Source organism: Melanerpes formicivorus, unplaced genomic scaffold, assembly GCF_026170545.1.
Source record: "Melanerpes formicivorus ecotype bairdi unplaced genomic scaffold, bMelFor1.0.p_v2 SCAF_19, whole genome shotgun sequence".
NCBI classification, from domain to species: domain Eukaryota; kingdom Metazoa; phylum Chordata; class Aves; order Piciformes; family Picidae; genus Melanerpes; species Melanerpes formicivorus.
In genome coordinates this window covers 15,711,681-15,826,905 of record NW_027142371.1, presented here as the reverse complement: position 1 = coordinate 15,826,905, position 115,225 = coordinate 15,711,681, and the positions used below count along the sequence as shown (strand labels likewise).

General features: G+C 55.8%; 1 protein-coding gene across 6 annotated transcripts; it reads right to left on the bottom strand.

The window, feature by feature from the left end:
• Positions 1 to 2,180: 2,180 nt before the first annotated feature.
• MYT1 (myelin transcription factor 1) lies at positions 2,181 to 67,598 on the bottom strand. Of its 6 annotated transcripts, XM_068150344.1 has the most exons (24): positions 67,424 to 67,598; positions 66,847 to 67,110; positions 49,035 to 49,135; positions 40,103 to 40,157; positions 37,693 to 37,723; positions 34,105 to 34,167; positions 33,418 to 33,665; positions 31,274 to 32,134; positions 30,340 to 30,474; positions 28,272 to 28,410; positions 26,963 to 27,076; positions 25,336 to 25,550; positions 22,578 to 22,783; positions 21,544 to 21,813; positions 20,599 to 20,753; positions 18,496 to 18,558; positions 18,224 to 18,292; positions 14,459 to 14,521; positions 13,781 to 13,864; positions 9,132 to 9,353; positions 8,225 to 8,316; positions 6,169 to 6,272; positions 5,917 to 6,060; positions 2,181 to 4,307 (listed from the first exon to the last, which is right to left on the bottom strand). In XM_068150344.1, the coding sequence occupies exons 4-24, from the start codon at positions 40,155 to 40,157 to the stop codon at positions 4,167 to 4,169; spliced, it is 3,474 nt and encodes a 1,157-aa protein (XP_068006445.1). In that variant the 5' UTR covers positions 49,035 to 49,135; positions 66,847 to 67,110; positions 67,424 to 67,598; the 3' UTR covers positions 2,181 to 4,166. The 6 variants fall into 6 exon arrangements, with proteins under 6 accessions (XP_068006445.1, XP_068006446.1, XP_068006449.1 ...); XM_068150345.1 differs by lacking the exon at positions 66,847 to 67,110; XM_068150348.1 differs by lacking the exon at positions 67,424 to 67,598 and having other exon boundaries at positions 22,578 to 22,702; positions 66,847 to 67,272.
• Between the last annotated feature and the right edge of the window lie 47,627 nt (positions 67,599 to 115,225).

The window sequence follows — 115,225 nt, the reverse complement described above, 5'->3', positions numbered from 1 at the left end:
CGGAGCTCAGCGGCGGCAGGGATGATCTTCCCAACACAGAGAGCTGAGGAATTCTCTTCACTGCCACGGCTTCCAAACATCAGTTCTGCTTTGTTCTTCCAGCAAGGCAACCTGTGAACACCATGGGCAGGCAGAGAGCACTGAGGAAATCTTGCCAAGAAAATCATCCACCCTGCAGCTTTTGAAGCTAAACATCCCAGGGCTTGACAGAGCTTACTGGAAACCCAGGAGGGGAAAGGGTCTCTCTCTGGGACCCTTCCAAAGGCTGACATCTGCACCACTCCAGATGACATCTCCTCTGCTCACACACCATCTATGGGAGCACAAGGTGGTGAAATGCTAGAGATGCTGAGGGCTGGGGATGAAGTCTGTGAGGTGGAGGTGCCTGCAGCCCTCCTGCACTGGGCCAGGGGTTGCAGCAACCAACTAAATCAGAACTTACCTCCGCTTGGGCTCTTGATTCTCCCACTGTGGCACTGGCAGGGGATCAGCCACCCACACAGCCAGATGGTGACAGCTCCTGATTGCTCAGCATCCCAGCAGGGTGAGGGCTGGAAGGGACCTCTGGAGCTCACCCAGGCCAAGCCCTGCTCCAGCCCAGCACCCACAGCAGCCTGCCCAGGAGCACAGTGCCCAGGGGGGGTTGGAAGCTCTGCACAGAAGGAGACTCCACAGCCTCTCTGGGCAGCCTGCTCCAAAGCCCTTCAGAGGCAGAGCCTTGAAAGCTGTCAGAGCCTTAGAAGCCTTCAGAAATACCAACCCTAAATCCCTCCCAAGCTCTCCAGTTTGGCAAGGGGGGAGAGCCGGCTCCAAGGAGGAAGAGCACCCACCAGGCAAGGGAGGAACCAGCTGGGCCCACAGCAGGCTTGGGGGAGAATGCTGGCAAGAACTCCAAGAAAGACCACAGGAGCTAGAGTCACAAACAGAACTGGGCTTTATTACAAACAACCCTGCCAGGTACATAAGGAAGTTCTGTCTGCAAAATACATTTCCTGAGGAAAGTAGATCACAGTATTGGTGTTTGATGCTTTGCTTTGCTTGTGGCTGTTGGTCTGTCCACAGAAGAGCCTGCAGCCTGCCAGAAGGTTCTGTGTGACTTCTCTATTGTTTCACTATGCACAGTATTCCTCCACATGGAAAGTACTCACAAGTACTCAGTCAGCACAGGACCCACACACAAACGACAGAATAAATACACAGCAAGAGCAGAGGGCTGCAGGGGCTTGGCCTTGGGGCTCCTTTCAGCTTCTTTTTCTTTATTTCTTCTCCAGACTTAAATATTAAATAAATAATAAATACAGACTTTTATTTTCTTTCCTGTTCTCAGTGCCTGAAACAACAGCAACAAAAAAAAAAGAGAGAAAACAACCAAAACAAAAACCCCCAAAGAAAATCTCTCCCTTCACCTCCCTGCTCCCCACCCCCTTTCCCCCCCCCCCCCCTGCTGCCCACCCCCCAAAAAAAGAAAAGAACCCAAAAACTTATCAAAAAACATCTCAGTTATAAAATTATCTTTAAAAAAAATCCCAGCATTAAAAGAATAAATAACAAAGTATATAAAAAATAACTTGGTTGCATCAAAGTCACAGGGGGGGAGCTGGGGACGGGGGGAGGGGAGGGCAGTGCTTTGTTATCATCATCGTTGTTTATGGTGAAAACGTTTGTGTTGGATCTGCCTCTTGTTTGTGGGGGGTTGAGTTGTTGTCATCATCATCATCATCATCACCATCACTATTTTGCTTCTTTTTCTCCTCTTCTCCAGGGTGCAGTGTCCAGGTTGAAAGGGAGTAGGAAATGAATACATCCTTTAAATTCATCAAATAAATAAGGGGGGAAAACAAAAGCCAAAGGGACAAAAGGAAGAGGTGGTGTTGGAAACATGAATTAGATACATCTGGCCCCAAATGAGATCATTTACAGCACAATTCAAACTACCTACTTGGGGTTCCTTACCGGGTTTGATCTTTTTTCCCCCTCCCCCTTCTCTGTCTTCCCAGCAGTGCAATTTCTCTACTTCTCATCACTACCTCAACTGCAGTCACAATCAGCTTGGATTCTATGTACAGCTTCTGAGCTCTGTGTTTTCAACACCTCAAATTCTTTAGTATTATTTTCATCCTTTCTGTTGTTTGTTCCCCCCCCCCCCCCCCCCCCCTTCCCCTTTCTTTTGTGTTTTTGCACTTGGAATGAGTTCTAAAATGAGTGAATTCGTGGGGTCTGACCCTGCAAACGCTTCAGGATGTGAGCAGCCTCCCCACACCCCCCCTGAACCCAACACGAGTTGAGTTGTTCCTGAGCTTCCAGACCAGACCCAGTGGCCCCTGCCACCGGGAAGCCTTCCAGGGATGTCTCCAAATTGCAGACTGCAACCTAAATCTCTGCAGGTTTGGGTTCAAAGTGACACCACAGGCTTGTCTTTAGTATGGGCCAGCAAATTCCTCCCCAGCTCTGCCCATCCTGCTGCCAGCAGGGACGTGGGATGCAAGATTCACAGATGCGTGGAGTGGGTTGGGTTGGAAGGGACCTTAAAGCTCATCCAGCTCCAACCTCCCTGCCATGGGCAGGGACACCTCCCACCAGCCCAGGCTGCTCAAGGCCTCAAACACCTCCAGGGAGGGGGATTCCACAACCTCCCTGGGCAACCTGTTCTGGTGTCTCACCACCATCACTGTGAAGGTGGAAGATTCAGGGTGCAGGATGTGGGATGCCAGGGTCAGGGTGCAGGATGTGGGACACATCTCACACCTAGACCCCCCCCAAGGAGGGTTTTGTCTCTTTCTGCTTCCAAAGTGTTTGCCAGAGGGGGACAGAGAGTTCTGGGTGGGAGCAAATGAGGAGGACAGCAGAGCCATGGGGTAAGAGCCAGCTGCTGGAGAGCAGTGTCACAGAGACATCTGTGGAGTTGTTCCTGAAGAGCACAGTGGGGCTGCAGGTCCCAGGCTGCTCACAAAATGCTTCTTTGGCAGAATCCCCAATACCTGAAGACTTTTTCCCCCATTCTGTGTTGTTCTGCTTTATTTTGCTGTGTTGTTTGCAGGGTGCTCCTTGCACTGGCAGTTCGAGGCAGGGCATAGAACACCAAACCCACCAGAGTCCCCACTGGCCTGTGGACATCTGTCAGGAGTCAGCGCTGGTGGGGAAGAACTTTGCTGGCCTCCCTCTCTCTCTGTTGTGTTTTGGGGCTTGTTTGGGGCTTTTCTGCCTTTGTGGTTGTTTTGGGTTTTACTCTTTTTCTTTCTTTGTTCACCACAGTCTCAACTGTTCTCTGGCATCGAGGCATGGCCTCTGGGCTGGCCACTAGGAGGGTGATCACAATACTGAAAAGAACCAGAATGGTCATCAGACAGACTCCCAAAAACTCATAGACACTGGACCACGACACACGAAAGGATTCTTCTGCATGGGACACCTGGCACTGGCCTGTCCATGAGAGCTACTCTCATGGTAAGACAGACAAAGGAATACTGTAGTTGCAAACTCCAAAAGCTTCCCTGAGAACCTTTTATCCATTGCGCTTTCCACTGGGGACCCAGAGCTGCTCCCTGGGGGTCTCCTCAGGAAATAGAATTGAGCTACCTCATAATACTGCAGAGTTCCCCTGCCCGGCGAGACCTGAGCGCCCCGGGGCCGGCGCCGCCTGGGCTCAGACTTACAGGTAGCTTGCAGCTCCAGCACTTGTAGCAACACAGAACATAAGTCATGTGTGAGAAGGTGATCTGGACATAGGACCACAGACAACAGGAGGGTTTCAGCCAGTCCCACTCCGGGCTTGGGCCGGGCAGGACCCTGCTCTTGGAATGTTCTAACCCTTGGCTCCGCTCCGAGGGCATGGCAGCTCAGCACGGAGCACGGCCTTGCCCTTCGCCGGCTACCAAGCCCTGCAGCCCGCTGGAGAATGTCACCTTCCATCCTCAGCTGCCTCGTGGTGCAGGTAGAACAACCTCCCTGTTCTCAAGAAGGTCCAAAGTTAAGTAAACGACAACACAGAGTTGGCTCAGGTCCACGTCCGGGGAATGGCCTCTTGCTACCTTTTGGTCCTTTTCTGTTTCCTCTTTTTCTTTCTGTCTCATCCATCACACAAGTTTTGTCACTTGTAAACCTGAATACTTGGAGGGAAAGTTCCATCTTGCAGTCTCTGTTTGCCTGCTCCTCTGCATCCCCTGGCACTACACTTGGATGCCCTTGACGGCTTGCTTGATGCTCTCCAGCAGGTCCTTGTTCTCGGGGTTCTGGTAGCACTCCTGGTTGGTGTACATGTCGGTCAGCGTGTTCACGTAGGCATCGAAGTTCTGCTCACTGATGGGCTCCTGCAGCCACAAAAGCCAAATGGGGTCAGGACTCCAGCACTAAGAGGCTGAGGTGCTGCTTTGCAAAGTCTCCCTGCCAGAGCCTTCCCATCCTGCAGCCCCTGAGCCCGCCAGCTCTGAGCTCCTTACTCATTACAGTGTCAGACTGCTGTGGTGGGAAAAGACCTTTGGGACCCTTGAGCCCAGACATTGTGTAGCTCTAGATAAACCCTGGTGCTGAACCATGCCCCTCAGCACCACTATTATGTCCCTCAGCACCACAGCCCTGCCCCTTAGCACCACAACAGTGTCTCTTAGCACCACAACCGTGCCCCTTAGTGCCACAACCACATCCCTAGCACCACAGCCATGCCTCTCGGCACCACAAAATCAGTGCACTGGCCTCATGAAACTGAGCAGCACCAGGTTGTGGGTGCAGCAGTTTGACAGGCTGGAGGCTGAAGGAGCCACAAAAATGAAGGGCTGGAGGAGGAGAGGACTGCTGAAGCATCACACAGGGAATCAAAGGCAAGGTCAGGCCAGGAGCTCACTCTCCTTGAGCTCACATCTGCCCACGCCAGCACGCTGCTGTGGGTACAGCCTGTGCTGGAGAGGGACCTGGTGGAAACCTTGCATACACCTGACCTGGAGACAAAAAAAAGGAAGGCAGGAGGGAGAAAAAGACCAGGAATAAAATGAGCACAGAAGTCTCGTGGGCATCATTTAATTGGAGTTGCCTGAAGCCTTGAAAAAATATTTGCTGAATAGTTTGTTTGACCTTTGTGTGTCAGACACTTCCCAGCACAAAAAGCACTCAGCCAGCAGTTTTCTGCCAGTGCAGGCAGCTGGGTGAGCGCTATCCAAACCCACACTGCTGGGGGGTGGCTTCTCTCCAGCCAGCCTGAGTCTGAACACAAACCCCCGTGAAAAGGATCCCCAGCAACACTCTGGCACACACGGAAACGATGGGAGGAGGGGGAAAAGGGAAAGAGGGAAAGAATCAGTCAGAAGCTGAAGGCTCTGGTGATAGCCGAGGGCTCAGGAGTTGGGAGAGGGCAGCTCCTCCAACGTCCCCCCCTGCACACACCTGGCTTTGACAGCAGTAATTACATTCCTGGGAACAGAGGGAAGGTAATTAATAGCCTTTTGTGCCTTTGCTGTTTTAATGCAGCCCTTTCAGCCCGCCGCAGCTCTGGGGCAGCTCTGTGGGCTCTTAGACCTTGTTAAATTAAACAAAGCGCAGCTCTTCACCGATGCTATTCTCTGGCTGCCAGCTATTCAAAACCCCAATTGAAGCTACCTGCATTATAATGGGAGCTCTAAGATCTTTCTGACGTTGAAATCCAATCCCTCCTGATCTCTGCTTGTGCTGCCTGAGCCTAAAAGGCGCTGGGTAGCCTCGATAAAGTTTCCTGTTTTGTGATAAGGCTCCCAGACAGAACAATAGACACAAAGGGAGATCGGCAGAAAGAGGACAAGGGAAGGGAGATGGAGTGCAGGCTTCGGAGATAAGGCAAAGCACTGATCTCGCGAAGGACGCTCGGTGTCTGGAGGGACCTTCTCCCACTCCTCAGCTGCACAAAAGCCCTGGCCTTGGCACGGCTCCCTGGGGGCTGTCGAAGCTCCTTACCATGTGTGGAAGGCGGATATTGGCAAGACTTTGGATGAGAGCCTGGCTCAACCCTGAGAGCTCCAGGAACAGGGCTTCGTTTTGCTCCTCGATGATTTTGTTTTCCTCCTCAATGTTCTTCAGGTTCTTCTCCATGGTGGAGATCTACAGAGCAAGGAGCATGGCAGGGTTACCAGCCTTCAGTGCCCACCACCCACGCAAGGGGCTTGGCCACGCACCCCCGGGCTTGGGGGCACACCTGAGGGCACAAACCTGGGACTGCAGTTTCACCATGGCTGCTTCCATCTCTGAGTTGGACTCGTTCAGCTCACTGATCTCCTTGTTCAGCTGCTTGATCTCTTCATCGTTCTCCAGAACTACAGGAGAGGATCACAGAACGGTTGGGGTTGGAAGGGACCTCTGAAGATCATCAATCCTAAACCCCTGCCAGGGCAGGGTGCCCTGGGGCAGGTCACATCAATCCTAAACCCCTGCCAGGGCAGAGTGCCCTGGGGCAGGTCACATCAAGCCTAACCCCCTGCCAGGGCAGAGTGCCCTGGGGCAGGTCGCACAGGAATGCATCCAGATTGGTGCTCCCTAACCTCTCTGGACAGCCTGCTCCAGGGCTCTGCCACCCTCACAGTCTCTCCTCATGTTGAGGTGGAACTTCCTGGGTTCCAGTTTGTGCCCATTGCCCCGTGTCCTGTCACAGGATGCTGCTGAAAGGAGCCTGGCCCCTTCTCCCTGGCAGCCACCCTCCAGCTAGCTACAAACATTCACAAGATCTCCTCTCAACCTTCTCCACACCAAGTAGCCCCAGGGCTCTCATCAGAGAGATGTCCCAGTCCCTTCATCAGCCTCACAGCCTCCAGCATATCCCTGTCCAACTTGAACTGGGGAGCCCAGAGCTGCCCAGAGTGGCCCAGAGCTGAGAAAAAGAAATAAAGAAGAAGAAAAAAAGGAAATAAAAGGAAATGAAGAGCTGTGGGGAAGAGGGAGGTCAGAGGCAGGCAGCAAACGCTGGTGGAAGTGCACAGGCAGTGGACTTCTGCTGAGCTTTCTGTTGCACAGCATCAGCACTCATCAGGCCCTCGCCTTGCTCTGCCACCCTCTGCCCAGGGTGCAGCTCTCACCTGGGGGAAGGTTTTAGAACCATTTTTAGCACTCCAGAGGCCAATGTGGAAATGCAAAAGCCAAGGACAGCACAGCAGCGGCTGGAGGCCACCAGCGTCTCCAAGCACCCTGCAAGGCTGAGTGCCCTGAGACCTCCTCTAAAGTCCTGAGCTTAGGAAGATGCCATTCAAAGAACCAATGCATGTCATGATGAGAAATCATGAGTGCCACAGAGCAAACCAATCCTTCTGGCAGAGTGCAGGTTATTTATAGTTCCAAACTCTCAAAGTATTGAAGTTGAGTGCCTGAACCTTGTCAGATCCCACAGAAACCTCACTGGGAATGCAAAGTGCTGCTGCTGACAAAGTCCCAGACCAGAAATACCTGCAGGATTAAAACCCCTGAATAGCTGAAAGTCACTGAAAGGCTTCAAGGCATTTGTAAAAGCAGCAAGGAGGACTTCAAAAGCTGCCTCAGAGGATCACTTTTGCCTGGAATTTCACTAATGGGATGGTAAAATGCTTTGGGTTGGAAGGGATCTTAAAGATCTCCCAGCCCCAGCTCCCCTGCCACGGGCAGGGACACCTCCCACTAGCCCTGGCTGCTCAGGGCCTCATCAAACCTGGCTTTGAACACTTGGAGCCTTCTGTGCACAACCTGTTCCAGTGCCTCACCATCCTCATGGGGCCTCCCCTGGCCCTGCCCTAACAGCTCCAGGTCTCTGCTGTGCTGAGCACTCCAGAGCTGACCCCAGCACTGCAGGGGGGGGTCTCAGCAGGGCAGAGCAGAAGGGCAGAATCCCCTCCCTGCCCCTGCTGCTCATGCTGCTGGGTCTCAGCCCAGGACAAGGCTGGGGCTGGGCTGGGAGTGCCCAGTGCCCACTCATGTCCGGTTTTTCACCCACCAGCATCCCCAAGACTCCACAGGGCTGCCCTCCATCCCTTCATCACCAGCCTGGGTTTGTGCTTGGGCTTGCCCCAGTCCAGATGCAGAAGCCTGCACTGGAAACTCCTTTACCATTTCACCTGCTCCTTCAGGGTGTGGAGGAGCAGTGCTGGCACCACACCACCCCAGGATCCAAGGAGCTCGAGGAATGGGAGTTTCTAGCCTGGAATATCCCTGAGCAGGTTTTACTTGTTGAAGCACCCCTGGTCTGCAAGGAAAATGAGCTCAGTATCTGACACTGCTGCCAGGCAACAGGAAGGAAAACCCTTACCATCGCTGGTCTTGAACTTGGTGTTGAGAATTTCATCCCCTGAGAGTTTTCCTTTCTTCCCAGCAAAAGTAGCTCTTGGACACCCTGACAAACTGTAAAGGGAGTGAAAATGGGTGTCATAAGCCCTGGGTGCTCACAGAAGCTCGTGCTCCCCACCAGAGCAGGTTTGGTGGAGCCCATGCTGTGAGCCAGCTCTGAAAGCTCTCCATGGCACAAAGGAAGTGCTCTGCCAGCAATGCCACCAACCCTCCTCACTTCTAAAGCAAGAGCGAACAGCACACTGCCTCCTAAAGGAGAGGGGTGACAGGTGAGGAAGGTGAGGTGGATCTGGCTGAGGTGGACATCAGACCTCTAGTCTGGGTGTCAAGGTTCTGCTCAGGCTTCCCCATGGAAGGACTTTCCTGGTTCTACCCAGTCCACATCTCACCACTGCAATATTCAGAGTCAGAGAATGCATTGGGTTGGAAGGGACCCTTGAAGGTCATCTTGTGCAACCCCCCTGCAGTCAGCAGGGACATCCCCAACTAGATCAGATTGCTCAGGGCCCCATCAAGCTTGACCTTGAATGTCTCCAGGGATGGAGCCTTCACCACATCCCTGGGCAAACCTGTTCCAGCATTTCACCAGCCTCACAGTGCAGAGCTTCCTCCTGATGTCCAACCTAACTCTTGCCTGCTCCAGCTCCAGACCTCTGCCCCTCATTACAAGCCCTTCTGAACAGTCCCTCTGCGTTTTTCTTTCTCTGCATGTTTTTTTTCCACCCAGAAAGCTCCAACCTTGCAGCAGCCTGGCTGAGGTCACCATCAAAGCCAGCAGCTCCTGAGCCCTGCACCAGAGCTGAAGGAAGCTCCAGCAGCATCCCCGGGCAGGCTAAGGCACGGCAGCGCCGCCGGCGGTTCCAGCTCACCTCCTGTGAGTGAGGAAGCTCCCATTGGCATGGCCAGAGCCATCACAGCCTGGGGTGGGGCAGGTGGGGCCTTCATTCTTCAGTGACTTCCAGGAAAAGGAGGAGCCGTTGAGGGACCCTTCCTTCTGCCTGCGGGCTGCCAGGGGGCACCCCGAGGCGCTGCGGTGGGAGGCGTACTTGCCGCTGATGTGGCCCAGCCCCACGCAGCCTGGAACAGGACACCTGGGGACAGGCAAGCACCAACAGTTACAGCACGGGAATGCAGAGCAAGGAAACGGGGGAGGAGGAGGGATGAGGAAGCCTGGGATGTGTTTGCATTTGGGGGTCTCATCTGGGCTTGGTGGGAGATGGAAATTAAGACCTATGGCTGCCCCACAGCTGCCCCTCTGGAGAGCCGAAGGGGAACCAAGGTAAAGCCTTCCAGAGGCAGAGACTGCAGGAGTCACACCACACTCACACCTGCAGCTAAAGCAAGGCTCAGCTGAGGGACCTGGGGGTGTTCAGCCTGGAGGGAAGGAGGCTGGGGGGAGACCTTCTGGCTCTCTACAATTCCCTGAAAGGAGGCTGGAGCCAGGTGGGAGTTGGTCTCTTCTCCCGAGGAACAAGGGACAGGACAAGAGGGAAGAGCCTCAGGCTGCACCATAGGAGATTTAGGTTGGCCATGAAGATCAATTTCTTCCCCTTGAGGGTTGTCAAGGCCCAGCCCAGGCTGCCCAGGACAGTGGTGGAGTCCCCATCCCAAGTGCCAAGCCCAGCTGAAGCACAGAGGAGCTGTGAGGGCTGCTGTGGAAGTGCTGACACAACTCCTGCTGGCTCCCAAGGGCATGAGTGGCTCTCAAAGGTTCCTCTTCCCCCCCTGCTCACTAAATGCAGCCATTCAACAGAGCCTGCTGTGTCTATTAAGGTTTCTGCTGTGGTTTGCATTTGTTTACAAGCACGAGTGAATTCTAAATACAGCTAAAAGTTTGTGGCTCAAGGGAGGCTTCTCAGAAAGAAAAGAGAAGAAGAGGTGGAAGTGGGCAAGAAACAGCAAAAACAACTCCTGGTGTCCTCAGCTCTCTGCAGCTCCCTGCAAGGAGGCTCAGTGGGGTGAGGGCTGGTCTCTTTTCCTTAGAATCAGGCAAGGGAGTGAGAGGAAATGGCCTGAGATTGTGCCAGGGGAGGCTTAGGTTGGAGATGAGGAACAGCTTCTGTGCTGCAGGAGTGGTCAGGGGCTGGCCCAGGCTGCCCAGGTGGAGTCCCCATCCCTGGAGGGGTTCCAGGAACCTGTGGCCGTGGCACTTGGGAACAGGGCTTGGTGGCCGTGGTGGGGTTGGGTTGATGTCGGACTGGGTGATCTTAGGAGGTCTTTACCAACCCAACCAATTCTGTGATCCTAGGAAGAGCAATTAGAGACTTGGAGTTCCCCCCAGAGCATCCTCCCAGCTGCTCCGGAGCGCCAGGAGCTGCTTGGCCGCGGGAGGGCTTGCCCTGGTTGTTTACATTTGGTACAAAGGGAGATGACAGCAGAGGTTGGAGGGGGGGCTGGGGGGAGGAGCTGCCCACCCAGCCTCCTCCCAGGGTAATTTGAAAAGTGCTGATCTGGGTTTTAATCAGCTGCAAATGCAGCACAATTCACTTCTAATATCCCTGCCAGCAGGAGCCTCGGTAAATTCATAACATCATTGCTTGTGTGTGATCCCCAGCAAATGGCTGAATCCTCGGGGGAAGCTGGGGAGGGGGGAGGAAGAAAGAGTGAGAGAGAAAGAGACAACCCCCAGCGCTTAGCATGCAGCGCTTACAGCCCAGCCTTTGCATATTTTATGCTGTTAATTTAACTTCCATTACCTTTTCAGCCTTAAAAAATAAACCAAAGCCTCATTGTGCACAGCCAGCCAGGCTGGGTGGCCTCAGCTCCTGCTCTAAATGAGTGCTGTTATGGTTTAAAGGAAGCACCCAGCAGCAGTTCATCACTGGGGCAGCTGTGGATGCCTCCACTTCGACGGCAGAGCTGTGCCGAAGGCTGGGGTGAGCTGGGCCGAAGGCTGGGGTGAGCTGGGCCGAGGGCTGGGGTGAGCTGGGCCGAAGGCTGGGGTGAGCTGTGCAGTCCCTGCTGCAGCGCATCGCCGGCAGGGCGCAGAGCAAACCCAGCAGGGACTGAATGACTTTCTCCTTGGTGCTGATGTGCGCGGCTCGGCCAGGTTCCAAGGGGAGCTCACCGCAGACAGCCTGGATTTGGAGCCAAAGCTCCTTAACAGGAGGCAGAGCCAGGCACACCTTGCACCACGCAGGCGGGGGGAGGGGGGTGGCAGGGAAGGGATTGTGGCGCTGCCTTGGCTGGCACGTCTCAGAGGAGCTTTTGCTCCTCCTGGCTGCATTGAAGGAGGAGAGGTTGCTGCTCCTGCTGTGGGACTTTGGGGAATGTTTTCACATCCTCATGCCACACAGACCCCCCACAGAATCCCAGCAAGGAGGGGTTGGAAGGGACCTCTGGAGATCATCCAGTCTGACCTCTGCTCCAGCAGGGCACCCCCAGCAGCTTGCCCAGGAGCACAATGGCCAGGGGGGAGCAGGGCAGCCTGCTCCAGGGCTCTGCTCCCTCACAACAAACAACTTTCTCCTCATGGAACCTCCTGGGTTTCACTTTGTGCCCCTTGTCCTATCTCTTGGCACCACGAGCAAGAGCCTGGCCCCAGCCTCTTGCCCCCCACAGCTTCTTTAGCTCCTGCTGAGCATTGCTCAGCTCCCCTCTGGGGCTGCTCTTCTGCAGGCTCTCAGCCCCAGGGCTCCTCACAGAGCTGCTCCAGACCCCTCAGCATCTTTGTAGCCCCCACTGGGCCCTCTCCAGTAGTTCCCTGTCTGTCCTGAACTGGGGAGCCCAGAACTGGACCCAGTGCTCCAGATGTGGCCTCACTCAGCAGTATCTGCACCCAAACCCAGTGGTCCTTCTGCTGAGGGAGCAGCAGAGCTGCAGCCTCCAAGGCCAGGCAGCAGGTGGATGGCATCAGCTTCCTAGGAGTCAGTCTGGTGATGCTCCAGCTCTATCTCTTGCCTCCTCAGCTTCCCAGAGCTTACACCTTTAGGGTGGACTAAGAGAAACCCAGTCCCTGATGAGGAGACCTTTATTCTGCTGGGGATGTCCCCAGAGCTCATCCTGTGTTCCCATCCAAGCACCAGCTAGACCACCACCCCCCATGGCAGGGGGTCTGGACTACAAGATCCTTCCCAATCCAAACCTGCCTGTGACTGCAAACCAAAGCAGCCACACAAAAGCCTCTTTGCCTTTGTGCTGGGAAGAAAACTCTCTCAAAGAAACCAGCCTGGGGAAGCTGGTTGGCCTAGCCCTGATGGTGCCAGCCCCAGATGGGGCAGGCAGGGATGAGCAAAGCCACAGCTTCCCACAACCCAGCAGGGAAAATGTGGAGAGGGCAACTTCTCAGCTGCAAGCCTCCAACTGCTGCTAACCCCCCAAAGCTCAGCATCCAGCAGTTCCACAACAGCCTTTGCTGTGGCACCAGGCAGTGGCCCAGCAGTGCAGTCTTTGAGCCAAACCAGGCTTTTTCCCCCCCAGAGTCTCCAGTAGGTTGCTTGATGTTTCATGAGCTCTGTTAGCTCCTGCTAATTATCACAGGGCTCATTTAGCTGGGAGGCTTTCCTTCCTGTAGGCAGGAGAGGAAGGAGAGAGCAGATGGCTCAGCTTTTTCTCGAGGTCTTTCTCCTGGCTGCTGCATCCCAGCTTCCTGCAGCCCCCACAGGGCTGCTTCCTGCCCCAGCTCAGCTTCTGCTCCAGGGCAAAACCTGGATACAAAGAGGTCTTCACCTCTGCCCTTCTGCGAGGGCAAGGTCTGCCCCAGGGCTAAAATGAGGAAGAGAAATGCTTGTGGGGACAGACTGCTGAGCCAAAGGGGCTTGGCCAGGTGCCAGAGCTCAGGAAACTCTTAGAAGCATCAAATCAATTACTTTGGTTGGAAGAGACTTTAATACCATCAAGTCCAAGCCTTAACCCAGCTCTGCTAAATCAACACCAAGCCATGGCCTCAGCACCACATCTCCACAGCTCTGAAACCCCTCCAGGGATGGGGACTCCACCACTGCCCCAGGCAGCCTGGCCCAGGCCTTGACAACCCTCAAGGGGAAGAAATTGTTCCTCATAGCCAACCTGGACCTCCCCTGGTGCAGCCTGGGGCCATTTCCTCTTGTCCCATTTCTTGCTCCTTGGTAAAAGAGACCAACCCCTACCTGGCTCCAGCCTCCCTGCAGAGAGTTGTACAGAGCCAGGAGGTCTCCCCTCAGTCTCCTATTCTGCAGACTGAGCACCCCCTGAGCTTCTGCTCCCCAGCTCTGTTCTCCAGACCCTTCAGCAGCTTCATTGCCCTTCTCCAGACCTGCTCCAGCCTCTCAATGTCCTTCTGGGAGTGAGGGCCCCAGACCGAACCGGGGATTCAAGGTGTTGGCTGAGCAGTGCTGAGCACAGGGGGAGAGCCCCTGCCCTGCTCCTGCTGGCCACAGCACTGCTGATCCAAGCCAAGATGCTGGTGGCCTTCCAGGTGCTGGTCAGAGCAGAGTCAGCAAGGGGGACGTGGGATGGATGCTGCTCTCCCATGCCAACTCCACGTGAGGGAAAGGGGATGGTGCAGAAGGCTCTGGCTGGGAGTTCCACCCAGACTTACTTCATCAGCTCTGGGTCTTCCTTATCATCCTTCGTTGGGGTGATCTTGATTCCACTTTTCTTGGCCCGTGGGCAGCCTGACAGACTGTGGTGGAAAAGAGAAGAGAGTCCTCAGAGACTGGCAGGCTCCAGCCCTGCCTTTGCTGTTCCCCTGCTGCACTCATCTTTGCCTCAAAGCTGGCAGAGGGCTTCTTTTGATCTCTCTCCTTTTGAGGCTCCACATCATGAGGAGAAGCCAGGAGGAGAGGGAGATGGACAGTAATTAATGGTGTGGAGATAAGAAGCTATCTGCTAACAGCCTGCAGTGTTTAATGGCAGCATTGAAACAGAAGGCTCAGATCTCTGTTATTAATGCTCTAAAGTGATAATAGAAGGCATAAATAGGTGGCATTATTAACAGGAACATTGCATCAGCTAAAATCTGACCCTTTGTCTTTCACTCTCTTGAAGGCAGCTCCCAGTCAGATGCTGGAAACATCAGAAATAAATACCTAACTAACTGAAAAGGAGAAGTCAGATTAAAGAGATGAAAATAGGCTTCACTTGTCAGCAGCATTAATGTTTTATTCAGAACTTTACCACTCTGCCCACTGCTGGGGGGGTGGGGAGGAAAATAACCAGAGGAAAAACCCCAAAGGCTGTGAAGCAGCCGTGGAGCAAACCAGAGAGGGGCTCTCACCTTCTGTGCGATGCATAATTCCCTGTGATGTGACCAGAGCCATCACAGCCAGGAGTAGGGCACCTGTGGAGGAAAGGGAGGCTTGGATTAGCCCCGGGGCAGCAGCAGGGGATGGATGCCTTGGGCCAGCTCAGTCCGAGGAGACACCTCGGGACTGGTGACAGCGAGTCAGGCTTTGCCTCCCTGCCCCTTCCCCCGGCAAGGACGAGGGCTGGTGGTGGCACTGGGGGCGGAGGGTGGCTGTGAGGTGCTGGCATGGACTGACAGAAGCACTGTGCTTGGAAAAGAGCTCCGAGATCAGCAAACACAACCACTGCCTGAGGCTGCCAGGGGCACCACCACACCATGGCCTTGAGCACCACACCCAGGCAGCCTCCAAACCCCTCCAGAGATGGTGAGTCCACCACTGCCCTGGGCAGCCCGTGCCAGACCTTGAGAACCCTTCTGGTGTGGAAGTTTTTCCTCATGTCCAACCTAAACCTCCCCTGGCACTACCTGAGGCCATTTCCTCTTGTCCTGCCAGCTGCCACTTGGGAGAAGAGGCCAACTCCAGCTGGCTCCAGCCTCCCTGCAGGGAGCTATACAGAGCCACAAGGTCTCCCCTCAGCCTCCTTCTCCCCAGGCTGAACACCCCCAGCTGCTCCTCCCCAGACCCTTCCCCAGCTCCCTTGCCCTTCTCTGGCCCCACTCCAGCACCTCAATCTCTCTCCCACGCTGCAGTGCCCCAAACTGGACCCAGTGCTCAAGGTGTGGCCTCAGCAGTGCCAAGGGCAATCACCTCTGGGGAGGAACAGTGGTGGGAAGAGGATGTTGGGAGTGTGGTGGGGGCTGCTCTGCAGTGCAGGGGTGCAGGGAGCAGCCTCACAGGAGGGACAGCTCAGGAGGTGTCAATGAGCCAAGAGAAGAGCTCCAAGAGAGTGTCTGACTTCCGAGGAAGACACAAGGGACCGGCAGGGCCCACCCGGGGCCACTGGGCTGGGTGTGGGGGGGAAATGGGCTCCTGACCTAGGCTGGCAGGGCAGAGATGTGTCCTGGAGCCAGAAGGGTCAAAGGGAGAAGGAACACTTCAGCAGGGTCTCACTGAAGGTGCAAATTCTCTGAGTCACTTAGAAATGAGAGCTCTGGGAGGGGATTGTGGCATCTCCTTGTTAGATGCTGCTGAAGTCAAAAGCAAAACTCTCTCTCTGTTGTTCTACCTTCAGGGGGGGCTTGAAATGATGACAGCTCTGAGATCAGACTCCCTCTGCCTCTCAGGATGTTTAAAGAAGGGAGAGAGGTGATCTGGGTTTTGTTTCTGATCATCTGGAGACAAGTCACCCAGCAGAGCCTTGCGCTGCACGCTCCAGCCTGCAGCTCCCTCTTCTGTCGAGGATATTAACCCCTGCAGTGGGATCTGTCACAGGAACACTGCACAGCTTCTCTGAAACAGTGAAGAGCTGGGACTGCACTGCCTGTGACAGCTTCAAATCTGCTTCCCCTCCTCCAATCCCCACCAGAACAGGGCAAAACCCAAACCCAAACCCAGACAGCACTTGGGGAATAGCACTGAAAGGCTTCACAAATGATCACTGTTGTGTCAGAAGTCATCATAAAATGCTTTGGCTTGGAAGGGACCTCACAGACCACCCAGCTCCAGCCCCCTGCCATGGGCAGGGACACCTCCCACCACAACAAGTTGCTCAAGGCCTCATCCAGCCTGGCCTGGGACACTTCCAGGCTTGCAGCCTCCACAGCTTCTCTGGGCAGCCTGTTCCTGTGCCTCCCCCCCTGGGGAGGAAGGACCCTGGCAGGACCATGCTGTGCACAGCTCAGCAGCTTCTGTTCTGCTTCCTGACCTCTGTTCTTCACTTGGATCTCAACCCCAAATTCCCTTTATCCCCCCATGGGGAAGAATTTCTTCCTGATGTCTAATCTCCACCAGCTTCTTGCAGTCTGAAGCCAGCACTCATCCTATCACTCCATGCTTCTGTACCAAGTCCTTCTCCAGCTCTCTGTATCCATTGGCTACAGGATGCTGCAAGCTGCTCCAAGCTCTCCTCTTGTCTGCCACCAGATCCCCGAGGGGAGCAGGGCTGCTGCTCAGCAGGCTCTCAGGGGTGACCCTCTCTGGGTTTCCTCTGGGTCCTTGCAGGGATTGGACACTTGTTCCTGTGAGCTTTGCATGCCCTTCACACTAACTGCTGCTGCCTGGGCTGTGCTCTAAGGTCGTTGGAGAAGCAGCAGCTCAGCAGAGCTCTCTGGAGAGCTCCTTTCCAAAGGGTCTGTAGTGGCTGGCTGAGGGTACTTGGCTCTAACCACGAGAGTCCTCTCCATCCCCTGGCATCTTCTATTAATATCAACTAAGCCACAGACCTTTTCCACCTCTCTCTCAAGGAGCAGGTGGTTAACTAACGTTCCTCCTGCCAGCAGCACCCACACTGGTGGTGGAGTGAGGAGCAGTAGGAGCAGTCCTGGACTGGCACTGCCCTGGGGGTCACCAAAAGGGTTTGGGACTTTACCTCTCACCTTAATGACCAAATAGGTTCCCACCTAACTTGTCTGCTCTTGCCATGCCTCCAGACACCACTGGCTGCATAGCAGGCACAGGACATGTTTGTTTTCATGATGACTCTGTGCACTGTAAAGTCCCCCAAGAGGTATTGCTGCCCATACTAATCCCAACTCTCACAGCAGAGAGCTTCCCCCAGCACTTCTGTGGCCTCCTCTGGCCCCTCTCCAGCAGATCCCTGCCTGTGCTGAGGACTCCAGAGCTGCCCCAGCAGCAGGGGGGGTCTCAGCAGAGCAGAGCAGAGGAGCAGAATCCCCTCCCTGCCCCTGCTGCCAAGGCTCAGCCCAGGACAGGCTGGGGCTGGGCTGGGGGCCAGCTTGTCACAGAGTCACAGAGTGTTAGAGGCTGGGAAGGACCTTCCGAGGTCATTGAGTCCAAGCCCCCCTGCCAGAGCAGGGTCACCCAGGGCAGGCCACCCAGGAACACATCCAGGTGGGTTTGGAAAGGCTCCAGAGAAGGAGACTCCACAACCTCTCTGGGCAGCCTGCTGCAGGGCTCTGTCATGCTCATGTTGAGCTTCTCATCAGCCAGCACCCCCAGGGCCACTCTCTGTCCCTTCATCCCCAGCCTGGACTGATACAAAGCACTGCCCAGACCCCAGCTCAGGACCCTGCACTTGGCCTCCTTTGGTCCCACTGCTCCAACTGGGCCATGAGCATCCATGGGAGCCAACAGGAGCTCCTGCTGCTGGCACCTGCATGGCCACTACAGTTTAGCATCAGGCAGCAGCCCAGGCTCCCCCAGAGCTTTCTCCTTGCTTTCTCCTGCTGGTACTTTCCCAGCTGTGTCTCTACCCCAAAGCAAAGCTTGTGCCTCCGTCTGGGCTTTGGGTTACTCGAGAGATGGACAAAACAGCTTGAATGAAAGGGCTGCAGTACCAACTGGGGAGCAAGAGCTTGGGAAAAGACACCAAATGAAAAGGGACTTTTGTCTACAGTGCCCACAGGAGACCTGCCAGGGGTCCAGGTTAGTGCTGGTCACTGCCATCACCCCCCCCTCCCCAGAAGATTCCTTTCCTCTGTGCCATTGCTCCTCCCAGCTGGACTCCATCAGAGCTCCTTGCAGGTGGATTTTCATCATCTCTTTGGAAGGAGAAGGGAAGGGATGGAAGAGCAGAAGCAGAGCAAAAGGAGGAAGGGGCAGGAAGGGGAAGAGAGAAAAAAGGGTGGCAAAAAAGGAGAAAAGGAAAGAGGCATCCAAGTTGAGTGCAAACATACTTGAGGTCAGCAGAGTGGGCAGCCATGAGGTTTCTGAGGCTCTTGTCAGCAAGAGGACAACCAGAAAGGCTGAAAGAGAAGAGATGGAAGACCTGGATAAGCCAAAAAAAAAAAAGGGGAAAAGGAAAAAGAAAAAGGATCAGGGCCTGGGGAGGGGCAACAGAAGGTGGGGAGGAAGCAGAACCAAAGTCCCCCCACGGCCACCACACAGACCAGGAGAGACCAAACCTGCCAGCTGCCGAGTGCAGAGCACGAAGAGGAGGTCAACCCACCTGCGGTGAGAGGCATAGTTCCCTGTTATGTGTCCACTGCCATCACAGCCTGGGGTTGGGCAACTGCCAAGGAGAGGCAAAGGACAAGGAGTGTAAGTGCTGGCCAGCAGTGAGGTCACCCACGGGCCCAGACTGGGGGCTGGCTGAAGGGGACTCAGCCTGGACCTGGAACCAGATCCCTCAAACCAGATCCTGCCACGTGCTGGTGTGTTCACACACAGACAAACCCAGCCTTCCCCTTTCCTCTCCCCTTCCTCCCTTCCCCAATCCCAAATGATCCCAAGGACCCTGGGACAGGCAGGAGAAGCTTGGGAAACCCTGTGGCAAATCATAGGCTGGTTGGGTTGGAAGGGACTCCAAAGGTCACGACAGGCCCTGCTGAAAGTCTGTCCCCCAAGCTCTGCTCAGCCCTCTTGAAGCACTGAAGGCCACCAGAAGGTCTCCTTGGAGCCTTCTCTCCTCCAGGCTGAACAACCCCAGCCCTCAGCCTGGCCTCACAGCAGAGGGGTCCCAGCCCTCATATCATCATCCTTGCCTCCTCTGGAGGTGTCCTGGGACAGTTTGGCCCAGCAGGTTGAGGCTTGGAGGTTCACCTGCTCCCTACTCACTCTTGAGTCCTCTTCAGGACCACAACACTCACAAACCCTCTGCAGCACTGCTGTGAAGATGCTCAAGCAGCAGTGCTGGATGGCTGTGTGGTACCCACTCCCAGGATGGGAAGGACAAGGTGAGGAGCACCAACACAGCCACTGCCACCAGTGCCTGGAGATGGCTCCAGGGCTGCACCCAGCCAGGCACAGCAGGCAGGTCTGGTCCTGAGTTAACTCCAACTGATCCATTCCAGCCCTGGGGCCAGAGAGGCAGCAGGATGGCCAGGGGAGAGAAGGCTCAAGGCTGCCCATGACACCATTTCCTTGTCCCAGGGCTGTTTCCATGTAGGAGATTCCTCTCCCCTCATAACACAACCAAAGCCCAGAGGACCTCAGGGCTCTACCTCAGGAACTGCAGCTCACATCCCTGCTGGGCTGTAAGCCTGCAGGGCTGGGCACAGCTGGGCTTTGCTCATGCAGGGGTGGTGCTGCTGTTGCTCTGCCCCCATGGGTGTCCTCCCTCCCTGTCTGCTCCCTTAGCCTCCTGCTTGCATCATCGAAGAGTGAGCTCAGCAAAGCGATGCCTGCAGACTCTTCCCTGGTTGACATCCAGGAAGGTCAGGCAGCCCAAAGCAGCTGGGATGGCTGTGAGGAGAGACCTCCCCTCACAACCTCCAGCCTGATCCCAGTGTGGCATTCGACCAGAGCAAAGCCCAAGCTGCAGCCTGTGGGCCAGGCTCCAGGCACTGAGGACCATAGAATCATGGAACTGTTTTGGTTGGAAAAGGCCTCTGGGAGTCCAAGCTCCAGCTCTGCCAAGCCTGCTGCTAAACCATGGCCCTCATCACCACATCTCTGTGGCTTTTAAACACCTCCAGGTGATTCAGCCACCTCCATGGGGGGGGTGTGTGTGTGCAGAGCAAACCAGGACAGAGCTGTGTTTTCCCCCACCCAAGGCCATGGAGACACAGATGGGAGCTGGGTTAGGATCTGCAGTGGAAGATGCAGCATGAAGCAGTCCTGCTGCAGCCCCAACTCACCTCCTGTGGCCCTGCACTGAAGGAACCACCAAGTCCTCTCTGCCCAGTGAGGCACCCTGTGGTTCAACAGGGGTCCCTCAGGTGCTCTTGGCTCCACAGCATCACCCCCTCTCCCCAAACTGAGCCTGGGCAGGCTCCAGTGCAGTGCCAGGAACACATCAGGACAAATGAACCCTGCGAGCAGCTTGCCACAGCCCTGTCCATGGACCTTGGGAGCACCAAGCTCCCTAGGAAGTTCCCTTCTCCTCTGCAGGGTTTCAAGGCCATATGGGAACAGACTTTGCCTCAGTGACCAGTTGCATGAGGACAGGGCCCCTCCTTGGGCTTCCACTTGAACACTTGGGGTGAGAGCAGAGCACCTGCAGGGCAAAGGGAGCTGCACCTCTCCTGCTGAAGCAGGCTGGCTGTGGAATGCTGCCTGCTCCCAGGCTGGCTGTGCAGCTGGGAGGAGGGGACAGGAAGGCAGGACTCACGTCAGCAGCTCCTTCTTGATGTCCTTGGAGAGGAATTTGAGCTTGAAGTTGGTCAGGGTCACCTCCCCTGGGTATTTTCGTTCCTCAAAGTTTTCCTCTGACACTTCTTGCTCGTCGGCTTCCGAGGAGGCGAAAGAGTGGGCAGCAGGCTCTGACTGCAAGGGAACAGCCAGGGAGGTGTTGGCAGTGGTGGTCATCGCTGCTGAGCCCAGGTGGGAAAGGACCCCAGCTCCTCCCCAGTGCTCCTGAGCCCTCCAAGTGCCTCGTGGTCCCCAAAGCAGAGAGCAAACAGTCCACAGTTTCCCCTTCTTGTAGGAAAAATGGGTGACAGGGCTTCACACCTGGCTCTCAGGGTCCTAAAGGGATGAAGGTCAGTGCAATCCCCTCACACTCATCCTCAGCAGCACCTCCACATGGGCAGAGAGGCAGTGGCTGCTTGCAGGGCCAAGGCTGCTCACTCCAGTCAGGAGGTAAAAGTTGGGTTCCCCCAGCCTCAGGGTCTGTGCTAGGGCACAGAGGGTAGCAGCTGCTCACAGCAGGTATAAATCACCCTGGGGAGCACCACCAGGAGCACCACTGGTGGCAGACAGCTGAAGGAATTGACTGTAAAGCAGGTACCACAGGGCTAAGGCAATCACAAGGGGCCAGCCCAGCAGACCCAGGAGCACCTTCCTGCTGCTTGCTTGTCCCTGGCTGGTGCCTGGCAGCACCGACGGAGCTCGGAGTATTTATTTCCTAGGCTCAAAGGGGAAATTGGAGGTTCTGGAGGGCAATAGACCAAGTGTGCAGGGAATCACAGAACTGGGTTGGAAGGGCCCTTCCCTCGCCCAGCCGTGGGCAGGGACATCGACCTGATTGGGTTGCCGGGGCCCCCCCGGCATGGCCTTGAATGCTTCCAGTGCTGCGCATCCAGCACGCCCCCGGGCAGCCCTGCTCAGCGCTCACCTCCTCGGGCTCCTCCTCCCGCTGCCGGTTGGGCTTGGTGTAGTCAATGGGCCCGTCCCACTCGTCCTGGCGGGAGGTCTGGCTGGACTGGGGGGAGGTCATGGTGCTGCTCGTGGCACTGGTGCTGTTTTGGCGCTGGGAGACGTCCGGGGACTTCATGCTGGGGCTGCTGCTGCAGCTGCTGCTGCTGGGCAGGGCGCTGTCCCGCTTGCGGTGCTTGTTCATGCTCAAGTCCAGAGTCCCATTCTCGTCCACCTCGATGTCCATGGACTGCAAGGTGGGGAACAAGGCCAACGTTGGCAGCTGCCCGTGGGGGCAAGGCCACCCCTGTCCTGTGCTCTCCAAAGTCAGCCAGAAGGGACTGCAAGGGAGGGAAGGGCTTGCCCAGCACGCCAGAGACAGGCCTGCAGCTGCCCTGTCCAGCAGCAGCGCCACAGCCTGGCTCCCGGCTTGCGCACAGCCAGCTGCTGCCGCTGAAGATGGCCTCTGGTGTCTGAGACCTCTGCACAAGGCTGGGGAAGCTACCTGGCACTTCTGGAGAACCTGTCTGCCTCTGGAACACAGCTGGAGCTCAGCCTGGGGAGTCCCAAGTGGCATCAGATGCAGACCACTGAGCAACTGAAATCAGCTCTGAGACTGCTCGGGAGCGATGCTTGTCCCAGAGGGTAAATTTCCCTTCCCCAGCTCCCTTGCCCTTCTCGGGCCCCACTCCAGCACCTCAACCTCTCTCTCACGCTGCAGTGCCCCAAACTGGACCCAGTGCTCAAGGTGTGGCCTCAGCAGTGCCAAGGGCAATCACCTCTGGGGAGGAACAGTGGTGGGAAGAGGATGTTGGGAGTGTGGTGGGGGCTGCTCTGCAGTGCAGGGGTGCAGGGAGCAGCCTCACAGGAGGGACAGCTCAGGAGATGTCAATGAGCCGAGAGAAGAGCTCCAAGAGAGTGTCTGACTTCCGAGGAAGACACAAGGGACCGGCAGGGCCCACCCGGGGTCCTTGTAGCTTTGTTGCCCTTCCCTGGACCCCCCCAGCCGCTCACCTTGCCGGGGGCCTCCTGCTGCTTGGTGCTGAGGTTCTCTGGCATCTCCCAGCAGCGGGTGGAGAGGTTGAGGATGGCAGTGGCAGCCATGTGCGCGGCCTCGGCGTCATGCGAGTAGTCGAAGCCTGTGGAGGAAGATGAAGTGCTCTTCACATAACTGCTGGAGGGGCTGTGGCTGGGGGAAGAGGCCTTTGGAAAAGGTTTGGCTGGAACAGAAAGAGAAGGAACAACACAAGGCTAATGTATAAGCAGCACAGGCAGTGGGGAGAGGTTAGGTCAGCCTGGCACCGCTTATGAGTCAGCAGCTCCCGAGGCAGCCAGCATGGCCTGGGCAGCAGGATCCATGGATCCTAGAACTGTTTTGGCTGGGAGAGGATTGGAATCACCAAATCCAGCCATTAATCCTTCGCTGCCAGGCTACCACATGGGCCTCAGCACCACATCTACACAGCTATGCAACCCTTCCAGCCAACCCTGGGCAGTCTGAACCAGGTCTTGGCAACCCTTCTGGGGAAGACATTTTCATAGAATAGAACCACAGGATCATTAAGGTTGGAAAAGTCCTCTGAGCTCATCAAGTCCAACCATCAACACAATACTTCCATACCCACTAAACCATAACCTTCTGCCTGCCAAGAGTGAGGCAGCAAGACGATCTTGGGGGATGCTACAGGAGCAGCGTGGGGGATGGATGGCGTGGAGCTGCTGGTGAGCATCCAGAGAAGGGCCACAGAGATGATCACAGGGCTGGAGCACCTCTTGGATGAGGCCAGGCTGGGAGAGTTGGGGCTGTTCAGCCTGGAGAAGAGGAGGCTCCGGGGAGACCTCAGTGCAGCCTCCCAGTACCCAAAGGGGCTCCAGAAGAGCTGGGGAGGGACTTGTGACAAGGACCTGTGGTGACAGGGCAAAGGGCAATGAATGAGGCTTTGAGCAAGCTGGGCTGGTGGGAGGTGTCCTTGCCTGTGGCAGGGGGGTTGGAACGAGATGATCTTTAAGGTCCCTTCCACCATCCCCTGGTTTCATCACTCCCAGCACAGAGTGGTGATAGAGGCTCTGTGAGACGCTGCCCTTCCCGAGGACTTTGTTCCTCCTCCTGGCACCTGTGGCTGATGCACACTGACACCGAAGGGAGCGGTGCACACACGCAGGGGGATGGAAATCCCTCTGGATGAAGAGCTCCTTAAAATAAGTTCTCAGTGAAAGGAACAGATTTCCCTGCTCCCATTGGCAATCAGATTCATCTTGTCTCTTTGATTAACTCCTTGGAGCTCTGCCCAACTGATCCTCCTGCTGCCTGGCTGCTTGCTTCCCAGCCCGCTCTAAGCTGTGCCTTTGCGGCGGGGCGAGGGCATTTGCCAGCCCAACCTGACAGCACCCAGGGTGGTGAGATGCCAACTGCAATTTCACACCCTGGGCCCAGGGATGCTTTTCCATCTCAGAAGTATTTCTCCCCCTAATAGACTCGCAATCAGCAAATCAGGGAAAGCAAGTGATGAGACAGAAGGCAGAGGATTATCCAGGAGGGTTTGCTGGAATCATTTCTGTCAGCACAATTACCCTGAAAATTCTCTGCTAATATTGCAAACAACACAATCTACTCAGGGGGAGAATCACTTGTGCTGGGGAACAAATTGCTTTTCCATCAGCCCTAACCCGGGGTGACAGTGGCAGTTGTGCTCTCTGGCCTCCTTCCAATTTCACTGCCTGATCCCTTGCAGATTTAGTGCTGCAATAAAGGCTGCTCCCGTCGTGGGGCAGCCACCAGGAGGCTTTCCAGCACCAGCACTTTTATTTATTCATTTGTTTGTTTGTTTGCTCGAGAGCAGCTGCCTCAGGATTAAGCAGGATTGTGGCAGTGGGATTAGCCCAACAGAAAAGCCCTCTGGAGGCTGCTGGCTCCTGCAAACTGGGCTCCCAAATCTTGTTTGGCCTTTCTTCCCTTTCACAAAAAGAGGTCTTCAGGTGCAAGGTTGGTGTCAAAGGAAGGGAGAGGTTCAACACCATGCTCCATCGAGCTGTGTCCTCACTCAGCTTAGAATCACAGACTGCTAGGGGCTGGAAGTGACCTCTGAAGATCATGGAGTCCAACCCCCCTGCCAGAGCAGGCTCACCCAGGGCAGGGCAGTGGGACTGGATGCTCCCTTCCAAACCCTACCATTCTGGGACTCGTTTTCACCCACCTCCAGTGGGGACCAGGGCAAGGCCCTTGTTACAGAGCAGAGGTGGGTGACTGTGACAGGAGGGAGCTGGGGAGTAGGGGTTTGGTGATGAATAGGTAGCAGAGCTGGAGAGCAGAGCACAGCAGAGAAGACAAATGGGTGAAGTGGGTCATAGAGAAGATGGAAGAGAAGCAAACTGTAATCCATTTAGCTTAGATGAGGAAAGACAGATCAATAGCTATGAACTGCAAAGCAGCAGGGACCTGCTGAGGACAACTGTGCAGCTTATCCCACCTAAAGACATCACTCAGATTAATGTTCCCACCACTCAGAGCAATTCATCCCACAGCCAAAACCTAAGTGCCTCTCCACCAAGCAGACTTTACTGGCAGCCACAAGCTCCTCTCTCCACCAGGGAGCTCCCACAGGACCCATCTCCACCTCCCCCATCCCTGCTGCTCCCCGTGCTTCACCGCAGCAGCGGGGCAGGAGCAGCCCCGAGGCTCTCCCTTCGGCCCACAGCCACCATCCTGAGAGCCTCCCCGCAGGGTGAGGCAAGCAGGAAGCGCAGAACCCATCCCAGCCCTGCTCCAACTTACATTTAAAGGCTTTAGGTGAGGTTTCGCTAGTCTGAATCTTTGGGGCAAGCATGCGTTTGCCAAAAACCTGAGCATCAAAACTTGCATAATCGAAGGTGACCTTGGAGTACTTCTCCAGCTCCTTGGCCAGGTTGGCCCGGGGGGTTGCTGGCACCATGTTGGGCCGGTAGCTTCCGTACTGAGGGATCTCCAGTTGCTTTACAAAGCACATAGGCCTGGGGAGGAAACAAGGGGCAAGAGTGATTTCTCCTTTGCTGACTGAGGCGGCTGTAGGAGGGGGCCGAGCGCGTGGCTGCACCTTGTCTCCGAGGGTCGCAGGGGAAGCAGAGGCAGGGGCAGGGGCAGGGGCAGTCCTTTGTCCCTCCCCCAGCATCTGCTTGGGGGCTCTTAGATTTCCTTTTTAATTTTTTCTCCCTCTTTCCCCCCCTATTTTTATTTCTTCTTCTCCTTTTAACCAAAAGGCCAAGCTGCTGATGCCATCCTAAGCCTTGTGGGCTGCTGTGCCATGGCAGCATTACCCAACAGCAGCAGAGCTTGGGCTTCGCTCGTGGGATCCATGACCCAGGGTGGTCCACAAAGGCATGAGGGCTCCAGCTCAGCTCTGCTCCCCACTACAGCTCCATTGCCAAGGCACCAGAGCCTCTCCCCTGCCCTCAGAGTCCCTCTTCCAGCTCCATTTCCTCTGGGCTGCCTATCATGAATCAATTTGTCTTGCATATAAATGGTGTGCAAATGGCCTATTGTCATTCTCCTTCCCATGACCTCTTCCCACCTCCAGCAAGTCCTCAGAGCAGGAGCTCCTTGGAGCACAGAGCATGCTCCAGATGAGCTCAAAGCACTCCAGTGCAAATAAATAAGTCATCACCCTAAATGGCCTTTCCTAAGCATGGGGCACTGGTGCACCGGGGTGCCTCGAGTCTTGGGGAGCAAATAAACACTTGAATCAGAGCTCAGCACCTTGCTGGGGGGGCTCAGGGCACCGCTGTGGGGTTTATCTTGTTGCAAAACAACTCTAACCAGACTCCATCCCATCTGCAGCTTCATGAATCACATCAGCTACGGAAGCCACCCTCCCTCAGGGCCATCCCTACCCTGAGACCAGCCCTTTCCCCCAGGCTGATGGAGGTGGGTGCAATCACCAAAGAAATGGGGCTTGGCTAGGAGGGAGTGGTGGCTCTCTCTCCTCTGAACTGTGCATGGTGAAGGAAGACAAGCAGCTGGACCTGGGGGAAGCTGCCAGCATGTGATTTATGGTAGCTGAATCTCCTCCTCCCCCTCCCTGAGCCCACCCCACTTATAATGCTAATATAATAGCCATCATTCTCTGGCAGTTTGCATTGCAGAGCCAGAGGCACAAATGTCTTCTGCTGCACTGCTGAAACCCTTTGGCCTGTAGCCTCAGCATTAATTGATGCTACAGAAGCAATTCATTGTCCTCAGTGCCCTCCCTGGGATCATCAATTAAATACCTCCCCACCTTGGCCAGACCTATGATGGTAATAAGGGGACTCAGCAGTATCAGGATGCAGCTGGAGGGAGCTGTGATGGATGCTCTGGGGAGTGGGGGATCACAGGGAGGCTGGGGCAGGGCGGCTGCGGGGTGCTGGGTCTCAGCCTCCCGTTTTACCTGAGTATTCGGTCAGAATTGGAGCTGCTCTTTGAAGGATCACCAGCCTGGGGTTGTTGCTTTTCATGGGATTTGGCTAACTTTTCAGCAGCAGCAATGGGGCACCCAGACAAACTGTGGGAGAAGGAGACAAGAAGAATAAGAGAGAAGGAAATGGAGTGTGAGGGAGGAGCATGAGGATCCTCACTTCAGGGGTGAGCAAGGATGTCAGGCTGCTCTGAGCCCACGGGAAAAAGAGTTTCCACTGGGGGGTTAGCACCACCCTCCGAGTTTGCTTTCAGCCTGGGCAAGCAGCAGAGCAGCCAGTCACCCACTGCTGAATCTCCCCAGGCTGAGCTCCAGAGCGTCCCCGCGGCCCTGAGGTGGATCAAGGAGGCAGCTCCCCCACGGGCAGGAGGGCACAGCTCTGTTTCCTGAAGTGGTTTCAGCACTTAGTTGGCATTTTTGATTTGGATGTCTTGGGATCTTTTGCAGGGCTGTTTGAAGGGCACTGTGGGGAAACAGCTGCGTGTCTGATGTGCAGGGCTGCCACTATGGCTTTTGTTCACACACATCCTGCGTGTGAGCCTGGCTCTGCTTCTCTGGGGCATCTTGGCTCTCATGGTGATCACAGCCAGAGGATTGTTGCCACTGGAAAAGACATCTAAGATGATCCAGTCCAACCAGCAGCCTAAGGGCACCATGGCCATTAAACCATGTCTCCAAGTGCCATGGCCACACATTTCTTGAACACCTCCAGGGGTGGTGACTCTATCACCTCCCTGGGCAGCCTGGGCCAGGGCCTGAGAACCCTTTCTGGGAAGGCATTTTTCCTGCTATCCAACCTGAGACTCCCTTGGCACACTCGAGGCCTTTTCCTCTTGCTTTGTCATTTGTTGCACATGAAAAGAGGCCAACCTCCCCCTTGCTCCATCCTCCTTTGAGGAAGTCCTGGAGGGAGATGAAGTCTCCCCTCAGCCTCCTCTTCTAAAGACTAAACAATCCCAGTTCCCCATCTTGCTTTCTCACATTATCCCTTGTCTTAGGGTCCATCCCTGCTTCACCCATCTTAGTTCCTACATTCAAAGAATCATAGAATGATTTGGGTTGGAAGGGATCTCAAAACTCATCCAGCTCCAGCCCCCTGCCATGGACAGGGACCCCTCCCACCAGCCCAGGCTGCTCCAGGCCTCATCCAGCCTGGCCTGGAGCATCTCCAGGCAGGAGGCAGCCACAGCCTCCCTGGGCAAGTGCAGCCAAGGCTTGCTGGGGCTGGGTGCTCTGCTTCCACCCTTGCTCTGACCACGCTGGGGGAGAAGTCAAGCTGTACCTCCTGTGCGTGTTGCGGTTGCTGTTGACGTGACCCTGTCCGGTGCAGCCGGGCGTGGGGCACTTCAGCACGTTCTCGTGCAGCGCCAGGACTTCAGAGCGAGAAGGGGAAGGGGAGAGGGGAAGGGAAGCAAAAACAACTTGATAAAAATCAGAGGAAAGAAGAAAAAAAACAAAAAAGACAAAATCAAGCCTTGTACTTTGGATTCCTAGAAATCAGGGCAGGGGAAAGGCTGGCATTAGAACTCATCTGCACGGAGGGAACAAAGCTTTGCAAGGCAGAAGGGCTCAGCTCAGTGCCAGGCTGGCATCTCTGCACCAGGGCTCAGCTCAGTGCCAGGCTGGCATCTCTGCACCAGGGCTCAGCTCAGTGCCAGGCTGGCATCTCTGCACCAGGGCTCAGCTCAGTGCCAGGTTAGCATCTCTGCACCAGGGCTCAGCTCAGTGCCAGGCTGGCATCTCTGCACCAGGGCTCAGCTCAGAGCCAGGCTGGCATCTCTGCACCAGGGCTCAGCTCAGTGCCAGGCTGGCATCTCGGCACCAGGGCTCAGCTCAGTGCCAGGCTGGCATCTCTGCACCCAGCTCTGGGCTTTCTCCTCCTTTGCTGATCATGACCAAGCCTCCCCCTCTCCATCCCAGCCCCTCCTGCCCGTCGCTGCCTTGGAGCCAGCTCTGCCAGTTTCAGGTAGTTTGTGTCTCAGCTTCGCCCTTAGGACTGCTCTTTGCTTGCAGGTTTTGCTCTCTCTGGGCTCTGGGTTTGGTTTGTATTTTAATCTCCAGGATTATTTTGCTTCCTACAGCTGTGGCCTCACAAGCAAAGACACAACTTGATCTGCAGGCCTCCCTGAGGCCCCTGGCTTGCTCTGGGTACTTTGTGCTGGGATTTGTTTTCTTGTCCTCCTTGTCTGCGGGCTGGTGTGAGGACAGCTGGGTTCCCTCCTTGCTTCCTGCAGCTCTGTGCTGATGGCAGCTCTGCAGCCTTTGGAATTACTGACAAGGAAAGGCTCTTCTATGCCTCTTCTCTCTTAAGGGCAGGGGGATCTGCTGTGCCCTTATCACGGACAGGCAACACTGATTTTTGTGTGCACCTGCAGGGAAAGCTGCTTGGGGTGCTGGTAGAGAGGGAGGAAGAAAGTCTCTCTCTGAAGAGTTGATTTTATAGTCATTTACAGCAGATTCATTTACTTTTAGTGTATCAAACAGATCAGGAGCTATCTCTGTCCTCTCTGTATTGATTTATATAGATATGTGTGTGTGTTTAATTCCATATGGATGGCTATTTTGAATCCAGTCATTTAATAGATAAAAAATATCTTTTTTAGGTAGCCAAAGGTGTTTCCATCTCTCCTCTACACACAGATTTGTTCATACAGCTGTGTGTCTATTTTCATGTGCACAGTGGGGTTTAATCTACTCACTCATTTTTGGTGGCTGAAATACATCTTTCTAACTGTACAAAGTTGTTTCTCTCTATTCTCTACATAGATATTTATTCATATACAGACAAAAGTCTGCTCTGAGGCTGTCAAAACTTCCCAGCTGGGTCTTGGCAGAGCACCTTGTGGATGCTCAGAGGGCATCCAGCTGACCCCACACAGCCGCAGCAGCTCCTCCGCCCGCAGCCCCTCGGGGCAGAGCGAGGCAATGGTTTCCCCTTCTCCCCAGCACGGAGTCCCAGGCAGGGACAGGGTGCAGGTGGGAGCTGCTCCACACCCCCTGAGCAGGGCAGTCCGTTCTGAAGCCTCTCTCTGCTCCAGAGCAGGACCTCCTTCTCCACAGGATGGTGCTAAAAATCTTTGAGAAGGCTCTCCCGTCCTCACGATCTCCCCGTGCGGAGCGCTGGCGCTCCGGTGGATGGCAACACCCCGGAGCGCCCCGGCAAAGCACCGCCCCGCGCCGGGAACCCCCTCCTGCCCCCGGGGAGTAACATCAGGCTTGTGCCAGGAGCTCGCTCCTCCAAATCGCACCACTGGGAGCTCCCTGGAATCCACACAGGGCTTGAGACACTCTACCGTCGGGTGTGCAGCTGCCCCTGGCGAGCAGGCTGCAGGCTCCCCCCCGGTACTCACTCTCGGGAGGGATCCTGTCCTTGTGCGGGCAGCCCGAGAGGCTGCGGTGGTGGGGGTAGAGTCCTGTGACGTGGCCGGTGCCGTCGCAGCCGGGAGTGGGGCACTTGATCTCTCGCTTCTCGGGTCTGGAGGCATCTGGGGAGTGTGGAGAGAGGGTTCTGTTGGAGGGGGTCCAGAGGAGGCCACCAAGACGGTCAGAGGGCTGGAGCACCTCCTGTATGGGGATTGGCTGAGAGAGTTGGGGCTCTTCAGCCTGGAGAAGAGAAGGAAGGCTCCAGGGAGGCCTGAGAGCAGCCTGCCAGTACCTTGAATCTTGGCACCACTATTGGGCCCTCACTCCAAGAAAGACATTAAGGGACTGGAGCAGGTCCATAGAAGGGCAGTAAAATTGGGGAAGGGTCTGGGGAACAGGGCTGGGGAGGAGCAGCTGAGGGAGCTGGGGGTGTGCAGCCTGGAGAGAAGGAGGCTGAGGGGAGACCTTCTGGCTCTCTGCAGCTCCCTGAAAGGAGGCTGGAGCCAGGTGGATGTCAGACTCTTCTCCCAAGGTACAAGCGACAGGACAAGAGGCTTCAAGTTGTCCCAGGGGAGGTTTAGGTTGGACATGAGGGAAATGTTTTTACCCAAAAGGTTTGCAAAGCCTGGCCCAGGCTGCTCAGGGCAGTGGTGGAGTCCCTGGAGCGGTTTCAAAGCCATGGAGCTGTGGTGCTGAGGGCCATGGCTTGGTGGTGCCCTGGCAGTGCTGGGGTACGGGTTGGACTCTTAAAGCTCTTTTCCACCCAAAGTGATTCTATGACCTCTAGGTGGTCCCCACCCCTCTGGGCATTGCCCAAATCCCTCTGTGGGTTGTGAACCTCCCCAGCAGCCTCATTTCAGGCAAGCTCAGCTCTGCCTGGGGATGGGAAGGAAGGAGGCCCGCGGAGGCTCGCCGCCATACCTTTGCCATAGTAGCTCTTGCGGATGCTGTCCATGGGTTTGTTCTGCTTCTCATCCACCTGGAAGTGCTTCCCCTGCTCCCCCGGCAGCCTGCTGGGCTCCCGCACGACCTTCACCTGCTCAGCCTTCAGGGCTATGGCCTGCTCCAGCAGCCCCAGGTTGCCCCTGGTCATCATGTCGTACATCTCGGACTCGTCGGTCACCGCCGACTTCTGCGAGCGAGCATCCTCGTCCTTGTCGTCGTCCGACCTGACCTCCACGATGACAGAGTACTCCGGCTTGGGGCTGAACTGCCCCTCGCAGTGGCTTTGCTGGGGGTCCTGAGACGTGTGAGGAGCTTCCTCACAGATCACTTCAGGAGCCATCTCCTCCTCCTCTTCATCCTCTTCCTCTTCTTCCTCCTCTTCTTCCTCTTCTTCCTCCTCCTCCTCCTCCTCTTCATCCTCCTCTTCCTCCTCCTCCTCCTCCTCCTCTTCAGCCTTCTGCAGCTTGCAGGGCTCCTGGCAGCTGGCGTCGTGGCGGAGCTCCGGGCAGAGCTCGCTGCTGCGCTCGCTGGTGACCTCGATCACCTCCTCCGCGTCCTCCGTCTGGATGATGATCTCCTTCTCACACTCCTCCTCCACCAGCTCCTCTCCTGCATCCTCGTGGACCAAGTGCACAACGTTGGGTGGTGGCTTGGGGACCTGCAACTCCTCCTCAGGCAGCTGCCCTTCGATGGCCAGGGTCTCCTCTGCTATTTGGCCAAGGTTGAGGAGAGAGTTGGCAATTATCTCCTGGTAGCTGCTGTAGTTGGCCTTGCTGGGCCCAGAGGTGGCTGTGGCTGTGCTCTGTCCATAATGGGAAGATTTTGCTGGGTTCCTCTCTGGGGGGTGGGAGGGGGTGAGGAGAAGGAGGAAAAGAAAGAAAAGGGGTGGGGGGGAGAGAAGGAAAAGAAATAGAAGAAGAAGAAGGAGGAGGAAAGGGGGAAAAATAAGGAGGAAAGGGGGGAAAATGGAAGAAAATGTTAAAAAATGGAGAAAAGGATAAAAAAGCAGAAGGGAAAAGGAGGAAAAGGAAAAATGGAGGAAAGAAAAACAAGAAGGACAATAGGAAATGAAGAGGAAAAGGAGCAGTGGACAGGAAAGGAGGAGAAGGAAAGAAAAACAAAAAGGAGGGAAAAGGGGATAAAGGAGATAAAAGAGGAAAGAAGAGGAAAAGATGAAAAGGAGAAAAAGGGAGGAGAGGGAGGAAAAGGGAAAAAAAGGAGGAAAAGAAAGTAATTCCATAGGCTCATAAAGACCTCTGTGCCTTACTTGAGCTCAGCCGAGAGCAGAGCCTGGCTGTTTGGCTGTTCCAGCCTGCAGCAGCCCCAGGGAGTGCCTTTGGGAAGGGATTTCCACCGGGAAGCTTTGGGGGGCCTCAGGTGCATGCAGCTTCCCAGCACCCAAGCTGTCAGCAGCCATCTGGTCCCCACATTGCCAGTGCTCCCAAGAGCAGGGGCTCCAAACCAGGGAGCAGCACAGTGCAAGGACCCTGGAGTGGACGAGGGGCACAAGGACACCTGAGGTGTGGACACCTTGTTGGCCTCTCACCCCTCCTCTCCAGCAGCAGCTGGGTGCAGCTGCAGGGACAGCTCCGCACTCTGATGACATTGAGGTGCTGGAGCTTGTGAAGGGTCTCCCACAAGAAGACTTAGGAGGAGAAGCTGAGGAGCTGGGGTAGTTCAGCCTGGAGAAAAGGAGGGGAGACCTCATGGCTCTCTACAACTGCCTGAAAGGAGGCTGGAGCCAGGTGGGGGTTGGCCTCTTCTCCCAGGTATCAGCTGATAGAGGAAATGGCCTGGAATTGTGCCAGGGGAGGGTTAGGATGGAGAGCAGGAAAAATCCCTTTGCTGCAGGAGTGGTCAGGGATTGGAACAGGCTGCCCAGGGAGTGGTGGAGTCACCACCCCTGGAGGTGTGCAAGAAACCTGTGGCCATGGCACCTGGGGACAGGGGTGAGTGGCCATGGAGGTGTTGGGCTGATGGTTGGTCTGGATGATCTTGGAGGCCTTTCCAGCCCAAACAACTCTGTGATTCTGCGGCCCATCCCCTGAACCACCCAGCAGAGCTGTAACTCCTGGTTATTAGCACTCCCTGTCCTCTCTTCAGCTGCAGACTGCAAGCACCTTCAGCCAGCTCGGGGCTGTGGGTCTCCTCTTGCTCCACCACCTCTGCCTCGTCCTCCTCCAGCGTCCCCTCAGACTCCTCGGAGCCGGACTCCTCCTTGGCCTCAGCTTCCTCGCTGCCGTCACTGTCGACGTTGTAGCCTTCATCCAAGGCCAGCTTGAGTGGATGGGATTTCCTCTTTGACACCAGGTGTTCAGCCTCTGCATCCTGAAGTTTCCTCTTCTTTGCCAGAGGGCAGCTTTGTAAACTGCAGATGGGATCAAGGAGCAGAGAGGAGACACCGCTCGGTGAGCGAGGCACAGCTATGGCATCTGAGCTACTTAGGCAAAGGCAAGTGGGACAAATGCACCAGCACCAAGACTAAAATCCACCACCAGCCTGGATTTTAACTGCTGTAGCCCTCTGTGGCCTTTCTCTCCTCACCTATGGAGGCACTGAGCAGACCAACAGCTCCCACAGACCCCAAGCACTTGAGCCAGGTTCTTCCACCCCGGTTTGGGCTCAGCTTGGTGAAGCAGATCCCCCAGGATCCCTCACAGACTGATGGAGAAACAGAACTGGGCTCTTTGGCAGGCAGGGCAAGCGAGCTGGGCTGCTGCTCTGGAGCAGCCTCTCTCCACCCCACATCTGTCCTTGGACTTCTTGCTGGCATTTTGCCCTCCCCAGCACCCCTGTCCCCATCTCACCTTCGGTGTCTCGCGTACTTCCCACGGATGTGTCCTGAGCCGTTGCAGCCTGGGGTTGGACAGCTGGGGAGGGAAACAAGCAACCATCAGGACAACCACAGGGCCTTGGAGATGTCACTTTGCAGTGGAAGTGTGGAAAGTCAGGTCAGTTACAAAGGGTCCTGTGAGCAGGAACAAAACAACCCCCAAAGGGAAGAGAACTTCCTTCAAAAGATTCTGCCTGCCCCTTGGAATTCCAAGTGGGGAGGGCAGGAGAGCAGCTTTGCAGCCTGCTAAAAGTTAATGAAATGACTCACCCCATTTAATTAGATGAACGGTTCATTATAGTTTTATGATGATGTTTAATTAAAGCTTTGCATGTGTAAGAGCAAGCTTGGAAACAAGGACAACTGCTGCTCCCTGCCTCCCCACCACGCCTCGCTTCAGCACTGGGGCAGGAGGAAAGCAGGAGGAGATCTGATCAATGGTGGCCACTGTCTGAGGGGTGAGAGGCAAGAGGATGGGACCAGACTTTCTCAGTGGTGCCCAGCAACAGGACAGGGAGCAGTGGGCACAAACTGGAACCCAGGAGGTTCCATGAGGAGAAAGTTGTTTGGTGTGAGGGTGCAGAGCCCTGGAGCAGGCTGCCCAGAGAGGTTGTGGAATCATCTCCTCTGCAAAGCTTCCAACCCCCCCTGGCCAGGGTGCTCCTGGGCAAGCTGCTGTGGGTGCCCTGCTGGAGCAGGGGTTGGGCTGGGTGAGCTCCAGGGGTCCCTTCCAACCCTCACCATGCTGGGATGCTGTAACAGACTTCTCCCTTGTTTGATGGCTCTGCAAGGAGCCTTGCACCAAGAGGTGGGTGGCTCTCTGGGAAGAGCAGGGCTGAGGAGGTTTCACCAGATCAGTTGGGTGGAGATCACTGGGACAGAAATCCTTAAAAGCATCTCAAAGCCTCACTTTTGAGGGAACAGAGGGGATTCAGGTGTCCAGGTCCCCCAAATCCCTGCGTTTGTTCCTGCTGCTGAGCAGAGGAGGATGAGTTAAAGACTTCCAAGGAGCTCTGGGCCCTGGTCCTGCCCTGAAGGTGTAATTAGTCCCAGCTCCAGCAGCTATAAGGGCTCCAGATAAGAAGCATTAAAGCAAACATTTTCTGGCAAAACCAGATTACAGCATTGATTATGGGATGCCCAAGTGACTGGCTTGACATCTGAGGAATTCCGGGGCCGTGTAGGATTAATAACCTCATTTAGCAGCGCATCGGCCTCGGCCTCGGCCGGGGAGCTGCGGTGCTAATGAAACCTCCTGATGACAGTGCAGAGGGAGGAGGCAGCACCAGCCCAGAGGGCAGCTGGCCAGCCTCTTACTCTTGCAGCTAAAGACACAGGACAGCATTAAACAGGACCAAGTGGCAAGCCAGGCTTTAGGGACTCGGAGCTCCTCTCTCAGCAGAGCTCAGCCTCTGCAGAACGCTCAGGAGCAGGAAGGTGTGGGTGGGCCAAGGCATGCAGGAGCTCTGGGGGCTATTAATGGCTCAGCTCTCCAGAACAGCCAGCACAAGTCAGATCACTGTGCTCAAAGAATGCAGTTCAGACCAAAGAAAGAAAGGGCTGCTGAGGTCAGGGGAGCGGAATCCTTCCTCCAGGGAGACTTTGGTCTGGCAAAGCTGAGAGGACAAGCGACAGCAGCGTGTCCCCAAAAGGGGCATGGCCTTCTAGATGAGGTGTGGGGGTAAGCTGCACCCCCTGATCCCCCTGAGGTGAAGTTCTCTCTTCCTGCTGTTGCCTTTGCTCATGGCTTGGTTTCCACCCAAGATACTGAGCCTCCCCCAACGCCATGTCTTGGGGGATGGCTCCCAGGTGGTTCTGGGGGGAGTCTTGCCCACCAGTCCCAGGAACACACTCGAGGTCATAGAGAAAAAGCCCTTGTCCCACTACCATGCATGATCAGAAAAGGGAGCTCCCCTCTCTGCTGCTGCCTCTGATCGTGGTCTGAAAGTCCATGTAACTTGAATTACTCCCAGGCACGACTGAGGCTGCTCTGTCCTGGGCAGCCCCAGACGCTCTGTAAGTGAGAGCCCAGCCAAAGACAGAGCAGTGTTTATGTCACCAGTGACTTGCCCTCTTCAGTGGGGAACAAGAGCAGCTCTGATGAAGATGCTACAGCCTTTGCTAAGCATCCCTCAGCCAATACAGATTCCCACCCCTCTCCCAGACCATTTTTCATGGCTTTTTATTTGGGTTTGGTTGTGGGGGTTTTAATGTGGTGAAAGGAAACCTGCAGTAAAAGCTAAGCAGGAACCAGGTGGTTCAGCACCGAGGCTTCCCAAAGCAGGTGACAACTGGGGATGCCTCTGGCTTCAGAGTGTTGGTGGGTTCCCTTTCAAAAGCACCAGCTAGGAGGTGATGCCTGCCCTGCTCTGGGCCAGGCCTGCCCTGCTCTCCTCTGGGGAGGTTTCATTTAGCTTGGCAGGAATCCCAGAAAGGAAAATGGGGCTTTGAGGTCTATTAAAGCTTGCTGCCTACCTTCCTCCCTCCCTTCCTTCCTCCCTCCCTTCCTTCCTTCCTTTCTTCCTTCCCTTCCCTCCCTGCAAGAGCCTCCACACCAACCTGCTCTCCCCTTCTCCTCAGCCCTCCTAGGGCTGACAAAAGGAGCCTCTTATTGTCATGCAGACGATGTCCTGCTTCCAATTAGTCGATTAATCGTCCAGTTATTCAGGCAATTAGGTGACAGCTGCAGAGATGGCTTTGTGGAGCACTGGGTCCTGCCCCTTCTATATGTCACCTGCTCCAATTACCACCTCCACTCAAGTGTTCAGCAATAAAAGTTGGAGAAGTGGCATGGCCACTGCTGGCTCCTCCTGGAGTGACAGGAGAGCAGGATGCTCTGGAATTGGGTTGGTTAAGGTCCAATTACTCTTTGACACACACAGGGCTGGGAGAGGCAGCCCCTGCTATTAGTGCCTGTCCGTGCTGAAGGCTCCTACTCCTTCCAGGAGCCCTGGTGCAAGGCTTAAAGGCAGCTCAGAGGTGGGGGAAGCTGCTGCTTCCGAGGAGAAGCTCTGAAGGGCTGCACAGGCTCCCTCCAGCTCCTCTGGCTGCTGCTGTTCACGTGCCAGCACTGCTGAATGGGTGACAACAGGACCTTGGTGGCTCTGCAGGGGTCACAGGGCCACGGGATGAGCATCTGGCACGAGCAGTGATGTGACACAACATTGTTTAGGGGCAAAAAGAGGATGGGAAATAGGTGGGAAAGAAAGTCTGGCCCCAGTGATCCAGCAACGAGAAACACAAGCACTGGGGGGTGCTGGGGCTTAAATCTGGGGTGGGACAGGGGATGGCTGGAGTGTCTCCACTCTGACCCGTGCAGACCTCATGTTCTCATCCCTTTAACTCCTGTGGTCCCTCTAATGTGTGTTGTCAATTGCTGCCCCAAGGACTTGGACACAAGGAGGTGACCCCCAGCAAGACCTCCTCCACTCCATGAGTTCCAAGAGTTTGTTCCCCTCATCCAGAGTCTCAAAGCTGCAGGGAGCTGTGGGGCTTCACCCGAGGCAGCCCCAGCACAGGACCTCCCCTCCCTCCCCCCGCTGAGGAGGAGCAGGGTCCTTACCTCACCTCCTGGCCGATGAGCTCCGTGGGCACTGGGCAGGATGCAGCAATGGAAACAAACACAAGGTCAAAACCACAGCAGGAGTGCCCAGCCCCCCTGAGACATCCCCTGCTCTGGGGGCTCCTCTTCCTCCTGCAGCTGGGCTACTGCTCTCTCCTCAGGAATCCCATTTGGGAAAGAAGGCACAAATCTATCCTGCCATCATTTCCTCCTGCAGCAAACCATCATCCTGCCTTGAGAGCCTTCCTCCCTGTGCTTCATCTCCAGCACATGAGGCTGCAGCATCAGGGACTACCTCTGTGTGTCCAGAGGAAGACAACAAAGCTGGGGAAAGGTCTGGAGAGCAGGGCTGGTGAGGAGCAGCTGAGGGACCTGGGGGTGTTCAGTCTGGAGAAGAGGAGGCTGAGGGGAGGCTGCTCTCTACAGCTCCCTGAACAGAGGTTGTGGAGAAGGGCTCCCTCGTGTCAGGTGACAGCATGAGCAGAAATGGCCTGGAACTGTGCCAGGGGAGTCAGGTTGGAGATTAGGAGCAATTTCTTCACTGCAAGAGTGGTCAGGGATTGGCAGAGGCTGCCCAGGGAGGAGGAGGAGTCCCCATCCCTGGAGAGGTTCAAGAAACCTGTGGCCATGGCACCTGGGGATGTGCTTCAGTGGCCATGGAGGTGTTGGGTTGCTGTCTGGACTTGATCTCAGAGGTCTTTTCTACCCCAAACAGTTCTGTGCTGGTAGCTGGTGACTTTGGAGTCATGGAGCTCTGCTGATGTGCACACTCACAACTCAGCCACTGCTAAGTACCAACCAAGCTCTCTCGTGCCTTTAAATTCTGCTTCTCAGTTCCTTCTTGCACCATTCAGTAGCAATCTGCTGCAATGGCCACGTTTAACATCAACAGCCACAGGGCATTTTCATCCTCCCCTTGGCACAGCAGACCAAAGTGGGAGGCCCTGCCCACACTCAGGCACATCCCAGGGGCTGTGCTACTGGGTTTCAGGGTAGCTTGTTGAGGTTTTTAGGGGTTACTCCCTGTTTGTAACCAAGAGGACAACCCACTGCCTGCAGTAACAGCACACAACATCAGCACATGGCTGCGGGAACCTTCCAGCCAGCCAGGAATCCAAGTAAGCAGGAGGGGAAGAAAGAAAACCAACAACTCCCCCTCCCCCCCAGGTCTGCATTTGCCCAGGCTAGAAACCCAAAAGGTATTTGCTCAACTTGGTTCAGCTAATTGGGGTTCCTGGGATCCAGCTCCCAGTAGGATGACTCAGAAACTTCAACAAACTGGAGGCAGTGGCAAGTCCCAGGGTGCCTGTGAGGAGTTACCTTTGCACATGGAGAGACCCAGAGCCCAGCATGGGGAAGGCAGGAAAACAGAGAGGATCAGAGTGTGCTCATGAGCTACCTGAGTGAGCACCTCTCTGTACCTGGCACACAGCAATGAGCCCCAAAGAGCTGAGCTTGGCCCAGCAAGACTGGCAGCATCTGGGGTGGTTTAAGAAAAGATGGGGATGCTGAGAAAGAGGAGGAGGAAGGAAGGAAAGGAGGGCAGGCAGGAAGGAAAGGAGAGTGAAGAAGAAGGAGAGGAGGGCAAGGAGGAAGGAAGGAAAGAGAACAAGGGAGGCAGGAAGGTGAGGAGGAAGGGGGTGCCCAGCACTGCTGTGTAGGTGAAGCTGCAGTCACCACACTCTTGCAGCCAGCCCTGCCCATTCCTCACTGCCAGCCACCTTTGCAATCCATCAAACACAGAGGCACAAAATGGAAGCAAAAAGGAGACAGGAGTCCGTGACTGGCCCACGTGGCCAAGGCACCACCCATGGCGACAGCCAGCACTCCACATCCAAGCACCCTCTGCTCCCAGGATCGACACATGCAAAGACAGCCCCAGAGGTTGTTTTCCAGGTTGAACAATAGGTAAGAACCAAGCTCTGCTTGGAGTTGTTTGTCCTCAGGTCCCTGCCAGGGAGGGCCCCGTGTGCCTCCCCAGCCTGCACCACTTCTGCCAGCCACTCTCAGATGTGCAACTTCAAAGCCTCTGGCAGAGTGCATGATGAAAGCCCTGGGAGCTGATCTGAAGCTCCTGCAATTGCCATCCCCTACAGCAAAACGTGCAAAGGGGCTTTGCCCCCCTCCCCCCCTTTTTTTCCTCTTCCCCTGGGTATAGGGGATGAGGGCCTGCAAAGCTTTGTGGTTGGGAGTTCTCCATGTCTGAGGGCAAACTTCAGTGGGCTTAGCCTGGATGACCTCCAGAGGTCCCTTCTAACCCCCACCACCCTGCTGGGATTCCGGGTGGGGCACTGAGAATAACTGAGAGAGTGAAGCCTGGAGCTGAAGAATCTAAGCCTGTCTGGGAGAAGCAGAGTGCAGGACGCTCAGGTCTGGCCATCCCCAGGCCCCAGGACAGGCAGCTGCTCACCTCGGATGGACTTGGACCTCGTGCGTGCTCTCTTGTCATCATTTTCTAAACTCATCTGGAATGGGGGAAAAAAATATAGAATTGTTGAAAGACAAGAAGAAAGATGTTGATAAAGGACAATCTTGCACCTGGCTGTGGCTCTTCTCCCCATCCACAAGTGACAGGACGAGAGGAAATGGCCTCAGGCTGCACCAGGGGAGGTTTGGGTTGGACATCAGGCACTGGCAGAGGCTGCCCAGCGAGGTGCTGCAGTCACCACCCCTGGAGGTGTTCAGAAGTCTTGTAGACACTTTGGGCTGTGGCTTAATGGCAACAGAGGCCTAGCCTGATGGTTGGACTTGACCTTGGAGGTATTTTCTGACCTTAATGATTCAATGATTCTGAATCCTTGGGTGGCAGGAGAAGCTTTCCTGCACTTGAGAGAGAGCTTCCTGGCATTGATTTTGTTGTTCAACCCACAGGACCCAAAGTCAGGAACCTTCAGTGAGTTTCCACACCTTGGGACACAACAAGGACTCTGCCTGGCTCAAACACCCAGATGGGATGGGCTGTGATGAAAAAGGCTATGCCTGAGCTATCACTCAGGACCAGAGCTGATTCCTTTGGCTTTGCACCACAGAAGTGTTGTGAGCAGCCAGCACACACTCAGGAGTCCCTCAGCATGCAGCTGAGCTGATCTGCTGCCCAGGAAGGGAAGCTGCTCACGTGGTGCCCTACAGAGCAACCTCCTCTCTCTGGTTAAGGCTGACATAAAGAGGGTTGCATCTAAATAACCTCTGCAACATGGACATCAAACAGGAGGCTCTGCAGGGAACAGCAGCATGAATAAGTAACATCAGGGACTTCAAAGTGCTTGATATTAATTAAACATCACAACATGCCACAAGGTAGTGGGAGGCTGAAGTGCAGCCACCTCTGGGGTCCAGCACAGGCTGTGCCAGGGGGAGCACTGAAATCAGGCTGTGCCTGGAGGTGGGAGCAGCCAAAGCAGGAGACCTCCACGGCAGGGCAAGAAGCTGTGGCCACAATACAGAACTGGGCTTGGCCACAGTCGTCAGTGAAGTTGCTGGAGTGGTCAGAGGGTTGGGTTTGTGTCTTGCCTCTGTCTCAGATGCTCTCTGTGCAGCAAGTGCCAAGGATCAGGGTGTGAGCAGGGAGGTGGATTATGGTCTGGTGGGTTGGGGACAAAAATATTTGGGTTCCATTGCAGTGTTACTGTCTGGGATATTTCCTGCTGGGATAATGAGAAGCAGAAAGGAAAGGAAAGGGAAAGGCCAAGTCACAGAATCATGGAACAGAACAGAATTGTTTTGGTTGGAAAAGACCTCTGAGTCCAACTGTTAACCCAGCACTGCCAGGGCACCACCAGACCATGGCCCTCAGCACCACAGCTCCACAGCTCTGAAACCCCTCCAGGGATGGGGACCCCACCACTGCCCTGGGCAGCCTGGGCCAGGCCTTGACAGCCCTCAAGGGGAAGAAATTGTTCCTCATGTCCAACCTAAACCTTCTCAGGTACAACATGAAGCCATTTCCTCTTGCCCTGTTCCTTGAGAGAAGAGACCAACCCCCACCTTGCCACAATTCCCAAGGGGTATTTGACACCAGAACACCAAATTCTCTTTAGAGCATCCTCTGCAAGTCCCACTTGGAGAGGGATGCAACCAGCTCCTGTGCCATCCCAGAATGAGGAAGCTCCACAGCTAGTTCCCTGGCAGCCCTAACAGAGGGAGGAATGCAAGCAGCTGCTCCTCTTGGTTGGGGAGCTGGAAGAGACACAGATGCAGAGCTCTGATGGCAGTGCCACCACATCCCCAAGTGCCCCTGCAGACTCTTTCTTGATGGCTGCTGCTTGCAGTCCCCAGCAGAGGGTCCAGGGGGTCCTCACCCATCACCCTTGAAGGATGCACTGCTTGGTTTAGGTCTCTTTGTTCCTCCCTGAGGTCTGGAGGTGGTAAAGAGGGAGAGAGGCTGTTGGGCAGGGAAAGTGGAGGGAGATCCTCAGGCAATGGAATCCCACAGCTGGAAACGCCTCCAAGGGGAGGGAGGAAACTTCCCTGAGTGCCTTTTCCCCTCCCACTGCCACCCTCCAGAAACCCAGCATGAACACAGAATCATTTCTGTGAGGTGGAAGGCGAGGGAATGGAGAGAAGAGAAAGAAAAAAGAGAGGGAAAATGAAACCCCCAGAATGTAGGGGAAACAAAACATGCCTCCAGAGCTGGAGCCCCTCGGGCACCCTGCCAGCAGCCAGCTCGGGCACCGCCGTGTTGTGCCCCACGTTCATTGCACTCTTCCCCCAACAACCCGGCAGACAATTACCATCATTTCTATTTTTAACGCCCTGGCTCCCTGCGGACCCCTGGCTCAGGCTGGAAGCGTGGAGAGGAGCAGGTGTCAGAGGGACTTCATTACATTTACGAGGAGGCTTTCAGCACCGAGGGAGGCGGCCAGCGCCACAAGGCCGCTAAGGCTGCGCGCTGCTGCGAGCCTGCCCCCAGCCGACCCCAGCTTCAGGGAGGGCTTTGGCTTCCTTTTGTGCCCCCCTGGTTTTGCCAGTTTTCCCAGGGAACTGGCAGAGGTTGGCCTTGGCAAACCTGGGTTTCCTGCGGATCAATTATTCATGGAGGCAGAGGAAGGGCAGCTGAGGGCAGGGCATGAGCCTCCCTGGCACTGTGGGACCCCGTGGGGTGAAGCAGAGCATCACTGCCTATCAAACCTGCCCTTCACGGTCAGGCAGGTGGGGCAGGCTCAGGCTGCTTGTCTGTAAGTGGGGAAGATCCTATTTCATGGCATATTTGCCTGCGAAACAGCAGGCATCACTTCTGAGCTGCCATCCAGGCTCCTCATCACACCACAAAGGGATTCCTCCCTCTGCCTTCAGCTCCTCTTCCAAGCCAGGGTCAGATGGTTTGCTGGTTGGACTCAATGACCTCAGAGTACTCTTCCAACCCCAACATTTCTGCACAAACACAAGGGAAAACTTGGTCACTGGGAGGGTGACAGAGCCCTGGAGCAGGCTGCCCAGAGAGGTGGTGGAGTCTCCTTAAACCCACACAGAATCACAGAACCATTTCCCACCAGGAAAAACCCCAGAGATCCCTTCTGGGCTCAGCCCTGCTCCCCCCCGGCCCCTCGAATGAGCTGGCATGGCCCTTGCTGTGCTTCTGGGGCCTCACTGGTGCTGGGGCTTGGATGCAGGCCATCATTGTCCTTGATTGTCACCTCCTCAGCGAGAAGCCCTCTGGACAGGTCGTTCTAAGAGGAAACTTCAGGTCACACAGTGCATGCCTGCAGCCTTGCAGCCTGCCAGGGCACTTTCATTTGCCCTCTCTCAGCCCAGCTGAGAAGCTATCTGGGTTTCATTCTGATGATGTTCACTCTGAATGGAAAACAAAGCAATCCAAAAGGAAACCTGCAAATAAATTACTGCCACCAGATGCCAGAGAGAAAGCTGTTAGTCCAGCTAGAAAAGAGGTTTGTTCCACTCCTCCTCACCTATCACTGCATTGCCTCCTGCATCAACCCAAGATAAGCATCTGGCAGGTTCCCTGACCCAGCACCACAGGGCAGAGCAGGAGAAAGGACTCTCTGCTGGGTCTCAGGGCACTTGCTCCAGGGTTCAACTCCACACTGTGCCCCTGAGACTCAGGGTAACCTTGAGAACATTTCCTCTCCAGGTGCCCCTTTCTTCCCCCTTTCTCTGGAGGTGCCATGGTACAAGGGCTGTTCCTTACCATTTGTGCCTCCTGCACAAAGGAGCTTCCTGACACAACAATTTCTTCCCTTGAGGGTTGCCAAGACCTGGCCCAGGCTGCCCAGGGCAGTGATGGAGTCCCCATCCCTGGAGGGGTTTGAAAGCTGTGGAGATGTGGTGCTGAGGGCCATGGTTTGGTGGTGCCCTGGCAGTGCTGGGTGAAGGGTTGGACTGGATGGTCTAAAAGGTCATTTCCAGCCTAAACAATTCTAAGATTCAAGCCCTGCTGGCAAGGTCCCAGAGCTGCAAAGGTAAATCAATGAAGTTCAGACAGAGAAACCTGAAGGCAGTTTAACCCAGGTGTCAGCTGAGTTTTCACAGCCTACTTCCACAGTGTCACTCTGCTCTGCTGCCAAGGCTCCAGCAGCACAGAGCTGAAGTTTCATTTGACTGAATACCTCCAGGGCTGAGATTTTCTTCATGGAATGGTTTGGGTTGGAAGGAACCTTAAAGCTCATCCAGCTCCAACCTCCTGCCATGGGCAGGGACCCCTCCCCCCAGCCCAGGCTGCTCAGGGCCTCATCCAGCCTGGCCTGGAACACCTCCAGGCAGGAGACAGCCACAGCCTCCCTGGGCAGCCTGTGCCAGGCTCTCCCCAGCCTCACTGTGCAGAATTTCTTCCTCATCTCCAGTCTCAGTCTGCCCTCTTCCAGCTCAAACCCACTGCCCTTCATCCTAGCACCACAAGCCCTTGTCAGAAGTCCCTCCCCAGGTGTTTTTTTTTTGCTTGCTTCTTTCCTCCTTTCCTCTCTTTACCCAGCTCCGTGAAAATTTGCCACCAAGGGCTGTGCTGAATTCCCCACGGTCAGCAGTAACACTTTAGATGTACTCAAGAGCACCAGGGTGCTTCAGAGAAAATAAACATGCTGGGAAAGCCTTCAGCTGGACAAAGGGAGGTGAGGATTCAGCAGGAATGTTTATTCTGCTCTGAAAGCAGCAGAGCTTCCATCAGTGCTTGCCTGTGGGTACAGTAAAATGCCCTTTGTGGGAAGCTGTGTCCAGGCCCTAGAGGGACAGATGGACAAACACAGCCAGTTTAAACCTCCCAAATCTAAATTCGCCTCCCAGCAGCTAAGGCAGAAGGAGGAAAATGCCAGAAGAAATGACAGCTCTTCCTGCAGAGCTGTGGCAGAGTGCTTTTCTTCTTGGTTCTTCTGTTCCAGCACCAAAGAGCTGCTTCTGGTGAGGGAAAAGGAGGCAGGACCCCAGCACACCTCACTGCCCCTGCCCTTGCAAAGTCAGAGGGTGGCTCAGCTCCCTCAACCCTGTTTCAAGGCTGGGTTCAAAGTCAGCATGAGGGAAGAGAAGGGATTCATAGGGTGCTTTGGCTTGGGAGGGACCTTTCAAAGGGGGGAATATGGGAAGCATATCCACGTTGAAGGGGCTGTGGGAAACCTGCACCGTCCCCAGGCTTGTCTCAGCAAACCCCTTCAAGTTTCCAGCAGGAGGATGCAATCTGCTGGGTAATTTGCACCTTTGCCTGCTGCTCCTTCCCTACCCAAGGATTGCTTCATCAGCAGGAGCCAAGGAAGGGAGCAAACCCTGAGCTCCAGCTGGATGTATCCTATGGGACACATCCCAGCCAGGCAGCAAAGCTGCTTCTCAGCCCCCACCAGCCAGTGGGGATGGGCTTGAACAGCCTGTCCTCATTTCTCCAACCTCTGCTTTTTGGCTTGGAGGGGTTTTGCCCTCCCCATGGGCTGCGGCAGGCACTACAGGTGCAGAAATCTGGATCTGTTTTGTTCCCAATCCTTGGCTGCTGGAGGCTAAAGAAAGGTGAGGAGACCTGGAGCTGCGGCTCCAACCCTCTGCCACTTGCTGTCTGCAAAGTGCTGTGGCACCATCAGTGAGTGCAGGGAACGAAGAGGGCTCTGACCTGCTGGACCTTCTCTATGCTATTAATTGTTTAAAAGACAGGTAAGAGGGGATTCAGGGAAAACCATCCTCAGTCAAGAGCCTGCCTCTGCCTCTGCCTCTGCTTCAAAAAGGCTCAGCAGCGGCTCCCAGCTGCTATTTTCTAACCACTCTGAGGTTAGTGGTTGGTTCTTCCCCACCCCCCTTTTTCCTTCAGGGTTTTCCTTGCTGCTTGATTTAAACCCTCCTGACGTTCCACCTATTGTGAGTCCTGTCCTTGGCTGAGCAAACCCCTGTCTGCCTTTTGCTCTCTGACTGCTTCCAGGAAAGGACACCCTGCGCCGTGTTCTCCAGCTCGGATGCCTCTCGGGGGGAAGCAGGGAGGGGGAAGCAGGGAGGGGGAGGATCGTGCCTTGACATTTCTAGCTGTGAAATCACAGCCTGGACCCACCTCAAACTCGAAATTACCTCTGTGTCACCAACATCCACCCAGAGCTGTGCTGGCAGCCGGGGTTGGGAGGAAAGGACCAACCCCCACCAGGCAAAAAACCCAAAGCAGCAGCCCAGGGAGAAGCTCCCTGAGCAGTCAGTGCTCAGCAGAGGCTTCCTCACCCGAAGTGAAGCCGAGCAGAAAAGATGCTCCTGAGCATCACGCTGGACAGAGCCACAGCTGCAGCTTGCGACGTGCCAGCATCAGCCCGGGCTGACCTCACATGCAGTGGGGGAAGCTGACATCTACTTTGCTGCTGACTGTTTGGAAGTGCTGCTGCCGCAGCAGTCCGAACGCCGCTCGCGAGCAGGGAGAGCTCAAGTGGCTCTGCTCCTGCAAACAGCTCTCAGAAGAGGAGAGGGAAAAGGGGGGGGAAGGAAAGAAAAAAGCAATATTGCAGCTCTTCAACCTCATTGTTTCCAAGCTCAGCAATCAGCTGCTTCTTTCCCAGCAGGTTATCCTCGAGTGGCACAACACGAGGGGATTGCTGGGGTCAGCTCTGTGCACGGCTCCAAAGGGGACTCTGGTGGCCCCATCCACATCAGCCCTACCTGTCCTGCTGGCAGGCAGCCTCCAGCAGCAGCCTGCCTGCTGTTCAGCAGTGCCCTCAGCTAGCTGGCCACAGGAGAGCCGAGAGCTGGGAGAGAGGATTGGATTCAGTCCTTCCTCAGCCAGGCTGGGCCAGGGCGAGGGCAGCAGCAGGAGCATCCATGCGGATGGGCTCAGCTGGCTCCGCACTAACAGCTTCTCCCCTCAGCTCTCTTCAGAGATCTCATTTCAGACCTGTCATGGGAAATTTTATCCTGTGCCTGAACTCCTTCAGAGGCAAAAATAAATCAGCAAACGTGCCCCACATCCCATCGTCCTTCACCGCTGCACACCCTGCTGCCACGGCGTGAGGAGCTGTGCTTGAGCACAGGGAGGGTTTCTGAGCACACAGCCAGCCTGGGCACCCTGCTCCAGCTGAGGTGCCCAGTGCAACCTGGCTTTCAGAACAGAGGACCAGAGCTCAGCCATTGCTCACTCAAACACTGCAGGCCAACAGGGTCGGCCTCGCAGCCTGAGGTCACAGAATCACAGAACTGATTGGTTGGAAAAGACCTCCAAGAGCACTGAGTCCAACCCTCAGCCTAGCACCACTGTGGCCATCAAACCCTGTCCCCAAGTGCCACAGCCACACACTTCCTGAGCACCTCCAGGGATGCTGAGATGTGCAGAATCAGGCTCTTGTGTACCCCTGGTGTGACTCTTTGCAGACCTCTTTGCAGAGCCACGGCTACCACCTCCAAAAGTTGCATCTCCTCCCCCAAATCCTGCACCAGCATCTCTGCCCCCTCCCCACTCCTCCTCTTGCCCCCAGACCAGTCACAGAACTGGTCTGGGTTGGAAGGAACCTTTCAAGGGCATCCAGTCCAAACCCTCTGCAGCCAGCAGGGACATCTGCAGCTAGAGCAGGATGCTCACAGCCCCAGACAACCTGACCTGGGATGGTGCCAGGGATGGTGCCAGGGATGGTGCAGCTCCCACCCCTCTGGGCAGCCTGGGCCAGGCTCTCACCATCCTCAGTGTAAGAACTTTCTCTCTTCTCTCCCTCTCTTAGTTCAAACCACCTCCCCTTGCCCTGCCACCACAGGCCCTGCTCAGAAGTCTGTCCCCAGCCTGCTGCTCAACCCTTTAAGTGCTGCAAGGCCACCAGAAGATCTCCTGATAAGGTGTACTCTGTTTAGACACTGCTAAGCAGGGGGGTGTCAGAGGAAGGGCTTGATCTCAGCAGTGAGCTGAGCAGAGGCAGAGCAGCAGATGAGCCCCAGGTAGCAGGACCATTCCCTTTTGTAATCATTGCTTTATTAACATCCAACAGTCTTATTAAATCTCCTCTAAGTGCTTGTTTGGCAGCTTCAATAGAAAAGCCTTAATTGAGCTCCTTTTAACTACAGCAACAACTGCTTACTCTGCTGTCTGAGAAGGTAGGGGCTTCCCCCCCCCCCCACTGGTGATGCCTGCAGCTGACAGCTTGTTAGGGAAGAAGGATGGGGGTGCAGGGTGGATCTTTGCTGGGTCGGGGTTTTCCTGGGGCTCAGGTTGGCTGGGGATGTGGGATGAGGCAGCAGCAGCAAGGTACAGGAGGAGCTGGTAGCATCAGTCACCCAGAGAGGGCTTCCTCCAGCACTCAGGCAGCCCCAGCTGCCCGTCTGAGCTGTTGCCTCGCTGCTGAGAGGCCACAAACGCGACAGGAAGCTCCATTTGTGCCACGGGCAGCCCAATTCTGTGCCTAGTGAAAGCTTCTGAGTCTGCTGTCAGGGAACGTGCCAGGGGGTTTGACAGCCTTGGCTGGACCTCTTTCATCAGCCACAGCTGCAGCTGTAAATGGGCAGCTCTGTTGAGCCCCCCAGGGTCCCAGGGGGGATGAATGATGCTCTTGTCTCCTCCCCAGGCACCGCAGCTTCACCTGGTCTGCGAGGGGCTCCTTCCGACCAGCCGGCGCCGCGGAGAAAGAGCCTATTCTAGCGGGCCTGGGACTGACCTAAATACCCAGATTGAGCCACCCTTGAGGGATGGCACTGCAGAGGAAGGTAAGGATTGAAATGTCTGCACTCAAAGCCAGATCTTGACAGCTGGAAGCCCTCCCTGCTGGGATTCACCAGGCAGGAGGCTTGGCTGCAGCAAGGAGAGAGAGGTTTCCAAGCCCTGGGTACCGGGACAGCTCCAGCACCGCCTGCTCCACGAGGGCTGGAGCAGCGTGTGGCCCTTGTCCTGTGGCCAGCACGAGGGGTGGGAGGTCACCACACCGAAGCAGTCCCTGTTTGTGAAGGGCCAAAGGTGTCCTGCTCACCTTGATGTGTGTGCCGTGCAGGCTGGCGGCTCCCTCGCAGCTGCTGATCTTCTCCCCGCAGGTCCACCTCTGACTCAGCAGCTCACCCCGAAACTCATTTTCTGGGGAGAGGAAGAGGAACATGGGGTCAGGACGTGGGCTCAGCCCAGCACCACCTCAGCAGCAGCAGTGGGGGGTGGGAAGTGCAATGTTTGTTCCCTGCCTGCTTTCTTTAGTGGTCATACAACCCCTGCTGCAGGATGATCGCTGTGCCCCAGGCAGGACCTCAGGGTGCTACACCAAAGCCAAGAGCCTCAACCATGAGCAGCTTCCACCTTCAGCCTACCCAAAACATTGCCAAGCTGCTCAGCTTGGTCCTCAGCTGGGAGAAAAGTATGAAGACTGAGGGTCACTGGTGGGCTGGACAAGGCAGCTGCCAGCACTGGCCTGGGAACCCCGTGGGGGCCACAGCAGCTTGCACAGGGCTTCTCCCTCGCTCTCTCCTCTCTTCCCAGAGAGTGGAAAGTTGGAAAGCTGCTCAGAAGTTAATTCTTCATCTTGCACAAAAATTGGCTCCTCTGTAGCAGCAGATGGAACCCATTAGCTGCACATCCCCCAGAGCCAGGTGGGATCTCTGCACAGCTCTCCCTGACAGACCTAAGTGACAGCAGCGCTTTGGGAGAGGGTCACTGAGGCAATGCACAGAGAAGGTGCAGAACAAGGGTCTTGAGGGCAAGACCCAACACAGAGCTGGCTTGGGAGCAAGCCAGAGCAGGCAGAGAGGAGCCTCCACCTGAGGAGAGAGGTGGTGGGGAATGCAGGCTCTACAGGAAGGGTTTTGTCACATTCCCTTTATTCCAACACAGCTCCCGACAGCTCCGAGGGGCCAGCACCAGCCCTGCCACACATGGATGGATCTGCAGCAGCTCAGCCAGCATGGAGCAGGAGCTGCCACCGAGCAGGAGCTGCCACCGAGCAGCTCCCCTCCCACACTGTTGTTGCTCACAGCGAGGGAATCAGGAGCATGTGTCCCAGCCCCTGGCCTCCTGGTTCCCAGCGTCACAGCTCACCTGGCAAGCTGTTGTCACCCCCTCCCAGAGCCTTCCTCTCTAATTGCAGCTCCCTCTGGCACTAAGTACTGAATAATTTACTGCCTGCTCTCTGAGTCTTGCTCCATTCATCTTCTACCAGCGCTGCAAAGGTAAAAGGAGAGCACCTCCAAGGAGGAGGCACGTGAGGAGCTACCCACATGCCAGCAGCTTCATTCATCTCAGGCTTCTGCTCGCTCCCAGGCTGCCTCGGCTTGGTGTTTCTGCTGCTGGGGTGAGCTCAGGGACAAGGCAGGCAGGGGGAAGGCTCACCCACAGAAACCAGCCTGTGCAAGGTGTTCCCAGCCATGGGGAACTTGGAGGGCACCAGCTGAGCAACGTGAGATTGGCTCTGCAGAGAAAAGAGCTAAGGAATTTGTTCCTCCCCTGCCTGCCTCTGTTCTCCACCAACAAGAAGGAGCAAGCAGTGCATCCCACAGAGCTCTTGCAAGGGGGAGTGCACTGAAGGACTGGGGGCACTTGGTGCTGTGGTGATGTACAACCCCAGCTCCTGCCTGAGACAGAGGACCATGAAAGTCACCTTCACCTTTTTGTCCAAAGTCAGAGCTGTCTGGGAGCAGGGAGGGAAGCCTGGGACTGCTCTAGCTTCCACAGGAGAAACATCTGCCTTGGAGACTCCAGAGCCTGCTGAAGTGCTGAGTTCCAGCCTGCAGCCACAGGACAGGCACACAGGCTTGGAACTAAACCCAGGAGTTGCTGAAACATTTGGCTCAGAGGAAAGGGAGCAGGGAAGGAGCTAGACAGGGACAGAAGAAAGCTGACCGCAGCAGGGCTGGGGAGGGATCAAATGAGGAACAAAGAGGCTTCCATTGCACATCCTTGGGACAGAGCAAGGAGGTGTTGAAGAAACCTGTGGCTTTGACCAGGCTGAAGGTGTGTTGGCTGCAGCAGCTCAGCACCTTCCTGCCCATTCCCATCCCTCTGCCCAGCCTGGTTCAGGTGGCCAAGGCAGATCCATCAACACCAGAATCAGGTTTCCTCGACCTGGTGCTGCTCAAATGCACCTGGTCTGTGGAGAGGATCAGCTTACACTGCTGGCTCTGCCCTTTCCACCTCCATTCCAGGCCCTGGGGTCAGCAGAAATGCAGCTCCATGGTTATGTGGAGGACACTTCACTTAACCCCTGCCTGGGCCAGCCAGGAGCAGATATGGGATATCGCTTGATATCAATTTGTGCTCATGGGAAGCAAAGCTGAGTAGGAAGAGCACATCCTGGGGTCCCCTCCTGGCACTGAGCTGGGACAAGCAAGGCTCACAGCTGGGAGCACTTGAAAGAGAGCCTGGATGCTCAGCTGGTCTGATAGGTCACTGCCAGATCTTCACATCCCAAAGGAAACCATCAGCTTTCCCCACCCATTCCATCCTCAGGTCCCTGCTACCTAGTCAGAGCTGGATCCCAGGCTGGGGTCCCTCAGGCAGGCTTCCAAAACATCACTGAGTCCTCAAAAATACATCCAACAAACCCTCTAGGAAGCTCTGCAGGGTAGAAAGTGAATAGGGAGCAAGGCAAGACACTGCAGGAGGGAGCTGCCAGCTGCCAGACGGGTCCTTGGAGTGCCAGAGGAAGTCCTGCTCCTGGGCAGCAGCATTGCTCTGTCCCCAAAGCTGTTTAGAAGAGGCTGAGAGCCCTGGGGCTGTTCAGCTTGCAGAAAAGCAGCCCCAGAGGGAACCTGCTCCATGCTCAGCAAGAACTAAAAGGTGGGGGGCAAGAGGAGGGGGCCAGGCTTCTCGGTGTGTCCAGTGACAGGAGAAGGAGCAATGGGCACAAACTGGAACCCAGGAGGTTCCATCTGAGCAGGAGAAAGAGAAATGTCTTTGGTGTGAGGGAGCAGAGCCCTGCAGCAGGCTGCCCAGAGAGGCTGTGGAGTCTCCTGGTGTGGAGAGCTTCCAACCCTCCCTGGGCACTGTGCTGCTGGGCAGGCTGCTGTGGGAGCCCTGCTGGAGCAGGGGCTGGGCTGGGGGAGCTCCAGAGGTCCCTTCCAACCTCCACCAGGCTGGGATGCTGGGATTGCCAAACTCCTTTCCAAACTCACTAAGGCAAATGTCTGCAGGTCAGCAAATGTCCAGCCAAGAGCATCCCCCCAGTCCACCTGGTGCCTTACATCTCTCACCCATCCAGCCCAGCCCAGCTGATTATTAAATCCCCTCTGCTGAGAAGTGTGAGCTGTGGTATCTGTTGCACAGCTGTTAAACCTCAATCATGATCCTTAATGCTCAGCCATTTGCTGTGCAACACACAATTAACAGCCAGCATCAGACCTTAAATTAAATACATGTTAGGGAGCTGGATTTGAGGCTCTGGGTGTGGAGGCCATGCCACAGCAGGCAGCAATAACTGGGTGGAAAAGGCCATGTTTCTGTACCCTGGGAGGGGCTCAAACCAGCCCTGCTGGCACCAGAGCTCATCCTAGTGTTGATGCCAGCAGCTGCCACCTCTGCCCAGGAGGCTGTGGCAGCTCCTGGGGCCTCAGCTCTGCCAGCTCATGCATTGCCCTTTGATACCTTGTGCCTTAGGATGCTTCTGAACTCCCTCTGCCAGGCCCCTGGTGGGAAAAGGGAATCATTCCCTCGCAGAGGCCCCGGGACAGGATGTGCTGCATCTGCCTCAATCAGAAGAAGATTCAGCTGCCCAGCCCTGAGGACCTGTTGGGGCAGGAAGGGAAGCAGCACTAAAATCTGCTCCTTGGAGTGAGGGCAGCAGTGGATTAAGGATCCACCAGGACCAAGGTATGGACATCACCTTGAACACCCCCAGCATCCCCAGGCCTCAGCCATGGCTGCACTGCTGTCCTCCAGCCTCAGCCCAGCAGCTCTGCACACCGAGCCAAGCAGTGCTCTGGGGGAGCATCCTTTCTCCCTGCTCCTCCTGTACCACCCAGGGCCAGAGGAGCTGAAACCCTCAGTGCCTCTGTGATGCAAAGGAAGCAAATGGAGCTCCACTCTCTCCTCATTAAGAGCAATATTCATGCTCCAGTGGTCATGGCCAGTTAATAAGACCTTTTATTAGAGTCTTTCTTCTACACAGTGTCTGAGGCACACTGCACAGAGCTGCAGGAGAGAGAGAAGAGGGTGGTGTGCACCTTCCATCCTTGTGTCACTTGGGTACTCCTCAAGAGAGGAAGAAATGCACTGCAGTGCTGCTGCCTGTGCATTGTTCTGAAGTACACTGATCATAAGGAATAGAGTGAGCAAGGGTCAGCAGCCCCCTGCTCCTCCAGGGAGCTGCCACAGTGCAAAGCCACCAGGAAGGCAGAACACAAAGTGATGAGGCTCTGCACCACAGAAACACTTGGGGGGCTCCAAGTCTCAGGGTGACAGAAGGGGATGAAAAAACTCTTAGCTGCTTCTGACTCCCTCCAAGATGAGAGCAAGGCTTGAGCCTGGGCACCTCTGCCCTGGCGAGGTCACATCTGCAGTACTGGGTCCAGGGCTGGGCTCCCCAGGTCAAGAGTGACAGAGAGCTACTGCAGAGTCCAGCAGAGGCTACAGAGATGCTGAGGGGCCTGGAGCAGCTCTGTGAGGAGCCAAGGCTGAGAGCCCTGGGGCTGAGAGCCTGGAGGAGAGCAGCCCCAGAGGGGAGCTGAGCAATGCTCAGCAAGAGCTGAAGGAGCTGTGGGGGCAATAGAAACACAGAACTCTTTTAGCTGGAAAAGACCTCTGGGTTCACTGAGCCCAACCATCAGCCCAGCACTGCCATGGCCATTAAACCACATCCCAGAGGGCCATGGCCACACCTCCCTGAGCACCTCCAGGGACAGTGGCTCCACTACCACCCTGGAGAGCCTATTGCAATGCCTAACCTCCTCTGCCAGGTTTATCCACCCCACAAAGAGCTTCATCTCCAACGTCCATCCTTTGGTGCGCTCAGAGGCAGCCCTGGCTCAGCGATGGTTGCCCTTGAGGGGAGATTGGGACTGGAGAGGAGGAAGTTCTGCACAGTGAGGGTGGGGAGACTCTGGCACAGGCTGCCCAGGAAGGCTGTGGCTGCTCCCCCCCTGGAGGTGTTCAAGGCCAGGCTGGATGAGTCCTTGAGCAGCCTGGGCTGGGGCTAGGTGTCCCTGCCCAGGGCAGGGGGTTGGAGCTGGATGAGCTTTGAGCTCCCTTCCGACCCAACCCATTCTGTGCTGTTCCCCCAACCAGCCCAGCGTGCAAGGTGCCAGCTCCCCAGCAGAGCACCTCCTGAGCAGGGCTGTTGCTGCTTTCTCTTTGCACATTTCCCTCATTATTTCTTTCTCATTTGGCTTTCCTTGGTCCCCTCTCAATTCAATAACAGCCAACTGCAAGGAGCTTTCCCTTCATCTCCAAACAGCAGCTCACTGCTGAGAAAATAATACAGCTGTAACTTCCAGCAGCAGACACTTTCTTTTCCATTTATATGCAAATGCTGACCTCTCACCCCAGCTGTCTCAGAGCAATATTTCCTTAAACATGCAAATGGCATGGTGCAGGCAGAGGCTCTGGCTGAGGCTTCTCTGCTAGTATTATTATTATGATTTCTTTTAACCTCCCCAGCACTGTAAAACACAGCAGCTAAACTGCACCCCAGCAATAATGACTTCCCAGACCACATCTCCAGCCTCCCTGGAGCTGCTGTGTGGAAACACCCGCAGGAGGATGCAGCCTGAGATGGGTTTTGAGAGATGGGTTCAGAATCATTACATTGTTTTGCTTGGAACAGACCTCTGAGATCAGCCAGGCCAAGCCTCGAGCCAGCACCACCACAGCCACTGAATCAGGCTCCACAGTGCCATGGCCACAGGCTTCTGGGGCACCTCCAGGGATGGGGACTCCACCACCTCCCTGGGCACCTGTGCCAGTCCCTGACCACTCTGGCAGCAACAACACTCTTCCTGATCCCCAGCCTAGCCCTCCCCTGGCACGTTTCCTCTCACTTTATGACCTGATTCCGGGGAGATGAGACCAAACATCCACCTGGCTGCAGCCAGGGAGCTGTAGAGAAGCAGGAGGCCTCCCCTCAGCCTCCTCTCCTCCACACTAAACATCCCCAGCTCCTGCAGCTTCTCCTCATCAGATTTGTCCTCCAGACCCTTCAGCAGCTTCGTTGCCCTCCTCTGGCCATGGGTAAACATCTCTTGGGGCAGTGGCAGGAAGCAGCTCCAAGGCTTGCTGCTGCCAAAGGGAGCTACCTGATGGCTCAGGGGGAGGTCTCAAGAGCATCTTGTCCTGTAAAACCCTTTCCAGTGTGTTGCTCTCACACTGAAGCCCCCAGGAAAGGGAAAACCACCTGCAGAAAGCAAGGAGGTTTGAGTGGGGGGAATGCAGTGGGCACAAAGGGACTGTGCCCTGCACTGCTGGTGCTGGGCATGGATGTCCTGCCTCACCTGAGGAGGGCTGGGAAGACCTTTAGGGTTGTGTGTGCCTGTGCTGTACAAAGGGGCTCAGGGCAGCATTAGGACTCCAGTGGCCAGAGGTGAACAACAAGAAGTGTGGCTGCAGAGGACTCTGAGGAGGCATCCACAATGAGATGATGGTTGCAGAGCAAACCAGGTTAGGGGGCTTCAGCTCCAAGACCCTAACCTTAGCACACACACCCAGCTCATCTCTCCTTCCAGCTGCTGGGAGAAGGGTTAACCTCCAGCAAGAGCAGTGGAGTGGTGCTTCTACTTCCACCTGTCCCAGTGCCAGCAGCCATGTGCTGGACAGCCCTTGGCTTGCATCTCCCCACCCACGAGGGTGGGACAGGGCTGTCCCCCTGAATCAGGAGCACAAGCCCACCCCAGCAAGCTGAGGGGGTGAAAGGAGACACCAGGAACCGAAGCTTCCATTTCTCACAGCTGCTCTAAACAGCACAGGGAGGACTGGGGCCCCACAGACACCCTGTGTCCAAGCTGCTCCATCACCAGCTTGACAATCAAGAGACAGGAGCAGTAAGCCTGGGCATGGTGCTTGCAGAGGGATGAAAGGCTGAGGGGAAGCCAAATGTGAGAAGCAAAGGCAAGAGAGGAGGTTCCTCACACCCAGAAGCAGCAAGTGAGGAGCCAGCCAGAGATGGGCTTCAAGGGGCAGGGCAGCACTCATTCAGTCACTGCCTCCTTCTGAGCAGCAGATGTGGATTCCCCCCGTGTGCAGGGAAAGAGGAAAAGAAGCAGGGGAGACACCGACTGATCTGATCTGTCACCTATGGATTTAGCTGTCAATGACTCTTGGGTTCCTGCTCCAGACCTCCAGAGACAGCCCCGTGTTGACTGTCACAGCCCAAGTGATGTTCAAGCTGCCCTGGGACATTCCCTCAGCTCCATGAGTTCTGGAGGGGGAAAAAAGCTGCAGACCCCAGAGTGCTGCTGCCCCAGGCTGGCACTGAAGCGTCTGAGGGACACAAACCCTCTTGCCCTCAGCCAAGGACACCGGAGCCCGCGACGCCGATTCTCCGGACGGAGGAGTCAGCCACGTGTGACACCAGGTCAGGCAGAGGAGGGAGAAGCTGCCTGGAAGTGCCAGGGAAGAGGCTGGCAGCATCTCTGACACAAAGTGAGATGACTAAGTGGGCAACTTCCCAGCTGCCAGCTCTCCTTTCCTCCCTGCTGCCACATCAGAAGTGAAAAGCTGACACGTAAGCGTGTGTCACACCGAGCCAGAGAGACAGCAGCAGTAAGGCTTTAAAGGAGGTGAGATCATCGTGCAGAACAGCTCCCCTGGGGCAAGAGCCAGCTCTGCCTCTCAGCCCCCCACCAGCACCCTCCCCCATGCCAGCCCCGGGGTTATCCCAGAATCCCAGCGTGGTGGGGGCTGGAAGGCAGCTCTGGAGAGCATCCAGTCCTCTCCTGTCTCTTGGAGAGAGCATTTCCCTGGGCAAAGGCAGCAAGTTGCTCACTGACTAATTACATCAAAATATTGAGGGCAACAAACAAACCTTTCCCTCCACTTGCCAGAAGCTTGCTAGATGAGAAAAGCTCCAGAGACAGAGAGGGGGAAACGATGCAACAGGAGCTGGGACTCCAGGCCCACCCGTGGCCCCAGTAGCTGTCAGAGGCCTGAACTCTCCTTCCCCTCTGCTTGAGTTAGGTTAACTTTGCCCAAGGGAACTTCACTCAGAGTACTCCCACACAAGGGTTTGGATTTCTTACCAATAAAGATTTCTTTGCCTTTACTAGGGAAGGGAATTCCTTTTCCTTTGGTCTCACACACATAGGTTCAGAGTACAGAGCAAGAGCTCAACTATGGGCATCTCTGCCCTGGTGAGGTCACATCTGGAGTATTGTGTCCAGTTCTGGGCTGCCCAGGTCAAGAGGGACAGGGAACTACTGGGGAGAGTGCAGCAGAGGCTACAAAGGTGCTGAGGGGCCTGGAGCAGCTCTGTGAGGAGCAAAGGCTGAGAGCCCTGGGGCTGAGAGCCTGCAGCAGAGCAGCCCCAGAGGGGAGCTGAGCAATGCTCAGCAAGAGCTGAAGGAGCTGTGGGGGGCAAGAGGCTGGGGCCAGGCTCTGCTCAGTGGTGCCCAGGGACAGGCCAAGAGGCAAGGGGCACAAACTGGAACCCAGGAGGTTCCATCCAAATAGGAGGAGAAACTTCTTTGGTGTGAGGGTGCAGAGCCCAGGAGCAGGCTGAGAGGTTGTGGAGTCTCCTTGTGTGGAGAGCTTCCAACCCCCCCTGGCCATTGCCCCACCTGGGCAAGCTGCTGTGGGGGCCCTGCTGCAGCAGGGGGTCGGACTGGGTGAGCTCCAGAAGTGCCTTTCAACCTTTCACACTGCCCAGTTCTGTGTGGCACAGGAAGCCTCTTGCTCAGGCCCCAAGCCACGTTACAGGACAGCTGCCCAAAGCTCCTGGCTGGAATGGAGCAGCTTTCCTCACAGCCCCTCTGACAGCTTCACTCACTCCAGCAGTGCCTCCCCTTGGGATGGGACCTCACGAGCCAGAGCCTCCCCTGACCCCAAACCTTCAGCAGACACTCAGCCAGGAGATGTTTTGCTTTGACTTCAGCACTGCCCAGACAGCCCAAAGAGGGAAGTCCAACTCTGCATTTTGGTGATAAACCTGAAGCTCTTCCAAGAGGGTTTGGATGTCCAAGCAGGTGGAACAGGAGACTGGGACACAGACTTTGGTCACAACCCCAAAGCTGCCAGACAGACAGACATCACTTTCTACCCTCCAAGCTGCTTCCCTCAGGCTGGAGAGCACCAGGGCAGGGAAAACCTCTGGCTCCAAAAGCCAAGGCAGCTGCTGAGGAGGTTTCTCCACTCAGTGGTGTTCCCTGCACAGGTAATTGTGCACTCCTCACAAACCTTAACAAGCCTCACTCAGGGACCCTGGTGACAAGCTGAGGGCTGAGTTATTCAACAGGAAATTGTTGGGTTTGAAGGATTGCTTCAAAGGAAAAACAGACATTCAAAAGCACTCAGAGTGCCACCAGCAGCAGCTTGGGTTTCAAACACCCTGTGCATGAGAGCTCCCCCGGAGCCATCTCTTGTACCTGCTAATACCCTTCACCAGGAGAGCCTTCTAAGGGGGGGTTCAGATCCATGGCTCTAAAACACACCCAGCTGCTTGCCCTGGAGGAGGCACTCAGGCACACGTGCCCATCAGCTCAGGGAGATGATGAGGCTCCTCTGGGCACTTCCAAAACCCACCTGGGTGCAGGCCTGTGTGAGCTGCTGGGAGACCCTGCTTTGGTGGGGGAGTTGGACTCAATGGCCACTGGGGGCTCCTTCCAACCCCTACCATTCCATGATCATGCTCCTTGGCACTGATCAGAAAGCTGACTGCACCCACAAGGGGTGAAAGGCATCCCCCAAATGGGCACAGCCCTGGCTTGCAGATGCAAGCTCAGTTGAGCTTAAGGAGAAACTTCTTTAATCTGAGGGTGAAGGAGAATCGGAGCAGGCTGCCCAGGGGGGTTGTGGAGTCTCCTTCTCTGGGGAGATTCCAGCCCCACCTGCACACTGTGCTCCTGGGCAAGCTGCTGTGGGTGGTGCTGGCTTAGTCACAGGGTTGGACAGGATGACCTCCAGAGGTCACTTCCAACCCCTACCACTCTGCACTTCGCTCTGCACCCTCCTGGGCTCTCCCAGGGAGAGCCACGTGCCTGCCAAATGGCTTGGAGCGAAGGAAGGAAGGAAGAAGCCCAAGTCCCTGCTGCAGCTAAATATAAACTGGAGGCAAGGCAGCTTACACAGCACTGCAGCAGCACGTTGGAGGTCTGTACCTTAACAGCTCCACATCGATTTCTTTTATGTGAAGGAAGAAGGTGGGGGAGAGGACCACGTGCCCCAAGTTGTGTGAGCTCCAAAGAGCCTCCTGCTCCGCCTGGACTAATGTTTGGAGTAATCAAAGGCGTGAACTCATGTTTTATGTATGGCAGCGAGAGTTTGCAGGCTTCTGCAAGAAGGAATCTCCAGCCTTTGGTATTTTGTTTGCAGGCTGGCACCATATGGCTCTCCCCTGCTGATATCCTTTCACACCAGAACTTTATGTTCAGATGCTTGAGTTAATATTTTACCCAGCAAGCATAAACAAGATGCAAAGATTGCAGTCAGCAGCAACCTCCTCTTAAACCATACACCCATGTCAACAGAGGAGGCTTCCTTCAGCACCAAGCTTACCCAGCACATGCCTGGCTTCAGGGTGCTTTAGCCTAGGGGTGCAAGCTGGGCCAGTTAACTTTGCTTTAGCATCACACAAAACACCAGCAGCAAACCCAAGGAGGATGCTCTCACTCCCTTCCTGCTCTGCTTTCTGGCTGGTTCAAGGCATTACACACAGATGGGACACTGATGACTCATGGAATGGTTTGAGTCGGAAGGAGCCTTAAAGATCACCCAGTGCCATGAGCAGGGACACCTCCCACCAGCACAGCTTGCTCAAGGCCTCATCCAGCCTGGCCCTGAGCACCTCCAGGGAGGAGGCAGCCACAACTGGAGTTGTATTTGTGTCCAGTTTCAGGCTGAGTGTCTGCTTAGCTTTTGTGTCAGATTAGATTTCACCTCAGGAAGCTAAAGTTGCCTCCTCACTGCTGAGGTGGGGATGGAGCAGCAGAGCTCCCAGCCCAGAGGCAAGCCTCAGCCAACTCCAACAGCAGGGGTAAAAACAGCCTTTAAGGTCACTGAGTCCAACCATTAGCCCAACACTACCGAGTCCACTGTTAAACCACATCCTTCAGCACCACATCTACACATCCCTTAAACCCCTCCAAGGCTGTTGACTCCACTTCCCTGAGCAGCTGCTCCAGGGCTTCCCTTTCAGGGAAGAACTTTGTTCCTAAGCACAGAACGCATCTGGTCGGAAGAGACCTCAAAAACCATCCAGCCCAGCCCCCGACCCAAACACATGGCCAAGAAAGCCTTGTCTGGAGCACCCCTAAGCCTGACAGGGCTTACCAGGACCCCTGCTTCCCCCTACCCTGCCCTGGCTTTAGGCACAGAATCGCTTTGGGAACCCGCAGCTTGGACATTTCGCTCCAACTACTACGTTTAACTTCCCTCTGCATCCAGACTCCTCCTCCCTCCCTCCCCTCCCCCCCCCCCCCCAACATTCCTATTATTCTTTAATAACCTTAAAACAAGCAGGGGCTAACAGATGTCTTCCAGCCTGCACTCTTATTAATGAGAATATTGTCAGAATGGAAATCAGGTCACAAATGTTTAATACTTTGTTTGAGAAGTCTTCAGCTCCTTGGCAGAGTTGCACTAATCCAGACGTGACAGATGCAGCAGGCAGTTTTGCTTGGGGCAGATTAAAGCTCCCCCACCCCCCACCCCCCACCCCCGGGTTTGCTCTTTCATTTGGGCTGATGAAAATAACATCACAATCTTTCAGTTTTGATATTCATTTCAGGGTTGGGGGTTGGGGGTTTGGTTTGTGGTTGTTGTTGGGGTTGGGGTGCTTTTTTTGGGGGGGGGAGGAGTTGGGAGGGAGATTTTTTATCTTGTTTTTAATGTGCTGACTTCAAAACACAGGAAAAAAAAAAAGAGGGGGAAAGGAAAAAGGAATAATAAAGACAGTGACCAGCAAAAGGCCAAGATGATGACAATGAAAGGCAACCTGTTGTTGTCAAGACATTAAAGGGCATGGGGGGGAGGCAGGCGAGCAGAGGGTTGCTCTGCCTGGCAGCTAGAAGTGAGACCTTGCCAAGCCAGAGGCTGCCTCCCATTTGGAAGTGTTTATTAATCTATTCTCTCTGAAGCAAGCAAGCTCAATGCAAGACAAAGATCAAAGGCATTATAATGCAGGTGAAAACTCAGGCTTGGGGGTGGCTCCTCTGCTTCTTCTTTTTCTTCCCTTCTTTATGTTTTGGTTTTATCCTTTGAGCCAAGGCAGCTTGGGAAGCAGCACATTGCAGAGGGTCACTTCCTTGTCCTGCTGTAAGCCCCACGCTTGCTGGAGCAGCCTGGACCAGCTGATCCCAAACACCCTTTCCTCAGCCAAACTTGCTGGGAATAGATTCATGAAATGCTTTGTGTTGGAAGGGATCTCAAAGCTCAGCCAGCTCCAACCCCCTGCCATGGGCAGGGACCCCTCCCACTGGCCCAGGTTGCTCAAGACCTCCTCCAGCCTGGCCTGGAACACCTCCAGGGAGAGGACATCCACAGACTCCTGGGCAAGCTGTGCCAGTGTCTCCCCAGCCTCACTCTCAAGAGTTTGTTTCTAACATCCACTCTAAATCTAGCAGCTGGGGTGGTTGGACACCATGACCCTACCACACCTTCCACAACCCAGCTGTGCCTGGCAATTCCTTGTTTCCCATTCCTGACCTCCTTTCACACCAGACCACCCCTCCTGGGACACTCTTTCACAGCTAACTTCACTTCCTTACTGCTTATCAACTGTTCCAGTAGTGAGGTGGGGGCTGGTCTCATCTCCCTAGTCTCAGGTGATAGAAGAGGACACAGCCTGAAAGTGTGCCAGAGGAGGTTTGGCTTGGAAATTAGGAACAATTTGTTTGCTGCCAGAGTGGTCAGGGATTGGAACAGGCTGCCCAGGGATGATCAGGAGGCCCTGGCCAGGCTCACAGCTCCTATCCTCTCCCCACACTCCTCTGTAAAGAAGCCAGAGCCATGTGTGCCTTTGGGGTCTGCCCGAAATCAGCCACAGCTCCCAGTGCCAGGTCCCTGCAGGGCACTGCTGGACCAGTTTCATACAGGCACTGGATGGAGGCAGTGCTTTAAAAAGCAGCCAGTGATGTTGAACACACAGTCCCCTGAAGGGCAGACTCCTGCTTAAAGGGACAGAGTCATCACACTACAATCCCAGGCTGTTGGTCTGCACCTTCTGTGCCCAGAAACCTTCTCTGCCTCCCCATCCTCACCTGCAAAACCACAGCAAGGCCTCACTGAGGAGTCACAGGGATCAATACCCCCAGCTATAGAAAATCCCCTGATTTGGTGGTGTGTATGAGGCCATTTTTCCTTAGAGCTGCAGTTTGTGCTCCTGTCAGAGTCCACAGAGAATCCACAAAGCCCACGCAGGTCTGGGGGGGGGCTGGCCCTTCCAGGGGGCTGGACTCTAATGTTTACATTCTTCAAACAGAACTCCTCAGCACATGTTCAGGCCTCTGAGATGTCCTCACCTTGGTGCCCACCTCCAGCTATTCCCAGAGCAAAAGCAACCTGCCCCCAGTGCCAGGTGCTCAGAGGAGCCAAGGGATGCTGCCCTGTGCTGCTGCTCCCAAGCAGGGGAAGCAGAGTGAACCTGCACAAGGAAGAGATGCTTGCAAGCTGCTCCTCACCTTCAGGGTCTTGGTCCTGTCCCAGAGGGCCAAACCACCACACAGCTGCTCCCAGCAAAGCAGCTCCCGAGCTCTGCAAGGGCAGAGGCTGCACTTCCAGGAATTCCCTTAGCCTGCCAGGAGGGAAAACTGCTTCCCTCCAAACATCCACACAGAAAGCCCTCTTCTCCCTAGGGACAATACCTGTGAGGAGGGAAGGGGGGCTGACTCCCCTCCCAAGTCGGATGGGAGGATGTCTCATTACTCATGGCCTGGCTCTCAGACCCCAGCACAAGAATCCCATGCCAGTTCATTTCTCTCTAGGAAAAAGGAGTTCCAGAGCATTTCTCCCACCCCAGAAACTCCACAGCACGTGCTGGCTGCCACACTCCTCTCCTCACACCATGACCTCCTCTCTAAGGACTTAAGTGATGGATTGAGTTTCTGCTGTGCAAAGGTAAACAGCTTAAGAAGCAATGCAGAATATTTTAAGATGAGAGGCTTCAAAGAAGCCTGAAGGACATCAGAGACACCAAGGAGCTCTGTGTCCCACCCAGCACATAGGTGGTGGAGTTACACTCTCTGGAAGCCAGCAAAGACCAGGAGGAAGGTGTAAAACGTGGGGGGGGGGGGGGGGGGGGGTGTGGAAGAATAAAGTCATTTCTGCCCCACCAGAGCTCTAGGAATAGCTGGGGACTGAGAGGATGGGTGGGAGTTAATCCCTGCTGGATCATCCCCTTCACACAGCCACCCTTGGGCTGTGTCCCCAAAAGCCAAAGCAACCTGGAATTTGAGGCCACTTCAGCCTCCCTCCCGGGCTACAGCAGCCTCGTCCGCACAGCCAGGGTGCAGGCAGCACTTGGATAACACATGGCTCAAAGGTGGAATTTCCTGGGAGAGGAAGAGTGGCAGAGTGGTGTATCCCTAGCTCTGGAAGTTACAGCTGGATCCCTCACCCCCAGCTCCTGGGAAGGAGGAGCAGCTGTAACGTGACAGAGAGGTCCTTTGTCATTGAGGAAGGAGCTCCAACCCTAAGCCACGCAGCTTACAGCTGGAAAACACAAATGCCAGCCCCTGCCGTTCCAGACACGCACGAAGCAAAGGGGAGACCAAATCCTACCCCCACACGCTTAGCTGTGAAACTGCCGTGTGACTTCACAGCGCTGTCGTGATGCTTCCCCACCTCCCTCCCCTCCCCTCCCCTCCCCTCCCCTCCCCTCCGGCTCGTTTCATGTCTTCTGGGAAGCCCAGCCCAGCCGTGGCGATTCCCACCCCCACTCCTGGCTCCAGCCTTTACTGTAAACCTGACACTTCCCTCGCCTCGCTCTGCTCTTGGGGAGCAGAGGGTCCCCCCCAAACTTCGGGTGGGACCCATTCCAGCGTCCCTGACCAAATCAGCCTCCCCAGGCTGCAAAACGAGGGCTCCCCCCGTCACCGGCCACGGACCTTAGGACCATTTTGCATCTCAGCCACCGATTCTGGGGGCTCAGGAGTACAAACTCACCCCCGTTCCTCAAACCCAAACCACGCTGAGATTTGGGGGAGGGAGAAGGTTGGCATTCCTGAGCTCCAAAAGTGGTTTCGGGGAACGTTTCTGACTTCGGGGGCACTGCTCCCCAGCAAAACCCCACCGTGCCCCCCCGAGAAGCCAAGCCGGGAGGCAACAGCCCAGAGCGCAGGCTTCGCGGGGGCGGGGGGGGTTGTTTAGCACTGTCGGCTAAAATGGCAGCTGCTGCTCTGACGCCGAGCTACGTCTTGCGGAGTCAGCCCTGCCCTCCCCATCTGACTGCCGGGAACACGGAGCGCTCCCGGGGGCTCGGCGGGACCGGGATGGGGGAGGCAGGGGGGCGACGACACGGAGCTGGAGCTTCACCTCCTCCTGCCCACCACAGTTTGTAGCTTCGGAAAAATCAGTCCCGACCCAGCTGGGTTAGTCCCCGGCCAAACGGCTTCCCCCCACAGCCTCCGGCTGGAAGGCACCTGGGATCTCTCTGTGTGTCCCCCCCCTTCCCTCCCACCCCAGCCTGGGGCCACCAACAGACACGCCCGGCTCAGCAAAACAAAAGCCGGAGGACCGGGGGGGCTGCCGGGCTGCTTTCTGCCACCCTGCGCCGTGTTCCCCCCCGCCTCTGCTCTGGGGACAAGGACGAGCCCGGGGTCCAAGGGAGCGGGCATCGAGTAGCAACAAGGACCGGGGTGGGGAGAGAAAGGAGGAGGTTCGGGTTCTTCAGGGAAGGATGGGTTCTTGCCTGCTTCCAGACAAGTGTTTGGCAAGGAGAGGGAGACCTCCCCGTCCCAAAGCCACCAACACCACCCTCGGCAGTGCCCTTAAGGACTATCCCACAGCAGGACCCCCTCCAGCCCTGCCAAGCCTAGGGGATACACCTTGCAGGGTCTCCCAGGAGGTGTGTGTGGTGGCTGTATTCCTGCCCTGCCTACAGCACGAGGTGTCCCCACTTTCCCCTTTCCCCCCTCGAGGGCCACCACCCCTGGGGGGACTCATGGCCCCCTGCTTGGGACTGCACAGAGGACAAGCAGCTCTGTCCTCCCAAACTGCTCTTCAATGGGACCCCCGGGAAGCTGCCACCTGCTGTAGGACAGCGTCCCAGGACAGACCCAGACCCACTGCTCCAGGTTACATGGACCCCAGCTCCACCAGGACAATAAGGAGCAAATCCTATCTGCTTTCTGGGAAGGGATGCAGCCAACTTTCTGGAGTTGCCCTACTCTTTGTGCCTTTGGGATCCCACAGAGCCCCAAACCACTCGCAGAAACAAAGAGAAAAAAAGAAAATAGAAGAAAGTAAGGGGAAAGGAGTTGCCCTCAGCTTTCCTGAGGCAAGAGCAAAAGCAGAAGGGATGGAGGAGGTCTGAGAGCTGGAGGGGACAAGCGGTGGCTGAGTTCCTGGGGCCAGAGCAGCAGGAGATGGCTTGCGGCACGCGCCTGCTCCAATCCGCGCCGCTGGGGAACAATAAACAGGATCATACAAAGAAGTGGAAAGGCAGCATCTTTGCTTCTGGTTTCTATGACAGCATCAGAGACAAACCAACTATAAACTCTTAATTCCTAGATTCCTCCTCCCCCAGCTCCCAAACCCCCTTTTGTCTGCCATTAATTAAAGTGGCCATATGGAAAAGGCTGATAATAACAGCAGATGAGGCGACGAGAGAGAGGGGAAAGGGAAAGAAAGGAGAAAAATAACTAAAAGTAGTGGCAGAGAGAGGCTGAGGATCTAGCCTGGGCTTTTTGCACTTGTTTTCAGTGGCTGCTCAGAGAGGGGGGGCTCAACAATAGTGGGAGGGGGGTGGAAGCAAACCCCAGGCCTCCTGTTCCAAGGGGGTTGATCCCCACATCCTGCCGCTTTGTTTGGGGGAGCCTCAGAGGAGACTGAGTCTCCTCTTTGGGTTCATCTCCCCGAGAGGAGTTGGTCCTACCTGCCAGCAAACTGCACCCCAAACTCAGCCTAACTTGTGAGGGTCGATGGCAGCTCCAGGGTACCCTCAGGCACCAGCCTGTTTCCCTTTGCTCCCCTCCTCCCCCCCCCCACCAAATTACCCCCAGAACAACAGCAGCAGCAACACAAACTTCGCTGAAATTGATCAAGAGATTAGCCAAGCAAAGCCTCTTCCGAGCTAGCTAAAAATAAGAACCCACAGATTCCTGCCATGGTCAAGAGAGAGAATGAAATCCACCAACATGGCACACGTCCCTTGTTCCTCACTGCTATAAATAGAGAGCCCTGAAGTAGTCAGTGCTGGGGAAAAGTAGAGGGGAAACAAAATGAAAAGAAGAAAGAATAAAGCAAAGTGGTGGCAAGAGCAAGCGGCAGGCAGGTGACCCGAGGGGACAAATATCAGCCTTCCTCATCCTCCTCCAAAGCAAAGCTTTCCCCCCTCCCCCCCACCCCCCGCCCCCCCACGCACAGAGCTCCCCGAGGAGTAGGAAACTGTAGACTTTGGGTTGGAGTTTTTGTAGTAAGGGGGGGTTGGAGTGGGAGGGTGAAGGGGTGGAGGGGGGTGAAGCCCGGAGAGGGACGCACAGAGCCCCTGGTCCCCGCACCATCAGCACCTCCGAGAGCTCCGCTGCCACGGAACAAACTCCTCCCGGCGCCCCGGAGCGTCTTCTGCTAACACCGCCGCTCACGCTTCCCTCCGGATAAACATCCACCCAGCTCGCAGACCACAAACCCGGCAAGCATCCTCTCTTCCAGAAACGTCAGAAAGTTTCCCCGGCTGGAACGCGATGGTTGGCTTTGATTTCAAGAATTCTCTTCCTTTCTGCTCTTAGTCAACCTCAGTCAGATGCAGAACATGTCCACTTGCCTCTCGCAGGCTGCGAGAGAGCCAGCGAGCAAAGATGGACCTAGGAGCCTGCTGATCATCATCGAAATGCCCTCGGTTCTCCAGTGCAGTGTTCAAAACAACAACCCAGCCTCGGCGTTCTAAAGGCAAAACGCCTGCCTCTGTTTACATCAACCGTGTGCTCCCAGAGCCTTTCCTCCCTGCCTCAATCCAAGGGAGGGGAAAAGAGGGGGGGCGGAAAAAAAGAGAGAGAAAAAAAAGAGAGAGAGAGAGAGGGGGGAAAGGCAAAGAAAAAAGGCAGCGTTATCTGCCTTTGTCAGCGAAAGAACATAATATTGACTTACCTTTCCCCACAGCTATTGTCTGCCCCTTTGCAAAATGACATCACGGAAACCAATCATGAAATTTGCATGGGGGAGGCTGTGGGGGGAGAGTTCTTGGAGGGCAGCCCACTCGGCTGCTCCGGGAGGGCGCGTGGACGCCGGCTTGTTGGTTTCAATTAAATATCTGATACTCCTCGGTGTGTGAACTCTTAAGCCTGCTAAAGGCAATGTCTCATTTACTTAATGACCGCTCTCATTAATGGAAATGGCACAGAGGGGGCTTGCTGCGCCTTCCCTTTGTAAATACACTACCCATGAACCCTTGGGGTTGCAATATATCTGTTTACTCTCCGAGGTGAAATAAATTTACAGTATAGCATCAAAAGCAGCGAGCGAGGGAGCGCGATGGAGCCGCTGGCTGGAGCGCGCCCAGAGTTGGGGCTCTCCCGGCCCCTCTCGCCTCGCTCTCCCCTCTCCCCAGGACCCAGTGGAAGGTGAGGGATCCGTATTTATTTGTTTGTTTATTGTTTCACCCCAAGCCGACTCAAGATTAACGTGCGGGAAGCTGGGGGCTCCTTCGCTAGCAGCCACACAAAAGGAGGGCGAGCGCGGCGAGCGCCGTGCCGCCCTGCGGGCCCCCCCGCGCATCCCAGCGCGTGGTACGGCCCAATAATTCCTAATAGCAGCGAGCAGCGAGTGACAGATGCCCTGGGTTAGCACAGCTCCAGCGAAAGTACTTCACAATATTTATTGGTGGTTAGGAAGATGACCTATCACCATAAAGAACAGGCTGGGAAATTTACTGCCTGCCCGGGGCTGGAGGGGCTGGGGCTCAGCCCATGTACATATGCAAAAAGTGAGTGCTTAAAAGGTGTATAAATATTGTTGGGTTGTTTCCCTTCCCCCCCTCCCCCCCTCCACCCCACCCCCCCCTTCCCTTAAAATATAATGAAACAAACGGCACAACGTGTTCCAGCAGACATCACCTCAGCCTGGCAAGGATGTTGAGTCTGGAGAGGAGAAGGTTGAGAGGGGATCTTATTAATGTCTATAGATGTCCGAGGGGGGGGGGCGTCAGGAGGAAGGTGCCAGGCTCTTGTCAGTAGTAAGACAAGGAGCCATGAGTACAGGCTGGAGCACAGGAAGATCCACCTCAACATGAGGAACAACTGATTTACTCTAAGGGTGACAGAGCCCTGGAGCAGGCTGCCCGGAGCGGCTGTGGAGTCTCCTTCTCCAGAGACTCAAAACTCGCCTGCGTGCATTCCTCTGTGGCCTGCCCTGGGTGACCCTGCTCTGGCGGTGCGGTTGAGCAGGATGATCCCTAGGGGTCCCTTTCATCTCCTGATATTCTATGGAGCATGGCTCAAGTGGTTATGGTTTTGAACTCCATGATGGGAAAGAGAATGAAGTAATGGCAACAGCCCCTGGAGGAGCTGGGGAGTGTTTCTAAGCGAGGAAAGTGCCTGTTCTTCTCCCGGGAAGAGCCACACTTCCCATGAAGTAGCATCATCTTTCCTTGGACAGGCTCCTGTTTGGTGGAGGTCTGGCCACCCCAGGAGGGGAAAGCCCTCAGCTAGCTGCAGGGAGGAATTCTCTGGGGAGCAATCCCAGTGCTGCGTGGCAGGAAGGGCATTGGCACAAGGATCCTGTTCCCCCCTCGCTCCCCCAGATGGGAGCATTAGCACTTGGACTGCAACTTTTTGGTGGTAGTGGGGGGAAAACACAACTGTGCTGCAGCCCCGTGGGGTGTGGGGGTCATGTTTGGCCCCTGTGCTTGTCCTGCCCCTTCGTGCCATCCCCAGCACTGCCAGGATGATTAAGACTTCACTGTCATTGCAAAGAAGGCTTCCAAAAGGATGCAGGAGCTCACAAGCAGACAAACTCCAGGAGCCTGCAGAGAGCTCAGCGGGCAGCCACAGAGCCTGGCAGGGACAGTTGGATCCTGCTGAGGATGAGCTCCCCTGTGGGAAATTTCAGCTCCAGAGCTGCAGGAGCCCCAGCTGCCCTGCTCCAGCTCCCCCCCATCCTGATCGAGTTAGGGGGAGGCAGGAAAGGGAAAAGCTTCTCAAACTGCCCAGGGTTTCAGCCCATGCCCCTCGTTAGCTCTGCAGGTCACCCTCCTGACCGCATGGGCTCGAGGGAGTGCGGGATGCAAGCCCACCTCACCCACTGACCACTACAGGACATGCAGCAGGGGAGAGTGATTTGATTTCCCATTTGGGGCATTTTACCGAGGAAAAGGATGACGAAAATACGAATTTTAAAGCATTGAGGCTGATTCAGAGATCCTCAAGTTGCCCATTTGCAGTGCTTGCAAGCCCGGGGTGCTCCTAAAGCGTGAACATAAAGGAGGCATTCAGCAGGGAGCACTCCTGGAAAGCCTTTTTCTATCTCCATCGGGCACCCCGTGCAGACAGGGATATTTTACATCCTAAACCTCTGGCATTCAGAAATTCTATTAAACTCTTATCTGCAGGCAGCAGGCCTGGTGCTGCGCCGCATCGCCATTGTTCTGCACCCGCGATAGGATCGCGGGGAGGGATGGGTGGACTCTGCTCCTCTCTGCTCGCACAGCTTGCCTGCTCCTCTCCACCACGCTCCCATTTACGGAGACAACGCCAAAACTTGAGAAACAAAAGCAGAGCGGCTGGGCTGGAAGGCAGGAGGGGGGCGAGCAGCCTTGCTTGCCCGTGTTTCTCTCAACAGAATTTGGGCTGGACTGCCGCGGGTTCGTGTCCGCGCACAGGGCGGGGGATGAGCGCACAGGCGCGGCCAGCCCCGCGCCTCTCCCAGCCTCGGCACGGGGGAATTTTATTCCTGCTGCTGCTGCATTTATTAACAAACGAGGCACCTAGAAGCCCTACGGCAGCTGACAGCTTTGATACCATTCTACCAAGCAGCGGGTTGTGAGGGGGTGGTTGCTTTCTCTTTGTTCCCAAACTCTCCAGACTTCTCTTTCTCCTCCTCTCAATTCCTCCCGGAGCACCACAGGCGCAGTGAGCAGCTCCTTACCCAGCGACTTTCTACCTCCCATCAACTTCAGCGGCAGACGGGGATCCTCATCCCACCACCCCGAAATCCTTCCTTGACCCCTTGACGATCGCCAGCTCGGGCTGACAGCCATCACCCCGCTGCCAGCCCCAAGCTGGAGGAGCCCGCAGGAGAAGCGCAGCCACGCGTGGGCCGGGGCGCGGCGGCGCTCAGCACCACGGCGGTGGACAGCTCCCGCCGCCTGCTTCTTTGAGGCACTTTGGACCTTTTCGAACATTTCCCGACCTTTTGGGAGGGTTGTTCCCTCCCCCACCGCCCTCCCCAGCGCTACAGTCACTTAAGAGCTTTTTCATTTTCCAGGAAGGAGACCCTTATTGTGTGTTCGGAGGGCTGCAGGAGCTGCTGGGCCCCCACAGGGACCTGCAGAGCGAAGGCAGAAAATAAATATTCATTTATTTGCACTTTTGGAGGATTTTCATCGTTTGAGAACGATTTGAGCTCCCTTCAAGGGTCTCTAGCTGCCTGTCGCCTGCAGAAGCTATTGCCAACAAGATTTCTTAAAGCAGACTCCCTTCATAACCCCAAATCCCTCTGCCCCCTCCTCCAGCCCCTCCCCGGGAGCAGTTTTGGGGTTTAAATCTTTCTGTGCTGCTCTTTTCAGCCTTTTTGAGGTTGGTTTTGCTTTGTTTTCCCAAGCACTACGGAGTGACTTTACAGCAGTTCTGGATGAGAATCACTTCATGCTCCCAGGGCTGAAAGAGCTGCCCCTACCCTAAAGGGAACTGTCTGGCAGAGAGCTACAAAAGAAATATTCTCACGTTTTCATCCCTGGAGCATCATTTGAGCCCCTTCTGAGGCTGCCTGCCTGCCACCTGCAGCAGTCAAAGCCAAAGGGGTTTTTTCTCAAGTAGATTCCCTCCAGGAGCCTCCCTGGGCAGTTCTGGTTGGAGTTTCTAAAACCTTTTTGTGTGTTCAGGTTGATCGCCTCCAGTTGGAGCTGACTGAAATCAGTCTGTGTGGTTTCAATGAATCTGTGAGGTCCGGGTGGTGTAAATGCCGTTTGAGATCATTTCAATCAGTCTGTAAGCTTCGGGGCTGGGTTTGCCCCCCTGAAACACCCCCACCCCCATCCCCTCCCCCCAGCTTCTTTGAGTCCAGTTCAAAGAAAATTAGTTCTCAAACTTTTCTGCATGTCTAATTGGCACCAACTTCTGCGGCTACCAGCTGGGGGTGAAAGATGTTTGGGCTTTATTTCCCCCCCCCCCCTTGTTTCTCTCTGAAAGCTCTATGCAGATGGGCTGTGGCTGCCTTAATGCCTCCGACTACAATTAGTGCTGTTGCACAGCGAATAGAAATGGGCAGCATTAATATTGTATATGGAACAGCTGAAGGGTGGGGAAGGAACCTGCCCACTACAGGCCCCTGGCAGATGGAACAACAGGCACGAGCACAAAACCCAACTTTTAATAACCCTCTGCTCACTCCCCAGCACACTCCTTTCTCTCTCTCTCTCTCTCTCTCTCTCTCCCCGGCCTGGGCGGCTCCTCCTCGAAGAGGCAAAGCCTTTGTTTGGCCAAGCCCCCAGCTCTTTCTCTTCCTCAAGCACAACAGTTGAAGCTATCTCCAGCTTTTGCAGAGGGCACCTCGTGTTATCCTCAAACTTCCTCCTTTGTGCCTGGCTTAAGGCAGGCACCAGAACACAGCCGGAGCCAAGCTTCCTTCTTTGTGCCTGGGTTAAAGCAGGAGCTGAGACACACGCACAGGCCAACAGCCCCCCCCCCCCCCCCCCCCCCAATTTCTCATTTAACAACAGCCCCACACGTCTTCACCCACCCACCCCCCCCCCCCCCAGCAACACTTAACAGCAGCCCCAAACAACTTTTCTCATGTAACGGCAGCCCCCCTTTATCATCCAGCAAAGGAAGAGAGTCGCACCTCTCTCCAGAAGTAAAAACAACAACCAGCCCCCCCCCACAAAAGCAAACCAAACACACACCCCCACACCCCAGCAGGACTGTGACCAGAAGCAGCAGAAACCAGGATTTCTCCTCCCCCTGCTTCTCCCCGTCCTTTGTAATTAGATGGTAGAGGGGACAAAGCCCCTCCGGTGCCTCGGAGCAGCGGCACCGGGGGCCGACCTTCCCCCCCCGTCTTCCAAAAGCACCTGTAAAGCTTGGAGCAAAACAGTGGCTGAGGCCAGGACCACAACCACGAGGAACCTGAGCTCTGAAACGTACTCGGAAAACACTTTCCGCCGCGGGGAAGAAAACCCCAAACCATCCTAAAGCCAGGCGGTAACCTGGGGGGGGCGGGGGGGAGCGATCCCTCCACCTCCTCCCACCCAAACCCCTTTGCCAAGGCGTGGCTTAAGCAGCATGAAGCTGCTGGAGTTATTTACAGGAGAAACACATTGAGAACCCCCTGATCCATCCATACGCATCCCCACACCCCCCTCCTGCATCCACCGGTAACCGGCTACGAACCGAGGAAGGTCCCGCAGAGCTTCATCCTTGCCGGGGAGCGGAGGCTGCCTTCGCCCGGGGCGGTGCGGGATGGAAGGAGGAGGGGAAGGGGGTTGGGGAGGGGGGAAACTGGGATGGCTGGGAGGGAGCGCAGCCTCCACAGGGTTACTCACTCCATCATCCCTGGGAAAAGTTGGCGTCCGGAGCAAAAACTTATGGGAGGAGGCGGCCAATGGGACCTCGCCGCAAAACCACTGCTGCGCACTCGGCGGCCAATCCGCGGGGATGCTGCATAATGCTTTGGGTGACTGTGACACCCCCCCGCCCCCCTCACCAGCCCTGACCCAGGGATGTTTTGCCCACTCGAGTCTCTCCTGGCTGGGCAAATGTGAGGAAAATGGGGAGAGAGCCTTCCTGCCGAGCCGTCCGGGGCTCACAGCTTCCATCAGCTTCAATTCCGCCTGTGATTAGCAGAGAGGTGAAGTGACAACGTGGATCTGGCAGTGAAGACGGCGGAGGCGGGGGGGGAGGGAGGGGGAGGGATTGACACACACACTCCCATCACCCCCACACCCCTCATCTTCAAGGGGAGTCATCCCCAGGGAGCCTCATCCACCTCCACTATGTCAGGGACCCAAGAGAGTCTGTATCTGCCCGCAGGACATGTCCCCATCTCTCCCAGCTGTTGGGCAGGGGCTATATCCTCAGCCCTGTGGATGCTCCATGGGCTGGCAGGGCTCTGGATAGCCAGTGGCCAGGCCAGTGGACCTCTTGCACATCTGAATCTGTATAGAAATCACCAGAGAATCCCAGCAGGGAGTGGTTGGAAGGGACCTCTGGAGCTCACCCAGTCCAGCCCCCTGCTCCATCAGGGCACCCACAGCAGCTTGCCCAGGAGCACCATGGCCAGAGGGGGTTGGAAGCTCTGGGCAGCCTGCTCCAGGGCTCTGCCACCCTCACAGCAGAAAAGTTTCTCCTCCTGTTCGGATGGAACCTCCTGGGTTCCAGTTTGCACCCTTTGCCCCTTGTCCTGTCCCTGGGCACCACTGAGAAGTGCCCCCAGCCCTGTGAGCAGGCTGTGCTGGCAGGGTTCTGGACAGGAGAGGTCAGGCCAGGGGACCTCTTGCATGCTGAAGTCTGTTCAGTAATGCAAAATCTAATGATGGCCACACAGCTTGTTGGAGCCTTTGGTCGAGTCCAGCATGGATGGGGAAAGGGAAAGGGAAAGGGGCAACTGGCTGTGGGCAAATCCAGAATGGAAGAGGATGTCCCTCTGCCTCAAAGGACAGATGGCAACATTGGACTGGACTGATCCCAGCTGGAGGCAATTGGCTACAGGCCAGTGAGGAACACACGGACTGGCCTCCCAGATGGAAAAGCAGGGAAACAGTTACCAGGAAATAATAACAATAATAACAATAATAATAACAATAATAATAATAATAGAAGAAGAAGAAGAATAAAACTGGCCAGGAGTGTGACTGATCCATATGGTCTCACTGCACTTCGTTCTGCTGCTGGCTTGGAGGGCAAAAGTGCCTCCCCTAGCTTGTGTGAACCCCCACTGCTCATTACCCCAGCTGAGCCCAAGAGCAGCTCTCCCTGTGGGTCAGCAGCAAGGGGCAAGAGCCATTTCTGAAGGCTGGAGAGGAGGGATTGACTGGAAAAAGGCCTGACTGTTAGCACAGGAACTCCTCACCCTGACCCAGGGGGGTGGAGAAGTGTTTGTGGGGAGAGGACAAGCCCACCCCAGCTTTGCCTTGGGTAATCTGGGAGTGGGAAGGGGGAAACCTCTCTGCTTGGAGGGACAGGTGGCACCAGGAATAAAGAGCCTGGGACAAAGCTGGTGCCAAGGGAAGGAGAGTTGAAGGCAATGCATCTCATGTGCCTGGGTATTGGGGCAGGCTTTGTGTCTTACAAACACGAGAGGAGGTGCAAGAACATGCAAGGAGAGGCTCATTCAGTCCTTGGGGTGAGACCCCGGCACAGACCCCTTGGTGAATGCATCTGAGTCCTTCATCCAGATTCCTTTGAGGGCAGGGAGCTGGGAGAAGGAGCAGGGGAACAGCTTTGCTGGGCTGGAGCAGGGGGCTGTGACTATCAAAGTGCACTTCTCCTGCACATCCATCAAGGTCTGCTGTGGGCCTCAGGGTGGGCAAAGGAACCAACAACAGCACTGAGCGTTGTTCTCATCACTGGGGTGAGCTGCAAGTCAGGAGTCTGAGTCAAAGCAGAAGGCGGTTTGAGATTCTTGCTCCTAGAACTACCTTCCTAGGCCAAGCTTAGCTCAGGCAGATGACTCAGTGAGGCTGGATATGGCTCAGGAAAGGAGCTGGAAGCAGGCCCCTGTACAGCTACATCTGACTGCACAGATCTCCCAGCAGGAGGAGGGTGTGAGACAGCTTGTTTGGGGACTGGCACCTCTTCTGTCTTTGAATTAGCAGCTCTGCCTTTGCAGAATATTCTGTGCTTTCTTGTCCCTTCAGTCCCCACCTTGGAAGATGAGAGGTGACATTGCAGAGAGCTCCACGCTTGGAAAATGACTTTCAGAATTGCATCCTGGCAATCTGAAACTTCCAGGCTCTCATCTTCAGCCTCCTGGGGCTTTAATGGGAGACAGCAAAGTGCCTCTTCCTCCTCCCCTCTTTTCCACTCCTCTCCTGTTCTCCTGCAGCTGCAGTGGCTGGGATTCAGCAAGGTCACTCAACTCCATTGCTTCCTGCATGCAGGGGATCTCAAATTAAGGGGTGTTGGGAGCAGCCTGGTGAGATGAAACAGCCTCCACTCAACTCCAGCAAGCAAGCACACAAAGCCCATTTGCAGGAGCTCCAGACTGGTCACCTCCTCTGTGCCTTAGCTGCAGGGAAAAGTAAAGCCATGGAAGGAGCAAAAAGCAGAGTAAAACCAAACCACCTCTGAGCTGGAAGCTGAGGCCTTTTGTCTAGCAGGAGGAGACCCAAAATGCTACTAGGAGGCCCTGTGGCTGCAGCTGCCTTGTCCATTCCTTGAGGTGTCCATCAGCATCTCACCCTCGTTCTTGTTTTCCTCCAGATTCATGCTGCTGCTTCCCCTTTCCCCAGCAAGGCAGAGCCAGCCCTGGCTCCCTCCATCCTCTGGTCTTGGAGCACAAACACAGCAGCTTCCCTTTTGGCTTCTGGGCTTGCCAGTGGTGTGATCCCCTTCCCGGGGCCACTGTCCCTAGTCCTGCACAGGCATTAAGGGGAGGAGAGCACAGATGGGAAGGGAGGGCAAAACAGGAGACGTGTATGCATAAGTCCCAGGAACTGCAGTGCTGCCTGGGTCACTGCTTGCTCTGGGGCCTGGGAGCCACATGGCTGAGGCAGAGAAAGACTGAAGGAAGCATCATCCTTTTGCAAGGCTGATTTCTGCTGATGCAGTGCCAGACCAGGGGGAGTTTAATGTGCCACGAGTGCAGCTTTGCATCTGAAAACAACCAAACCAAACCAAGCCCCAACGAAGCAACCAAACAAAAGACACAGAGACACAATCCCAACCAACCAAACCCCACAGAATCCAACAAAACTCTCCAACAACTACAGCACAGCACACACCTTCACCAAGATGGTTCTGTGGCCTCCCCCCTCACTTTGCCAACAGTCTGTGTTGTACTTTCCTCCTCCTTAACAGCTCCCTAGGTGCCCAGCAGCCCTGCTTGTTCCACAAGGAAGGAGGTGGCTCCAAACTTCTGTTGACTGTTGGCCTCCATCTCAAACCTCTTCCTCCAGCACCTCTCATGGCTGGGGAAAGCTGGGAAGCGGTTTGCAGGCAGTGTCAAGCTCAGCTGGATAGGTCCTGTCAAAACTGCCAGTGTGGTGCCCATAACCATTCTGCCCTGGCTAACAATTTGCTTAAAGGGGAAATGAATAAGGCAAAAAGCACAACTGGAGAATAGAAAGGTCTGAGGCTGCAACCAGGCTCTGCTGTAGCGAACACTTTGTCTCCAAATATTTGCATTTCTGCTGACAAGGTTCACTCTCCAGGAGATTCCCTCCACCCGTGAGCAATCTGCCTTCAGATGAGGGGAGGCTGGGAGCTGCTTCCTGAGCCAGCTCGAGGCTGCTGTGCACATGGCCAAGACCCAGCAGCGGCAGCGGGGATGGGAGATGCCCAAGCAGAGCAGCTGCTCAGCTCCAGGCTGCTGCTCAGCCCCACCGAGAAAGCTCTCAGCTCTTGGTGCTGTGTGCCCCTTGCAATGCTGGTCACAGAATGGTAAGGTTTGGGAAGGACCAGCACCAGAAGAAGGGGACACAATCTCAAGCTGTGCCAGGGGAGGTTTAGGCTGGAGGTGAGGAGAAAGTTCTCCATGGAGAGAGTTGGTGGCCCTTGGGATGTGCTGCCCAGGGAGGTGGTGGAGTCCCCATCCCTGGAGGGGTTCAAGAGGGGATTGGATGTGGCACTTGGCACCACGGTCTAGTCATGAGGTCTGTGGTGCCAGGTTGGACTCACTGATCTTTGAGGTCTCTTCCAACCTTGGTGATTCTGTGACACTGTGACCTCTGAAGACAATCCCAACACTGCAAGGGGCAGAGCAGCAGCCGTGGCAGGATGCTGCTCTCCAGCTGAGGACTTCAACACCCAGGCAGGCAGTCTGCACAAGGACCTATGAGGCAGGAGACTTGGATTTCATTTCTACTCCTGCTACTGATCTCTTTGATGGTGGCCATGGGAAAGTCTCCTCATCCATTTCTCTCTGACCTTTGGCTCCTCTGTTTGGAGTAAAAGATGCTCAGAGCACATCCTGGCTCTTACTACATCTATTAGCAGCACTTGCCAGGCTGAGGCTGTGATTTGCTCAAGATCCCAAATTCCTAGACAAATGCACAATAAATTGTAGCAAACTTCTCATTGCTGGAGGAAGCTGGGGGGGAAGAGGCAGAAAGAATCCTCACAGGTTTACAAAGAGCACATAAAGGGAGGCAAAGCAGAGCTTATTTCATTTTTATCTGCCTTTCCCCTCCCTGCTGTACTGAAAGGCAGCATTCAGCAGTGCAGTGCTGTCATCTTGCCAGGGAAAATTCACAGCTTTGGCCACAGAGTGCTTTGGGTTCGGTTTTTTTTCCCTCACCCTATTCAGGGCAGAGCTGTTGTGCTGCTGTCAGCACCATGCCGTACAGGGCACCTGAACCCTCACCCTGCTGCCTCCCTCTCTGCCATCACTCAGCTCATCACAGCCATCCCCTCCTAGCATGGCTCCCAGGGAGAGAACAGCCTTGGCTGGCCTTGCACCATCAGTTTTGGCAGAGCAGTTCAAGAGGGGGCTGAAGGAGCTGTCTGCTGCTGTGAGGGTCAGAGTTAAACACAGAAGGCTTCCTTTGACCCAAGACAGGCTACAGAAGTGGGCTCAGGAGAAGCTCATGAGGGTCAATAAGGCAAAGTGCAAGGTCCTGCGCTTGGGTTGGGGTAATCCTTGGTGTCAGCCCAGGTTGGGGGATGATGAGGTTAAGGGCAGCCCTGCAGAGAAGGGCTTGGGGGTGCTGCTGGATGAGAAGCTGCATGCGAGCCAGCAATGGGCACTGGCAGCCCAGAAGGCCCAGGGCAGCCTGGGCTGCATCCAAAGCAGCCAAAGATGGAGAGAGAGGATCCTGCCCCTCTGCTCTGCTCTGCTCTGCTTTGGGGAGACCTCACCTGCAGTGCTGTGTCCAGCTCCAGGAGCTGCTGAAACAGGCCCAGAGGAGGCCACAAAAATGCTCAGAGGGCTGGAGCAGCTCCCCTGTGGGGACAGGCTGAGGGAGCTGGGGGTGTTCAGCCTGGAGAAGAGAAAGCTCCAAGGCGACCTCAGAGCTGCCTTTCAATACAGAGCCCAAGCAAAAGGAGCTCCCTCTGCAGCAAACTTGTCCCTTTGTGATGAGCAGGATGTCCATGGGATGGGATTCAACTGGAGCCAGACCAGGTCACTGATGACTGCAGTTTGCTAGTGGTCTGACCTGGGGTTCTGCCCCAGCAAAGCCAGGACAGCCCCTGCAAAGGCACAGGCTGCTGCAGTTACCCCTCACAGGTGCCACAGACCATGCAGGGGCACCCACACCCCTCAGACCTCTTTTGTCTCACCCTTCTTGTGACAAGGGAGTTTCTCAGCACTGGCAAACGTCATTGTCATCCTCTCAGCCCTCCTGGGCTTCTCCATCTCCTGGTGGATGTCCTAAGATTGCTCAAATGTTTCTTGTCCATTATGAACTCTGGGAGCCACTGGGGAAAAGCCCCTGGTTAAGGGCTGAGTTCTCCACTTCACCATTGACTCCAGAGGGACTATTTCCTCCTTTTACTCCTTCTTCCCCTCCTTCCCTCCTCCTTGGCATAGGACAATTACCACAGCTCCAAGACAAACACCAGAGCCCCCTTGCCAGCTGTGCCATTTCACCCTGTCCTCATTGCAAGCCGTGCTGGGAAGCCCATAAAGCACAAGGGAGGGATAATTACCAGTCCCAGCTCTGTAATGATAATTAATACTCTGCTAAGAGCAGAGCTTGTCAGGGCAGGGAGGAGAAGGAGGGCTGGGAAAACAACCAAGCAATACTGAAACCTGAGCAAAGGTTGCTGTGAGGAAGGGGCTGGGGGCAAGGGGCCAGGAGGGGTTGTGAGGTGCAGAAGCCCAGGGTGGGGAGGGGTGGGATGGGATCTGTGCTCATCCACGGGAGAGGAAATCTGGTGTTTCATTGCTGGGCTGAAGGGAGCTTCACTGAGTGTGGCCAGCAGGTCACAGGAGGATCTCTTCCCCCTCTACTCTGCCCTAGGGAGGTCACATCTGGGGTACTGGGTCCAGTTATGAGGCCTCTAACTCAAGAGAGACAGAAGACTACTGGAGAGAGTCCAGTGAAGAGGCACAAAGATGCTGAGGGGTCTGGAGCAGCTCTGTGAGGAGGAAGAGATGAGAGAGCTGAGGCTGTTGAGCCTGTAGAGCAGCCCCAGAGGGAAAGTGTGCAGCCTTGGGTAGAGAGTTTCCTCCTCCTCTCCATCTCACAGATAGAAAAGACCCCCAAGGTCACCAGGTGACCACTGAACTAATACCACCATGGCCACTGAACCATGCCCCCAGGTGCCATGGGCACACATTCCTTGCACACCTCCAGGGATGGGGACTCCACCACCTCCCTGGACAGCCTGTGCCAGCCCCTGACCACTCTTGAAGCAAAGAAATTGTTCCTAATATCCAACTTAAACCTTCCCTGGCACAGTTTCAGGCCATTTCCTCTCGCCCTATCACCTGAATCATCAACAAACTGCCTCCATAGATGCTGTGTGACAGCAACCACTTGAGTTAAACCCAAAAAGGCAACCCAGAACCCATGGTAAAGGGTGAGAGAAAGAGAGAGGAGCTGGCAAGGGAGAACAATATGTTTTCAGACAAGACTTAAGAGGAAATGTTATGTTAATACCAGTTTGGCGTCATCCTGTCATAACACCATCAAAGTGACATGCTGTCACCACTGCTGGGGGAATCTGTGACATGAACAAAAAAGCAAATCACTGAGAAACAAACTGGGCTGAGTCTGTGTGGTAGGAAAACAGAAGCCTGCTGCAATCCAAAGGGGCAGCAGACAAAGGCTCCCTGCTCCCCGACGGCAGTGCCGCAGGCAGCGCCCCGCAGCTCCGGGCAGAGCTTGCTCCTTGTTTCCCATGGCCTCTGGGTTTCCCCTGTGAGAGTAGCAGAATTGTAGAGCCACAGAAATGTACAATCATGGAGTCAGCCCTGGAATCACAGAATTAGAGAAGGCATGGGGCTGGAAGGGACCCTCCAAGGTCACTTTGTCCAACCCCCTGCAGCCAGCAGAGACATCTCCAACTAGAGCAGGCTGCTCAGAGCCACATCAGGTTTGATCTTGAATGTCTCCAGGGATGAGGCTTCCACCACCTCTCTGGGCAACCTGTTCCAGTGTTTCACCACTCTCCTTGTGAAGAACTTCCTCCTGATGTCCAACCTAAATCTCCCCTGCCCCAGTTTCAAACCCAGCCTCAGCCTTCCTGCAGTCCTTCAGATACTGAAATGCAGCTCTGAGGTCTCCCTGGAGCCTTCTCTTCTCCAGCTGAACAACCCCAGCTCTCCCACCCTGTCCTCAGAGGAGAGGGTCTCCAGCCCTCTGATCATCTCCATGGCCCTGCTCATAGCACAGCAAGAGTTTAAGGCAGCTGCTCTGGCACTAATTAAAAAGCCCTACAGCCCTTTCCTAATGGAACCTCTTGTCTCCTAAGGTCTTCTCCCTCCGTTTGTTTCAATACCTGTCCCTAATTAAGTCCAGAGAGAGGATTTCACTGCTTCAAATGAGTTACAAAGAGATGTTCTCAGGGCACCTGCATCTGAAGAAACTTATTTTTGAAGCCCACCAGTTATTAAGAGAGGAACTTCTCAAGCTGATCACTCCCTTTTGATTAGCACAAAGGAGCTGCTCTGCCCTCAAAGCTCATCATTGCTCTTGGCTTTTTTCTGGCTCATTTGGAGAGAGTTCAGCTGTTAGGAAGCTAAATACTTACATTAAAGACTACAAGACCCAAGAGTGGATCAGGGGAGGGTTAGATTAGATATTAGGACAAATTTCTTCATCAAAACTGGCACAGGCTGCCCAGGGAGGTGGTGGAGTTGCCATCCCTGGAGGAGCTTAGAAGACATTTGGATGAGGTTAGGGACATGGTCTTGCAGTTGTGTACAGGGAGATGTTAGGTTATGGTTTGATTGGATGACCTCAAGGTCTTTCCCAACTAGGCTCTTTTCTTTTTCCTCCTTCCCTTCTTCCCTTCCCTTCCCTTCCCTTCCCTTCCCTTCCCTTCCCTTCCCTTCCCTTCCCTTCCCTTCCCTTCCCTTCCCTTCCCTTCCCTTCCCTTCCCTTCCCTTCCCTTCCCTTCCCTTCCCTTCCCTTCCCTTCCCTTCCCTTCCCTTCCCTTCCCTTCCCTTCCCTTCCCTTCCTTTCCCTTCCCTTCCCTTCCTCCCCTCCTTTTCCTTCCTCCTTGAGAACCAAGGCATCAATACTTTGCTGAGAGAGCTTTGCCCCCAGGTTGCCTTCCTGGTGTTGCCAGCAGCTGAGCATTTCAGAGCGCAGCAAGCCCAGGCTGGGCCGTGCAGGCTGAGCTGCCTGTGCTCCAGCAGCTCTGCCCAGTGGTAGGCTGCTTCCTGCTGGAGCTGGGCTTGTGCCATGCTTTCCTAGAAAAGCTCTCGGTGCCACATTAATTCTCAGCACCAGGGAGGGAATGAAATGTTCCTCTGAAAGCAAGCCACGAGGCAGAGAGCAATATTTAGCTTTCCTCTCCCAGAGGTCTCACCTGTGTTGGCACTGGTTTAAGGATGTTCAAATGGGATTAAGGGGCTAAATCAGATGTTTTATTAGTTACAGGAGCCCATTTTGTTGGCTAAATAATCGAATGTGTGTGCTCAAGGCAAGAATTGAGGCTGGCTGCTGAGAGGAGCTCCGTGGAACTGCGGGCTGAGCTTGCCCGGAGCAGGCAGCTGGAGTTTGCACCATCCATCTGCCTGGGGAGGCATCTGGGTGTCCTCTTCCCTGCATGCTCCTGTGAAGAGCAGTGCCTGGGACACTCCTGACAGGGATGTCCATGAGGAAGCTGAGGTTGGAATTTCTTCAGAGGAAATGCACATTTTCTTTTCTGTGCTCCCTGCTGAGGAAGGAAGCCAGGAGCTGCAGCTCTGCCTTCAAAGGGCCTTCTGGGGTGGGCTTTTTTCTCCAGATGCCTTAGCTGGAGACTGAAGTTCTCATTTTCCCTTCCTTATCCCAGTAAAAGGTTGATAAAATGGGAGTTGTCCAGGGGCAGTCACCTAGCAGCACTGAGAGAGTGTCATGAGAGTGCATCTTGGTTGGTTGGTGGCCAAGTGTCTGTCCAGGATGAGAACCCAGAGGCCTGGTTAGACTCAGTGTGGCATCAGCCAGGCCGGGGAAAAGGGACACAAACCCAAACCAACCCTGAAGCCCCTGCAGCTCCTGAGAGGTTTCTTAAGCTGTTTTGCAGGTTTAACAAATTAAAACCCCTCTGCAAACACTTTGGAGTTACTCACCTCTGGTGACTCTTGGTACCTTATCATTCCTCACTGAGCTGCAGAGCAAACCGCATTGCTATGGATTTCCTCATGGTAGATCTTCCAATTTATCAACCTAAAAAGATTTCAGAGCAGTAGAGGGTTCCAAAGTCAATGTGTCACAAGCTGTTTGTCACCCAGGGCCTGCTGTGTCTCTGCTCCCAGTCAATGACTTGACAACTTGAGTCAGTCAGCGCTTCGAGATGACATCCATGCCGAGGGAAGGATGGGACCCAGGCAGTTTCAGCCTCCAGGAAGGGACAGAGGGCACTTTGCTCATCAAGATGTCTTGCACATGTGTGGTTGCATTGCTCAGGGATGGGCACCACCAACAGCCAACACTTCCTCACCTCAGCAAGCACCACTCCTGCAAAAGGAACAGGCTGCATCAAAAGCAGTGTGGCAGCAGATGGAGAGAGCTGATTCTGATCCTCTGCTCTGGTGAGACCTCACCTGGAGGGCTCCCAGCAGGCTGCAGAGGGACTGCTCCCAAAGGCCTGCAGGGACAGCACCAGGGGCAGAGGTTTGAAATGAGAGCAGAGCAGATTGAGATTGGAGGTGAGGAGCAAGTTGTGCCCCAGGAGGATGCTGGAACCCTGCAGCAGGTTGCCCAGGGAGGGAGCTGAGGCCTCATGGCTGGAGCTGTGCAAGGTGAGGCTGGAGAAGGCTGTGAGCAAGCTGCTGCAGGGCAGGATGTCCCTGCTGAGGGCAGGGATTGGGCTGGGTGAGCTTTGGGGTCCCTTCCAGCCCAGACCACTCTATGACTCTATGAAAAAGAGAAGCAGCTGCTGAGATGTCCCAGGACTCAGCTGATGGTGGAAATCCTTCAGTTTCCAAGATGTGTACTGCCTCCTCCAGCTCTCCCTGGGGTCAGGTCAGGGCTGTCCTTGCAGGCATTCATCTCACCCCTGCCTTGTTGATGCTGCAGTGGCTCTCTGGTCATCTGCCACACTGTCTCCCAGAGGTGGCTGCCTCAGCTGGAGATGCCTGATGGCAGTGTGTACAGGGTGTTGTGGGCACTGGGAGGCTCAACATCAGTAAGTAAATGTCATGAATACAGATGATTTCATTTCATCCCCCAGACACAGTTCTGCACTCTCATTTGAGCTCAGTGCTGTCCTGCAGCCTGCCTCTGTACAACCCCCAGCAGTTCCACACCCTGGGAACCTTGGCAGGTAGGAGCTTCAGGTGGGAGAGAGCCCAGCACCTCCTGTGGCCAAATCCACTGAGGGTGGGGAGAGCCTGGCCCAGGCTGCCCACAGAGCTCCTTGGGACAGGTCAGGTTGGTTGTGGCTCTGAGCAGCCTGCCCTGGCTGCAGCTGTCCCTGCTGGCTGCAGGGCTTGGACTGGGTGACCTCTGAAGGTGTTTTTCAAGCCAAGCCAGTCTGGGGTTCTCTGGTGGCGTGATGAGGAGGGAGCATCATCAGCCAGGAGGCAGGCAGAGAAAGGAATTAGCTGGGTGAGTTTTCCTCACTGCCTAATTGTTCCAGAGAGGCGGAGTTCTGGGGGGTTGCTGAATCTCCCTCTATGAAATATCTCCTCCAAGAAGCTGATTTGAACAAAATACAGTTATGATTTATTGCAAGCCCTTGCCTCCTCAGGGGACAGCAGCCAAGGTGGGAAAGTTCCTCCCTCCCCTCAGCTCATCAGCACCACCTTATCTCCCGGACCCTCTTCCTCACCCTTGGAACATCACAGCTCCTCCTGCTCCTGTGCTGAGGGAGCAAGGAAAGGGGGGTGGGGGTGGGGAGAACCAGTAGAGGGGGGGAAATCGTCACATATTTCAGGCTGGCTCTATTTAAATGAGTTTGGGATTGTGCTTCTCTGGAGCAGATGGCCCTGGAGATAATGATGCCTGAGCAGCGGAGGCTGGAGCCCCTCTCTCCTGTTGCCATGGCAGGCCACGGGGGCTGAAATGGATTCTGCTTATTAAATTTGCCAGCTCTTGTGTACAGGATGAATGGTGCTCACTCAGGGAGAGGCCCAGCCTCCTCCTCGGGCTGGAGAGTTTTATCTTGGAAAGCCAGGCACTCCAGCCCTGCCAGAGGGGCTCATTAACCTATTAGCAGCAGCTCTGGAGGAGTTCCACCCAAGGGGGCTTTGAGCAGGAGAGCAGGGGGTTTCCAGGAAGGTGCCAAGTGGTCCTCCTGGCACCAGGCCCCCAGGTGAGGGGGGTGGCTCAGCTGTGGGCTCAAAAAAAGGAAAGAGAAAAAAAGAGAAAGAGTTTTGCTCAGCAGCAATGTCCCAGATGTGCCTGCATGGGACTGGCCCTCCCTGGGGCTCCTCCAGGCCAGGCTGGATGAGGCCTTCAGCAATCTGGGCCGGTGGAAACTGTCCCTGCCCATGGCAGGGAGGTTGGAACCAAAGGATGTTCAAGGTCCCTTCAAACCCAAACCATTCCATGCTGCTATGAAACCATGAGTGGCAGTCCTGTGCAGCCTGCCCTAGGGGAACCTGCATCTGGACCAGGTGATCTCCAGAGGTTCCTTCCAACCCCTACCCTGCTGGGATTCTGTGAATGCAATGTGAGCCCTGGGGCAGGCTGCACTGAGAGCTTGTGGAGTCTCCCCAGGAGAGATTCCAACCCCGCCTGGCCACTGGGCAAGCTGCACAGGGGGTTGGAGTGGACGATCTCCAGAGGTCCCTTCCAACCCTCACCTTGCCACAATGGTCAGTACTGGACTTTAATCCCTACAGCTGACATGGAGCTGAGGGCTCCTTGCCTTGGTGTCAGTCTTTCCTTCTCAAGAGCTGAGATCAGAGACCAAATGTCTTCAAATACCTCCATGACCTTTGAGGTCTGTTGCTCTGCAAGCTTGGAGAGGGACTTGATGTAATCTGTTGCTGTAAAGCTAGCAGGGGATTTTCCTAGGGAAATAGACCAGACCAGACTAGACCAGACCAGACTAGACTAGACTAGACTTGAATAGACTAGACTAGACTAGACCAGACCAGACCAGACTAGACTAGACTAGACTTGAATAGACTAGACTAGACTAGATCAGACCAGACCAGACTAGACTAGACTAGACTTGAATAGACTAGACTAGACTAGAATAGAATTAACCAGGTTGGAAAAGACCTTTGAGATCCTTGAGTCCAACCTCTCACCCAGCACCATCTGATCAACTCAACCATGGCACCAAGGGCCTCATCCAGGCTCTTCCTAAACACCTCCAGGGATGGGGACTCCACCACCTCCTGGGCAGCACATCCCAAAGGCCAATCTCTCTTCATCCATACTTTGGAAAGATCATCCTGGGCTCCATAAGCAAAGCACAGAAGTCAAATCCAGCCAAATCTCTTGGCACTCAGGTCTCCACTTTCCTCCTCCTGAGGTTAATATTCCTGATGAGGAAGAGGCAGCAGGGATGCTCCCAAGAACTTTGCTCACTTGGCAAAGAGAGTTGAATATTTAGATTGAATTCCTCTTCATTTGGGTGAGTGCTGAGGAGCTGCTTCCTGCAGCTGGCCTTGTAGCTCATGGTTTCATCCAGGGACTCTGCACATCTCCCCTGCCAGCTGCTGGCCTCAGGGTCACTTCTGCAGCACAGGAATCTTTAAGCCAAGGTGACATCAAATCCAAGCCTTGCACAATATCAGCCCTTGAGAAGGTTCTGCAGAGCAGAGGAGCAGAAACTCCACATTTCCACAGAGCTCTCAAGATCCAGCCCCAGCAGCACTGGGTGGAGGCAGCTCAGATTTCAGCAGCCTGGCTGGCAGTGCTGGTAGGGTGTTCAGGCATCTCTTTGTTTCCAGCCATGCTGAGGTTCAGCCTGGAGAAGAGGAGGCTCCAGGGAGACCTTCTGATGGCCTTTCAGCATCTAAAGTGGAAGCTGGGGACTAACATCTGAGCATGGCCTGCTGTGAGAGGACAGGGGTGAGGGGTTTGAACTAAAAGAGGGAGATTCAGACCAGATACAAGAGATCTGCTAGACTGAGGGTGGTGAGAGACTGTCCTGGGTGGCCAGAGAGGTGGCAGATGCCCCATCCCTGGAACCATTCTAGGTCAGGTTGGTTGTGGCTCTCAGCCAGCTGCCCTAGTGGGGAATGTCCCTGCTGAGTGCAGTGAGGTTGGGCTGGATGAGCTTTAATGACTCCTTGCAACCTAAAGCATTCTATGGTTCTATGACTGCAGGTGCCCCAGCAGCTCTCCTGGCCTGAACTGGCCACTGGGGCTGGGCTGGAGGCCAGCTGCAAGCATGGGCTGGGTGTCAGCCTGCTCTGGCACCCACAGAGGCTGTGGGCTTCACCCAGGGTGACCTTGAGAGGCTGTGTGAGAGCAGAGGGCTGAAGCCACATCTCCTGCATGTCAGGTTGGTGCTCCCAGCCCTGACCCACTGCCCTCTTTGTTCTGAAATCCCCAGCAACAGGAAGGGTGGAGGAGAGGACAGGCAAAGTGCTCCCGGGGCAGCTGCCTGCGAGTGGGGACCATAGAAAAGGGATTAGCTGGGTCTTCAAAATGCAAATCCCCTCGCCACACGCCAGGCTCCAGGCACTCCTGCAGCCCTTTGCCCAGCCCTGACTCACAGCTCTCACACAGCCAGGAGCTTGCAGCGAGCGTCGGCAGGAGCGGGGCAGAGGCAAAGGGAGCCCGCGGGCGGAAAGCCGATTAGCAGACATTAGGAGGACATTGAGAGGAAGAGGCCACAGCGATGGAAAAAGGCTTCTGGCCCCCACCTTGGTTTGTAGCACAAGCCCCTCCCCAGCGTCTGCAGCTCCTTGGCCCTGGCCTAATGAATCACAGAAACCATTCTGGGATGCGGTGCTGGTTTAGTGCTGGTCCAGCAGTGTGAGGTCAGCACTTGGACTCAGTGATGATAGAATGCATTGGGTTGGAAGGGACCTCCAGGGGTTACCCAATCCAACCCCTCTGCAGCAGGCAGGGACAGCCCAACTGGATCAGGTTGCTCAGAGCCCCATCAAGCCTGACCTTGAATGGTTCCAGGGATGGGGCCTCCACTACCTCCATGGGCAACCTGTTCCAGTGCTCCACCAGCCTGGCAGTAAAGATCTTCCTAATGTCCAGTCCCTGGTACAGGCTCCATCAGGAGCAACTTCTTTGGTGTGAGGGAGCAGAGCCCTGGGGCAGGCTGCCCAGAGAGGTTGTGGAGTCTCCTGGTGTGGAGAGCTTCCAACCCACCCTGGGCAAGCTGCTGTGGGTGCCCCTGGAGCAGAGGCACCCTCCAGCCCCCAGCAGGCTGGGATTCTGTAACTTCATTCCACTTTCTCTCCATCATCCCTTGACAAAGCATGGCTCAGGGGAAGCTGCCTCCAGACCAGTGTGGGGCTCCTGAGGCTCGTGGGCTGAACATGCAGGGAGCTAGAGAGAGCAAGCAGGAGGTGCTGAGACTGGTGTCCAAAGATCTCTGTGGGGCTCCTGAGACAGCCACCTGTAAGCCCTAGGATTTGTGGAGCCAAGAGGGCAAAGCCCTGTTGAAACCCTGGCAAAGGCAAGTTTCCAGCACAGGATAGGGATTGGCCTTTTGTGTTACTAAACCACCAGCCTGGGACCTGAGATCTCCTGGCTTGTGAACGCCTCCTGTGTCTTCCCCAGGGGGCCATACCCAGGAGCAGTTTCCCCCACTGCAGACAGGATGGCAGCTGAGCTCCACAGGGAAAACAAGAGCAGCATTAACCTCACCTGCTCCGGGGGTCTGCTTGCTGCTTTGTTGGGTTTCTGTTCCCGTTAAAAATGAATGAACAGATAAATAAAGTGCCTGGCTGGGGCAGGCAGGCAGGACTCACTTTGCTGTGATAATTGCAAAGCACACAAAAAAGGTAATTTTTTGCCTGACTTACATTTAGAGCATGTCTCAGCTTTTCCCAAACAGCCTTTGGTCTCCAGCTGAAAGCAAGCCCTGAAAAAATGCAAAGATTTAGGAAAAAAAACAAACAAAATCAAACCAACAAAAAAGCCAAAAGTGAGCAAATCCCTGGAGAAAGGGAAAGAAAGGAACAGAAGTGGGGGAAGGGCAGGGAAAGACCAGAGTGCAGGGGAGGCTAGGAAGGTGCTGAGGGGCCTGGAGCAGCTCTGCGAGGAAGAAAGGAGAAGAGCAGCCCCAGAGGGGATCTGACCAACGCTCAGCAGGAGCTAAAGGCTGGGGGGCAGGAGGCTGGGGCCAGGCTCTGCTCAGAGGAGCCCAGAGCCAAGACAGGAGGCAGTGGACACAAACTGCAACCCAGGAGGTTCCATTTACACACGAGGAGGGAGCAGAGCCCTAGAGCAGGCTGCCCAGGGAGGCTGTGGAGTCTCCTCTGGAGGGCTTCCAACCTCCCCTGGCCATGGTGCTCCTGGGCAAGCTGCTGTGGGTGCTGGGCTGGAGCAGGGGTCTGGAGCACGGGGCTGGAGCAGGGGGCATGAGCAGGGGTCTGGAGCAGGGGTCTGGAGCAGGGGTCTGGAGCAGGGGGATGAAGCAGGGGGCTGGAGCAGGGGGCTGGACCGGGTGAGCCCTCCCGGCGCTGGGATTCCTTCCCTCTGCCCTTCTGCAGGTTAGTTCTGTCGGGAGCAATCCCTGCAGAGCAGGAGCTCTCCAGGAGCTCTCCAGGAGCCCTCCCCATCCCGCCGCCCGTGCCTGGCGGGGCCTCGGCTCGGGGCCCCCCGGCAGCCCTGGCAGGAGCCGGTGGGTGGCAGGGGCCGGCGCGTGCACGCCAGCCCCAGGAGCCGGGCACGGAGCCCTCCCCGCGCGGCGCAGAGCTCCGCTTTTGTCCCTCAGTAAATAGCAGAAGCCAGGGTGGCAGGAAGGAGAAAGGCAAAGGCGAGGCCGGGCCGGCAGCCCCTGTTTACAATGACAAAGGGCTCTGCCACACTTCGGGGAGGAAATTCTCCTTCCAGACTTCAGGCCTCATTAAGCGAGTGGGCACAGCTAATAGGCTTTGTGTGCGAGCGGCCCCAGCCCGGCAAGGTCCAGCTGCCAGCGGGGCGAACGTCAGAGCGAACAGCGAGCTCAGCCCGCCCGGGCTCGCACGTTCCGCTTCCAGAGGGGGAAGGGAGCAGGGAAAAGTAGCAAGCAATTAATGAGAGACAAAAGTAAATGGGCTGATCGCAAAAGCAGGGCGCGGGGTGGGGGGAGGAGAGGGGAAAGACCCCCGGAGCTGGGCTAGAGGGCTGGTGGGGCTCAACTGGAAAAGCTGGAGAGCCCTACTGCCGAGGACAAGCTCCCTGCGGTGGCGAATGGGAAGGTGCTCAGGAACTGAGGGTCTCCGAGGTCCCTCTCCACGCTAGGCTGACGCAGCCATCTCCCTGCAATCCCCCTCCCAGATGGTGACTCCGAAACAGTGAGCACATGGTCTTCCCTCAGCTCATCCAGGGGTCAGGCTCCTACGAGGCTCAGTCTCTCACTGCCGGCAGAAAGCTGACAACATTATGCAGAAATAAATATGCTTCTATGATTAACTTTTCTCTCTCACCCCATCCAGTCTCAGCCTGCCCTGCAGCACTATTTGCATGTGTTTGGGTTCTCCCTCCCCTGCCAGCTCCGTCTGGAGGGAGATGCCACAAATGGCTCCTGGGAGGTGTTTGTGATCCAGGGGACACACCAATGGGGGGGGGGGAATCCCCAAGGAAAAGGTTTGCAGCCCCCCAGCCCTTCCCACAGCTCACTGGGCCTTGGCATCCACAGTCCCACACAACCTGCCTGCTGGGCTTTCAGCTACCCTCAAGCTGCCTTTGCTCTCAGGCTGCAGACTCAGGCACCCTGGAGCTCACCACCAGCTCTTTGTTTGGGGGATGTGCCTCACTCCACGCCCAAAGGCACCCAGGGGTTTAAAACACAGAGCCAGAGGGTGGTTTGGGCTGGAAGGGACCTCCAAAGGTCACCCAGACCAACTCCCCTGCACTCAGCAGGGACATCCTCCCCCAGAGCAGCTTGCTCATGGGGACATCTTCACTTCCACTGCTGAAAACTGTTCTTCCATCGATCTTTCAGCCAGGTTGTGCCTGATCAGCACAAACCTACACAGCACTTCACTGCCTCTAGGTACAAGACATGAGGTACATCAGCTGTGAGTCCTGTGCAGCAGGCAGGTTAGAGGCCAAACGATCTTCAAGCCACTGTGTCTGCAAAATGGGATTCCCAGAACAGAAGCACCTGCAGGGCTCTGCCTCAGCTTCAGGGAGGGTGTAACCACAGGGTCCAACATCCTTGCTCTCCTTGCCAGTTGGAAGTTCAGGCCACAGAGGCAGTTGGACCTCCCAGCATCCCAGAAGTACAGGTTGGGGTTTCCATACCTCCAAGTCCAGGCAAAGCTCCAAGCTGACAGGACAGGCTGGGGTGGCCTGGTGCTGTCAGGCCAAGGCAAAGGATGTCCATGATACAGTCCCAGAGGTTTTCAGGACACCTCCAGAGCCAAGCAACCTCAAAGAGGAGATGCTGATTCCATTCTGGCTTCCAACAGTGGTGCACAGCTCTCCTGTGCCTCATTCCCTGCTTGCTCATAGGCTGATGGAATTGTTTCACTTGGAAAAGGCCTCTAAGATCACCCAGTCCAAGCAGCAACCCAGCACCACCATGGTCCCCAGCTGCCATTTCCACATGCCTCTTGAACCCTTCCAAGGGATGGGGACTCCACCACCTCCCTGGGCCGCCTGTTCCTACTGGGCAGCAGAGAAGTTGTTCCTAATCTCCAGCCTAACCCTCCCCTGGCACAATTCAGGCCATTTCCTCTTGTCCTCTCCCCTGACACTAGGGAGAAGAGACCAACCCCCACACACACTACCTTTGCAGATATGCTGTGATAAGACACAAAGAAACCTCTTAGAAGGAAGCTCTGAGTTTGTCTGAGGCTCAAAATGTGACCAAGGAAGTGGTGAAGCCCTGGAAGGTCCCAAAAAGCCAGCAGGGAACTTTTTGCTGAGTGACCCTGGTGAGAGCTGGAGCTGTCCAGAGACAACAATGCACCTTGCTGGGAAGCAGAGAGAGAGCCTCCTCCAAACACATCTGCTCAGATCCAGGCTTCAGCCTGCTGCACTTGTGGAGGGAAATCTGTGCAAACAAACAGTCATTGAAGGGTCAACTGAGCAGAGACGCTGAAGGAGCTGAACAATGAGGTGGTTTATTCCCTCGGTGCATGCCAAGGCCATTCACCAGGCAAGCACCTCTTGAGGAGCCACGTGAGGAGCAGGCTCAGTCTGCCGCTTGCAGAGGTCATGCATTTGACATTCCATGGCCAAGAGCTGGGAAGGGGAGCTCCAAGGCAGGCAAGGAAGCCACCTCCTTGCCATGGCATTGGGGTTTGTTGTGTGCTGGTAGGAGAGGAGACTGCAGGGCTGCTCACTGAGAGGTGATGCTTGTGGCTGTGGGGGTCTGCCAGGTTTGCCTCTGCTCCAGCAGGGCACCACAGCAGCTTGCCCAGGAGCACAATGGCCAGGGGGGGGTTGGAAGCTCTCCACAACCTCTCTGGGCAGCCTGCTCCAGGGCTCTGCACCCTCACACTAAAGAATTTTCTCCTCCTGTTTAGATGGAACCTCCTGGGTTCCACTTTGTGCTCATAGCCTCCTGCTCAGTCCAGTCCAGTCCCTGTCTCTCTTGAGCTGGGGAGGCCAGAACTGGACCCAGCACTCCAGACATGGCCTCGTTCTGAGCCCTTTACCTCTGCAACTTCCTCCCAAAGCTTTGAAAGTCAACCTGTGCTGCCCCGGGCTGCCATGAGTCCCTCCATCACCAGCCTCACCTCAAGGTGGGTTTGGCATTCAGCAGTGAAGGAGGCACTGGGGAAGGGCACTCCAGACGTGGGTGATGAATTCAGTGCTTCCTTCCAGTGCCAGCTCAGCTTCCTGGGTGCTGCAGACCCCTCAGAGATCCAGCTGTGCAAACAGCAGCTTTGACAAATTCATCCTCCCCTCCTGCCCAAGGACTCTCCAAGGCCACTCACAGCTTCCCAGCCTCTGTTTGCTCTTCAGACAGATCTGATGGATAATGCAGAGACTCTCTACAGGCCACAGCAGTCTCCAGCTGAGGTGAGGGGACCACAGGCTGCAGGATTTTCCCCTGCTCATTGCTGGAGCCTGCACAGCCCAGGTCACTGCCAACTACCACTATGGGAGGAGAACTCAAGGTGTGAGGGTGGTGGGGTTGGGTTTTACCCCACTTGCACAGCTGGGTGGGGTTGTGCTGTGGGTGAGGTCATGCAAAGCACCCAGAGCTGGTGGGCAGGCAGTGAGGGAGATCTAACCATCATTTGAAGGCCTGACCTGGGATCCTCAGCAAAAGGCAGCAGGAGGGGAAGCACAGATGGACACACTTGTGAAGGGAAGAGAACACAGAACCGATGGCATTGGAGGAGACCTCTGAGATTATGAAGAAGGGAAGTGGCAGGGAAGTGGCCAAGGATGGACAGAGAGTGAGCAGGAAGGTGTGGCACCACAGAGGCACTCCACATCCCTCTGGCTCACTGGTTGGTGTCTGCTTTTAGTCCAGCCCACACCAGGAGGGTCTGTGGGAGCAATCTCACTGATGGACCCCCTCAGCCTGCCACGGTGAGAGGAAGATTTCAGGGGCCACACATGGGCTGGCCTCCCCTCTGTGCCAGTCACCAGTGGTGCCCTTCCCCCTCGATGCTGAGACCCTCCAGGATTGCTATGCATCTGTATGCAAATCACAGGCTGCCAGCACTGGGAGAGGCACTTTGTTCCCAGCATCTCCAGCACAGCTGCTCCACTTCCCAGAGCCCCTCCAGCCCTCTGCTCCACAGGGCTTGGGACATGGAAGCACTGAGGGAAGCACTGCGTGGTTCCAGGCAAGTGTGTCCACCCCATGGCCTCCAGCCTTCCCAGTGCTGAAGGGAACAGCCAAACCTGATCTGATAAAGCATCAGGGGAGGGGTGTGGGGAAGCAGGAGGCAGCCAGGGCCAGAGCCAAGTCTAGGAGCCCGTGGTGGAACACTGCTGTGCAGTGACGTGGCTCCTCGTGGCCAGCTCAGCACCTGGCTGGGAAGCAATCTGCTCCCAGGCTGGATGACAAATTCCTCCAGCTGAGTCTTGGTGGCAAAGCTTCAGTTCCCTTCCAGCCCAAGAGACATGAAGCACAGCCCCAGATAAAGCAGTTCTGATTTCTTACCCTCCTCCTCCTGCCTCCTCTGACCTTTCCTCCTGTTAGAAGCCCATCACGTCCTGAGCTCCCCCCCACTGTCTCAGTCCCCTCTTTATTTTCAGCCAGAAGTGTTTGCAGGGCCCCAGTGAGTCCCCAGCCACCTCTGCAAGCAGAGAGACACCAGACACCCTGGGGGGTGATTTTCCAACCTACCAGGACAGGCGGAATCTGCTCTGGTGCTGAAATGAGCTGCTGCTGCTGCCTGTGGCAGAGGACAACATCAGAGGCACTGGCCCTGAGGATGCACCATGCCCCCACCAAGCCCTCCTGCACCTGGGGAGCCTCCACTTCCCCTCCTCTCTACTGGAAACCATGGCAAGAGCCATGGGAGCAATGGGAAACCTCCCTTTCCAAGGAGTCCTGGGATGAATCATTGGAGAAGGAGCAGAAGGAGATGCAGACAAGTGAGTGCCAGACCTGCCCAAGAGTGTGAGCTGCAGCTCAGCACAGAGCTGCCCCTCACAGCTCAGCAGTGTGGGGGTCAGCTGGGCAGCAGCTATCTCCCACACCAGCAAGCACCCCAAGATCACAGAATCACAGTTTGGGCTGGGGTGGACCCTGAAGCTCATCTTGTTCAGCCCCCAGTGAGCAGGGAGACCTCAGCCAGAGCAGGGGCCTGGGGCATTTCAGTCTGGAAAAGGGAAGACAGGAGGTGGATCAGTGCTGACCAATACCCCAGGGGTGGGTGTCAGGAGGATGGGGCCAGGCTGTGCTCAGTGGTGCCCAGGGCCAGGACAAGGGGCAAGGGGCACAAACCTGAACAGCAGAAGTTCCATCTGAGCATGAGCAGGAACTTCTTTGACTGAAGGGTTCTGGCACTCTGGAGCAGGCTGCCCAGGGAGGTGGTGGAGGTTCCATCTCTGGAGACATTCCAAACCCACCTGGATGCCTTCCTGTGTGACCCTGCCTGGCAGTGGGGTTGAGGCCCCTTCCAGCCCCTAGCATTGTGTGGTCTGGGTGCCTGGTGCTCAGAGCTCACACAGAGAGCAGCACAAGGCAGCTTCCTTCCGAGTGCTGTGCTGAAGGAGCAAGGCTGGGGGAGCAAGGCTGGAGTGCCCAGGCTGCTGGTGCCTCTGTGCTGCCAGCTCCCAAGCAGGGCTGAGCTGTCCCTCGCAGCTCAGGCAGCCCCTGTCCATCCTCTGGTTGCTGGACAACGTTCTCTGGCTCTGACACTCTCCCAAAGCAGATCTGCTTTTCTCCCCCTCGTGCCATGTGGCACAGATGCAAATGCAGAGCAGTGGGATGCCAGCTTATCTCTTCCTTGTGCTTTTAGGTTGTAATTGCAGTCTGAATCACTGACTTTTAAGCTGGGCTAGGCTCTGCCTCAGCAGAGAAAGGGAGAGGAGCAGAACCAGCCTGGAGGATCCCTTGAAGTCCAGCAGCACACCAAGCAGCAGCTTTGCCTGCAGACAAAAAAGCATTTTGCACAAACAATTTCCTTGATGAAATAATAAAGAGAGTTAATTGAGAAGGAGGGGAAAACAAAGAGGGAAGGGAGGAAGAAAGGCTGCTGTGGTTCCTCTGTGCCCGTGTGGCACTCCTGGCTGCGGTGTCTGCTCCCTAGCTCTCATCTGGGGAGTTCAGAGGGTTTCACCTCCTGCCTCCAGCCCCTCCCCACCTAAAGCAAAACAAAAGGAATCATCAATTTGGTGGATTGCAAAGCAAAGCTCCAGCCACAGCCCCCCCCAGCGCTGCCTGCTGCTGGCACATCCATCCCTGCTCCTGCCAGGGCTGGCAAGTCCAGCCATGCCACGACCTGCATCGGCACAGGTGCCAGGCAGGCAATAAACCACCTCAGGCCCAGCAGCAAGGTGGGGACAGCCCAGCCTCTCCCCCTCCCCCTCCTCCCAGCCCCTCTGCAGGGACAGAAAGTGGCATGTCGCTGTGACTCCCCAGGCAAGGTGGGCTCAGCCATGGAAAGGACATTGCTCCTCCATCCTCAGCCCCAGCTTCCTTCTGGAGGTCGTGCATCTTCGATCAGCCATCCGCAGCACCCCGGCAGCATCGGGGCAGGGTAATTAGAGACCTTGTGTTAATGAGCAAGCCGGGGCTCAGGGGCCTAACTGGCACTGCCAAGCACATGCACGTTGCTGATTGCTGGAGCTGGGCCCTCAACCCCTGAGTTAATCCAGAATAAAGCCCTCCTGGGAGCAAGAGCTGTCCCCTCTGCTCCCAGCAGCAGGAAGGACAGGGGGAGATGGGAGAGCTGGGCTGGGAGCTGTGGCATGGAAGGGGCTGGGCTGGGTGCTCTGTGCCTTCCCCTCACATTGAAGCCCCTCCCGAGGCTCTCAGGCAGCCAGTTCATTGCTCACTGCCCCACATGCCCCCGGCAGTGACCCCACAGGACCACCCTGCTCAGGAGGTGACTGGTGGAGTGGCCACCCCACCCCATCAACCCTCTCAATCTTCCCCAGACAAAGGCTGTCTCGGGGCAGCAGGTCCCGGGGCGGGGGCCAGGGCAGGGCTGTCTGGTGGGAAGCAGCAGGGCTGGGTCGCACGGCAGACACTTGTGGAGGGGCAATGGGGGAGCAGAGGTGAAAGGGCAGCCCTCCCTTGCCCCCACACTCCCTCCCCAACACCCTGGCTCGCTCCTCTTGGCCTTTGCTGCTCTCCCCAGCCTGGCCTTGGAGAGGGAAGTCCCAGGGCAGCTCCTGCAGGTTTTCATTCTCGGCTAATTTACGGAGCCAGCATCTGCTGGACACGGAGCTGCTGCCCTTGATCTCAGCTCTCGTCCTCTAACCTCTTTCACAATGAGTCTGGGTTTGACTCAGGCAGTTGGAGGAGATGATCCCTGTAGGGCTCTTCCAACTGAAATATTCTGCTCTGGTCTTTTCAGTTTGCCTACAGAACAATTCCTGCAGAAAGCCATCCCCCAAGCACGGGAAGTGCCTCTTTGTCAGGCACAGGCACAAGGCTGGCACAATGCATCGAGCAAGCTGCACGCTGAAACCCAGCCCAAGGATCACACCTCACCCCCAGGGAGCTCAGCCCTGGGCAGAGTGTGATGGAAACACCAAAGCAACCTTCATTTCTTCCCTCTGCTCACAGCGGGGGCCAAAGCCTGTCTCATCAAGTCAAGCCTCCCTTAAATTAGGCTGATATTGTGGACTTAAGAAGCTCCTGGTGACAGGATCGACACAGACAAGCTAAACCAACCACCTGAGCTGAGAACAGAGGTGGAGGGGAAAGACAATCAGCAAGGAGAGCTTTGAACAGCCACGAAGCGCAGCTTGGCCACCCCGGCGAGAGACAGCCCTGCAGCTCTGCCTTTGTCCAAAGCCACATCAGAGGAGGGGAGTGGGGAACGGCTGATTCCTTCATGTCCCAAAAGAGACAAAACTTCCCCCCCCAGTCAGAGCAGAGCCTGTGCCTGATGGGGACAATTAATTGGGAAGGCCCTGGGCTGTCGAGAACCCCAGTGGCAAGGGGAGTGCAGCAGCTCTGGGGCTGTGAGCCTCTCCCCTGCAGACACAGCTCCATCCCCACTGCCCCGTGTGTGCCCCGCGCTGTGTCCGGGTGCAGGGAGCACCGAGGCCAGGCTGGGTGCAGACCAGATGCATACTTTCACTAATGGCCTTTCAGGTACAAGGTTATTATTTGCCTCTAATGGTTGCTTTCCTCTCTTTCTTCCTGGCTGGCTCATAAAAGGCACATCACAACTGCAGAGGGAGGAGTGGGGGGGATGTGGAAAGCTTTGCAAATTACAGCAATCAGAGAGCCTGGACCATTAGGAGCATCTGGGACTGCATTTTACATAACAGTGGACACTTTCTTTGAAACAATTACAGCTAATAATGAATGAGGATTGCCTGGGCTGCAAAGGCTTCCAATTGCAATGCAGAGACTGTGCCTCTCCCCAGCCCCTGCCCTGCTCCCCCACCAGCCCCTTGCTCCTGGCTCTGAAATACCATTGCCCGGGAGCCTACCATACCCACACAGACTGGAGCCATTCCTGAGCTGAGACATCACGATCACATAGAAGCACAGAGTGGTTTGGGTTGGGAGGGACCCCCAAAGCTCACCCAGCCCACCCCCTGCCCTCAGCAGGGACATCCTCCCCTGCAGCAGCTTGCTCACAGCCTTCTCCAGCCTCACCTTGCACAGCTCCAGCCATGAGGCCTCAGCTCCCTCCCTGGGCAACCTGGGGCAGGGTTCCAGCAGCCTCCTGGGGCACAACTTGCTCCTCACCTCCAATCTCAATCTGCTCTGCTCTCATTTCAAACCTCTGCCCCTGGTGCTGTCCCTGCAGGCCTTTGGGAGCAGTCCCTTTGCAGCCTGCTGGGAGCCCTTCAGCTGCTGGGAGCTGCTCTGAGCTCTGCCTGCAGCCTTCTCCTTTCCAGGCTGAACCCCAGCTCCCTCAGCCTGTCCTTGTGGCAGAGCTGCTCCAGCCCCCTGGGCATTTTCATAGCCTCCTCTGGACCCTCTCCATCAGGTCCAGGTCCTTGCTGTGGTGAGGAGTCCAGAGCTGGATGCAGTGCCCCAGGTGAGGTCTTACCAGAGCAGAGCACAGTGGCAGAATCCTCTGTCTGTCCTCCCCAGACCCCTTGGGCAGAGCAAGGACAAGGTTGGGGGGGGTTTACCACGGCTCAATCCCCCACCATGGCCAGCATCAGCCCCTCCAGCTGGGCTGCACAAGCTCCCACCACAGCTGCCTCAACAACACAGGTACCCAAAGAGAAAGTTTAGAGAAAAGCTTCAATCCCTTCCCTTCTGCCCAAAGGAAGCCAGAGAAAGAAATCATCCACCCCCTGAATGCTGCCCAGAGCAACCTCCCCCTTTGCAAGGCAGTGAGTACAGAGGTGGGGATTGAGAGGAGGGAACTCTCATGGCCCCTCCACCACCAGTGCAGATGTGGGATAAATGAGGCCATCTCTCCCCTCTCAAAGCCTCCTTCTCTCCCCAGTTGGCAGGTCCTCAAAGGCCTCTTGTCTTGGCAGTTGGCTGCTGCCTTGCTCACCCTCTCTCAAGGAGGCACAGTGTCACCTCAGGTTTCCAAGGCTGTTCACACTGGCTGGGTGCTCATCCCCATCCCTGCCTCCTGCTCCCAGGAGGATCACCAGCCACTGACCCAAGCAGAGGGGACATGAAGAAGTACTGAAGACCCCAAATCCTGCCCCAGATCAGCCCTTCTAGAGGGAAATGAGATTATTTAGAGATGAAAGTGTGCACAGTCAGTGTTGAGCAAAAGAAAACTCACATCCCTGTGTCTGCTGCACTCCAAGGAACCTTTGCATATCTATTCCAGTACCTGGAGGGGGTCTGCAGGAAAGCCAGGAAGGGACTTTTTACAAGGGCTTGTGGTGACAGGACAAGAGGGAATGGATTGAAGCTTGAGGAGGGGAGATTTAGGCTGGAGATGAGGAAGAAATTCCTCAGGGTGAGGGTGGTGGGAGACTGGAGCAGGCTGCCCAGAAAGGTCCTGGCTGCCCCTCCCTGGAGGTGCTGACAGCCAAGCTGAATGAGCAGCCTGGGCTGGTGGGAGTGGAACTGGATGAGCTTCGAGATCCCTTCCAAGCCAAACCATTCCATGGCTCTATGGTTCCTTGGTGGTAATCAAGTTTTGAGATGCTCAGCAAGATGCTGCAAGTGCCATCCATCCCCACAGCACAGCTGCCACCCCTGGGTCCCCTTTCCTTCCACCTCCACCTGCCAGATTCTCAGCCACAGCAGCATCCCCTTCCCCTCCTGGGGAAGCCCGAAGCCCTGCAATAAGCAGTGCATGGCAAATGGCTCCTGCTCGATAGGGATGGCTCCCACCAGCCTTACAAACTCTAATTATACAAGAATAACAAGGCTCCAAAGCTCAGAAGCACTTAGATATTATTTCAAGCCAAGCAAGGAGGAAGTTACAGCTGCTGTAATTAAACATGACACGGAGAAGTCAAGCATTAAATGCAGGTTCATTAAGGAAGCACGGGGACTCGCTGATCCATAAAGGCAGGACCTTGTAGTCGTGGGCCAGCCAGGGAGGGAAGCAGAGAGGGGAAAGTCTCTGTCTGCCTCAAAAAGGCAGCGGCAAAGCTGCTAATTGTCCTTGCTCTGATGAAACCACCAGCCACGGGCAGGACGCCTCGGAGCAGAGCTCAGGAGCTGGCCGTGGTGGGGCTCCGGGGTCACCAACCTGTGCGATCACACCAGGCAGTACTGCACGGGGGCAGGGACTGCACAGCCCCACACCACTCCAGCCTGCACCTCTGCGAGCAAGCTCTAACAGCCGCTCGGAAGGAAAAGAGGGAGCAGCCTGGGTCCTGCTTCCTCCTTCCCAGCTCCCATCCTTCTCCCCCCCAGACAGGGACACCGAACCAAAGCAGCCCCAAACCCAGCAAGGTGCAAAAGAGAGGAGGGGAGAAAGGAGGGGACGGAGAAGGGCAGAGAGGAGGGAAGGGAGAGGATGAACAGCACGACCCCCCCTGACCCGGAGCGTGCAGCGCCCCAGCCCCGGCTTTGTGCAGCCTCCTTCCCCCGCGCACAATCAGGGCAGCTGCCTGGAACGGGGCCGGCTGCTGCGGAGGAGAGGGCAAAGGGGCAGAGAGTAATTTATTTACTCCTCACAATGTGCTGTTTGAACAGACTCCTAAAGAAAACGGAGGAGGAAGCAGCGCTCTGCCAGGCGGGGGGAGGGGCAGGAGGGTAATGTGAGGCTGGGGGAAAGGGTCCTAAATGGATTAGAAATTTACCCTGCAACCGCGGGGCTTTAATTGATACATGGGGGGGAGAGCGGTAAAATTCCCCTCTAATTGTATTAAAGATACACTAATTAGGTTGATTAAAAACAGAGAGGCTGTTTCTTTCTTTCCCCAGAAGGCCTAAAGGGATGGGGATGAGAGGGGGAAAAAGTGCAAACAGATTGTGGAGTTGTACAAAGAAGGAGAGAAAGGAAGGGGGAAATAAAAGAGAGAGAGAGAAAGGGGGGGAGAGAACAGGGAAAAGGAGAGAGGAAGGAGGAAAAGAAAAGCAGGAGAAAGGGAAAAAGGGAAATGAAAGAAGCTGGGGGGTGCAGAAGGAGGGGAAAGAGGAAAAAAGAAGGGGGAAAAGGGGGAAAGAAACAGAAAATTGTTCTCAGGCCTTGTGAGAGGTACAGCTGCTGCCCAGGGCACCAGGGAGAGCAGGAGCAGCAGCCCAGGCAGGGCCAGAGCTGTGCCTTTCCCCCCACAGAGGAAGTGCCAAGGTGGCAGAGCCAGCTCCAGACCCCCAGGTTTTGCTGAGTGGGGATGCCCTTGAGCTGGGGCTTGCAGTTGTTGTGTCCCTGCTCCGTGAGTGTCTGCTCAGCCTCAGCTACACCAATGTCTGAAAGTGCCTCTGAGATGCTCCACAGGGAGCAGAGCTTGAAAACAGAGAGGGGAGCTTGGCCCTGGAGTTGGGTTAATGGTATAGACTCCTGCCAAGTGGTGCCAGGGCTGGGAGGATGAGCACAGTGGAGGGGGAGGGGCGGCACGTTCATCTTTCAGACGGTGCTGGGTGAGGGGCTGGACGTGGTGAGCTTGAAGGTCTCTTCCAACCTGCTCTATTCTATTCTATTCTGTCTTGACCACCAGAAGTTCATCTCTCAACCACCAGAAGTTCATCATCTTGACCACCAAGACTTCTCCTTGCCAGGTTTCCCTCCTCTGTTCACAGCTTGTGGTCAGCAGAGGCTCCAGCACACCCTCAGCCCCACCACCTGCTTCCTTTCCCCCACACCAGTCTCGTCTCTTGCCCACCGATGCCAGCCCTCAGCACAGCACCTGCTGAGCAGGGTCTGAGCCCATCTGGAAGCCTCTTTGCAGCCTGTGTCGTCTTCTCACCTGACCTGAGGACCCACTCAGCCTTTCCAGTGTCTAGGAAGGACAGGACAGTCCTTCCTTCAACCTGGGGGAAGGTTTCCCTGGGAAAGGTTTTCATGGCCACTAATTGATCTCTGAATCGGCCGAGCCGTGAGGTGAGGCTGGCAGCCGAAGTGCTGTGACTTTAAGGAGCTAACCACCACTGTGTTTCTCTTCCCCTTCCTCTTCCAAATGACCATTTTCTCCTTAAAAGCACACACAGCCCACGGGATGAAGGGCAAACTCAAATTGAGGAAGGAAGCTGGATGATTTCTGATGCTTCCATTACTGCATAATCAGGGAGTGAAGCTGCAATCAAGGGAGCCAGCGGTGCAGCCCAGCAGCTTTCAGACAAACTCCAGTGAAAGGAAGATAATTTTCTTTGTGGGACTTTCTGTTCCTGCACCAGCACCTCCCTTCCGCCCTCCTTTTTACTTCCCTCCCCCCCTAATGTTTGTTTAGGATAGAGGAGCCGTGGGGAGCCCTGAGATGTGTGGGCTTTGGATGAGCACGATGACAGAGTCACAGAACTGAGCTAATTACAGAAGCAGAACTGTCAGGGCTGGAAGGGAGCTCAAGGCTCAGCCAGTTCCAAGCCCCCTGCCACGGGCAGGGACACCTCACACCACAGCAGGTTGCTCACAGCCACCTCCAGCCTGGCTGCAAACACTTCCAGGCAGAAGGCTTCCACCACCTCCCTGGGCAACCTGTGCCAGGCTCTCACCACCCTCCTGGGGAACAACTTCTTCCTAACCTCTAATCTAACTCTCCCCTCCTCTAGCTTGGATCCACCCCCCCAGTCCTAGCACTCCCTGACAGCCTAAAAAGTCCCTCCCCAGCTTTCTTGTACCCCTTTCAGATACTTGCCTTTGCCAACCACCTCCAGCCTTTGTAGGTGAGTGTCACACGCTGCCCCTAGCCACGTGCCCTGCCAGCCATGCCCTCAGCTGCACAAAAAGCATCTTGTGAAAGGCAGCTTTGGATTGAGCTCCAGGCAGTTGATATCTGAAGAGCCTCCAAGCACCAGCAGTTTGTTCTGGCTGGGAGGGAGTGTCCCACCACATGCCCAGGGCATGCCAGCAGTCTGATGGACTCTCCTTGTCTCTCCTGAACTGGGACTCCAGATGTAGTCTCAGCAGGGCAGAGCCAAGGGAGAGGACCTCTCTCCACCTGCTGGCCACACTCCTCTCCATGCCCCCCAGGAGACCTTCAGCCCTCTTGGCCACAGGGACACATTGCTGGCTCCTGGGGAACTTGCCCCCCAGCACTTCCAGCTACTTCCCTCTGGAGCTGCTTTCCAGCAGGTCACCCCTCACCTCTGCTGGGGCAGGAGCTTGTTCCTCCCCAGCTGCAAGGCTCACCACTTGCCCTGCTGGAGCTTTAGAGGTTCTCCTCTGCTCCCCATGGCTGCACACCGCTCCAGCACCGTGGAGGTGACAGCTGACACCGTGAGCCACTGCCCAGCTTCCCCTGGCTCACAGCTTCCAGAACACAAAAGCAGCAATTTGTGTTTCTTTAACTACTTCTGTGTTTGCTGGGGGGGAAAAAAGATCAAGTTTTGGAAGGGCTAAATATATGAATAAATGTATGTTGAGGAAGTGGGAGGAGGAGGAAGAGGAGGAGGAGAGAGGACTGGGAAAAAAATGTCAAAACACTCAGCTGCAGCATTTGTAATGAAATGTTTCACTCCAGAAATGCCAAAACATTTTGTTGTGACATTTGCAAAATGGAACTTAATGATATTTTGCTCCTAACCAGCAGGGATTCCTTTGCAGCAACCTGAGCTGGGGGGGCAGAAAGAGAAAGAGGGGAAAGCTCAAAGGCTTGATGGCCACCAACCCAAACCAGACTTGTCCCCATCCTTCCAGCACCGTGCTGACATGGAAGGAGCATCTCCCTCCCTCCCTCCCTCCCTCCCTCCCTCCCCTGCCACTTTGCCTACGAATCTCAGTGTTTTCTGTTTCACTTCACATTGCACTCATGAATTCTCCTGCTTTTCTGCACTAAAGTCAGACTCCTGCCTTCTCCTGCCCCCCAGGATCCTCCTCCCTCTGCAGGATCTCTTCCCCAGCTTGGCCTCGCTGCAGGAGCAAGGTTTGCTGTGGAGCTGGGGGGAAATCCCTGTGCCCGAGGGTGTGCTCAGCTCACTGCAGCTCTCCTGCCCCACAGGGACTTCAACTCCAGCAGCAGCTGCTTTCTCCTCTTTGGGAGAGGAGCCTCCTCCTCTGTGGCTCCTGTGCTGAGCCTGCTGCAGGATGAATCCCCTCTGAGCTATCACCCATGCCAGAGATCACCCTCTCAGCCTGGTCCTGTGCCACCCTTGGGAGGCAGAGCCATCCTCCCAGCCTGGAGGAGCTGGTGTCTGAACCAGGTGAGTCAGAGAACCTCAGAACACAGTGGCAACTCCTGAGGTTATCCAGTCCAGCCCCCTGCAGTCAGCAGGGACATCCCCAGCTGGATCAGGTTGCTCACAGCCCCCTCAAGCCTGATGTGAATGTCTGCAGGGATGGGGCCTGCACCACCTCCCTGGGCAACCTGTTCCACTGTTCCACCACCCACACAGCAAGGAATTTCCTCCTAATGCCCAATCTAAACCTACCCTTCTCTGGTCCACGCTTCAGTACCTCACCCAAGCCCCTGGCAGGGCAGAGGGGAGGGGGCTGCTCCACAGCCAACCCACAGCATCCCCACCCTGAGCCCTCCCCTGCACACACAGTGAGAAACAGGACCATGAAAGTTCATGAGCCATGAAGCCAATGGCTCTTCACAGGCATTTGTGATGCACTCAGCTCTCCTCTGCAGCCCTTCCTGTAGTGCCTTGCTCAGAGCAGTGCCCAGCCTGTGCTGAGCCCCCAGAGCCAACGCTGCCTCTTCAGGCAGCTGGGGAAGAGCCTTCAGGAAAAGGGCAAAAAGCAGCAGCTGAATGGCCCCAGGGCAGGACCATGCTTCAGCAGTCACCCCAGCTGTGTTTTCAGGGTGGGGTGGGATCCCTCAGCCAGCCATGAGGCAAGGGGAGCCCATCACATCACCTCACCTCACACCAACCCAGGTCAAGCACCTCTGGGTAAAAACAGCCTTGCAAATGGCAGAACACAAACAGGAGGAGATGCAAGCTGTGAAAAGAGCAACTGGAAGCTCAAATCCCCAAGACAGAGCAGGTCAGCTACCTTTTGCAGGCACCTCTGGCCATCCCCCAAGGAAAGGGATGAACAAACTGGAGCTGGGTGGAGCTGAGGTAGCTTTTGGCTCCTGGAAAGAGAGGGTGGAGAGTTTCCTGCTCCCAGACAAGGAGCTGACTCCTTGCAGAGCTGCTGCAAAAGAGTGAAAGCAAAAGCTGCCCAAGAGAAGCAAACCTGTGCAAGGCAAGCAGAGCAGCCTTGGCACTGCTTGCTGGAGAGCACCCAGCCACGGAGGGAGTGGGGACAGCTGGTGGCATCACTCCATGAGAAGCCAAACCCAGCAAATCCTGGCAGATTCTCACTGTGGGCAGGAGGCATCAGGGAGCCACATGAGCCTGGCCCATCCCTGGCCCATGCTGCGCTGGTGCAAGGTCCGAGCCTAGGGGCAGACACCCAAAGCCCTGAGCAGCCTCTTCTCTTTGTGGCTCACTCTGCAGGTCAAAAATAATTCATTGCTTGCCCCCTCCCCCCCTGCACACACAGACCTGTATTTACATATGGAAATTAAAGCTCTGGGCATGCAGAGCCAAGCACAGCCAATGGATGTACAGCAGGAGCCTTAGCCAGGCTCCCTTGGAGCGGTCTCCACGGCACCAGGACTCCAGGGCTGTCCCCAGAGTGGCTGATGGCAGAGGGACAGAGAAGTGTGAGGGTGCCCTTGGTGAGGATGCCTCTGGTGCTGTGATTAGCCCTGCAGCAAGAGCAGGCTGTGCCTGGCCACATACCTCAGAGGGGGAGGCTGCACCCAGCACCCCTCCACCTGCTGAGGAGAGCTCTGCAAAGGCAAGTGCTGCCTGCTAAGCAGCTTACTCCTTTCTAAGAGAAGCTACCCAGCAGAGCAGGTTTGGTGTCTGTAGCTGGGGGCTCCTGACCAGCCATGGAATCATGGAATGGCTTAACTGGGAAAGGACCCTCAGGATCACCCAGCTCCAAGCCCCCTGCCATGGGTAGGGACACCACACCAGGTTGCTCAAAGCCTCATCCAGCCTGGGCTTGAGCACATTCACAGCTTCCCTGGGCAACCCACTCCAGGGTCTCTCCACCCTCACTGTGAAGAACTTCTTCCCAATGTCCAACCTCAATCTCTGCTGCTCCAGTTTCAAACCATTGTCCCTTGTCCTGTCACTCCCAGCCCTTGTCCAGAGTCCCTCCCCAGCTCTCCTGTAGCCCCTTCAGGTACTGGAAGGCTGCTCTGAGGTCTCCCCAAAGGCTTCTCTTCCCCAAGCCCAACTCCCTCAGCCTGTCCTCATAAGAGAGTTGCTCCAACCCTCTTATCATCTTCACGGTCCTCCTCTGGACCCTCTCCCACAGATCCACATCAGACAGGGTCCAGAGGAGAGCCACAAAGCAAGAAACTGTTCTCAGTGAGAGGCAGAGAGGCTCAGACCCACGAGGAGAGAAATCTTGTGGCGCTGTAAAACTCCAGGGAGAAAGCAGGGAGGCCCTGGACTGTGAACTGTCTCTTTAATTCCTGTCTCCAGACTACAAAACAACATTTTCATTTACATTCTGACTCCACATCCATTCATGGGAGCTGGCTCTGAGCAGGGATTTCATTAAAGGCTTTAATAGATTTTATAGGACTTGTCAGATCCGGAAAGGTTACGGAGCAAATGCATTTGCTCTGCTCCCAGAATCTCAACAAGGGCTTGGTAAACAAATCCACCATGAAAATGCAGAGAGCCCAACCTTGGAGAGACAAGGAGAGATGAACTTCAGAGCTGAGTGGCTTGGAGGCACCGAGAGGCAGAGCCCATGCCCGTCCCAGCTCGCTGCTCCCCTCTGCCCTAGCTGCTGTGCAGCTTGCAGAGCCCCAGACCGACCCTCAGAGGTCATCTTGGCCAAGCAGCCTGCAGGGACAGCTGTAAGGAGATCAGCAAAAGACAGCAGTTTGCTCCTCTCTTCACCTTCTCTCTGCCCTTGACAAATCAGACTTGAAGCAGGTCCTGATGGTAGGCTCAGGAAGGAGTCCACCAGGGCTGGGTGGCAGAGGGGATGTCCCACCCTGGGCAACAAAGCTGGTAAGGGATTGGAGAGCAGGTCCTGTGAGGAGAGGCTGAGGAAGAGGAGACTGAGAGACCTTACTGCTCTCCACAGTTACTGAAAGGAGCCTGGAGTTAAGCTGGTGTTGGCCTCTCCCAAGAAACCAGCAGGAGGACACGAGGAAATGGCCTCAAGCTGTGCGGGGGGGGGGTTTAGGTTGGAGAGGAGTGGTGAGGCATTGGAACAGGCTGCCCAGGGAGGTAGTGGAGTTGTCATCTCTGAATGTGTTCAAGACAAGTAGATGTGGAACTCCAGTGCATGGTCTAGTGGTTGTGGAGATACTGGCTAGAAGGTGATGATCTTAAAGGTCTTTTCCAGGCTTAATGTGTCTGTGCTGACTGTGCTTGCTGCTCACCCTGCCTGGGAGGTGCTGGGCAGCACTGGAGGAACCCAAGGCTGATGCCTTGGCAACCGAGCAGCAGCGATGCTGAACAAAGTGAAGAGAAGGCCTCTTGTTTTTGGAGGGGCTCTGTAAACAGGGCTGAGTGTCAGAGCAGCTTTCTGCCTGAGCATGGCTGGCAGGCTGCAGAGGGGCAATCAGCTGGGGGAGAACTCTAACTGACACAAACCTCCAAGCAAAGCCTTCTCTCTCTGCTGGAGGCTCAGACAAGTTGATGACTTTATTATTATTATTACGGCGATGATTATTTTCCCTCCTTATGACTTTGCAGCTCGAGATTGACAGCTCCCACCACAGCTGCTCTGGATCCCTTCCCAGCTCCACAAAGAGAGCAGGGGTGTGGAAAGCAGCAGCAGGCTGGCTCGAGAGCCACTGCCGGGCTGGGAGCGGGGACCGGCGGCTTCCAAGGCAGGACCCACGGATCGGGGAGGCAGTGCCGAGAGGTGGGGAACATCTGGAGGCCTTTTCAGGGGGCCCAGCAGCTGCAGGTGGCTGGGGATGTGGCTGGCAGCTCTGCTGTAATTACAGGGATCTGGGGAGAGAAGCAGATTTAAATGGAGTGACTACTGAGCAAAGCTTGAGCATCCCCTGTGTAATTTATGGTGCATTAAATAGCCTCAGTGTCCTGTCCCCAGGAGTTACTCCAGCTGCTGAGAGCTCTCATTTAGAGGCAGCTTTTTGTATGGCTCACCTTCATCTTGAGCTCTCTTCCTACCTGGCATGTACCACATTCAAATTTCCCCTTCTCCCCAACCTCAGGAGAATGTGAGGTGTGTACTTCAGATGGCCAACATTAGAGGGTCAGCTTCTGAGCTGCCCTCACAGCCAGCAGTGAGGCTTTCAGCGCAGGAGGTTTGGACTGGGTGACCCCCAGGATCCAACCTTCCCCATGCTGGGACTCTGGGATTCTCTGCTCCCTCTAGGAGTGGTCTGTGTGGGGGATGTGTGGGACACACTCCGTGGGGGGAGGTCATCCCTCCATGCTTCACATCAGAGCAGTACAAACCTTCTGGTACCGACCGGTGCCCCATGGCCAGGAGGGCAGTCTGGATGTTGCCTGCTTTAAAGCACACAGAGGAGTTCAAGCAGCAGCTGGCAGAGGGCTTGGGGCATCTCCAGCCTTGGAGAGTTCCCACACTCAGCTGGACAAGGCTCTGGCTTCAGCTCTCACTAATCCTCAGTTAACTTTGAGCTTAGTCCTGGTAGGAGCAGGAGGCTGTGCTTTAGAGCCAGAGGCTTTCTGTGCTCCTCAGCCTGCTCTCTGCTCTGCCTGTGATGACCTCACTCATCTGGGCCACTCTCACCTGGTTTGCTCCATGCCATAACTGATCCCTCAGGGTCTGTTACCCCTCTCTGAGTCTTCAGAAGCTCCATGCCCCTGTTTTGCACCTTGCAAAGGACTCTCCATGTGTTAGCTACTGCTGGGCTCTCTCCAGCAGTTATCTTACTCTCCTGACCCGGGGAGCCCAGAACTGGACACAGCACGCCAGGTGTAGCCTCACTAGGACAGAGTAGAGGGGCAGGGGAACCCCCTGGACCTGCTGGCCACAGTTCTCTTCATGCACCACAAAAAACCCCGCACAGAGAGCAAACTCTTGACCCTGTTCCACGAAGCCTGGCCTGAAGCCAAGGCAGGGCTGCAAGCTGGCCAGAAGCAGCAGAGCCCAGGGGCTCCTTCAGCCAGCAGCAGGAAAAGTGATAGGGACATAGGAAAAGCTTTCTTCCTGCTGCCATCTGCAGTTTGGGTCGCGGCAGGAGGCTGGTCTGGAAACGAGGCAGGAGAAAGGCTGAACTCCAGCGATCCGCTGCGGCTCTCCCAGCCAAGGCTCCGGCAGCGGCCGGGGAGCTGCTGCCATCTGCTGGTGCGAGGGGCTCGACGTCCGAGGCGGGGAGGCTCTCGGCTGCAGCCCGGCGGAGAGGAAGGAAACGTCTGACCGAAGTATCTCCACGGCGTGAGGTCTGGAGAGCTGCACAGACCCTGGACCATGCGGCTTGGTCCCTGCTCTGAAAAGTTTTGCTCTTAACACAAGCCCAGAGCTGGCCTCCAGCTCGACACGCTGCAGAGTATGTCCTGCCTGGGGGCTGCTCCTCTGGCTGCTGTCTCTGGCAGGAGCTGAAGGAGCTTCTTGCTAGCCTTCCCCATGCTTCTCTGAGCTGGGCTTCCCTTCCTCAGGGAGGAAGGGCACAAACCCCAGCAGAAAGGTTTGCCCAAAGCACCCAGGGGAGAGAATTCTGCTCTGCCAAGGTGCCAAAGAGAAGCCCCCCAGACCCATGCTCCCCCCTGCCTAAACAGCTCCTGCTCCGTTTTTGCATCCAGCCCACAGCCACGGGCAAGATTCTCACCAGCCAAGACAGCAGCCTGAGGAGCTCAGCCCAGCCCACACCCGTGCAGGAGAGTGCAGCAGTCAATATCAACAGCAGGAGTAGTGGAGTTGGCCCTAACAGCCGGGGGGCCACCAGGCCCCCCGGCCTTTGTTGTCACCACCACCAGCACCCAGTGTGCACCGTGAGCACTAACCTGAGGTGAGAGGAGGATCCTCCAGCCCCGAAGGGCTCAGCTTAGGGCTGCAGCCCCTCCCGGTGGGCAATAAATAGGGCGGTGGGTGGGGAGGGCCAAGTGGCCACACCTGGGGTGGGAGGAGACTCCAATAGAGCACAGGTGCCCTGGGTTTGAGGGGGACAATGGGGTGGGTGGGGTGGCAAAGGGGCAGAGATGGTGGGGAAGGGGAGGGGGTGGTGACAGAAGGGGAATTCAGAACAGCTTTGTTTCCCATGGCTCTCCCCCGGGGCACAGCTGCAGCTCCTGGTTTGCTTTGCCTCCCTGCAGAAAGAGCAAAGCCATCCGTGCTGCACAAGGCAAAGCACAGAGGTGGTGCTGCAGTGAGAGCTCTCCATCAGGATCGTTCTGCCTGGTGGGGAGAGCTGTGCTTTTCACACCAAGATCACAAGGTTGAACAGCAACAGAAAGTTCTCCGAAGTGGATTTTCTGCCTGGGTGCCAGCAGACAGCAGCAGGATGCTGAAGGGCCTGGAGCACTGCCCTGGGAGGGGAGGCTGAGAGCCCTGGGGCTGCTTAGCCTGCAGAAGAGAAGCCTGAGAGGGGATTTGATAAATGATTGTGAACATCTGGGGGCTGGGGGTGAGGAGGGAGGGGACAGGGACAGGCTCTGCTCAGCTGCTCCCTGGGATAGGGCAAGGGGCAGTGGATATAAACTCCAGCACAGGAGGTTCCAGCTCAGCACAAGGAGGAACTTTTCACTGTGAGGGAGCAGAGCCCTGCAGCAGGCTGCCCAGAGAGGCTGTGGAGTCTCCTTCTCTGCAGAGCTTCCAACCCCCCCTGGGCACTGTGCTCCTGGGCAGGCTGCTGTGGGTGCTGGGCTGGAGCAGGGCTTGGGCTGGGTGAGCTCCACCATGCTGGGGTTCTGCTGTTTTGGGGGGACAGATGAGGGGTGAGCAGTGCAGCCCCTGCCTGGGGGAGATCTGTGAGGAGTTGTTCACACAAATGCCTTTGGATTGATCAAGCAGAGAATGCAGAATGTGTGCTGGGGGGGAAATGAGGTCAGGCTCCATGAATGCATCCCTCAGCAGGCAAAGGCAGCTCCACAGAGCCTTGGACTTGCTTGGGAAGGTTTCCAGGCACGAAAAGGACCCTCTCAGTTCAGTGCCCTCCCTCAATGCTGCCTTTGTGGTGCTTCCACTTCCAGGACAGGCAATATTCCTTCCTGCTCTGTCCTCCTTCAGCCCTGGGGCCACAACAGAGCCAGGTTTGTTGGATGGCACAAAGAGACCTCACAGCATCTCCCCCAGATGCAGGACCCAGCACATCCCTCCTCCAGCTGCCCTGTTCTGCTCCTCCCCTCAGTTACACACAGCACAAAACACTCAGCTCCAGCCCAGCCCCAGTCTAACCTGCCAGCCAGCACCACCCACAGCTCTGCCCTGCCCTGGCTCCTCTGGGCTCAACCCTGGAGCATCTCTGATGCTTCCCACGGACCATCTGCCACCCCACAGCGGGGGCAGGACACATTCCTCCCCACCACAGCCACAGGCAGCAGCAGAGGGACGTGGCACTGCCCTCTCCAGCAGTGCCAGAAGGATTCTGCAGAGTGAGATCAGTTCCTTCCAAGAAACAGCTGAGGGGGGAGCAGGACTGTGTGGCTTTCCCAGTGGATAAACAGAGCTAAGTGCTTGGTGTGTGTGAGAGGAAGCTCAGGTAGGCAGAGCTCAGCAGGCTGCAGCCTTTCCCAGCAGCAGCTGAATTATCATGTCTGACATTTCCCCTCTCCTGCTGCCCTAACACCAAAGGCCAGGGTGATTCCTTTGCTCTGGCTACAGATCAGTTGGCAAACAAGCTTTCAAGACACAATTATTTTGCCCTGAGAGGATTCTGCAGCTGCTCCTCTTTTTCTGGAGATCAATACCTAAAGGATAATCCTGCAGCTTATCCCCAGTTTGGCTCTGTTAGCTCAGGCTGTCTTGTGGGCTTTATTTCCTTCATGAATTACAAGCTTCTGCTGAGAGGGGGGAGGGGAAAAGGGAGGTTGTGAGCAATGCTGATCAATAGCTAAAGGGTGGGGGGCAGGAGTGTGGGGCCAGACTCTTCTCCGTGGTGCCCAGAGGCAGGACAACGAGGAACAGCACACAGCAGAAGGATGAATGCCTCTGATGGGGCTCTGAGCAGCCACATCTGGTAGATGTCCAACCTCCCTGCAGCAAGCAGGGTCTAGGCGACCTTCAGAGGCCCTTTCACACCAAAGCTTTCCATGAGTCCATGACAGTGAATCCATCCTGGCTCAGCAACCTTGTCTGAAGCTGCCCCAGAGCCCTGAGTGTGCAGCCAGGGGCTGGATTGTGCTGCTGAATCAAAACCTTCCACTCCCATTTCCCAGTGCAAAGTCATTAATTCCTGGGAGCTGCCTCTGGGCACTCTGCTCCTCCCCAGCCACACCTGGCTCCAGCCCCTGCAACCCTACCCTGCTCCTACCTGAGGAAACAGAGCCATGGAATTGTGTGGGTTGGAAAGGATCTCGAAGCTCACCGAGTCCAACCTTCAACCCAGCACCACCATGGCCACTAACCACAGTGCCACAGCCACCTCCAGGGATGGGGACTCCAGCACCTCCCTGGGCAGCCTGTGCCACTCCCTGGGCAGCCTCTGCCACTCCCTGGGCAGCCTGTGCCACTCCCTGGCCATCTTCCCTGATCTCCAACCTTGGAGCCTCCCTTGGCACAATTCCAGGCCAGCCAGCTGGGACAATGAAGGTGAATGAGCAAGGCAAGGACAAGAGGCACTGGGCACAAACTGGAGCCCAGGAGGTTCCACCTGAACAGAGAACACTCTGTGCTGTGAGGGAGCAGAGCCCTGGGGCAGGCTGCCCAGGGAGGTTGTGGAGTCTCCTTTGCAGAGCTTCCAACCCCCCCTGGGCACTGTGCTCCTGGGCAGCTGCTGTGGGAGCCCCTGGAGCAGGGGCTGGGCTGGGGGAGCTCCAGAGGTGCCTCCCAACCCTCACCAGGCTGGGGGTGTGTGAAATGAGCCTGTGGTGCTGAAATTGTATCCAGCTCAGAAATGAAGTTTGTTGACTTCTTTGTTGTCATTTGCTGAGAACAAACCCATCTCAGGAGGTGACTCATCCCCTTCCAAAAGGAGCAGAGCAAACAATAGCAACCACCTCAGCAAGATCAGAGCACATCTCTCTCTTCCAAGCCCAGCACCTCAAGATGGAGCCTGGAGGAGTTTATTCTCCTGTGGGTGCTGGAGGTGGAAGGTAGCAGAGACCAGAAACAGCTCCTGGAGCTGAAAGGTTATTTTTATTTGTTTTGCACCTGCCACATGCTCTCTGGCACCAAGCCTCAGCCCCCACAGCAGCAGCTCAGGCTGCTGATTGCTGGAAAGTTTCCCAGTGGTAAACTTGGAGAAAAGGAGAAGCTGTCTCACTCCCAGGGCAGAGCTGCTGCTGCTGACACAAAGAGCAACTCTCAGAGCAGCTGCCACAGAGTGCTGTCCAATGCAGCAGGTTCCCTCTGCTCTGCTCTGCTGAGACCCCACCTCAAACACTGCCTCCAGTCCTGCTGTGCCCAGCATAGGAAGGACACAGAGCAGTGGGAGAGAGTCCAGAGGAGCCACAAAGATGATCCAAGGGCTGGAACTGGAGGCCAAGGTGGGCAGAGGGAGCTCCAGCTCTCTGCTCTCCGCCAGCCTGGAAGGCAAAGGGTGGAACACTGCACACTCCCTGCAGTGTTCTGTCTGTGATTTAAGGAGATGTGCAGCTCTAAGCACTTGCTTTAATTCTGCTGGAGAAGGCTCCAAGGAGGAGCTCAAATGTGCAATCTGGTGGCATTTATGAGGCAAAACTCTCTTGGGTGCTCCTAGAGAGAGTGTAGCAGATATTGAGTTCAAAACAATCTTGGCATGAGGAATCAGTGCATGAAGATACAAACCAAACCCCACTGGAGCTGGCAGCAATCCTGATGTGTCCAAGGCCAGGCTGGATGGGGCCTTGGGCAGCCTGGGCTGGCAGGAGGTGTCCCTGCCCCCGGCAGGGCTTTGGAACTGGATGAGCTGCAAGGTCCCTTCCAATGCAAACCATTCTGTGACTCTCTGATGGCCACAACGTGCTGCTGCTGAACCTCCAGCCCCTCTCCAGGGCCCTTTCATCTTCCATCAGGAGATTTCAGCATTCCAAGTGGGAGCTTGGCCCCCTTGATGAAAGCATCAGATCAAAGCACAGGATGGTGACTCCAGCCCTGAAATGAAGCTGCACTGCCCCAGCAGCTCTGCCACCTGTGCTTAGCACAGAGCCCACACTGAGCCCCCAGCTCCACTCACCTCCAAGCTGCCCCTGCTGAGACTTAGATTTAGCTGCACCTAAGGAGCAACAAAAGCTTCTCTGGTCCAGAGGTGCTCCACAGGAACCATTCTGTGGTTTGGGCTTCAAGCCATCCTTTCAAGCTCATCCAGTCCAAGCCCTGCACTCAGCAGGGACATTCCCAACCAGAGCAGGTTGCTCAGAGCCCCAAACAACCTGAGCTGCAGTGGTGCCAGGCGTGGGGCAGCTCCCAGCTCTCTGGGCAGCCTGGGCCAGGCTCTCACCACCTTCTTCCATCTACTCTAAACCCCTCTGGGGGCAAGTTTCTATGAGGCACAAGGTGGAAGTAAGGCCCCGTGGGTGTGAAGCCAGGCAGGTGCCAGGAGGGGAGGCGAGAGCCGGAGTCCCACAAGGTGGCAGAGCTCCATCGCTCATCGTCGGCCGCAGGCAGGAGGCGAAGCCCCGAGCCGGGCTGGGCAGGCGAGGTCCTGGGTGCTCTGCACAGGGGCAGCCTGGGACATGCTGCCGAAGGCAAGGGGCTCCCTGCTGCCTTGCTCTGGGCTTTTCCCCGCTGGAACCTGGGTGCAGAGGAGGTGTGAGGCTGCTCAGGAGGAAGAGCTCCCGGTGCAGGTGGGGGGAAAGACAAGAGAAAAGCTCCACTCGTCTGCACTGAGGCTTCTGAGAAGGTTTGGGGGTGGGAGAGGCTTAGGAGGTTCTTAACTCACTCAAGGGAATTGTGAGCTGGGAAAGGAAATCTAAAGGTGCTGCAGAGCTGAGCAGGGCCTGGGGTGGGGTTTCAGCCCGGGGGCTGCATGCAGTGCCCTGGCAGAGCACAGTACCTGAGCTCCAGGGCAGAAATCCCTTTCCCTGCTGCTGGGCTCACACTTCCACTGCCTCTCTGTTCAGCCTGGAGGAAAGGAGGCTGAGGGAGACCTCATTGCTCCTAGCAGCTCCCTGGAGAGGAGGCTGTAAGCAGCAGGTGATAGGACAAGAGGAAATGGCCTCAGGCTGT

Coding starts and splice junctions, on each gene's coding strand:
- MYT1 (XM_068150344.1), bottom strand. CDS start 40,157: ATGAGTTTAGAAAATGATGACAAGAGAGCACGCACGAGGTCCAAGTCC. Junction 13,865..14,458: donor AATTATGCATCGCACAGAAG/GTGAGAGCCCCT, acceptor TTTCCACCACAG/TCTGTCAGGCTGCCCACGGG. Junction 6,273..8,224: donor CAAGTTCAAGACCAGCGATG/GTAAGGGTTTTC, acceptor CCTCTCCTGTAG/TTCTGGAGAACGATGAAGAG.